The sequence below is a fragment of the Saccostrea echinata genome, unplaced genomic scaffold (assembly GCF_033153115.1).
Source record: "Saccostrea echinata isolate AGI-Se365-2 ecotype Australia unplaced genomic scaffold, CSIRO_AGI_Sech_v1 ptg000002l, whole genome shotgun sequence".
Classification (NCBI taxonomy): Eukaryota; Metazoa; Mollusca; class Bivalvia; order Ostreida; family Ostreidae; genus Saccostrea; species Saccostrea echinata.
The window spans coordinates 1315872-1460050 of record NW_026889751.1 but is presented as its reverse complement, the minus strand read 5'-3'; the positions used below and the strand labels follow the sequence as shown (position 1 = coordinate 1460050).

At 34.3% G+C, this 144179-nt stretch overlaps 7 protein-coding genes across 19 annotated transcripts in view; 4 read left to right on the top strand and 3 right to left on the bottom strand.

The window, feature by feature from the left end:
- LOC133204885 (extracellular matrix organizing protein FRAS1-like) overlaps positions 1-34018 on the top strand; it is a 37715-nt gene extending 3697 nt beyond the window's left edge. The window contains exons 10-45 of the mRNA XM_061340631.1: positions 130-310; positions 406-568; positions 686-818; positions 2507-2697; positions 3197-3350; positions 4624-4706; positions 4805-4985; positions 6889-7197; positions 7298-7477; positions 7831-7955; positions 8039-8179; positions 8786-9043; positions 12062-12154; positions 16456-16606; positions 16807-17030; positions 17154-17252; positions 17381-17546; positions 22836-22916; positions 23224-23393; positions 23539-23662; positions 23749-23960; positions 25110-25257; positions 25638-25843; positions 25974-26130; positions 27316-27516; positions 27852-28039; positions 28534-28617; positions 28755-29531; positions 29759-30017; positions 30203-30363; positions 30758-30867; positions 30977-31140; positions 31238-31330; positions 31450-31562; positions 31646-31792; positions 33398-34018. Of these exons, the coding sequence (XP_061196615.1) occupies positions 130-310; positions 406-568; positions 686-818; positions 2507-2697; positions 3197-3350; positions 4624-4706; positions 4805-4985; positions 6889-7197; positions 7298-7477; positions 7831-7955; positions 8039-8179; positions 8786-9043; positions 12062-12154; positions 16456-16606; positions 16807-17030; positions 17154-17252; positions 17381-17546; positions 22836-22916; positions 23224-23393; positions 23539-23662; positions 23749-23960; positions 25110-25257; positions 25638-25843; positions 25974-26130; positions 27316-27516; positions 27852-28039; positions 28534-28617; positions 28755-29531; positions 29759-30017; positions 30203-30363; positions 30758-30867; positions 30977-31140; positions 31238-31330; positions 31450-31562; positions 31646-31792; positions 33398-34018 (6848 nt within the window). The remainder of the gene's footprint in view (positions 1-129; positions 311-405; positions 569-685; positions 819-2506; positions 2698-3196; positions 3351-4623; positions 4707-4804; positions 4986-6888; positions 7198-7297; positions 7478-7830; positions 7956-8038; positions 8180-8785; positions 9044-12061; positions 12155-16455; positions 16607-16806; positions 17031-17153; positions 17253-17380; positions 17547-22835; positions 22917-23223; positions 23394-23538; positions 23663-23748; positions 23961-25109; positions 25258-25637; positions 25844-25973; positions 26131-27315; positions 27517-27851; positions 28040-28533; positions 28618-28754; positions 29532-29758; positions 30018-30202; positions 30364-30757; positions 30868-30976; positions 31141-31237; positions 31331-31449; positions 31563-31645; positions 31793-33397) is intronic.
- A 6602-nt stretch (positions 34019-40620) lies between these two features.
- Positions 40621-42651, bottom strand: LOC133203434 (E3 ubiquitin-protein ligase Trim36-like). The gene has a single exon (XM_061339217.1). The coding sequence runs from the start codon at positions 42649-42651 to the stop codon at positions 40621-40623; it is 2031 nt and encodes a 676-aa protein (XP_061195201.1).
- Positions 42652-44031: 1380 nt separating this feature from the next.
- LOC133178326 (uncharacterized) lies at positions 44032-46266 on the bottom strand. Its single transcript, XM_061313058.1, has one exon. The coding sequence runs from the start codon at positions 46215-46217 to the stop codon at positions 44193-44195; it is 2025 nt and encodes a 674-aa protein (XP_061169042.1). The 5' UTR covers positions 46218-46266; the 3' UTR covers positions 44032-44192.
- A 147-nt stretch (positions 46267-46413) lies between these two features.
- On the bottom strand, positions 46414-60955 carry LOC133178325 (la-related protein 7-like). Its single transcript, XM_061313057.1, has 12 exons — positions 60837-60955; positions 58285-58363; positions 56330-56430; positions 56127-56207; positions 55322-55486; positions 54898-55006; positions 53814-54474; positions 53508-53623; positions 48600-48700; positions 48099-48243; positions 47570-47667; positions 46414-46637 (listed from the first exon to the last, which is right to left on the bottom strand). Exons 1-12 carry the CDS (start codon positions 60918-60920, stop codon positions 46563-46565), a joined length of 1815 nt encoding a protein of 604 aa, XP_061169041.1. The 5' UTR covers positions 60921-60955; the 3' UTR covers positions 46414-46562.
- Positions 60956-61105: 150 nt separating this feature from the next.
- On the top strand, positions 61106-72266 carry LOC133204803 (uncharacterized). Its single transcript, XM_061340555.1, has 9 exons — positions 61106-61404; positions 64359-64605; positions 64961-65090; positions 65491-65669; positions 66707-66946; positions 68534-68616; positions 68811-68903; positions 69524-69630; positions 70308-72266. Exons 1-9 carry the CDS (start codon positions 61236-61238, stop codon positions 70782-70784), a joined length of 1725 nt encoding a protein of 574 aa, XP_061196539.1. The 5' UTR covers positions 61106-61235; the 3' UTR covers positions 70785-72266.
- A 7337-nt stretch (positions 72267-79603) lies between these two features.
- Positions 79604-130485, top strand: LOC133204719 (rap guanine nucleotide exchange factor 2-like). Of its 13 annotated transcripts, XM_061340515.1 has the most exons (32): positions 79604-79670; positions 83511-83929; positions 87420-87547; positions 87774-87857; positions 108669-108744; positions 111389-111526; positions 112512-112727; positions 114432-114530; positions 114678-114868; positions 115351-115468; positions 115595-115699; positions 116171-116335; positions 116898-117005; positions 117146-117178; positions 118328-118531; positions 119184-119292; positions 119497-119725; positions 119894-120119; positions 120246-120310; positions 120474-120581; positions 123790-124048; positions 124268-124367; positions 124514-124641; positions 124790-124873; positions 125199-125345; positions 125518-125758; positions 125882-125974; positions 126375-126623; positions 127002-127253; positions 127967-128065; positions 128856-129047; positions 129753-130480. In XM_061340515.1, exons 2-32 carry the CDS (start codon positions 83789-83791, stop codon positions 129779-129781), a joined length of 4416 nt encoding a protein of 1471 aa, XP_061196499.1. In that variant the 5' UTR covers positions 79604-79670; positions 83511-83788; the 3' UTR covers positions 129782-130480. The 13 variants fall into 13 exon arrangements, with proteins under 13 accessions (XP_061196499.1, XP_061196528.1, XP_061196514.1 ...); XM_061340544.1 differs by lacking the exon at positions 117146-117178 and having other exon boundaries at positions 123814-124048; positions 129753-130482; XM_061340530.1 differs by lacking the exons at positions 79604-79670; positions 83511-83929; positions 87420-87547; positions 87774-87857 and adding an exon at positions 97872-98067 and having other exon boundaries at positions 129753-130476.
- A 7583-nt stretch (positions 130486-138068) lies between these two features.
- LOC133204699 (nucleolar protein 12-like) lies at positions 138069-142987 on the top strand. The gene is made up of 5 exons (XM_061340444.1): positions 138069-138171; positions 139288-139393; positions 141130-141315; positions 142294-142385; positions 142818-142987. Exons 1-5 carry the CDS (start codon positions 138095-138097, stop codon positions 142966-142968), a joined length of 612 nt encoding a protein of 203 aa, XP_061196428.1. The 5' UTR covers positions 138069-138094; the 3' UTR covers positions 142969-142987.
- Positions 142988-144179: the final 1192 nt, after the last annotated feature.

Sequence of the window (144179 nt, the reverse complement as noted above, 5' to 3'; positions counted from 1 at the left end):
TATTTTCTATTATTATAATGATTTCTGTCGTAGATTAGAGGTAAAAAAAAAACCAAGTTCAGTGTACCTTGTGGGGCAAAAGTTTAGACAAAATGGGAAGGATTTATCTCACTCTGCCATTGATTTCAGGAGAGATGGTTGTCCTACAGAGGACAAATCTTGGCTTTATGGATGAGGAGGACAGGGATGACAGATTGAGGATAATCCTCAATTCCTACATTGCTCATGGCTCCTTCAAATATAAGGCTGCCAGGCTGTTACAGAAAGGGTCCTCATTCACACAACAGGATATCAATGATGGCTTTATCAGGTGTGTAGGACATTGCTTCTCTCTTATGATAAATAAAAAAGGGCAGTTCTTTTCAAATCTTGAAATTTCAGTATTTGACACATTATTTTTAACAGCTATACTGCAGACAAAGAGATAGGAATTCAGCCAATCACAGAAGTCCTTGTATTAAATGTGACAGATAGCAGACAGAATTTGTTACCCAGTCAAGTGTTGTCTATTGTAGTAGAACCAGTGGATAACCAACCTCCTTCTGTTATTGTTGGGGAGGATATCAAAGTAGGATATTTACAGGTCTCATTTATCCTTTGATTTAGTAAATAAAAAAAAATGTCAAGTTATTTAGTTTTAAAGTTTATTTACTTCATTTGCTGCATATCTGCTTGTTCTTTTAAGGTTCAGGAAGGGGAAATTGTGCCTCTGTCCCTGAAGAACATTAAGGTCACTGATATGGACAGTTCTGTAGGCCATCTTTCTGTCCTCATTAGAAGAGGACCTAGCTTTGGGCAAATAGTGTCCACAAAGACAGGTATTAACTGTACTTTCCTAAATATGTGGGAGGAATTCATTATCACATAATTTTGTGAGAAATTAAATCTCTAATAAAATTATTCACTGTATTTTTAATACATGATGAATTGCCACAATACATGTAAAAACTCTTGATCAACAGTCCACTTGTGAATTCTTATTTTTGTGATTCAATGTCTATGAATCATTTAATATTAAAGCGGCAGTACGGCTGCAAAACATGTGCTTTTTCATTCAAATTTACCCAATATGTCATTAAGAAATAAGGTATAAAGTTGATGTAAGCAGTTTGAGAAACAGAAATATTCTCTCGTCATACAAAATTAACGTAATTAGAATCTGCCGGAAAATCAAGGGTCGTACGAACTGGAGCAATCTTAGATATGTTTATTTGTACCACGTGAATTCTAAAACGGCACGTGCCTTCACTGTAGCGTTTACAAATTATAATGAATATGAGGTAAAAGCAATTTTCAAAAGCAAATTATCATAACTTTCTGATAAAATAATCCAAAATAATAATCGTTAGATTTTAGTCTGTTTTCAGACGAATTTAACAGAATTAAAAGTACAAATGTTGACGTTTTGTGTATTGGGGTCCGAGAAAGGAAAAACCACCAAATCATACGTTATCGCGGCAAATGTCAAACAAAATATTTTTCTGCACAGTTAAAAAAATTAGCATTTCAAATGGTAACAATGTTTATAAGTCATAGGTGTATTTTTATGTTGAGTTTACAGTAATTTTTTTTCTTTGAAAGCGATGGAAAAATGAGAAATGAAAACAACTATCAACAAACCTGTCGAGTAGAACCTTCGCGAGCCCTGCGTGAGTTGCCGAGTTCCCGTTTCTTCCTCATTCAACAATTATATTAATCCTCAAACTAAATTTTAGTCAGGAAAGTTGCTTTTTCAAGCTTTATTTTCAGTTTCTTTTTGGTCGACTTTATCAATGTAGTAGGCTCTTAGGGCTTCCTTCTCTTACCATGCTGTTTTGTTTATGAAAACTACGCATGCGTGCATAGCATGGAATGTGGAACCCCGAACACGTTGCGATGTATATATTTACGTCCCATAAATAATTATTAATTCTAATGAAATAATCAAAATTATTTCATTGTGAAAGTTGTAATTTTCTGAAAGTTTATATATTTATGAGTTGCAAAAAAATTCCAAATCTCGTCGGAAAATTTTATCAAGTCAGTTTTTTGATGAGATGCGCCGTACTGTCACTCTAAGTATTAACGTAAAATTAAGATTGTACAGAATCAAAATGTTGGCTGCACCTTAATACGACAATACTGTATAGCTAGATGTTTTCCAATCATCTAATTTTTACTATTTTTGCAAACCCTTTGTGAATGCAAAAAATTAAAGCACAAAAATAATAAAAACAAAACACATTTCCGGATGAGTGACCAGGTTAAGGTTTTTGGAGCAGATCTCATTTCCAAGTAACTATAAGCCCTATATTGACCAAACTTGCATGGATGATACATCTAAGGATGTACACTACTGGACTTGCTTCAGATGCTGGATCTGACCTACATTTTCCAGATGAGTAATCAGATTAAAGTTTTTGGAGCAGATCTCATTTCCAAGTATTAACTATAAGGCCTATCTGAATGTGTACTGTATTTAAGATGTTTAGTAAAACGTGCACATATTTACTGCACTTTTTTCCAGAAGTTTCCTCGGAAATTGAAAAGGGACCTGCCACTGTGGCTTCTTTCTCCATCCAGGACCTTGTTGAGGAGCACATTTACTATGAACAAAGTGACCACAGGAACAAGGAAGCTGTTTGGGATGGCTTCCTGTTTACTGTAACCGATGGAAACAATACCACACCAGTTTACAGACTCAATATTTCGATCATGGTGAGCTGTATTTCACAAACATATCTTGTCTTCTTTAAGAATGTCAAAAGGACCTGACATCCCTTTCAAAGGGAAATACTTTTTTTCTAGCACTGTTCAACATAAGAATTTCAATTAAGAAAAAAGAGTGAGAATATCTAATGCACTTTAATGTCATAGACATATTAGCGATCTCGCTTTATTTCACTGACATGATAAAAAGCACTACTGTAAAACACATTTATAGCGAACACGCTTATATAATACATGCTTACAGCCAAGTGATATTTCAATCCTCGTAGTTTTAAAACGTTTTGAAATCTTAACAGTTATAACGAATTATGTTTATAACGAATCAAAATTGCACGTCCATGGCATTTTGCTATAAGCGTGTTTTACTGTATGATGTAACTGTTTGTAAGTGTTATTTCATCTCCTCTTTGATTTAGTGAGTTAATAAAACAGTACAAATAAAATATAAAAACAATTTTATCTTTAAAAATATCTTCCTTTTTTGTAGTTGATTAATGATGAACAACCATCCTTGATCACTGAGCAGCTCTTTGTCAAGGAAGATAACTATGTAATATTGAGCAATGCTTCCCTATACATCACAGATTTAGATACTCCTCCCAGAGATCTCGTTATCACTGTCACCTCAGCACCAACGCAAGGTGAGATTAAAAATGGTCACAGAGAAAAGTACTTCTATACATTTATTAGGGCCCCGCAAAGATTTGCGGGTGCCCTATAGTAATCACTCTGTCTGTCTGTCTGTCCGTCTGTCTGTCTGTCTGTCTGTCCGTCTGTCATTCTTCCGTCCACAAATTTTCTGTTTTTTTCTAATAACTTTTTTTAGGGTTGACCAATTAAGTTCAAATTTGGTATATTGGTTGAATAGGCAGTAAGACATATTTTGATGCCAAGTTTGGTTCTCTATGTCATCCGGTTTGGAGCTGGGGTGGTGGGGTATATTCCTTAATTTTATATAAGAGTGAATGGGCAAAGAGAGATAACTGCTGAGAAAGTTCCTATTGTAAACTATGAAAGGCTGCAATGAGTCTCTTGGGATTAATTAACTTTCCTCTTGAAGAAAGTCCAAAGCATTTATCTTTATCTGCCACATTGAGATTAATTAACACCTCTGTCTGCAAATGAAGTTTGTTTTGAAGTTAAGGTCAATTCTGAATGATGTTTACATTCTCTGTAATGTGGATTTAAATAATGTTCATACTTTATTTTGGTAAAATACACAATGAGTTATGATTTTATTGAATTCTAAAAACAAGATATAGATAAAGATATCATTTTTATTATTTTTTTCTTTTTTCTTTTTTTTTCTTTTTTTCTGCCTTATGTAAATTCAAGAGTACTTATTAACAGGTATTCAGATAATAACCTCATTCTATCATTGCTGAAAAAGTTCTTATTGTAAACTTAGAAGAAAAGGTTGAGAGAGCAGTATAATTAATCCCGTGGGTTTGATTATCTTGCTGGTTTGCAGAATATTTTAGAGGGTTATCTTTCTGTCACTTTAAGATTAATTAACACCTTCGTCTGCAACTGATATTTGTTTTGGAGTTAAGGTCAAGCCTTGGGGATATTTGCATTCACTGAAGGCTGGCATTTTAGAAAACACATGCTTCATTCATTTTTAAATATACATTTAATTGAGTTATTACAGATATGATGTTTTTTACTGCCTGATGTAAATACAAGGATACTATTTACAGAGTGTTGGATATTTAGCAGTTGCTGTTGCTTATTCTTTATATATTTTGAAATTTTTTGTAATCAAGTAAAATTCTCATCCCCTAATCTGCACCCTTATATTACTAACCCTCGGCGGGGCCCTTGCTGACTGGTCAGATTTCTAGTTACTTTACATCTCTAGTCAATTGAATTTGAGTTCTTGACTGGTAAATGACTGAAATATTTCTCTTTCAGGAACATTTGGATTGAAAACAAATGCAGGACATCCATATCCAGTAATAAAAGAGCTCTCAAAAGGATACAGATTTACATATCAGGTACAAGCATAGCATTTGTTGTTATTTGATTGTTATTTCATTGACATAGTATATTGTCATATTTCCTAGAATTCTGCTGATATTTGATGTGTTTTCAGAATGTCCTGGATGATCTTATGGTGTATAGACACACAGGAGGTAACATAAAGAGTGACTCCCTAGGCCTCTCCGTGTCTGATGGTGACTTCCAGGTCGAGGGAACCCTCCCTATAGTGATAGGAATAGTCAATGATGAGACGCCTCGGGTGTCAGTTAACAGAGGACTCCGGGTCAATACAGGTAAGGATAGAATCTGGTTTGAATGTATCTGTTTGTTAGACGTTTAAATAATAGACATTGGAGACATAGTCAGGTTCATGTACATTTTGGCTGCTCCTTTGTGCATGAGAACATATAAATTCATTCTGAAGACTTGTATTTCTCCTTTTCTTTTTAGCTCACCTGAGCCAAAGGCTCAAGTGAGCTTTTCTGATCAAAATTTGTCCGTTGTCTGTCGTTGTTGTCGTTGTTGTTGTAAACTTTTCACATTTTCATCTTCTTCTCAAGAACCACTGGGCCATATTCAACCAAACTTGCCACAAAGCATCCTTGGGTAAAGGGGATTCAAGTTTGTTCAAATGAAGGGCCACACCCTCTTTCAAGAGGAGATAATTAGGAATTAGTGAAAAAATAATGGCATCATTTAAAAATCTTCTTCTCAAGAACCACTGGGCCAGGAAAGATGAAACTTATGTGGAAACATCCTCAGGTAGTGTAGATTCAAGTTTGTTCAATTCATGACCCCTAGGGGTAGGGTGGGGCCACAATGGGGGATCCAAGTTTTACATAGAAATAGAGGAAAATATCTTTAAAAATCTTCTTTTTAAGAACAGCAAAGCCATGATTGGTCATATTTTTATGGAAGCATCCTCAGGTAGTGTAGATTCAAGTTTGTTCAAATCATGACCCCCGGGAGTAGGGTGGGGCCACAATGGGGGATCCAAGTTTTACATAGAAATATATAGGAAAATATCTTTAAAAATCTTCTTCTTAAGAAGAGTAAAGCCAAGATTGGTCATATTTACATGGAAGCATCCTCAGGTAGTGTAGATTCAAGTTTGTGCAAATCATGACCCCCGGGGGTAAGGTGTGGCCACAATGGGGGATCCAAGTTTTACATAGAAATATATAAGAAAATATATTTAAAAATCTTCTTCTTAAGAACAGCAAAGCCATGATTGGTCATATTTATATGGAAGCATCCTCAGGTAGTGAAGATTCAAGTTTGTTCAAATCATGACCCCCGGGGGTAGGGTGGGGCCACAATGGGGGATCAAAGTTTTACATAGAAATATATAGGAAAATATCTCTAAAAATCTTCTTCTTAAAAACAGTAAAGCCATGATTGGTCATATTTATATGGAAGCATCCTCAGGTAGTGAAGATTCAAATTGTTCAAATCATAACCCCCGGGGGTAGGGTGGGGCCACAATGAGGGATCAAAGTTTTACATAGAAATATATAGGAAAATATCTCTAAAATCTTCTTCTTAAAAACAGTAAAGCCATGATTGGTCATATTTATATGGAAGCATTCTCAGGTAGTGAAGATTCAAATTTGTTCAAATCATAACCCCCGGGGGTAGGGTGGGGCCACAATTGGGGATCAAAGTTTTACATAGAAATATATAGGAAAATATCGTTAAAAATCTTCTTCTTAAAAACAGTAAAGCTATGATTGGTCATATTTATATGGAAGCATCCTCAGATAGTGAAGATTCAAGTTTGTTCAAATCATTACCCCAGGGATAGGTTGGGGCCACAATGGGTGATCAAAGTTTACAGAGGAATATATAAGAAAAAGTCTTTTTCTCAAGAACAGAAAAGCCATGATTTGTCAAATTGATATGGAGGCATCTTTGGGTAGTGTAGAATGAAATTTGTTCAAATGAGGGCCCCCGGGGGTAGGGTGGGGCCACAATGGGGGATCAAATTTTTACAAATGAATATATGGGAAAAAAATCTGCTGCTCAAGAACAACAAAGCCATTTGTTATATTGATATGAAAGCATCATCAGGTAGTTTAAAATTCAACACCCCCCTCCCTGTAAACTTTTCAATACTGTACTGATTTTTGCCTTTTTTTCCTAGCCAATTTGCTCAGGTGAGCGATGTGGCCCATGGGCCTCTTGTTTATCTTGTAGGATCAATGACCTTTATAAAATCTAAGGACCTTCAGTCGACAGACATTGATTCTGAGGACTCCATGTTACTGTACACCATCACCCAGGACACTCCAGCAGGCCATCTACAGTATGTAAAGGGAGGTAACTCAGCACTGATCTCCTCCAAAGGAAAAATCCGTACATTCTTACAGTCGGACATCAATAGTGGCTATATACAGTTTGTCCATCAAGCAGGGGAGATGACTGGGGTTGTATTATTCAAATTTGATGTAGAAGACAGTGAAGGCAACAAACTGATTGATCAAGATTTCTTCATAACTATCATAGGTATGGTATCAAACGAAATTTTTCCATGAAATATTTCTGAAAATGCTTCCGTTTTCTTTTGAATGTGTACCTGCATTTGATGTGGTTTGATTTCATAAAGAGGACAGACATCCTCCCCAAGCTATTGCCAACAGAGAGTTGATAGTGAAGGAGGGCTCCAGTGCTAGACTAACCTCTCATTTCCTCTCATACACTGATGTGGACTCGGAGCCAGCCTCCCTTCAGTACTTCCTGGTCTCTGCACCCAAACTGGGTCATCTGGAACTCACAGGAAATCCAGGTATGAACATTAGTTAGGGAGTTTTCTTTATGTTGGCTTTACAAAGTTAAAAATTTGATTTATTTTATTGTATGGCATTAGGCAGTGGTTGAGATCGAAATTTAAATTGTTGGAAATTAGCATATAATACTTTATGAATAGGATAGAAAAAATGTTAGTCCAATAAATTAAAATACTATTGTATGATAAGAATTAAATGTAGATGGCTGTTGTTGAGCAAGCTTTTAAGAAAGCTGTTACTGCTGATATGAATCATGACAGCACAGCAGAATTATTACAGTAATTAATCCATAAGTGGTATGAAATGTATAGAAAGTTGATTACTGTATAAGGTGACCTTACATTCTCCACAGGAATACCTGTGTCAGAGTTTACCCAGTCAGACCTGGCAGCTAACAGTGTAGTGTATTACCACACCAGCTCAACAGAAGATTACATGGATGCCTTTACATACACTGTCACAGATGGCACTAATGAGGTAAGCTTGGTCTGTGACTTAAATGGAATTTTTCTCTTGGGAGACCAGTATTGAATTTAGACAGAACATGTCTTATTTTACAGGTGACCCATAAATTCACAATAACTGTGGTGCCAGTGGATGATGAGATCCCCCTGGTTATAAATAATGGATTAACAGTTCAGGAGGGGGTGAGGAAAGTTATCACTGAGTTTGAGCTGAAGGCAGTGGATCAAGATACTGAGGTAAAAAGTCATAGAAAGGAGCTAATCTGAAATACAGGTACTTACAGTGAGGGAAAAAAGCAAATACCAGTAAAGGTTAAAGAGAATTGAATTATAGTTCACAGAGGGGTGGGAGCAATATTGACACTCTGTATGCATGTATTTTATTAAGAATCCTGCAATATGGTGCTGTATTTTAATCAATGTGATCACTTGTTTGTCTGTTCACACTTTATGATGCAATGAATTTCAGTTCTATGGACTTCAAATTGACTATAAAGTTGAAGAAAGATTAGAGGAAGATTCCTGTAAATTTTAGTGTCACTTGGCCAAGTTCAAAGTTTTGAAGTCAATTTGTCAAAATTAATTGTCCATGAACACTTTTCTGACACATCTTGCATATAAATCAGCTTACAGACTATGTATTACTATTAGCTTCATAAGTAGAAGGTAGAAGAGAGAGTCAGCTTTAGATTTTGAGATCATTTAGTCAAAGGTCAAGATCAAAGTTAAAACAACTCATTATTATGACAAAAATATACACATAATGCAGGAATGTGTAAAACTTTGTCAGTATTTTAGTGAAGATAATTCACATTACACATTTGAGTCCTTATTTGGTTACAGGAGAAACATTTACAATTCTCTGTTGTAAATCCTCCACACCATGGCATCCTCCAGGCATCGGACGGTACTGTGTATCATACTATCTCCTCCTTTACTATGGCTGACATCTACGACAACAGAGTGAGTTATCTACACGATGGCAGTGAGACTCAGGCAGACAGCTTCTCCTTCACTGTCACTGACGGCACCACCAAAATGTTCTCCATGCAGAGGGATGGACGACGAGGAGACATCAGCGTTCCCTCCCCAAACCCACAGGTGAATTAAATATTAGCTTAGCTTAAATATTTCCTCCCCAAACCCACAGATAAATATTTACTTAGTTCAAATATTCCCTCCCCAAACCACAGGTGAATACTTGCATACTGTAAATCACCAAATTTTTGGAACACATTATTTATACCCCCCGCAAACGAAGTTTAGGGGGGGTATATTGGAATCAGCTTGTCTGTCTGTCTGTAGACGAGATTTTGTCCAGACCATTTCTTGGAAACTGTTGCAAGGATTTGTCTGAAAATTTGTACACTTATTATTCGCCATATGAAGGTGTGCACCTGATATTTTCATCATGATTGGATAATATTTTTGCATTTTACAGGTGTTTTTTCATTTTTATTATGTGGTTTTGTCCGGATCTGTTCCCAGAGACTATTGCGTAGATTTGTATGAAAATTTGTACACTTATTATTTACCATATGAAGATGTCCACCTGGTATTTTCAACATTATTTGATAATTTTTCTGCATTTTACAGTTTTTTTTTTTCATTTTTATTGACATTTTGGGTTCATGTCTAAGGTTTGAGACATAGAATCTAGAACATACGAGGGGTGATCAAAAAGTTCGCGAACTAACTCTATATCTATCTATCCATAGTTCAGAGCAGAATGAATTTTGGCACACATATAGTCCTAAACATGTGCTTGATGTAGCATGAGTTATCTTGTAATTTGCATCATATTTATGACGTCATGATGTAAAAATGACGTCAATATAGAGGCGACTGTGACAAAAATGGATGAGTCAGTCATACTTGAGCAGAGAACAAATATAAAGTTTTACGTAAAACTCGGAAAATCCTTCACGGAAATTTACAATGATTTACAAAAAGTATATGGGGATAGTGGGCTTGCAAAAAGTTCAATAAGTAAGTGGATGAAACGTTTTATTGAGGGAAGGGACTCTGTGAAAGATGATGATCGATCTGGGTGCCCACTGAACGTTAGTACAGAGACAAATGTATCTCAGGTTGAACAGTTTGTGATGAAAGATAGAAGAGTTACTATTAGAGAAATAGCTGATGATCTTAGCATGTCTTATGGAACTGTTCAGGAGATTTTAACGAGTAAGCTTAAAATGCGGCGAGTTTGTGCAAGGTGGGTTCCTCGCCTCCTGCTGCCAGAACAAATGAAGATGCGGGTAAATGTTTGCAAGTCATACGTCAGTAGATATGCAAAAGAAGGAAATTTTTTCATGAATAGAATTATAACGTGTGATGAAACATGGGTACATTTCTATGAACCAGAAAGTAAACAACAAAGTTCAATTTGGAAGCATTCTTCCTCTCCATCACCATTGAAAGCACGTGTAACGAAGTCTGCAGGGAAGGTTATGCTCATTGTTTTCTGTGACATCAACGGAATTATTCTAAATCACATGGTACTACCTAAAACTTCAGTTACTGGAGATTACTATGCGCGGGTTATCAAATCAGATTTGATGAGAGCAGTAAAGAGAAAGCGCCCTGATCTGATACGAGCTGGATTCATTTTGCACCAGGATAACGCGCCTAGCCATAAAAGTCGGGTTGTGATGGACACCATGGAAACACTGGGTATAGAAAACCTAACTCACCCCCCTTACAGCCCAGATTTGGCAATTTGTGACTTCTGGCTATTTCCAGTTTTGAAGGATAACCTACGGGGAGAGAAATATGAGTCCCGAGAAGATCTTGGTACTGCTGTGAACAAGGCGCTAAGAAGCATGTCACGTGATGGCTTGGATGATGTGTTTCGGGCATGGGCAGACCAATGGCAAAAGTGCATAAAAGCAAGAGGGGCCTACTTTGAAAAAGAGTAAACTCAAAATCCCACTTTGAATAATATTATGTAAGTTATCCAATTAGTTCGCAAACTTTTTGATCACCACTCGTATGTACAAAAATGTGAACTACAGCTTAAAACAACTCATTAGAACTAAAAAAAAAAATCACAAAGTATTAAAACTGTTTTTACATTACATAGCAGATAGTGTAAATCCATTTGTCCCTTGGGAGTAATGAGTGGACATGCATCCAGTTAAAGATTAATTAATGAGTTCAGTGTGGGAAGCTGTTAGGGCATCTGTGATCAAGCAGGTCTTATCTATATCTCCTGGGAATTGGGCAGAAAGAAATAAAGATCTTTGTTGTCTAAGTCTCTTAATTGTAATTTATGTCTGTCAAAATACATAGTTACTGGAACCAGCCTTTTATTTTTAAAATGAGTTTGATATAAAGGTATTAAGATCAATTTGATTTTGTATAATTAATTATGATAATTTTTTTTTCAACAATCAATTTGCAGAGTGTCATGTCTCACAAAGATGACAGATAGTTGCAAACTATTTTTTCAATGTAATAAAAAACACTGTAATTATTAGTATTGATGTTTTATTAGGCTGCACCTTAGTTTCATTCATTAAAAAAAATATAATGAGTATTAAATTAAATTTTCACTCTAAATTTTTAAGCAAATTGTGAACACCTCTCACATCTAGAAAACATTAGTGATTTGGTACTTTCTCTGAAAAACCCAGCGGGGGGTATTTGTCCCTTTTGGACAGTTCTAGTTTCATGAGATATTAATATTGTATTTATAAATGAGTTAAAATTTATGTGAATTCTTTTTATTGTTCTATATGATCTTTAATAATACTATTATATGCAAGAAAGAAATTTTCACGAGCAGACAGTATTGTGTATTTATGGAAAAATAAAGTTCTCATGAATTAAAGGTGATTTACAGTTGTTCAGACATTCCCTTACAAATCCCACAGGCATGTGAATAGTTACTAGCTTCAGTTTTATTAGCAAAGTTTATAGAAAGTCACAAGTATAAATAACTCCCTAAAAATTCACCTGAAATGAGATTAAAGGTGCAAATCAATCTTTGTTTTCAGTATATTTGCAAGTAACTTTTTGAAATTTGGTTTTTCAAATATGCATGGAATTTCTAATTGAAATGATGCATATATCAAAGAGTTAAGAAGGGTGAATAATTATTTTTTTCTTTTGCAGGATTTTAACATAGAGGTCCTACCTCTAGATGATGGTATGCCAGTCCTTCACACAAATCTAGGTTTACAGTTCTTGGAAAATTCTAATGGACAAGTATGTTACCATTTCTTATACTTTATTCACCTCAGCTTAAAGCTCAGGTTACTCCTTGTCTGACACCATCTTTCCACTTGTATGTCAATTTGTCTGTAAACTTTTCACACTTTTTAGCTCACCTGAGCCGAAGGCTCAAGTGAGCTTTTCTGATCACATTTTGTCCGTCGTCCGTCTGTCCGTCTGTCTGTCCGTCTGTCCATCCGTCTGTAAACTTTTCACATTTTCGACTTCTTCTCCAGAACCACTGGGCAAATTTCAACCAAACTTGCCACAAAGCATCCTTGGGTAAAAGGGATTCAAATTTGTTCAAATGAAGGGCCACCCCCTCTTTCAAGGGGAGATAATTAAGAATTTGTGAAAATTTGGTGGTATCTTTTAAAAATCTTCTTCTCAAGAACCAATGGGCTGTAAAAGTTGAAACTTATGTGAGACCTTCATTACATAGTGTAGATTCAAGTTTGATCAAATCATGACCCCCTGGGTAAGGGTGGGGCCACAATGGGAGGTCAAAGTTTTACATAGGAATATAAAGGAATAAATCTTTAAAAATCTTCTTCTCAAGAACAACTAAGCCACGATTAGTCATATTGATATGGAATCATCCTCAGGTAGTGTAGATTCAAGTTTGTTCAAATCATGACCCCCAGGGGTAGGGTGGGGCCACAATGGGGGATCAAAGTTTTACATAGGAATATATAGAAAAAAATCTTTAAAAATCTTCTTCTCAAGAACAACAAAGCCACAATTAGTCATATTGATATGGAATCATCCTCAGGTAGTGCAGATTCAAATTTGTTCAAATCATGACCCCCGGGGGTAGGGTGGGGCCACAATGGGGAATCAAAGTTTTACATAGGAATATATAGAAAAAAATCTTGAAAAATCTTCTTCTCAAGAACAACAAAGCCACAATTAGTCATATTGATATGGAATCATCCTCAGGTAGTGCAGATTCAAATTTGTTCAAATCATGACCCCCGGGGGTAGGGTGGGGCCACAATGGGGGATCAAAGTTTTACATAGGAATATATAGAAAAAAATCTTGAAAAATCTTCTTCTCAAGAACAACAAAGCCACAATTAGTCATATTGATCTGGATTCATCCTCAGGTAGTGCAGATTCAAGTTTGTATCAAATCATGATCCCTGGGGATAGGGTGGGGATAGGGTGGGGCCACAGTGGGCGATCAAAGTTTACATAGGAATGTACAGAAAAAAAACTTGAAAAATCTTCTCCTCAAGAACAGCAAAGCTTTGTTAAGTCATACTGATATGGAAGCATTCTCAGATAGTGTAGATTTAACTTTGTTTGAATCATGACCCCCAGGGTTAGGGTGGGGCCACAGTGGGGGATCAAAGTTTTACATAGGAATATATAGAAAAAAATCTTGAAAAATCTTCTTCTCAAGAACAACAAAGCCTTGTTAAGTCGTATTGATATGGAAGCATTCTCAGATAGTGTAGATTTAACTTTGTTCAAATCATGACCCCCAGGGTTAGAGTGGGGCTACAATGGGGGGTCAACGTTTTACATAGGAATATATAGGAAAAAATCTTTCCAACAACAGAAAAATCTCCTTCTCAAGAACAGCAAAGCCTTGTTAAGTCATATTGATATGGAAGCATTCTCAGATAGTGTAGATTTAACTTTGTTCGAATCATGACCCCCAGGGTTAGGGTGGGGCCACAATGGGGGATCAACGTTTTAACAAGGGAATATATAGGAAAAAAATCTTTAAAAATCTTCTGCTCAAGAACAGCAAAGCCATTTGTTATATTGATATGGAAGCATCCTCAGGTAGTTCAAAATCCAAGCCCCCCCCCCCCCCCCTTTAAACTTTTCAATAATGAAGTGATTTGTGCTTTTTCCTAGCCAATGTGCTCAGGTGAGCGATGTGGCCCATGGGCCTCTTGTTTAGCTCACCTGAGCCAAAGGCTCAAGTGAGCTTTTCTGCTCACTTTTTGTCCGGCGTCTGTCTGTCTGTCTGTAAACTTTTAACATTTTCAACTTCTTCTTCAGAACCACTGGGCCAATTTCAACCAAACTTGCCACAAAGTATCCTTGGGTGAAGGGGATTCAAGTTTGTTCAAATGAAGGGCCATGCCCTCTTTCAAGAGGAGATAATAAAGAATTAGTAAAAATTAATAGCATCTTTAAAAAATCTTCTTCTCAAGAACCACAGGGCCAGGAAAGATGAAGCTCATGTGGAAGCATCCTCAGTTAGTGTAGATTCAAGTTTGTTCAAATTATGACCCCCAGGGGTAGGTCGGGGCCACAATGGAGGATCAAAGTTTTACAGAGAAATATTTAGGAATAAATATTAAAAAATCTTCTCAAGAACAGCAAAGCCATGATGAGTCATATTTACATATAGGCATCCTCAGATAGTGTGGATTCAAGTTTGTTCAAATCATGACCCCCAGGGGTAGGGTGGGGCCACAATGGAGGATCAAAGTTTTACAGAGAAATATATAGGAAAAACCTTTAAAAATCTTCTTCTCAAGTACAGCAAAGCCATGATGAGTCATATTTATTTGGAAGCATCCTCAGGTAGTGTAGATTCAATTTTGTTCAAATCATGACCCCTGGGGGTAGGGTGGGGCCACAATGGAGGATCAAAGTTTTACATAGAAATATATAGGTAAAATCTTTAAAAATCTTCTTCTCAAGAACAGCAAAGCCTTGTTTAGTCATATTTATATGGTAGCATCCTCAGGCAGTGAAGATTCAAATTTGTTCAAATCATGACACCTGGGCTTAGGATTGGGCCACAATGGAGGATCAAAGTTTTACATAGGAATATATAGGAAAAAACTGTAAAAATCTACTTCTCAAGATCAGCAAAGCCTTGTTAGTCATATTGATATGGAATCATCCTTAGGCAGTGTAGATTCAAGTTTGTTCAAATCATGACCCCTGTGGGTAGGGTGGGGCCACAATTTGGGGATCAAAGTTTTACATAGGAATATATAGGAAAAAACTTTAAAAATCTTCTTCTCAAGAACAGCAAGGCCATGATTAGTCATATTGATATGGAAGCATCCTCAGGTAGTGTAGATTCAAGTTTGTTCAATTCATGAACCCTGGAGATAATTCGGGGCCACAATGGGGGATCAAAATTTTACATAGGAATATATAGGAAAAAACTTTAAAAATCTTCTCAAGAGCAGCAAAGCCCTGTTTAGTCATATTGATATGGAAGCATTCTTTGGTATTGTAGATTCAAGTTTGTTCAAATCATGACCCCTGGGTGAAGGGTGGTGCCACAATAGACACTCAGAGTTTTACATAGAAATATATAGGAAAAAAAACTTTAAAAATCTTTTTCTCAAGAACAGCAAAGCCATGTTTAGTCATATTGATATGGAAGCATCCTCAGGTAGTGTAGATTTAAATTTGTTCAAATGATGACCCCCGGAGGTAGGGAGGGGCGACAATGGGGTATCAAATTTTTACAAAGGAATATATAGGAAAAAATATTTAAAAATCTTCTTCTCAAGAACAGCAGAGTCATTTGTTATATTGATATGGAAGCATCCACAGGTAGTTTAAAATTCAATCCCCCCCCCCCCCCCCCATGTAAACTTTTCAATACTGAACTGATTTGTGCATTTTCCTAGCCAATGTGCTCAGGTGAGCGATGTGGCCCATGGGCCTCTTGTTTAATTTCTTCTTGAGAACCACTAGGTCATTTACAACCAAAGTTTGCACAAAGTATCCTTGGGTAAAGGGGAATACTAAATTGTTCAAATGAATATTCATTCCCCCTTTTAGGGTTGATAATCAAGAAAATGTATAGGGTGGGGTCATTAAAAAATCTTTTTCCCAAGAACCACTAGGCCAGAAAAGTTGAAACTTAATGTGAAAGCTTTCTGAAGTATTGTAGATTCTAAATTGTTCACATCATTACCCCTAGGGATAGTTGGGGCCACAATAGGGAAACAAAGTTTTACCTTGGAATATATGGGGAAAAATATTCTCAAGAATCACTGGACGACCAGAGAAGAAGAGACTAATATGTAAGCTTCATAACATTTTAAATTGTTTAAATCATGGTCCCCAGGGTATAGAATGGGGCCACAATAGAGGCTCAAAGTTTTACATTGAAATATTTCTAAAAAATCTTTTTCTCAAAAATTAGACCAGAAAAGATGAAATTTTTGTGAAAGCTTCCTGACACAATGTAGATTCTAAATTGTTCAAATTAGTTACTCAAGTGAGCATTGTGATCCATGGACTTTTTGTTTGGAAAAAGATGTTGTATATTATTAACTTTTTTTTTGGTTGCTGTTATGTAGATTTCAAACTTCATAACAAACAAGGAGTTGTTGGCAACAGATGTGGACACTCCCCCAAACAGAGTTATGTACCATGTGACACATCATCCTCGTTATGGTCAGCTGGAAAGGACTGACACTCCTGGCAGACCAGTATCTATCTTCTCACAAGGTGCTTGATTTTACATTTGCTTCCACTTTTATTTATGATATTGAATAAAGACTTGAGCACAAGGTGATTTCTTATCAAAGGAAATCGGGAATGGTTTCAAAAGTCTTTGGAATATCAAAGTATTTAAAATTAAGTTTTATAAATGATTTAAAAATGAACTTGTATATATCTATGATAATATTGTATTTTTTGATTTACAGTGGATTTAAACAACCAGAAGATCCGTTATGTGTTGACGGGGGACATCTCGGTGGCTCAGGATTACTTTATCTTTGACCTGATGGACAGTAAGCCTAATACAGTGGCCGGTAACAAGTTCTACATCACCTGGTCATTTGTAGAGCTTGACCACTTCCTTGTAAATGTTACAGAAACCGCCGGCATCGTCCAAGTCCCAGTCAACAGGAAAGGCAATCTGAAACAGGTATCAATGCTTATAGTTCAGTACAAAAAGGAAGCATTTGTTAAAAAAAGGAAAGATTGAATTACTCATATGGATTAGCTAATTTTCAAAAAAAAATGAAAAACAAAAAAATGTATTTTTCAGTACTGTGTGGTGTCATGTAGAACTATTCCTATAACAGCCACCTCTCAGACTGTGTCGTCCAGGCCTGGGACTCAGGACTTTGTAGAAAAAACAGGACAGGTAAAGCTTAGTTAAGATCATGTCAGTAACATTTCCCCTAAAATGACTAATTTGTTTTGTTTCTATTAAAATTCAAACAATTTATGAAATATTGGAAATGAATTTCATTATGCTCACCTCTTTGACAGATCCAGTTTGAAGAGATGCAGGATTCTAAGATGTGTAATATCATTATCAATGATGACTCACTATATGAGGGAACAGAGAAGTTTTATGTTGAGGTCTATCAACCTATCTACACTCTCTTAGGCAGGAAAAACAGAGCCACAGTGTCTATAATGGACCCTGAAGATGGTTTGTAATGAGCATTTCTGAAAATTAAGTGTAAACAGATTATGGGAAAAGTGTTAATCCTATCAACCCAGTCTGTAATATTCAGGAATAAATGACTATAGATTATGAACATCTGAGACATTTTCCTTCAAATAGTGTTGTTGCTCACTGAATTTACTTAGGCCATTTTTTTATATCCTGTTTTACGGGAGCGCCGACCCTAATTTGGGCTAAAATGAAATAAAAATAAAAGTCCCTAATTCGAGTTTTATTTTTTTTTCTCCCGCCAATAGTTTATTTATAGTCACTGAAAAAATAAAAGAAATATAAATAAACTTTTCACAAGCCTTTCAAAATGCAATTTGTCATTGGCTGAGGTAAATATATTCATCCAATCACAGTATTTGAAGCGTGAATAGTCACTGCACAGCATAGTGCCAAAATGTCAGAATCGGAGGGTTTCATATATTTTTAAATAGTCATTTTAAAAAGTGACGTGTCAATGTCTCATATTAGAAAAAGTATAAATTTTAGATTAACTCTTAATGAAAGATTGAATGAAATAGACGAAACAGTAATCTTGATCAAATGTCATGCAGAGGGTCATGTGGAAATCGAAGTTCTGTCAACCGCTTGTTTTTGAAAGGTTTTGAGTACGTATTATCTTTGGCAATTGCTTCCATACATTAAAATACGTCTTGAAGATTTTTTTAAACTTAATTTTAAGACAATAATGTTTTCTTTTACAATTAACGACAGAACAGAACACTATAGAACTGGTAGAAAGTGGCGTGACTGAGGAAATTCGAGTCATAACTTTCACTCGTTAGCTCACCTGAGCCGAAGGCTCAAGTGAGCTTTTCTGATCACATTTTGTCTGTAGTCCGTCTGTCCGTCTGTAAACTTTTCACATTTTCGACTTCTTCTCAAGAACCACTGGGCCAATTTCAATCAAACTTGCCACAAAGTATCCTTGGGTAAAGGGGATTCAAGTTTGTTCAAATGAAGGGCCACGCCTTCTTCCAAGGGGAGATAATTAAGAATTCGTGAAAAATTAATGGCATCATTAAAAAATCTTCTTCTCAAGAACCACTGTGCTTGAAAACATGAAACTTATGTGGAAGCATCCTCAGGTAGTGTAGATTCAAGTTTGTTCAAATCATGACCCCCGTGGGTAGGGTGGGGCCGCAATGGGCGATCAAAGTTTTACATAGGAAATATACAGGAAAAATCTTTAAAAATCTTCTTCTCAAGAACAGCAAAACCATAATTGGTCATATTTATATGGTAGCATCCTCAGATAGTGTAGATTCAAGTTTGTTCAAATCATGACCCCCGGGGGTCGGGTGGGGCCACAATGGGCGATCAAAGTTTTATATAGGAATATATAGGAAAAATCTTCAAAAATCTTCTTCTCAAGAACAGCAAAGCCATGATTGGTCATATTTACTTGGAAGCATCCTCAGGTAGTGTAGATTCAAGTTTGTTCAAATCAAGACCCCCGGGGGTAGGGTGGGGCCACAATGGGCGATCAAAGTTTTATATAGGAATATATAGGAAAAATCTTTAAAAATCTTCTTCTCAAGAACAGCAAAGCCATAATTGGTCATATTGACTTGGAAGCATCCTCAGGTAGTGTAGATTCAAGTTTGTTCAAATCATGACCCCCGGGGGTCGGGTGGGGCCACAATGGGCGATCAAAGTTTTGCATAGGAATATATAGGAAAAATCTTTAAAAATCCTCTTCTCAAGAACAACAAAGCCATCATTGGTCATATTTATATGGTAGCATCCTCAGGTAGTGTAGATTCAAGTTTGTTCAACTCATGACCCCACGGGGGTCGGGTGGGGCCACAATGGGCGATCAAAGTTTTACATAGGAACACATAGTAAAAATCTTCTTCTCAAGAACAGCAAAGCCATGATCGGTCCTATTTATATGGTAGCATCCTCAGGTAGTGTAGATTCAAGTTTGTTCAACTCATGACCCCCGGGGGTCGGGTGGGACCACAATGGGCGATCAAAGTTTTAAATAGGAATATATAGGAAAAATCTTTAAAAATCTTCTTCTCAAGAACAGCAAAGCCATGATTGGTCATATTTACATGGAAGTATCCTCAGATAGTGTAGATTCAAATTTATTCAACTCATGACCCGCGGGGGTCGGGTGGGGCCACAATGGGCGATCAAAGTTTTACATAGGAACACATAGTAAAAATCTTCTTCTCAAGAACAGCAAAGCCATGATTGGTCCTATTTATATGGTAGCATCCTCAGATAGTGTACATTCAAATTTGTTCAAATCATGACCCGCGGGGGTCGGGTGGGGCCACAATGGGCGATCAAAGTTTTATATAGGAACACATAGTAAAAATTCTAAAAAAAACAATTTGTTAAGAATAGCAAAGCCATGATTGGTCATATTTATATGGTAGCATCCTCAGATAGTGTACATACAAATTTGTTCGAATCATGACCCCCGGGGGTCGGGTGGGGCCACAATGGGCAATCAAAGTTTTACATTGGAACACATAGTAAAAATCTTTAAAAAAAACAATTTGTTAAGAATAGCAAAGCCATGATTGGTCATATTTATATGGAAGCATTCTTAGATAGTGTACATTCAAGTTTGTTCAAACATGACCCCTGGGGGTCGGGTGGGGCCACAATGGGTGATCAAAGTTTTACATAGGAATACAGAGGTTAAATCTTTAAAAATCTTCTACTCAAGAACACCAAAGCCATGATTGGTCATATTTAAATGGAAGCATCCTCAGATAATGTAGATTCAAATTTGTTCAATTCATGACACCCCCCCCCCCCCCCCTCACACTTTTATATTTAAACTTTTCAACCTTTCAAGATTGAAGTGATTTCTGCTTTTTCCTAGTCATAGTGCTCAGGTGAGCGATGTGGCCCCTGGGCCTCTTGTTTTATGACAAATATTGGAATTCAAAATTACCTACGAAAATATATGCTTGATTGATACAAGACATTATTTCCCTTTTTTATTGTTTTATGGAATATTTAATATCAGCTGATATAGTGTATATCAGCTGTATACGTATGTATCTCTTGTTTAGTAAAACAACTTTTTTTACCACTAGGGAAAAGTATTGTTGTAAATGATATGCCCTTACAAATATTATTTAAATTCAAGTCCTGTTTTTTTTCATTCAAAAGTTGTGGATTAGAACCAGTTTCAGCAATTAAATTTTTGAATTCTGCAGTAAATAGAATATTGTCATGAATATTTTACATGTGTATACTATGGGAAAGATGTGTATTTTCTACAATTATGTTGAAAGTAAGCATGCTCAGAAAGAAAAATATAAGGAAAAAAAGAGATCAAATATACTACAGTTGAGGAAGTTTGAATATGTTTTCAACAGAGATATTGCAGTACGTTTTTTCCACATATATTAATTAGGGCCCCGCAAGGATTTGCGGGTGCCCTATAGTAATCACTCTGTCTGTCTGTCCATCTGTCCATCCGTCTGTCATTCTTCGTCCACAAATTTTCTGTTTTTTTTCTAATAACTTTTTTTAGGGTTGACCAATTAAGTTCAAATTTGGTATGTTGGTTGAATAGGCAGTAAGACATATTTTGATGCTAAGTTTGGTTCTCTATGTCATCCGGTTTGGATCTAGGGTGGTGGGGTGTATTCCTTAACTTTATATAAGAGTGAATGGGCAAAGAGAGATAACTGCTGAAAATGTTCCTATTGTAAACTATGAAAGGCTGCAATGAGTCTCTTGGGATTAATTAACTTTCCTCTTGAAGAAAATCCAAAGCATTTATCTTTATCTGCCACATTGATATTAATTAACACCTCTGTCTGCAAATGAAGTTTGTTTTGAAGTTAAGGTCAGTTCTGAATGATGTTTACATTCTCTGAAATGTGGATTTAAATAATGTTCATACTTTATTTTGGTAAAATACACAATGAGTTATGATTTTATTGAATTCTAAAAACAAGATATAGATAAAGATATCTTTTTTTTATAATTATTTTTTTTTTCTTTTTTCTTTCTTTTTTCTGCCTTATGTAAATTCAAGCATACTATTTATTTTAACAGGTATTCAGATAATACCCTTATTCTATCATTGCTGAAAAAGTTCTTATTGTAAACTTAGAAGAAAAGGTTGAGAGAGCAGTATAATTAATCCCTTGGGTTTGATTATCTTGCTGGTTTGCAAAATATTTTAGAGGGTTATCTTTCTGTCACTTTAAGATTAATTAACACCTTTGTCTGCAACTGATATTTGTTTTGGAGTTAAGGTCAAGCCTGGGTGATATTTGCATTCACTGAAGGCTGGCATTTTAGAAAACACATGCTTCATTCATTTTTAAATATACATTTAATTGAGTTATTACAGATATGATGTTTTTTACTGCCTTATGTAAATACAAGGATACTATTTACAGATTGTTGGATATTTAGCAGTTGCTGTTGCTTATTCTTTATATATTTTGAAATTTTTTGGAATCAAGTAAAATTCTCATCCCCTAATCTGCACCCTTATATTTCTAACCCTCCGCGGGGCCCTTGCTGACTGGTCAGATTTCTAGTTGGAATAGCGTTAAAAAAACATTGTACAACTTTTCTTTTTATCATGTCTCACATGCACTTCTGTGAATTAATTTATTTTAGCTGATCCATTGAATGTCTCACTGTATTTTCGCCATAACTTTGCCAGAGCTAGTCCAAAATCCTCAGATCTTGTAATTTGCTGAATATCGAAAAATAAAAGATTCTGAAAAATTTGTGAGGGGTGTGACATAAGTCCTGTAGGTTTACTGTGGTGGCACTATGATATTTGACAACTGAGAGAAGACTATAGATTTGTATGTTTGATTTGCATTAATGTTAGAAACTGCAAGCTGTAAGTACTAGAAATGCATCCCCTGTCCCAAATATCTAAGAGAAAGTTAAATTTAAAATAGTTCATTGATACACATACATTAACAGTACCAATTCTGTGTTTTGTATACATAAGTTTTTCAAATAACACCGTTTTCGTAAGAAATTAAGGTAATACAAAAAAATCCGTCCTTAATTAAAAATAAAAATTTCTATTGCATTTTTTCATTTTATATTTATTTTTCTGACCGACTGCTAAAATTTCAAGCTTTTATTTTTATTTTTATTTCGACCCCCGACTCAGATTTTTGAAAAAAAAATCCTGTAAAACAGAAAATAAAAAAATGTTGGCCTTATAAATAAATATTTAAAAGGACAAGTATAAAACTCTGTTATTTTTCTGTTCCTATATAAATGTGCAGTGTAATCTTTGTTTGTCTGTAGAACCCTTGCTTCAGTTCAATCAATCTGTATACCACGTCAGTGAAAATGATGGATATCTACAGGCAACCATCACAAGATCAGGTGAGTGGAGCTATTTGTACAATTACTGTGTCCATCTCAAGTAATGTCCATAGTGGGATTCTTAGTGAAGGGTCATGGACACTTATTTTGGGGCATGAAAGATACAAAAATAGTGAAGAAAACTAAAAGACTATTTGTAAAACTTATTTCAAGGAAAATTGACCTACTCAGAATTGGAAAATTTTTAAAGTTGATTATCTATGTTTGATAAAAAGAAAATTTCCAAATAAGCAACTGTGCTGTTCATTAAAATTTTGCCGCTAGAAGTAAAAAAATTTGAAAGTCCTTCTCTCCTTTGTCATAAAAGGTGATGTGAGTGACAGTGTATCTGTAGTGTGTTACACTGTCCCTCTGACCTCCCGAGGAAGTGGTCCAGACAGATTGGAATCGGGCTCGGATTACATCACCAGGACACACTCCAACAGGAACAGAGTTATCTTTCCTGCTGGAATCATCAGTGCTTCATGCAGTGTCAGGGTAAAATTAATATTTTAAAGTGAATTTTTATCACTGAATTTTAGTGTATGACTTGTTACAATACATCTAGTGCCTTTTCGAATGGGACGTAAAACAACATACAATCAATCAATCCACTTTAATGTTTTCTCAATTTGTTAACTAGGTGATAGATGACAGTATCTTTGAAAGCTCTGAAGAGCTTGAACTAAGACTTGCGGATCCCTCTTACAATGCCAGGATAGGACTTCTGTCTTCAGCTACAGTCATTATTGATGGACCTAATGATGGTAGGCAAACCTAAGTAAAGAATAAAACATAAAACAATTAAAAACTATAATATCAGTGTGATTTACTGATTTGTCTCTGACATTAGAGTCCAGCATACATTGGTCCTTGCCTTATTACCATTTTGATGAAGATGCTGGAGATGTGGAGGTGGAGCTGCTCCGGTCAGGGTCTGACCTCTCCCATACTTCTGTGGTCTGGTGTGCCACCAGACTCTCAGAACCACCCTCAGCCACCCCCGGTGAGGATTACATACCGAGCTCCACCCAGATCACCTTTGCTCCAGGCCAATCCTCTCAGGTGAGCAGAGATACTGACTGTCAAGGACTGTTGGTTTTATATAGTGTGTGGATAGTTTTGAACCAGACACGTTTAACAAAAAATAAAACTTTACCATAAATTATTAGATTTAAATTAAATATATAAAGTCTGGAACATTGCAGACAGTGCTTTTTATGCCCTGCCATGAATATGGCCGGGACATATAGAGTTTTGTCATGTCCATCTTCTGTCCTTCCATCTTTCCATCCTTCAGTTCTTCCATCTGTCCATCTGTCATGCTTTGCATTTAGCTCGGTTCAAAGCTCAGTTTCAAAGGAACTATTCAAGATATTTTTATCAAACGTCATATGGTGATACGTATTGATGAGAGATATTCAACTGCATCAACATTTTTTACCTTGATCTTTCCTTTGACCTTGACCTCACTTTTCTTAAATTAATGTTAAGCTCAGTTTTAAACAAACCATTCAAAATAGTGTTATCAAACTTCATATGCTGATACATACTGAAGTAATCCATTCAACTGCATCAACATTTTTTTACCTTAACCTTTCCTTTGACCTTGACTTAAATTTTCATAAATTAGTGTTTAGCTCAGTTTTGAAGAAACCATTCACAATATTTATATCAAACTTTGTATGCTGATACATACTGATGAGAGCTATTCAACTGCATCAACATTTTTTGACCTTGATCTTTACTTTGACCTTGGCCTCACTTTTCTTAAATTTGTGTTTAGCTCAGTTTTAAAGAAACCATTAATGATATTTTTATCAAACTTCATATGCTAATACACACGGATGTAAGCTTTTCAACTGCATCAACATTTTTTGACCTTGATTTCACTTTTATTAAATTTGCATTTTGCTTAGCTTTAAAGAAACCATTTAAGATATTTTTATGTATGCTTATGCACTTATACATAATTTGGTGAGAATTCATCATCTTTATTCTATTTTTGAAGAAACTATTCAAGATATTCTCATCAAACTTCATACACTAACACAAATTTTCATGTTGCATTATTAATATACCCTTGGTGGTGCATTTATGCCCTATGGATGTATTTCTAGTTATAAACAATGTGAATCCAACTGTATGAAAATTAACTACATTTTTAAAACGTACCAACTTATTAACTAACTACTATTTGTGTCTCTGAAACAGAAATGTCATCTGACTCTTTTGGATGACAGTGTGGAGCCAAGGCTAGAAGGCAATGAGACGTTTGTTGTCTGGCTGAGTACTCCAGTAGGAAGTTCCCTGGGAATTCCCCACACAGCTGTTGTTACTATTTATGATGGTCATTTAGACAGTAAGTGTCTGATCATTTAATTTTTTCAGTGAATATTAAAATCACCTATTTATTTAAGGTGACTTCAAAGGTCTATTACTATCTTTCCAATTTGTTTGTATTGAGACTGTGTGTCTGTAAACTTTAGTCCATTTTATCGTCTCCAAAGCCTGTTTATCAAGCCCATATACTGTTGTGCATGGTATCTTTAAGACAGGGGAAACAAAAATCATGAATCATGAAATGCATTCAAATATCAATCACTAGCAAGAAAATTTATAACAGACCAACTTGTAGAACTAACATGTGAGATACAGGTGGCTGTTAAGGCCCATGAGCCTCTTGTTACTTCAGTTTAAACAATATACAATGTGCTAGAAAAATAAGTAATGATTTTTTAGTTCCAACTATGGAATTTACATACACTGAGATGATCGTAAAAGAGAATGATAGAGTGGTACACATCCCCATCAGAAGATTAGGAGATACCAGCCAGAATTCCTCAGTTATCTGCTACACACGACAAAACACTGCAGTAGTCATGATGGATTACAGTGAAAGACCACTCACTGAAGCCTCAAGAATAACATTTCTACCTGGAGAACAGGTAAAATATGTCAAAGAATGAAGAAAATCTTGTGGTTCTGATATACATGGTGAATATAAAAACTTAATTGTGAGAAATGGCTCATACTTAGGGGGAAAACCCTAAATATTATTCATTTTTCCTTTGGAAGGTGAAAAACTGTTCTGTTGGGATTGTTGATGATAGTGACAATGAACCAGTGGAATTCTTTTTTGTCTGGTTAACTCAACCTAAAGGCACCAAGGATACCAAAGCAGCTGTAGGAAACCAGGTCAAGGTCAAAATAACAATCATCAACCCAGAAGATGGTAAGTATCTGCTTGTCAATGATCTCAGTATTTGCACTGCATTCAGAAAAAAAAAAACCTGTGCAAAATTTATTACCTATAATCCATATGTACGAGGGCTGTTAGAAAAGTTCGCGGACATGTTCCATTGTGAGCGCACTATTTCCACAAAACCGGTTAAACTCTCCAGATAAAAACTTTACCTATTTTCCAGTAAATATACAAAGGTTTGATGTTTTCCAGTAATCCTTAAAAAATATACAGTTATATTATTTTGATAAAACATGCTTCACGGAGCATGCTACTTTTTCGTATGTTTACATTGCATAGACTTTTTATTGAAATTTAAAATTGCACAGTTGTAGCGCAGAAAGAATTATGATATTTTACCTGTCGCTATAGTATTCATGAAACGTCACTTGCCGAAATTTTGAATTAAATTGGAGGATGTATGACTGTTTTATAGCCATTTATAAATAATCAACGCGTAAAAACAAAGCCAAGAATGGGAACGTCATTGAACGTCATGGAGCACCGAGCTACTAAAAAAGTATGTGTGCATACAGGAAAATGTCTAAAAATAGACTAAAATGCTTCTAGATGCTGCTGGAAATTCTCTACACGTACAAAGGACAAAAGTATTCAAATGGTAGCTAGTTTTATAAAAATGGAAGGATTAACATTTTTGATGATCAACTCCATCGATACCTCAATACCCCACTTATCGCATGGACGTTGCGCCTATGGATTTTGCATTGTTTCCTTACCTGATTGCTTAACTGCGTATACATTTATTTTAAGATATCTCTAATAACCGAAACAGCACAAAAGACATTATAGAAGAAAAGTAACATGTCTTGATATAGAATTTTTAATTTTTAAGAAGAAAAAGACAAGAAAAGTTGAAAGAAATGAAAGATATTTAGAACTTTTAAAAGCTTAACGGGTTTGAAATCTGGTTGTCACGTCACTTAACGTCAAGTGATTGCTCCATGAATCCTATGACCGCATTGTAAAATCATTGTAAATTTTCAAAATTTTAGTAAATGGACCTGATTTTTTACATACTAATAAACAAAAGATAGTAATTTAATCAGACATAGGTCATACCTCATAGTACACAATAGATTTTCCGTAAATCAAAGTGTCCGCGAACTTTTCTAACAACCCTCGTATATGTTTAAGCTTAGATAATTGTTATTGTAGCTCCAACACTTCAGTTTGAACAAGAAGAATACACAATTCATGAGCCAAGCATTGGTGATCATTCGGGTATAGTGAGTCTGAGAATTATCAGAAATGGGGATGTAAGTGGTACCTCCACCGTCCGCTGTAGTACAAGAGATGGCTCAGCTGTGTCAGGAAAAGACTACAATGCTAAAAGTCAGATTATAACATTCTCACCAGGTTAGTAGACTACAATGCTAAAAGTCAGATAATAACTTTCTAAACACGTTAGTCTCTGTTGATAATCTTTAAGGTTCACCATCACTCTGTTCACACAACTGAAATGTAAACAATTTCAGCATTCCTTGTGAGACAAAATGTTACAGAAATGGCCTTTTAACTTGACTGATTCTTCTTATAGTGGTTAATACTAGTGAGAGTTATCTCTCTTGGAGGGTCAGTGAACCTTGAGGAATCTTTAGCTAAGAATTGGGATCTAAACCAAGAGGAAGAGTTGTACCTAATAGAGATGTAAATGTTTATAGACAGTTGTACATTTTTCTGGGCTTTTGCAGGGGAGAGGTACATAGATTTTCCAGTGGAGATCCTCCATAACAACAATATTGAGTGGCATGAGTCATTTCGGGTCATACTTGGTCCAGAGGACCCAACAGGAGCGGGCCTGGGAGACAGGGCTTTGGCCAAAGTCACTATACTGGACGATGAAGTATCAGGCAGTCTTATCTTTCCTGCTCCACCCATTGTATGTTGAATACAGTACACTTTGTTTTGTTTTGTTTTTTTCTACTTACCTGTCTCTGAAAAGAAAAAAAAGCATTTCTTGATTGATTTTTGTTTTAAAGTTTTATAATTAATAGATTTAAGTTTCATAACATATGTTACATTTAATGCTTTTAAACTTTGAAATGTTACTTTATTTAAGAAGTTCACCTCATGAGTCTCATAGTTACCAAATTTAAAATATTTTTAATGTCACTTTATGCACTACAGTTTTAACTGGTAAGTAAACTATAGCCTTGAGAGAAGAAAGTGCTTTGAGGAGCATGATTAATGTAAAAAGATTTGCAGCAATGTTTTGTAAAGCTTAAAACAGATTTCTTGCGAAAGTGACTGCATGACCTGAGAAATGCCAGAAATTATGTTGCTTTATAGGATAAACAGATAAATTTATTTGAAGAATCAAAACAAAGAGACTGTATCCTTTAAAAATATGTGTTTGTTTTCTTTCTGACACAGGTGGTATCTCTGTTACACTTAGATAATATACAAAAGGACTATAAAGAGGACCCCTCCCCTGGTTACCCCCTTGTCTGTGTGTCTGTAAGTAAAAGTAGAGTCTTGACAGTTACATCTTTTTTTTTTAATGCTTACTTTTGTCCTCCATTTATTCAATATCAGTTTTGAATTTCCCATATTTATTATAATATGATAACACTTTATCCTTTATTTGTTTACAGCCTTGTGAGATACAGTATCCATCATACAGTATTACTCACTCTTTGTGTGAACAGTCAGGAATCAACCAATCAGCTGTCTCCTATCGTTGGGAGGTTGCCATGCCAACCACTTACCAAGGCACAAGACCTCCCTTTGTCATGGTGACAGACAACACTCCCTTTACAAGTGTTGACTCCAAGGTTCTTGACAGTATTTACTTCCGTCCATCATTTCGTGTTCGTTGTACCATTCAGCCTCTTCATTCTAATGGTAATCCCGGTATACCATCAAAGAGTCATGAAGTCAGGATTAACCATAACAATGGTATTTGTAATTCCCCTGTTTTCAGGGGAACACCCAATAGTTACAGTGCACAATCATTTCTTGCCAATTTAAAATATGTGGGACCAGGTGATAGAAAGCACCCCAACACTGTCCATATTTCCATCAGAGTTCCACATCAGGATGGCCATCTTCCACTTATCTCCACTTACCCTATCCACAATCTACGCTATCTGCTGGCGGAGCCTGTGTACAGACAACAGCATTTGTGTTCTAACTTTATAAGTCCCAATGAGCTCTCAGGGATTGTTAACTCTGGCTTTCTGAACAGTGCACACACAGAGCCATCCCTATACAAATTTCCTCACCAGTTTGATCCAGTTTTTCGAGAGAACAAGACTTTAGATCTGTATCGCCATTTAAACTTGAAGTCCTGCATGTGGAAATTTGATGCATGGTATCACATGACTGATTTAGTGGATGTTTGTGGTGGAAAAGTAACTTCTGATTTTCAGGTATTTCGGGTAATTTGTAGAGTAACACCAGCATTATATGATGATAAAAAATGTAAAAGTATCTGACTAAATTTTTCTCCCCTTGCAACTACTGTGTAACTTACATTTTTTATGCATTTATCATTCATTGCAAGCAAGGAATCAGGAAGCATCAAAATTTAAATGTTTTGCAAATTTTGTATGAATTTTGTATGAATATTGATTAAATGTTCATGTTTCCTTTCCAGGTCAAGGATGCTGGAAAGACTTATCTCACAGTGACGGTGCCCCTGTATGTTTACTATGTGTATGCCACAGCCCCTATAGGGTGGGGTTCCCTTCAGCATCACACCCAGATGGAATTCTCTTTTTACTATGACACCATTCTGTGGCACACAGGACTTGAAACCAAGGGCACTGTATCAGGAGATCTGCAGGTCCTCAAAATTTTGGTTGGCAGGGATGGGAAACTTATTGTTGATTTTAAAACCCATGCCAGGTTCAGAGGTAAAAATTAACTTACTTGGTATTTATAAGTTGCATAACTTTATTGTATTTTCAAAATTACAAAAGATTTTTTTTAGCTTTATTGCAGTGAAAAGTTTTGAAATCTAACAACGATGATGGAAACCAGTCTTGCATCAGTGGTTATTGTGATGGTTATTTATTTATCCTTATGACTCCTTTTTTAGGTTTATATGTAATACAACACCACACCTTGCCTAATGTGGAGAGTAGAGTTATTTCCCCTGAAGGGATGTCCCTCCACATGGATCTGACACTTGTGTGGGGGCAGCAAACCTTTGACAGCCCACAGCAGCTGTGGAGAACCTCCAGTGACTTCAGCATCAAGGTTTGTTTTATTGAGGAAGTCAGCTGCTGACTGATCAGCTACTGTGACTTAACAAGCATGTCATATATACTGTAAACCGATTATTATTTGTAATATCTTTATTTCGCGATTCTTCAGTTTGGAATCCATCCGCAACTACTAAAATTCACCACAAAGGTAACATTTTACATAAATACATAGGTGAATTATTGGTTCGCGGCGAGAAAGCTTTGCGAGTAAAAGAAGGTCAGGAAACTCGCAGATATTTCTTGCTCCCGAATAAAAGTTGGTTTACAGTATAATGTAGAGGTGTCAGTGATGTGATGTCATTCTTTTGTTCTCATTGTCTAAATATACAATTTAAAAAAAAAAAAACAAAAAAAACTTATGTGCACAATGTCCATATATATTACAGGATTACACAGGTACATATGTATTGGAACTTGTTCCCTGCACTGTCCATCCAACCCAGAAATACATCTCTAACCAGTCCCCTATACCCTGCACTGCCCAACCCCATCAAAGGTAGTGTGTGTGTCTGTAGCTATACCTAGTCTTTAAATAGTTTTATATACATGATCTATATAGTATATTCTTAGGAATAAATCTTAAAATTGTTGTTTTCAAATTTAAGATTTGAGGTGCCTATAGCCTTCCAGCAATCAAACCACCCTGTCCCTCTTGTATATTCACTGGACACATCCTTTCAACTAACAAGCAATAAAAAGGTGTTCTTAATGGACATTCATGATGAACAACTGAAAGAGGAAATGAAATATGATGGCGTGTTTGATCATGGTATGTGAGAAAATCATTTGTTGGATGATAAAGTGCAATAACTTGGTTTTATAGAGATTTTCATTACGCTACAAGAACTTTCATTTTGCACGTGTAGGGCAGACAGTTTATGGGCGAGTATCATGGAACCCAGAACAAGATCTAAAGTCAGCCTACAGACTGTCTATTCAGAAAGTCTACCTCTGTGCAGGTAAAATAAGTTTTGGCATTTGTAAAATTTATGAAACTGCTGTATAAGATGACATATATTTTATTCATTATTTTTCAACATATCAAACCAAAAGTAACTAATATTTTGTGTATTTTCAGGGAAGAATGGTTTTGTTCCAAACTATGATCCTGAAGGGAATATATTTGGGGAAGGAAAACAATATGGATGTATTCAACCAAGTCCTGACCTCCAGTATAGGTTTCTTCTCCTGGTGAGTGGAGGGTCACATGGTACAATAAGTACAGTTCACTTAAAAATTTTGTTACAAACATAAGTTTCATATTTTTTTTACAGGACAGAGGAAATACAGATGTGACCCAGAAGAAATTTCAAGGGGTTCCATTTAATGCAAAGTTTGCCAGTAACAGTGTAAAGCTCCATTCACTAGAAGCCTTTCCAGGGGTGGATGGATTTTCATTTAGTGTAGATCCTTTGTACAAGGTAAATGGAAATAATTTTCCTTCTAAACAATTTTCTTCCATCTGAACAATATGGTTTCTTACAGTTGCATTATTACTTAATTCTGAACTAGACTTTGACCCGTGCGTGCACGGGTTGACATTGTTATGAATGCATCCATGTGCATATCGGACATTTACCAAGGGTATCCAAGTAGGAAAGTAGGAACTTGAAAGTACTTCTTGCTGCAATAATGAAACCTTTTCCTGGGGGTGGGGGTGGGGGTTACAACTCTTTTTGGATCATACAATATCATTTCCATTTTTTTTTAATTGAAATCATATAATGTAATCAGAAACATTTTAAAATAAATGTTTTTGATGTAATTATTCAGAGCATCAAGTTTTCCAAAATATTTAGTAAAGTCTGAGTTTACCGCAAACTTTAAAGTTTACTGACCTTGACCGATTTTATTTTGGGACAGCCAATGAGAATTTAATTGGGAGCGGATCTTGAACTGAATATGGGAATTTTTCTTACTTCATACGTAAATAATGTAGCAAAAATAAAATACATACCTCATAAACATGTATTTATTACATTTTCAACAGTGTAATACTGTAATTTATTTACTGAATAAAAGTGATATTCTGACACAGTGTGAAAGGATATAAAAAATGGTATTCTCAAAGTGTGAGAATATCAGAAGTGCGGCAAAACGTACAATTTCCCTTCCCTTCACGAAGAGTGTTTTAAAAAAAAATCCCTGGCTTGTTATAAGATAGAGTTAATGAGCCATCCTGACAGAGACTAATAGTTATACTGACAAAGTTTTTTCCAAATATGTCGTTAAAAATCCACGTTTACAACGTTTTTTTCAATCTCGCAGTCGCTTAGCTATGATGTCTCAACCGCTCAACTATGACGTCACAGCCTATGACACTGTGCTACGAAAAGACAGAGGCAAAGGGAAAATCTAAGAAAATGTAATAAACAGAAAATTTAATGTTTTGTAGATGAATATGGAATTATTTCACTCGTGAGACAGGATTTTTTGATATTTTCACTCGTGCTTCGCACTCGTGAAAATATAAAAAAAATCATGTCTTACTCGTGAAATAAATTACATATTCATCTACAAAACATTGAATATCCTCTATTTTTACGTCGTTATATCGCGTTAATTGTGAATTTTTATAGAGCAATATACATCAACATAAGCTTAAAAAAATAAATCATGAAAAAATAACTTGGGAAGCACTAAATACATATTGGGGGGTGGGGGGGTTCTGTCCCCAAGCACCTGTGCTCTGATACTGATTTGAACACCGTTATTTAGCGTGAATGTAATGCGCACGCGCAAGATTGTAAAATCCAAAAAATCCAGATGATTTCCGGAATTTTTTGAGGAATTTTCGTTGATTATTAATTAGCGAAGCTTAATTCAGAAAAAATAAAAACAAATTGGTAATCTTCAAGTACCAATGATGTTTAAAATATATAAAACAAAAGACAGCACTCTTCCGATTTATCGGTATTAAAAGCCAAAAATTCGAGTCTATAATTTTAATATAGTAGTATAGATGATGGAGATAAAGGTTTCTGTTTCTTAGAATGATTTAAACTGTTTTATTGTTGTATTTAAAGGTAACCTCAGGAAATCAGTGGTATCTACAGGTGATCTACCTCATTACGACGTCCAGCAGTGACAGTGGTTTTCATCAGGTCAAACGCTCAGCAGGTCTATATAGACAAAAAAGAGACACAAGTTCATTAGAAGATCTATTAGAATCCATAGAGAAAAATGGAAGAAAAAATGGCACAAATATTTGTCATCTACCTCTTATGAACGCTCAAACTGACCAAATAGGGGGCATCCCATTAAACAGTTCCCCTGACCAATCAGAGAAGACTCCAACTGAAAGTTCACCAATGGCAGTGCCCATTGTTATCCCAGTGTTAAGTGTGTTATTGTGTGTTATTATAATTGTGATATTTATTGTGTATCGTAGGAAGAAAAGGAGAAAACATGATAAATCTAGTCAAGAAAAACCAAGTACACTTGATAGAGCAGCTCAAAATCCCATATGCCAAAGACAGATACAGAGAAACTCGCTCTCCTTCTCCAGAATTAATGTCAATGTTAAGGAACTGAAAGACAGCATTGTGACACAGGGGGAGGGTGATAGAACAGCCAGTGTGGATCTCACCACCTCCAGTGATAATGCTCAGACCAGCAGGAAAAAATACACAGGAACTGAAGTTTAACCTCAATTTTATTTTTAGGTGGGGATGGGGGTGGGGGGAGGGGTCTTTTGGCTTGTGAATGGTTTAATTGTTTTACTAAAGCTAACTTGTTCTAATTTTTAATTATGTACACTTTCTGAGAAAGTTATTATTACTAATTTTGTTGACAATAAGAAATCCTACATTTGATTTTAGAATATAACATGCATTGAGTGTATGAAAGTTTAAGTGCCTTGGATATTGATATTGAAAAAAAAAAAATGTGTACACGAATTTGGTTTGGTTTTTGCAGTAGAGATACGATACATTGTTGACTGTTTAATTACACTTTTTCATACAATCATCTCACATTTGATCTCCCATCTCGATCTTCAGCAGGCATTCTATTTTTTTTTCATTTTCATGGCAAGGTTGAGAAGAGGGCAATCTCAAATGATGCAAATTGATCAAGATTTTTTTTTTATACTACTCATGTAATTTACATGTATATGTACATTAAATGTGATATCGCTAACACTAAAGATAATACTCATCCAAGTGTCTGTGGATTTGATGAAAGTTGTGTTAGTGGGAGATGAATTTGTTGAGCAACACTCCACATGTGCAATATTTTCAATATTATTTTTGTTATATATTGGAAGCATGACTATTTATTAAACAACGTGTAAAATCTGACTTTTTAATTGTCAATTGACGATATTTTACTTGTGTTGGAAGTTAAGGATTGGATGCAGTGAGTATAACAGTAAAGTTTTTGTTAGCTCACCTGAGCTGAAAGCTCAAGTGAGCTTTTCTGATCACATTTTGTCTGTTGTCCATCTCTGTCCATCTGTTTGTAATTTTTCACATTTTCAACCTCTTCTCCAGAACCACTGTGCCAATTTCAACCAAACTTGCCACAAAGCATCCATGGGTGAAGGAGATTCAAGTTTGTTCTTTCAAGGAAAGATGATTAAGAATTAGTGAAAAATTGATGGTATCTTTTAAAAATCCTCTTTTCAAGTACCACTTGGCCAGAAAAGGTAAAATTTATATAAACCTTCTTTACATAGTGTAGATTCAAGTTTGTTCAAATCATGACCCCTGGGGGTTGGGTGGGGCCACAATGGGAGTCAAAGTTTTACATAGGAATATATAGGAAAAAATCTTTAAAAATCTTCCTCTGAAGAACAGTAAAGGCATGATTAGTCATTTGATATGGAAGCATCCTCAGGGGGTTTTGTTTCAAGTTTGTTCAAATCTTCACCCCCTGGCAGTAGGGTGAGCCACATTTGGGATCAAAGTTTTACATAGGAATAAATAGGAAAACTTTAAAAATATTTAAGATTAGCAAAGTCATGTGTAGACATATTGATATGATATGGATGCATCCTTATGTAGTCTAGATTCAATTTACCTCAAATCATGACCCCCGGGGATTGGGTGGGGCCACAAAGGGGGATAAAAGTTTTGCATAGGAATATATAGGAAAAAATCTTCTTAAGAACAGTAAAGCCATGGTTAGTCATATTGATATGGAAGCATCTTCAGGTAGTGTAGATTCAATTTTATTCAAATTATGACCCCAGGGGGTAGGATGGGCCACATTGGGAATCAAAGTTTAACATAGGAATATATAGAAGTAAATATGTAAAAACCTGCTTCTGAAGAATAGCAAAACCATGATTGGTCATATTTAAATGGAAGCATCCTCAGATAGTGTAGAATCAAGTTTGTTCAAATCACGACCCCCGTTACACAAAAAGATTCTACTTTCGTCACGTGGTACTTGCGGCCCATTGCTACATTTGGCATACATTTTATGTACTGAAACACTCTCAGTATTCACGAATTATGGGAGCTTCATTACCAAACACAGTCGAAAATGGTATTGAGGGAAACATTAAAAATAATATACTTTATGTCAATACATGTAGGTTAGAGCAATTTTATTTCAAGAATAAGTGTCTTGGTTGCTATGGTAACACAGCATACCAACACAATTTGTGGCTTAGTTTTAATAAATACTACCACCTCAAGGAAGGGCACAGAGAATCAAAACTGCTAAATATATATACATATCTCTTCAACACCTTGTAACACAGCATACAGAAAATTCGAAAGTTACTACTACATTATAAAGTAACCATGGGGATCTCTTGGCAGTTTTTAAAGCAATTATTCCTTGCTAAAGAAATTATTCCTTGCTACTTTACGAATTTAGTTACTGTCTAATCAAACAATATATTATCTTAATCATCTAAAATTATATTAATCTAATGAAACAAGAGCTGAATAATAGATATTGATCGAGTTCGATGAAAGAAAGAATATTGTTGATATGTTCCCCCCAAAAAGGACGATTTTTACACATAACGACTTTTGTTCTTTCTTAACTTCGTAGCAATATTGAACCTTACATTACGCTTCTTGCACTCGGTGATCTCGAGATTGTATGGTGGTCAGAATTGAAAGTCAGGGTGTTTGTTTATATAATGAATTTAAAAAGTTTTGCTATACTTTACTATACTATCTAAGGAAACTACAGATTTTAAAAGATTTTTTATACGTTTTTTCCCCATATTATTCCATAGAAACGCTATATTTTAGACTACATTTTGAACTTCTTGAAATGTAGAATTTTAGACCACACCATTCCGTTTATAAAATTGCTTTCAAGCTTTATATAGAAAAATACTCTGTAAAAAATACACACAGAGAAATAATTAAAAATCACTTAATATTGTCATAGCAACCAAATAAAGAATATCATACTTATTAATGATTCCTTTTATTTTTTGAATAAGTAATCAACATGAATGAATAAATTTAATGCTTTTCAATACTTTCTTTCCATGGTAACGTTATAAATGTTTTCCTGTGCGTAATTGCGTGTGACATCAAGTCTTCAACTTTGGAAACGTTCACTTTTCTGCATTGCTGCAAACGTTAGTAATACGACTCTCGAAATGTTCAAACATAGGTAACCAAAGATTACGAAGTTCACCTCGACGAATATTATCTATAAGTAATGCAAATTTCACATCATATTTTTTTTCTGGTTAGTGTACATGCCAAGATCAATATCCTTACAAGTTTGGTTTACGTAGGACGTATAGTTACTTGGAAATAGACCTGCTTAAAAAAACTTACTAATGAAGAAAATTTAGGTCAGTTCCAACATTCTAAACAAGTCTGAAAGTTTTCATTCTTAGATGCATCATCTATGCAAATTTAATCATAACAGGCCATAATATTGTATAGGTATATACTCCAAAAAAATTACCCTGGTCACTCATCTGGAAAATCTAAGTTAGATCCAGCATCCGAAGCAAGTGTGGTAGTGTTTATCCCTAGATGCATCATTCATACAAGTTTAGTCCAGGTAGGGCTTATACATGTAGTTACTAGGGAAAGGACTTGCTCCTAAAACTTTATACGGGACGCCGACGCTAACGCCGGGGGTGTAGCATAAGCTCATCTCGACTTCGTCGAGGTGAGCTAAAAATGTTAATTTCAAAACTTTGTGGCAGCTTGCCATGGTAACCATGATACAAGGCACTTATTTTTACCTGATGGGAGTTTGTGGTATATATCTAGTAAGAAATGCTACTCTATAAAGTTAATTACAGAGAATGGCTTTTCATAAAGTTTCAAATTGTCTTTAAAATATTTTGTATCAGTGTATCATGCATTTTCAAAACATATTAGTGTGATATTTCAATGCGTTTCCATTACCAGTTCCCAGAGACTGTGTTTTTTTTTTTTGTTTTTTGAATTACAGTTCAGCTTCACTATCTTTGATATCTCGAATACCGTGGATTATATCAGATACTGCCAGTTGCAACAATGTACCTACACTCACTGCACAGATTGTAGCCCCACCGTTATATGTTTACAGTAATATGGTTGATGAAAATATAGGAATAAGTTTCCATGATATTGTATTTCAAAGATTTTGCACAAAAAATTGACATTAGTAAATTAGAAACTGTTATCATGTACATTTATTGATTTTCAATGGTCTGTGGCAATCGTTTTGTACCATCAACAGCATTGACTCTCTTCAATCTCGAGGCGTATATTGACGACAGGTCTGTTGCGATGTAATTTACGTGTTTGCAAGAATCAATCTGACATTGTCTTATGCAACATGCGATGAACGGGTGCAACAATCAGATGCAACACTAAAATATCTACCCCTAGACTGAGCAAAATGTGGTTGTTCTGGACATTTTTTGTATATATTTGTGCATCGTTCTGCAGCAGACTAACAGTAACATGTCTCAAGAGAGACAATGGTTTACGATCAATTTACAATTCATGTTTTCTTTGTTTGTGAATTCCTCTACGTTGAGCAACTAAAAATCCTAAAATAATTTGCCAAATATTAAGAAGCAAACAATATTTGCCTTTGTCGTTGTTGCTAGCTCAATTTGTTTTAAAGTTTTATAAAACTCACCTTATTCTTGCGTTTCAGACAATAAGTGACTTAAACAGCAAGTCTCCGTGGATATCATACTCAGTAATCGTATATATAGGTAAAACAAAAATTTCTGAGCTCTAAGGGTTTGTATCTAAATTTTATTAAGACCAAAAAGTAAAGTTTGTGGATTAACAAAGGACAATGCAGATATTCATCATTTAATGTACATTGTAATAATAAATAAACAGAACAATAACAATTACAATTGCAACTAATTATATATAAATACTAGGATAAGACCGCGGAACATTAACTGGCAAAATTGGAAATATGCAGCTTACGTCATTTCCATCTGTTATCGCCAAAACATTTAATGATAGACAACGAAATGGGCGGGTACAATTTGACACGGACGTCCGAGAAAACACTGGATTGAAATTCTAGTTTGAAATTCATTTTCAATCCACCTCAGCTACGCTAGAACGCACAGTGTTACTGATTGACCCAGAAGACAAATAATTTGAAATATATATAAATCAGAATTTTCTATCCCATGTTTTTAAAGAAATATTTGATTTCTGTTTGGTATGTGTATGTGTGTGGTTGTGTGTGTGTGGGGGGGGGGGGGTAGGAGTGGGCTGAACGATCTTGGAAATGAATAAGAAAGTGTTCTTTTAGTTTGGACAACCCCTCCCTGTTTTTGTTTGTCAAACATTTTTTTCAGAGAAGAAAAAACTAAAAAATAAAAGCTGTTGTCATCCTTGTCACCCCCCTTCTAAAATCAAATGGCCGTCCCCTAAAAAAAAATAATCTCTCTCTTCAATAACTCTGACGTGTCCTTAAAATTATAGGCTAAAAAACTCATATTAATATGAATTTCAAACAATATGTATTTGGGAATTGAATTTATTTGTCTTTTGGATCATACATTCACACTTAAGGTTTGAAAACAGCTCAGGTGGATTGAAATTGAATTTCAATTTTTTTTCAGTGAAGAAGTCACTTTTGTAACCCTACAAATAATAAATATATTCTTTTATGCGAGGCATAATCATACATGTAAATAATCTGATTCGACCATTAATTAATCTCCATTGATTAATTTTTAACTATACATATCTGGGAACTGAAATTATTTGTCGTTTGGATCACACATTATAACTTTGCCAAAAACAGCTCAGGTGGATTGAAAATGAATTTCGAATTGCAATTTCAATCCAATGTTTTCGCAGACGTCCGTGTCAAATTGTACCCGCCCATTTCATTGTATATCATCAAGTGTTTGACTGCGACAGATGGAAATGACGTAAGCTGCATATTTCGAATTTTGTCAGTTAATGTTCCACGGTCTTATCCGACTACAATACTGTTGGAGGCTGGAGGCAGCCCCCCCCCCCCCCCCCCGGTTATATATGCAAGATACATTCATTACAATTTGAAAAGACTACGTTACCATGATTTAATCGAGTTCTTATATAAGTCCACAGGCATAATTATTTTTTGACATTTCAAATGTCGCTTCTAGATTTTTTTTTCTCTCTCTTCCTCTCAATGCTCTCTAACGTAGTCACACCCTGCTACGAGAAGCAAGTGTATTCGTCATGTGGTCCAGTCTTTCCTTTTTAATTCATCTTTTTTTTTATAATGCGCACAGAACTCTTGTTTTTTTTTCACTTGAGTTTGGTCGGAAATCATTATATGTTATGGTGTCCGGATAGGGCCATTTGCAAAAGCTCAACAGCGCGTTCAGAAAAACACGCCGTCGCACGAACACACAACACGCCATCGCGTAACACATCTTGAACAACACGCTGTCACGCTAACACATGTTTGCACAACACACCGTCGCGCTATCACAAAGCTGTGTTAGAGACTTGTGTGACAGCGCGACGGCGTGTTGTGTAAAGTTGTCTTAGCTCAACAGCGTGTTGTTTGAAAGCGTGTTAGCGCGACGGCGTGTTGTGTATGAGCGCAATGACGTGTTTTGTATAATTGTGTTAGTGTGATGGCGTGTTGTGTGTTAGCGCGATGGCGTGTTTTTCTGAACGTGGTGTTCAGCTTTTGCAAATGGCTCTATCCGGACACCATATATGGTTCTGAAGACGTCAATCTCCCTCCTAAATCTGCAGTTAATTAGGGTCGCACAAAGGGTAAACATTGATTTTAACACAGCTTATCGTTAAAGTTCGCAATATTAAAAAGAAGCGTCGATCCTTCGTCATTCATACATTATTTCATACAGATCTACTGTCTCCGAATGAGAGCAAAGGAGGAACCTCTTACCAGTCTTGTCAAAAGAAATTTTTCTCTCCACGCGATCAGATCCGTCATCGGACTCCGATTCTTCTTCATCGGATTCCGAATCCCTTTTCTTAACTTTATTTTCTTTAGTTGTAAAGTCAATCAAGGTGCGCGCTTTATCCCCATCTTTCGAGATCTGTATGATGTTTTTCCCTGCACATACATACAAGTTTCCATGGCCATCCAAAGAGATATCTTGTATGGAAACTCTTTCCCAATCGATGAAGTCTGTTTTCCGTATAAACACAACACTTCCGTCTATCTCGCTGCATAGAATCATGTTCTTTCTAATACAGTATATTCTACTAAGATCATGGGATAGCGCAAATCGCCCGTTCTCACTGCATGATCCGGGCAGTTTTCTCACAATATCGCCATTTCTGTTCATTACGGCTATATCAGATCCATTGCTGCACAAAAAAATTTCATTGAAAAAATACATACATCTGATGGGCATGCTCGTTTCTATTTCTCTGGTTAACTTAAGAGTGGGATAAATGGAGAATTTGTACAGCTTCTGTTTCATACTAACAGCTATATTCTTCTCCATTGAGTCGACGCATATTGTTGTGGGAGGATCCCGAAATCTGTGAAGCTCTGTGAATTCCGCGTTTTTGTTTACTTCAAGCAACACACCTGTACTGTAACAGGTGCGATTGATTAGAAAGATCCTTCCAGATGAGAGAACGACTCCGTCATAGATGTCGATGTATTCTTCCGTTTCATAAGTAAAATTGGCTCTTTTCTTTGGGACAATATCCGAAGACGGGCATGTTATGTCCTCTAACCCAACGTCAACGTACTCCGCAAAAAGCTGAACATGCTTGTGGATTTCTGATGTTAGTAAGGTGTCTAGTACGTTTTCTTCTAGCTCTGCGACAGACTCTACATTTTCCAATTCCTGAATTTGAGAGTTAATTTGAAGGGTGTGTTCAGTTCTCAGCTCTGACAATTTCTGAATTTTGCGGAAGTACAGAGCAAGCTGCTGCTTAAATTTAGCCGCGGCTACAAAACTTTGTTTGCTCCCAACTTGATCCACCATTTGAATGATATACTTCATTTCATAAAGTAAACGTCGAAATCCTGTAAGTTTGGCCTTAATACTGCTAAGTAAGGTTCCATCTGAAACTTTGATACATTTCTGATGTGTCTCATAATTTTTATGCAGTTTTTTTAATGTCTCCTGTACCGCCGAGACAAAAGTCGATACTCTTTTCTCCATTCGTCTAAATACCTCTGTTTTTTCCTTTTCATGCAAAGTATCAATGGCTGCAGTGGTTTTCTCTCTGATACTGTTAAGTAATATTTTTAAGATAGCCAATTCAATACTTTTATGTTTTACTCTTGTTTCAAATAACTGGTCGAGTGTTCCCACTTTAAGACAAGTTTTGTGTTTGTCGGACATACAAAGGTTACAGCAGGGCTTATCGTGGTCATGACAGTATAATTCCAGTTGTTTCTTAGGGTGGACTGGACAGCGTTCGTTTACTTCAATTTGAAATGACTCAAAATAATCGTTTACTGATGAAACCTGATGAAAGTCCTGATCCAAGATTCTCCGATGTAGGTATTTGTAGCACATCTCACACATGCTCTGTCGGCATGTTCTGCAGTGGAAAATAGCCTCTTTCTTCTCGTTGACCACACGGCAGGGGTCGCAACTCTTCCGAGCTTTGTTCCCATCTCCAGAACAAATCAAATTTTCGACCAGATTATTTATCGGAAATAATTCAACTAAATCTTGTAGGGACAAGTCCTTTGAGGAAATGGTAAATTCATCTAAACACACTGGACACTCCAATGTTCGATATTCGCCAGCCTCCGATTTCTCTATTAATTTTTGAATGCACGGTTCACAAAAGGTGTGTTGACAAGGAAAATCTCTTGGAATGTTTATTTGTTTGTTACACAGAAAACACGGATAGAGACCCGAACCCACAGCATCCATCTTCATTAGATAGCATGTATTTTGTCTTTACGCCTTCCTTATACTTTTATCCTTTGAAAAATCGCCAGAGCAGTAAGTGTGAAGTAGGTGTATTCATTATCTATATTCAATACGTACGAGGTACATCTGATATACGAGTGAACGAGCAAGCAACTGTCGATGATTGCTGATGCATGCCGTACTCCACACGTTAATGCTGTCTTGTATTTACCACACTTATTACACTGCCTTAAGCCTTCATACAAATTCAATTCAGGATGATTGACTTACTTGCGACCGGGTCTATGTCCGGTGAACAGACTGGTAGCATTCCAATATTACGATATATGAAATACAAAGTTGTGTGTAGATATGTATTGTACATATGTATAAGCAATTTATTAATTAAAAACCGAACAATGTCAGATTTAATAAAGATCGACAGCGGTTACAATCATCCCTAGATTGAATGTGTACGATTGTACACATGTATGTACTATATACTATAATTGTGTAAAGAAAAAGAACACATCTTACTGCTCTTTTAATCTTTATTATTAAAACATAAACCAGTAGATGTTAATAAACATTACCTCTAGCTGTGTCAAAAAACTTTCAAAAATAAGTTATAAAAATCAAATTATTTTAGCTGATCTATGTGTCCAAAGAAAGTGCACGCACACACACTACATATAAATTTTGGATATCTTCTTAATCGCCTAGAATTACATCTATAAACACATTATAAAAATACAAGTCGACATTCTCCCCTCCAGCACCTACGGAGGGGGGGGGGGGTACTATCAACTATACCAAAAATTCCTTGAAAAGCAAAGAAAAACAAGGTCATCAGACGTTTTTATTGAGGGGGGCACAAGCATATAGTAGCTATGTTTTCTATAGTACTAGTATTTGCTATATATATCGGCAAAATTATTTGGGGGGGGGGGCACGGCCCCCGTGTCCCCCCCTCGGTTCCTACGACCATGCATGAAGAATATATATATATATATATATTTCATCATGCAGACCATACAAAATGCAATCGAAGAATATTGCAACTTAGTGTACATATACTTAAAATTAATACATTCAATTTATTAAAGCATTTAAGAAAAGAGAAAAGATCACGTAGCAACGGGGAGGGGGGGGGGGCAGGCCCTTCCCACTTTCTTTACTATTTGAAATGTTAATTGAAAGGCGCCCCCCCCCCTTTGTTGTAGAATAGTCAAATAAGGGTTTTGTAGTAGTGTATGAAACCTACAACCCCCCCCTCCCCCCCTCGAAATAAGATTTTCGAGTTCGCACAATTTTCAATTTCCCTTTTTTTTGGGGGGGGGGGGGGCTTGTCAAGTTTTTTTCAGGTAAGTTGAATTTTTTTTCTCTGGCTGCCCCCCCCTTTTTTCAAAAAACGATGCTACGTCCCTGCAACAAATATAAAGTGCTAATTCTGCGAAAATATGCAAAGGCTTTTGACTCCATTATCATCTGTATTCATTTGTACACGCAATGCCGGTATTACACCAGCGATAATGAATTAAAAAATGTCAAAAGTCCCTCTTTTACTCGGTGTCGCTGGTTTCCTCAATTTCATCATCAGTGATGAAGAGATCAAAGACCTTTACTAATCTTTCGTCCGAATAATACGAAGGTGTGAAGAAAACACAGAATCTTTTCCGTTCACGATCGAACCTAAGAAAAAGTGGCTCGAAATCTGGATCTCGGTCCAGAATGACTTTGGACGCTGTTTTCTCACCTCTAGGGACTTGCAAAATCTGGCCCCGCAATGTCTCGCAGACATACACATTACCGTAGAGGTCTACATCCAGTCCGCAAAAGCTCTGGGAGTAACAATGATCCTTCGATTCCCCTCTGTCAACAATCTGGCCACCCGCCACATCCTGCCAAAATATGCTCTGGTGGTTATCGAAGTATATACGTTGTCCGTCTTTTGAGAGTGCAATGTCCCGACCATCTACCGGCCCATGGAGAAAACGCAAAAGTTTTCCATCCTCATCAAGAACTGCTATGCCTTCATCACTGTTATGCAATCGACAATAGAACTTATTAGAGAAGAAGCGAAACCCTGCTGTCTCGATGTTAGTCTGAAAGTGTTCAACGCGCTGTAACTTCATATCATGAAGCGTAAATGTTATTATTTTCTTGTCACTTGTGAAAACAAACACTCGTTTTTCCTCATCATCCAAACAGATATTCTTCAACTGGAAGTTATCAGTTTTAGGTAATTCATATACAGTGCACATGTTTCCGTCGCTCAACACTCGAATTCTTTCGAGCTCCAATAGCAAAACGGCACCACTCGACAAAGGAACACATTCAACACAGTGTCGTGTCAATCCTTCGTCATATTTCGCTATTTCTTTGGCTTCTAATTTTGACGGATCTACTACAGTTTCTGGTTCTGGTGCCATGTTATCAAACTGAAATATTCCTTCAAATGTTTCTAGTGCTTCAGAAATTTCAGCAATGCCAACTGTTTCGGCGTCATCTTCGTCCAGCTGTGCAATGTATTCAATTTCGTTAAATTCCTCTAGCTCGGTGTTCAAGTGACAATCAAAAACAAATTGTTTTCCATATTGCTTTTCAAGACGCTCAATTTGTTTCTGAATTTGGAACTTTACTTTTAAAACGGTGACGAACATTTGTCTACGTGTTCCCCGCATTGCAACGATTGTGAGCAACTTTTCAGCCTCTGCAAGTGTTTTCAGAAATGCTTCTAAATGCTTTTCGGCAGAAGCAAGGTATTTTACTTCCCTTCTCTGTGTTTCTTGCAGCTTTTCGTTAAAAACATCTTGCATTTCTTCCAGATTCTTCTTTATATTGTCGACAATTGATGAAACCGAATTGCAAAAATCTACGTATTTCATTTCATGACATTCGACTGCCTTGTTTATAGGGATCAGGGCTGAGTCTGTCTTTTCTAGGACAGGTAAAACTTTTGACATGACATCCTTTGGTTCTTCGTTTGTAATCTGCTTAGCAATGCTTTCAATAGGCTTGACTTCAGAACAATCTCTGTGATCAGTTGCCATACAGATTTTGCAGCAGAGCAGCTTGTGCGAGGTACAGTACGCCTCCAGGATTTCACTCGTATGCAGAACGCAACTGCTTGTACTGCCCCGTTTGTCCTCTCCAAATGTATGCGTTAAAATGACGTGTTCCTGAAATCCTTCTATGCGTTGGTGCATGTAAGAGTAGCACATCTCGCAAAGGTTCTCTTTGCAGTTCTGGCAATGATACGTTGCTTCTTTTTCTTCCGTGGCTCTAAGACAAGGGTCACATTTACCCCCGCTTCTTTCAGAATTCATAAGCGACTCGAGTAAAAAGTTACGAGGCAAAGAGCGGACCCATTCTTTCGCTGAAATGTTCGTATTTGGCGCCAAAACTTCATCGCCACAAACAGGGCATTCAAGCAAATATTGAGAATTCCGTTCTTTTTCATCATTCTTACATAAGAGAGCATCGATACATTTTTCACAGAATGTGTGAAAACAAGGTAAAATTCTCGTACAGGAAAATTTATCACCACAAACTGAGCACACGAAGTCTTCACCACTCATCTCCATCTCAACAAACACTGTTATGTGGGCGTATATTGAACGCTTCAATACTTAGGTCATTCATCCTTCTAAAGCTGCCAACATTATTATTCAACAATACATTGGAGTTATCCTTCCTGGCAACTTGACTGAAATGGCAATACATGGGGTGTTTGACCATGTTCTACAATTTGTGATTTACATGTAGGAATAAAAAAAAATGTTTCATCAAATTAATTTTATTTTACGTTACTAAATCCAGTTGCGTATAACTGAATGAAACAGCACTATTCAATAGATACATAAATGCACAATGTACACTGTACGATATAGTCAGAACATTACTGAAGACGCATTCATTAAATTTAATGTTCAGTCTTCCTCTCCAAACCGGATATGAACCCGGTCCAGGTTCTCCTTGTTTCGTTTCTGGGCTCTATCAATTAACTGAAAATAATAAGGTACAAACTGCAGCAACTTTATGATTATTTTTTAATCTTGGAAATACTTTAATATTATATTACAGAAGAATAAGTTAAATGTTACTCCCAGTTGTGAAAACAGGGGAATATCTAAATTAATTTTTTTTTTTAATGATTTCACATTGCCAGTAATGATAATGAATAAAAATTGAGTAAAACAGGTACATAGAAATTAAAAGACTGCTATAAAAAAGTGTTTCGGACACATAGATTCGGGGGGGGGGGGGGGGGGGTTGTCCATACATAACCTTTTAGTGTTGAAAATGTTCATTGAAAGGCTAGTCCCCCTTTTTGTTGCAGTATAGTGATATAGTCAAATCAGGATAATGGTATAATGCAATTAAGGTTAGAACCTATATCCCTCCTCCCACGATATAGGTTTTTGGAGTTTGGAATTCTATCTTTTTTTTTTAATGCTTGACCAAGTTTTTTCAGGAAAGTTGGCATTTTTATCAGCTTGTGTCCCCCCTTTCAAAAATGATACTACATTGATCTTCAAATTAAGTTTTCAAAGATTAACTTTACAGTCTATTTTTTATTCAGGAGTAAGACAGAAAACACATTTGTAACTATTTATAGCATGACTGATATACAATAAGAAATATGTAAGTCATTCCAAAATATCTCTTGCACATAAGAAAGTTGGTATACAGATTACAATTTATAATACAATATTCACTCCTTTTTCCTAATGAATAACAAGACTTCATGAATTTTTGTACAATCAGTGCAAAAATACATACAAGTTACTCTGTTGTGTTGAAGTTATAATACATAGAAAATACCCCCAATCAGTTTCTGATGCCTACTTTTACTTGCATTTCACAAAAAATAAATTGTTATTGAAGTGCTATACACTATGTATCTAACAGATATTGCCTTCTGATAACAACCTACCTTCTTTTGACCACTCTTCCCTTGTTTTTTCTGTTTATTTTGATATTTCTTCATCTTATCTGATTTAAGTTTGTCCCAGTAAGCCTCCTCATCACCTCCTAAAAAAGTCAACACCATACACCATGAAGAAGCAACTGAAAATGTACACATTTCTCCCTAAAAAGATTTAAGAGCCAAAATTACCATAACCTAAACATGGACAATTACAATAAAAATATTGTATACATTTCTTACAGTACACATAATCAAAATAATTTTAATGCAAGCATAATGTATATTAAAAAAAATGAAAATAAATGTAAAAATGTATTTAAAAAAAAAAAAACAAAAAAAAAAAAACAACAACAACAACTCATTAAATAGTTAATATACACATTAATAGAGTCCAGTATTTTATTTTTTTTTAAATAACAGAAGTTTTCAGCTTTTAATTTTTTAAACACACCATAAGATCCAAACTGATTAAATATTTGATTTGTCAATTCTGAGATACATCATTATGAAATTAATTTCAACACTAACTATTTACCTGTGAGTAAAACAAACTGATACTGGGGCCAAGAATGCTGCACAGTCTTTGTAGCACTAGCGGCGTCCTTAAATCTAACATAGCCCTCCTTTTCTCCTTCCATTACATCTACATAGGCCACATGTACCTCGGAACCTAAGTCATTCTGAACAATAAAATAAAAAAAAATATGTCATATAGTCAACAGAGTAAATACTTCTTGATTTCTTTGATTTTTTTTATCTTCCATTAGGAAAGTAACAGGGAGAAATGTAAATGTAAAAATTATAAACTCCTCAAATTTGCCCTTTTTTTTTGGGAGAATTTTCTGATATTTCAAAGATAGAATATCAATATTGCCACTGGCTGATAATTCAAGCTAGACTTGAGTATTATGAGTTTTTAGATAAATGCTCCCTTTTACCATGCACAGTTAATAATATCAGGATGTGTATTCAATTTAATCATAATTATAATTAATTTAATCATAATCATAATTAACAATTAACAGATAAAAAAGACCTTCAGCTGTTTCCTGTAGACAGGTAAACCACTGGTCAGATGAACAACCGTCCCTGGAATCTCCACCGTAGGCTTATCAGGCATTTCCTCAATCACTTCACCTGGAGATAAAGTATTAGATGGAAGCACTAAGCACTTTACACCTTTATTTCCTTTACTAATATACCTAATACAATATAGATTTGTAATTTGTAGAAATATTTAACAAGAGGTCCAAGCCATAACATTCAGCTAAGTCTCCTTGGCCCTGCTAGACTTCAGAAGATTCTAAAAGGATTTTTTTCATTTTTATTCCGAAGAATATTGTGATCCCAATTTGTGGCCCCAACCTAGCCCAATATCATGACTTAAACCAAACTTGAATCCATAAACATCGGGATGCTTCATTTTCAATATGACTACCATGGTCTTGCTGTTATGAAAATATTTTTTTTTTATTTCTTCCATACACATGAATTACCAGTATGTAAAATCTGATCCATAAATTTCTTTTCGGTTACATTTAAAACTAGAAATATGTCCATAGGACATGAATGCCCCGCTGAGGGTATATTAGTAATGCAATATTTTAACACAAATTGAGAAAAGTGAGGTCAAGGTCAAAGGAAAGGTCAAGGTGAACAAATATTGATGCAGTTGAATAGCTTACATCAGTATGTATCAGCATATGAAGTTTGACACTAATTTAAGAAAAGTAAGGTCAGGTCAAAGGAAAGGTCAAGGTCAAAAATTGTTGATGCAGTTGAAAAGGTTACATCAGTATGTATCAGCATATGAAGTTTGATAAAAATATTATGAATGCTTTCTTTAAAACTGAGCTAAACACTAATTTAAAAAAAGTGAGGTAAAGGACAAAGGAAAGGTCAAGGTAAAAAAATATTGATGCAGTTGAATAGCTCTCATCAGTATGTTTCAGCATTTGAAGTTTGACACTAATTTAAGAAAAGTGAGGTCAAGGTCAAAGGAAAGGTCAAGGTCAAAACATGTTGATGCAGTTGAATAGCTTACATCAATTTGTATCAATATATGAAGTTTGATTACACTATCTTGAATGGTATCTTTAAAACTGAGCTAAACACTAATTTAAGAAAAGTGAGGTCTAGGTCAAAAGAAAGGTCAAGGTCAAAAAATGTTGATGCAGTTAAATAGCTTACATCAGTATGTATCAACATATGAAGTTTGATTACACTATCTTGAATGGTATCTTTAAAACTGAGCTAAACACTAATTTAAGAAAAGTGAGGTCAAGGTCAAAAGAAAGGTGAAGGTCAAAAAATGTTGATGCAGTTGAATAGCTTACATCAGTATGTATCAACATATGAAGTTTGATTACACTATCTTGAATGGTATCTTTAAAACTGAGCTAAACACTTATTTAAGAAAAGTGAGGTGAAGGTCAAAGGAAAGGTCAAGGTCAAAACATGTTGATGCAGTTGAATAATTCTCATAAGTATGTATCAGCATTTGAAGTTTGATAACACTATCTTGAATGGTATCTTTAAAACTGAGCTAAACACTAATTTAAGAAAAGTGAGGTCAAGGTCAAAGGAAAGGTCATGGTCAAAAAATGTTGATGCAGTTGCATAGCTCTCATCAATATCTATCAGCATATGAAGTTTGATATAAATATCTTGGATAGTTTCTTTGAAACTGAGCTTTGAACAGAGCTAAACGCAAAGTGTGACGGAAGGACAGACGGAAGGACGGAAGGACAGAAGGACGGAAGGACGGAAGACAGACATGACAAACACTATATGCCCCGGCCATATTCATGGCGGGGCATAAAAATGTTTGATGCTCTGTGGGGTTGATCCTGGTTGCTTCGGCGTGAGGAGTGGCGGGTCTATTGATTCGGCTATCCAGGCAATATGTATCATGTCGGTATACTTTCTATTGATGTCACTTAAAGCTGAACACGACTCGTAAATAGGCATACGCCATTTTTGATATTACTATCTACGATATCAGCCTCGGGGTATACTCTTCGCATTCGTTACACCTGACTGCTTTATTTTCACGGGTATCGGCATGGAATGGCAACCCGTGTTTGTGCTGGTTATCTTGCATTACCTTTGTTTACATTTTATTGCAGTTTGTTTGTATACTGCACTGACCTGTGCAACTATTATAATTTCTTGGGTATCTTACTCTCCTGCATTAGAATATATAGGTACACAGTCATATTTTGTCGCTACGGAGTGCTGTATAGCATATATGCTATACGTCCTTCTACACTGGTGACGATTGATTACACTGAACAGTGACCAAGTCAGCGGCTTTATATAGGGGCCCTCAGACATAGCAAGAATCATATCGAATATGGCGGACACATTCCTTTTACGAATTGTGTACAGCTTTAAGCCCTATATTAATTTAAATCATATATGGGGTCTATTTTGTGGCACGTAGGAATTCGATCTAAGGGTATTTAAACTCATGTTTTAAGTTCTATTGTCATTCGACAAGTTAGCCACGACCTATCAGTTTTCCGAAATTTTTACTTTGATATAATAATGAAGCGGAATTCTTTTGTAGATTGTTGTTCAGTTTCTTTAAAGTTGATCTGATTCCTAGCCTGGAGTTGCATAATATCTTTGGGACTATTCTAGGGCTGCCTATGTGCTTTTCTTCCAACCTGGGATGCAAGACTGCTCCAATGGACACGTTTACATTTGTACAAATCTGTTATATTAAATCTGGATAACATTGTCGCCTCCTCCAATATTTGTGTTTGAGTTTTTATTTATGTAAAAAGAATAGGAAATAATTTATGTTCGGCTGAGCGAAGCGAAAGAGAACATAACTGATTTTAACTAGGGATGTCAAAATATTTATTTTCCTTAGTCGATTATTCGATTGCATTATTCGAACGATAGTCGAATATATTCGGACCATTTTCTGAAAACAAAATCGTATTTCAAACTTCACTGGTACATGATGTATTTATAACTCAGAAACCATTTTACTTATATCTATTTGAAAAGTAACATCAAAATTTATGCAACATAACGCGTGGATAGCAAGATTATTTAAATTTCGAAACATAATTCTCCAAAATGTATGATTTCCACGTCAATAGAATTCATAAATCGGTCTGTACATGCAGTCAGTTTTTATTTCAGTAAGCATAGAAAAAAAAAATGCCATGAGATATTTTTTAAAGCTTCTTATGAAATAAATTGGGGGAGGGGTTTAATCTCACACTACCACATGTCAAGTGCCTGTAAAATTGTTAAACAGTTAGGTATTGCTTATTCGATTATTGTTTGCTCTGACTATCAAAATATTAATGTCCTTATACAGTTTAAAATGTATGCGTATTGTTTTAATACTATTATCGATGTGTCAAAACTTGTTACAGTTATGGTTTCTTCCTTGCGTTTGAGCAAATCTTAAAATAACAAAAAATAATTGGTATACATGGTATAAGATCAAGTCCAATTAATAATATTACAAACAAAGCCTACTAAATTGATGGGTAATTAATTACAAAAACAACACAGGCAGTTACTGATAAATAATTCCCGCAGTTCGCGTCAGTCGTGAAACACTTATAATTACTGTACTTTCTATACGCGCATGGAAAAGCGACCGTTTTTGTTGAGGAAAATTATCTTATCGACTCTGAGGAAAGACGGTTTCTCAATTTTGTGATGAGAATTCCATCACGTTATCACACTTTTATTGCATTTATTTAATTATGATAATATTCGAATGTCATTTCATCATTCGATCGTCGGTCCATTCGACTGATAGTCGAATGGTCGACTATTCGTTGACATCCCTAATTTTAACCCAACCTTAACCTCAGGGTGCATAATTTGAAAAAATAACTTAAATCCACACAACTTGGGAATGTATGCATATTAATATTATTTAGTGTGGCAGTGCTACTCTTAAAGAGATTCTTTTTAAAATTTCCTTTATAATTTTCTCTACTGGAGGATACTTGTATACTGTGAACGTATTACATTTGCTGTGTATTCTAATAAGCTCCTTTCGCGGCAAGCAGCCTCTGCTAAATCAAGTACATCGCTAAAAAGACTAATGTATACATATTTATATAAGTTATTTCAGAAGGCGCTAAATCAAATCTCCGCCAACTTCTGAAAAATTCTAATAAGCTCCTTTCGCGGCAAGCAGCCTCCGCTAAATCAAGTACATCGCTAAAAAGACTTAGGTATACATATTTATATAAGTTATTTCAGAAGGCGCTAAATCAAATCTCCGCCAACTTCTGAAAAATCCATTTCCGCCAAATATCGTATGCACCAAATAAAATACATTTACAGTATTAATATGACTTATGACTAATTGTAGTTTTGTTGCTCTGCATAAGGTTTTGATAGATTTTTTTTTTTCAAAAATATCCCCATGTCAGACTTTGAGCCCCATTTTGGCCCATTCTACACCAGATTTGAACAAATTTGAATCTGCAATAAATAAAGAAGCCTTCATAAATCATATATTTTTCATCTTTCTGGCCCTGCAGCATGTGGTTCTAGAGAAGATTTTTAAATGACCCCCCATTATTTTTGCCTTTTCTTAATTTTCTCCCCTTTTAAGGGGACCTGGTCCTTCATTTAAAAAAGGTAGAACTTTTTTAATACATGAGTAGTTTGTGCCAAGTTTGGCTGAAGTTGGCCCATTAGTTCTGTAAGAGACGAAAATGTGAAAACTTATGACACTGATAGATACATGTAACATACAAAGTTTAATCAGAAAGCAGGTGAGTGAAAACACTGCATTTCTTTAATGATCAGATATTGTAACCTGATTGAATACTCTTTTCTAATTTCATAATGAAAATTGCAACAGACAATCCTGGTTATCTGAAATAAATCTGGAAAATTAAAGTAAGATCTCACCTAGACACAGCCTATTGGTCTGTTAATTTTGTCGACTTACCTGTGTTTTCTTTAGGTAAGTCTTCTTTCCTCATGTGTTGCAGAGTCTTTTTCAGCTTATTCATGTTCATCTTTTGAAGACTTAGGTACTCTTTCTTTAGTTGTAACCATTCCAATCTATTCAAGAAAATACATGTACTACTACAAAAATGTTCTCAATACCACAGTAATTGATAATTTCAGGTCAATATGTGAGTGTTGTTTTTTTTTTTTGCATACTTCCTTTTTTAGGACTGTCCTTAAATTTGTGATTGTCTGAGTGGATCTTTTAGTGTGTATTCTCTATACTATTCTCTTGATGACTTACTTTGGCATCACTCTCAGCTCTGGCAGACATTTTTCTTTGTGTTTCTTCTTTCTCTTCCTCCTCTCCTTCTTCTTGGTGGGACTTCCTTTTCCTGTGTCCTCCGTCAAGCTAACATCGACCACTTCCTGTATTTTCTGTTGTGTGTCTGTATCCTCCTCCATTTCTCCACCTGACATCTTTTTCTTCTGTTTCTGATCACTTTTCTCAGAAGCTCTCTCCTTGGTGCTTTTACCTGTCATTGTGCCATCAGAACTTGTCTGTTCTGTTACATTATCCTGAGAAATCTTCCTCTTTTTCTCTGTCTCTGATCCACTGAATTCTCCTGACTTACTCACATCTGACTCACTAGCACTAGCATCAGATACAGCTTTCTGCTTCCTTTTCTTGCCTTTTTTCTGACTATTGGACTTGTCCTCACTTTCAACACATTCCCCCTTCATCCTCTGACTAGTTTCACCCTCAGAATCTCTCATCTTTCTTTTCTTTTTAGAGGATCCAACACTTTCTCCTTGCCCCTCCAAAGACTCTGTACTAAGAGTGTTCCGTCTCTTCTTTGGAGACACATCTGATAAATCTGTACTACTCTCACTGTTCTTGCTTCTTGGTCTTTTTTCCCTTTTTATTTTGACTCTGACTGGGAGTTTCTGTTCAGAGTCATTCTCTGTAAAGTAAAATTAATATTTTTTATCAAATTAGCATCTACCATTGACTGCGAAAGGACAAAACATAACTACTGTAAACCAATTATTATTTGCGACACCTTTTATTCCCGATTCTTTTATTTGAAATCCATCTACGACTACTAATTTTGGCGACCCAGGCAACATTCTTATTAAATACCTAAGTGAATAATTGGTTTGCGACAATAAAAATCCGCGAGTAAAAGAAGGTCGTGAAACTCGCAAATATTTCTCGCTCGCGAATACAGAAACAGTTACTTTTAAAACATATAAAACATGGTTTTTATACGGTGCAAATCATTGTGATGGAATTTAATAACCTTACCTCAACCAACACATATCAGTGTACCATTATAAAACATTTAAGCAACACCAATTGAAATTATATTTACAGAAGTGTATACCTCCAAATTCCTCCAATTTTCTTTGCATGCTGGTCAGTTGTCGATTAAACTTTGGAAACATTCCAGGAGAAGTTTTCTCCCCTGGTCTTACAGGTGGGTTGTTCAAATCCTTCAACCAAGAAACATAAAATAGATTAAAAGTCAATCAAAAATGATTTTTCATTTCTTTAGAATATTAAGTAGGATTTACATTTAATAATTACATTACATGTACTAACATGATTTTTTTTTTTTTGGGGGGGGGGGGGGGTTACTTTACATCTTTATCCATATTTTCTCCATTTTTAATTAAGAAATTTCTACCCAAATCTATACTTTTCCATTAATGTATTTTTGTAACTGAGCAGAGAATATAAAAACTGTATCCAGAAAAACAAATACTTAATTTCTATTCCTGCTAAAAAGGCAACCCAAACACAAGTACCTGGCATGCCCGCTTGGCAGCTTCTACTGTTTCAAACTCCACAAAAGCAAATCCTTTCCTGTCTCCCGTGCTTTTGAATTTTGGTATACTGATGTAAGTAATATTTCCACACGGTGTGAACAGCTTCTTCAGCCACTGATGATCAGCTGCTTTAGGTAAACATTCCTATGATATACGACATCAATAAATCAAATCAGGAAAATAATTTTATGTTAAACTAGAAATGTGTCCTTAGGACATGAATCTCCATGGAACATTTGTATTGCAAAATGAGGAGAAATGTACCTTGAAGTTCTTTCTTTAGTAAGAGATAACAGTAAAATATGACAGAACGGATACCCTCAGCACAGTTCATCTTTATAGCATTGTTCAGTAAAACACGCTTATAATGAAGTGCCAGGGATGTGCCTATGACTATGTACAGTAGACTATGTACCGGTAAATTATCAGTGCAGATGTTAACAATCATCCGGGAGTTGTTCTGACAATTATCCGGGAGTTGTTCTGACAGACTGAAGTTTCAAGACATTATAAAATGTGTTCTGATAGAACGAAATCATTATCAGGGCCAGCATGAACACAATGAAAAGGAAAACGATATTTATCATGCTTATGTACATATCATAGAATCATTAAAACAACTTTCATTAGAAAAAATAAAGTGATCAAAGATAGTGTAAGATACAAGATATCGAAGTTCAACTGTAATAGATATTTTCTCTTTAACTTTTCTTTGAAATATTATTAAGTTCATTTTCTACTATGATCACTTAAAAGAAATTTGACTTACTATATGTATACTTACTACATAAACAGTTTTTTCATCTAAATCTTTTATCTCCTGAATAGGCGTTTTCCTTCTTACTTTTGTTTTATCTTCATTAAGCTTGTAAAAAGTCAACACAAATATATCAGTGAATGGGATAAATTATTAATCTGGCAACTCAAACATTTGCATCACAGTCAGAAAATGCAGAAAAGGAAAATGTACAAGGAATTTTTGAGTACCTCGAAAAAGTCTGAATGTGAGAGTGCCTTCCTAATTTGGATAACATCAGATGTCAGGCTAGATATCTTTTTAAATTTCATAAATGCTTCAATGACTACATCTGCAAGACAAGAGACTCAAAAGCAACAATGCTCACCTGAGTCAATTAGGCCCTGCCCTTTCCAAATAAATAGTTATTTCTATGTAAAATTTTTATCTCCCTTTTTTGATCCTATCCCCAGGGGATATGAAATGAACAATTTAGAATCTACAAAACCTCTGGAAACTTCCATATAAGTGTCAGCTTTGCTGCTCAAGTGGTTTTTGAGAAAAAGATTTTTCCTATATATTTCAATGTAAAACTTTTATTCCCCAATTGTAGTGATTGATTTTGTGACCCTAACCTACCTCTGGGGGCCATGATTTGAACAATTTAGAATCTACACTATCTCTGGATGCTTCCATACAAGTTTCAGCTTTTCTGACCCAGTGGTTCTTGAGAAGGCGATTTTTTTTAAGACACCAACCTATTTTTGCCTTTTCTTGAATATCTCCCCTTGGAATAGGACTTGGCCCTTCACTTAACTTTTACAATTTAGAATCCCCTTTACCCTGGAATGCTTTGTACCAAGTTTAGTTAAAATTGGCTCAGTGGTTCTTGAGAAATTGAAAATGTGAAAAGTTTATAGACAAGACAGCGGACAGACAACGGGTGATCAGAAAAGCTCACTTGAGCTTTCAGCTAAATTTAATCATTAATTTAATGAGTTTTTCACCTTTTTTTCAGCTGAATTGGTTTATTCAATCAGTTTAACAGGTTTGGAGTTATTGTTCAAAAGGGATTTTTTTCCCAAACTGTATATCATAATCCAAACAAATAAATAATTTTTTTAACAAATAAATTGAGTTTTGCGTGCAACAACATTTTCCTCAGGACTAATAAAATGTCCTTAGAATTACAGTGACTTTGATTTCTTTGCAAACAATTTCCTTTGTGTTTTTCAACTATGAAGAATTTCTTATATTTCAAAAATATCAAATTATATCTATTCACAACAACACCTCCTTCTCTGTTCAGAAAACTGTCAGGTAAAATTACAAAACCTGTAATTGTATATTTAACCAATTAATTAAACAAGTAAAAAATTATTTAAAGAGATATGTGGTTTTATTTTCTTTTATGGGGAAATCTTTCAATTTTTACCTAGAAATTTCATCAATATTCTTCAACAAACTGCAGCATATTAACTTGTACTATCAAACATTAACCTATGAAAAGGCAGACCAATGTTTCAAAATGAGCTTGATCTCTTTTTGCAGAAATCCTTCTAACTACATGAATCAAGATCCTATTTTTGTATCAAGATGTATGACATAACTGATTCTCTATTCATGTAACACAGACATGTATGTGCCTTCAAATTGAACTGAACCCGGGACCTTTGGCATGCCAGTCTAGTGCTCTACCGATTGAGCTAAAGGGTTAATCCCCTAGCCTAGCCTAATAAGAAGCCGAATATTCAACACTACCACAGTATCCCCCTCCACAGGTAGAGATCTCTTTCAGAGTTTATCATTGCTAAAAAGTGCAATGTAAACAATGATTGCTAGAAAAAAAATCTTTGATCACTTTTAACCATTTTCAAAGCTGTTGGGAGTTTGAGAAAAAAAAATATTTTTACGACCTTTCAAATCCTTTTACTCTACAATCCAAGCATGCTCAGCAATTAAAAGTTTGTTTTTATTTTTTAGTTCATAGTACAAATATAAGTAGTCACATACTTGTGACTTTTTATCTTTTTCATAAGAAAAAAAAAACATATTTGTGAAAAACTATGTTGAAATTGATTGATCAAGCTATATTGCTAAATCAATAGCTTGTGCTGGGCCTGTTTGGGTGATTAAAACCTTTCTGGGATATTATGCCCTCACATATTTTTCTCTCAAATGATTGGATGATGCATTCCATACTTACATCCACCATCTGATGACTCTATCAAGTTTTTCATAAACCTGTCTTTAGCTATGTTTGAGTCACTGAAGTAAAATTCCATCTGCAATGTAGAATACATTTGTAAAACTCGCAGTTCTATATGTATTTCAGTATATACACTGGTCATTCATGTTATTCTACTACGATTATTGCAAAGATCAAAGAAATGCTGTGGCCATTATTCTCCAATAAATCACAACTGAAATGTCATCAACAAATTATCAATAATTTTAAATCAGTTTCCTCCAATTCTGACTGTTCTTACTATGAAAGGACTAAGGCCTCTTTTGATTGTGACACAAATTAGTGGGAAAAAACTTTACCTGGGATTCAGATTACTTTGTACTTTTTCTCAGTGGTTGGGAAGGGCCTGCGGGATGTGCCACAGTGGCATTGAAGTGAAAATTGGCGCATTAAATCAATCATTGGTGGTGCCAAGGTGCGCATTCAAATTTTAGCAATGTTAGTTGGAAATATATTGCGTACGACTTTCTTGTTTGTCTTACTTTCGTTTTAAATGCAGTCAATTTAAAACAACAAATCTTATTGGTTAAAACCCGGAAAAAACTGCTTCCTGTTACATGAAGCGCTTTGTTTAGGACAACAAAGGTACACTTCCTCACTCATTTCCAATGTTTAATTGAAATTTTGATGTTATTGACCCAAAATACAAGAAAATTATATTGTTTGCGGGTTCCTTTGAATGTGCTACACTGCAAACATAAAAAATTAAATTTGGTTAATAAAGAAACGTGTTTCCTTCGTATTTCATGTTCAGGGACCAACCTAGACCCAAACTTTAGGGAGACTTCACTTCTCCCTCAGAGAAATGTAGGGAGAAGTTTTGAATTCTAGGGAGACTTCTTGGCGCGCGTGGGAAACACTATGATCATTATTAAACTTTTTAAAAATAAAAAAATTTCATTGTTTATTACTTAAATACATTTCAATAAATTTTTTCTGTATTATTTAAAGATCCTAGTAAAAATAATTAAAAATATTCTTTAAAAAAAAATTATATTTTTCCTATTAAAAAGGTATCTAAATATCTAGCAAAATATATAAAACAATAACAATGTAAAAGTTTCTAATTGATAAACTTGTTTATCAAACTTTTTATAAATATCTAGCAAACATATAAAACAATGACAATGTAAAAGTTTCTAATTGATAAACTTGTTTATCAAACTTTTTTTCATTTCTTGCATAATAGTATGCACAATTAACTTTTAAATGATTCAAACGTTTTTCTCTCCTCTCAGGGTTAGATTTTCAGGCTCTTGGTATAGTCATAATTTTTTTATTTTCTCTTCAAAATTTGTTTTCAATATTAAATTCTTTCTCTAAAAAAACGTTTTGGTGCAACTACTGCATGCTGTTTGAACTAGTTATGTTTATCAGACATGTGTAATTTCTTAGACAGTTGATAACTCCACAATTTAACAGTAAAAATATGTCTGTATTCACAGCATGTATTAATTATTTGACAATAAAAAGATCTAAAATCATCTTCAACATCTTTGGCATGACATCGATAGCTGTCCAGCTGTTTTGCGTCTTGTTGTGTATAACTTATAACAATGGACTTTTTCATACACGGAAGCGTAAAATCTAGAGGAGTTCCGACAGAGTATTCGATGCGTTGGTCATTAGTAGCAAAACAGGTGTAAGTGCCCTGCTGTTTCACTTATTTCAGCAGTAATAACACCAGATTTATAAAATAGTGATGATACTACCACGTTTCTTAATAGATTTTTTATGATTTTCAATAAAGGAGGTGCAAATATTAAGGCGACTTAAACTTCTCTTTCGTGATAATTTACGGCGAAGTTTGGGGCTCAAAAGCGACTATTTCGCCTCAGTCGCCCCCTAGGTTGGCCCTTGATGTTTGTCATTTTGTTTTTTCTTAAAATGGCCCATCAGAATATATAGATGGCTCATTCACTTTCAAAATGGCCCATTAAAAACTTTGACAGTTGCGCCATAGTCCCATTGACCTTTATGGCCTTCCCAATCACTGGTTTCTAATGTGTGAAGTGCAAATAAATGAGAAGTAGCATTCAATTGTGACAACTGACATTCAATTGGGACTTTTGTTGATGTTGACATCTACTTTTCCATTTCTCTATATAGGAGTTTAAAACATTCGCCGTAGCAAAATAGAAATAATTCCCTTGTCCTCGGAATTGTTGGAGAATATACCCCTCAGTCTTGAGAGGTTGTTTGCCAATAAAAACCTTGCCCTTTGGGATAAGTTTTTACTTGCCAACAAAATCTCAACTATTGGGGCATATTCTCCACAATTCCTCCCATACAGAAATTATTTCTTAAATAAATCATCAGTATTCAGATGGAATTATGCCTTACACAAGCTGACCAATATAAACGGAAATAGAAAAGAAAAATTAAAATATGCTCTTCAATTATTGTGAGTAGAGTTCATGAATTGATAGAATTTTATGAACTGTCATGCATTTATAACGGTATGAAGTTACACTCAATATTCTGAAAGCTATAATTCAGACATAATTTACTTGTTCTCTGATTTTTGCTTGGATGGCCTTCATTCGTTTCCTTTTGGACGTGCCAACCCTTTTCTGTTTTTCTTGGTTATCCATGTTCTCAGTTCTGACTTCTGTACTAACAGTGCATTCTTATTTTCCCTCTGAACAAATTGAAAGTAGATCTCACTAACTATAAACAGTTTTGATTGGATAGTATGAGAAGAACCAATAAAAATCATCGACACAATAATAAATTCATTTCGGATATCCTCGGCAGCCATCACAGATTGTTGTGGTACACTTTCCATGCTCAATTTGCAGAAATCAGTTTCTGAACATTCCCTTGTAAAGAAGTAGGAAAGAGTATGGAATCCGTTTGTTCACCAGTAAGCCTAGTATGAGAACGTAGTTTATTTTTTTGGTAAGGAAATGTCAGATCCAGATCCGTATCCGAAAGTTGTGTACCCTGGAGAGATTGGTCCTGGGGCGGGGTATGGCAGTGAAAAATTTCAACTGCTGCTGTCAGCCATAAGTAATTGTGCTGTTCCATTGGTTCATCAACTGATTCAGCAGGAACCAGGCCTTGTACGTGAAAAGGGTACGTTAAACATTGTTACAAACTGTAGATACTATACATGGATACATTGAAGTTCTCAGGTAAAAGGTATATATGATATTGGTTAAGTCATTTTTAAAGTACTTGCAAAAATGCATCCATAACAATGTAGATTAGAATTATTAATGATAAAGAAATTGCTGAGGGTAAGTAATTATTGTATAACATAACATTTTAATGGAACAGTGGTGTTTGACTGCATCACTACATGTAAAAGATATAGATCTAATCATATTTACTGTATTTCCTGTTGTAAGGATGCAGTTCAAATTATTTTTGTTTGTTTTTTAGCTCTACTGGTCAGAGACCAGAAGAGCTTATGCGATAGTAAGGTGTCCGTCGTCTGTCCGTCTGTCTGTCTGTCTGTCTGTCCGTCTGTCTGTAAACAATTTTTCAAAACGCTACTCCTCCTACAGTTTTGGTCCGATTTCAATATAACTTGGCACACAAGTAGACTACACTAAGATACATAATTTAGTGCATCGGTTTTTGATTTCGATGGACGGTGTTGCCATGGTTACTAAAAATAGAAATTTCTGTGAAATTTCTTTAAAACGCTACTCCTCCTACAGTTTTGGTCCGATTTCAATATAACTTGGCACACAAGTAGACTACACTAAGATACATAATTTAATGCATCGGTTTTTTATTTCGATGGACGGTGTTGCCATGGTTACTAAAAATAGAAATTTCTGTGAAATTCCTTTAAAACGCTACTCCTCCTACAGTTTTGGTCCGATTTCAATATAACTTGGCACACAAGTAGACTACACTAAGATACATAATTTAGTGCATTGGTTTTTGATTTCGATGGACGGTGTTGCCATGGTTACTAAAAATAGAAATTTCTGTGAAATTCCTTTAAAACACTACTCCTGCTACAGTTTTAGTCTGCTTCTAATATAATTAGGCATACAAGAAGACTATACTAAGATACATAATTTATTGCATTGGTTTTTGAATTCGATGAACAGTGTTGCCATGGTTACTTAAAATAGAAATTTCTGTGAAATTCCTTTAAAACGCTACTCCTCCTACAATTTTGGTCTGATTTAATCTAATTTGGCACACAGTTAGAATACACTACGATACATAATATGTATTTCTGTTTTTTTTTATTTGGGTGAGTGGTGTTGTCATGGTTACCAGTACTAAAAATAGAAATTTCCGTGAAATACTTTCAAAACGCTACTACTCCTAGTTTTCATTTGATTTCAATATAACTTGTCACAAAAGTAGACTACATTAAGATACATAATTCTATTTATTGTTGCATGTTGCAATGTTTCAAATCCAAGTGCTACTTTTCTTTTGTTATACAAACAGACCAGTAGAGCTACAGTCTCATCAGAGACTTCTGGTTGATTCTGATAAATTATTGGGCATTGGCAGCCTCCCCTTGCTCCAATGCCCTTTGGTGCGTGCAACAAATAACAGGTGGAATTAACAAAATAATATTGATCAGTACATATTGGTTACACCTGTAAGTATGTGATATTAAAGATGTTTCCACCTGTGATCTTGATAAAGAATTAAAATTTCTCATTGGCTATCAATGTAATTAAGTAGATATGTTGAATAATGAAGAAATGTAGGACCTTTCAGATCAAATTAGTATTTATACTTCATCATTCATGGGTATTAATCTATATGCATACTTAATTGTTGTAAGTACTATCTCATGACTTGCATTAATTGTAGACATTTAAGCTATATAAACCAAACTTTCTTGTTGAAAGTCAATAACTAATCATTCAAATTACTAAAGCTCTTAAAATGTGGTATCAGAATCTATAGATTAATTTTCTATTCATTTGATATTTACTTATTTATTTTGAGCTTACTACTATCATCATTAAAACAACATGTATTTAAAACTGTTTATATCACTAGAATACATTGTGGAGAATTGCCTGTCTGATTGTAATTTGTTTTGATGCATGGTTTCAACCATAATCTCTTTGGAGACTTCATAAGCATAATGGCATATCAGATTAGAAAGGAAAATTATAGTCCACACATTTAAGTAGTTTTGTCTTAAGGTACATGTATGTACATTGGTATAGTGTATCCCTATATCAGCTTAAGATGCTTAAACTTGTCTTACGGGTGTGTTCTTGGTTTTATAAAATCTCAATATCATGCAGTCTCCTTGCCTACCATCAGCTAAACTGTCAGTATTGATCTAATCACTCTCACGCAAAGGCAGCATTATGCAAGGATAACAGAACAGGGAACTCGTAGGAAGATGAGAGAAATTAATGCTATCATGAAATACATTTAGAAATGCTGCTCTTTTTAAAAAGAAAAAATGATAACATGCAGTAACAATTCCAGTGTTTTCCCCTTTATTTCAAAGTAGAGGCTTTGGGTTGAAGTTTATGACAAATCTCTGTGGACTTCTCAACAATTAAATTTTGATATTTTTAATTTCATAACGGCATTTTTATCAACTGAATTGGTCAATTTGGCTGGTAGCCAGTTCTTAGGGAAAACGCTGAATTCACAAAAAAATGCATTTCAAGGTTTGGGCAAAGTAACACTGGGTATAGGCATTTTGTGATAAATTATTCTCTTTACTGGTAGTTAATCTACTATTGTAACTTTACTTACATAACATTTTAGCTGTGGAAATATGTTGGATGTTGTATAATATGCTTGGGGAGAGATGGGGTTGAGTGGGAGGGTAGCAATTTTATTCAAAGGGAATTTTTACCTGTATGTACACATATAAACCACAGAATTACATTGAACTCCTGGCCAGATAACAATTTTTGTTGAGAAGTAAAAGCAGTGTCTTTTAATACACTTGATAATTAACTTTCTACAAAAACTCTTACTTTTGATATTTAGTCTTAAACATCAGTAAGTTGGGATATTCTTTGAACATTTATCAATATGATTGCCTGTATATAAAATGTTGAGGACATTTTCAGGTTGGCATGGTCAGACAGCACTACACAAGGCGTGCCTGTGTGGGGACTGGTCAGTTACTTATCTGTTATTGGAGGGAGGATCTGACCCCAATGCCAAGAATGAATTTGATGAGACCCCTGTCCATTATGCCTGTAAAAGGGGCCTGGCTCAGATCGTTCACCTCATTGTACAAAGGGGAGGTAACCTAGGCGCTGTGGACAAAAATGGAAAGACGGCAGCTCACCATGCCGCCCAGACGGGGAGCGTGTGAGAATTATTCTGATATGTTATGATATTTATGTATAATTCCAAGTAATATGAAATGATGCCAGAAAATATGGTTACCCTAGAATTCAGCTTCTTATTGGTCTGGCTAGATAAAAGCAATTTTTGCAAGTTAGAAGCAGATATTATGATCTTGATTTTAGATTTAAAAAAAAAGACCCAAAGTGGGTATTATTTGATTTTTTGTGTATTAGGAGTGATTATAAAATGTTTTTTCACAGTTTACTTGTACATGTATTTTATTTGTGAATATATTAAAGATTTTTACTTTGAAAACCTGTTTTGGAAATGCACATGTACTGTAATGCTTTATTAGCCTCATGGTTTGGCATTTCAGATATGTAATGAAGTTTCTTGAAATGAATGGAGTAAACTTCAATGCAGTGGACAAAAACCTTCAGACACCATTACATATATGTTGTGTACATGGTCATGTTGATGCCTTTAAATTTCTTGTCAAAGCAGAGGTACTAAAAATATAAAAAAAAAAAAAAAAGTAACATGGTATGTAGATAGTTTGCAACATGGCATTGTCTTTTAATTTCAACACCCATGCTTGTTCAAGGATTTCTAATTGTAATGTTATGTAATGTTATAGTACAAATATAAAATGCTTTAAATTATAAGGCACATATCTAAATAATCAGAATGAGAATTTCATAAAATGGGGAAAAACCCCCCATTATTTTCTCATTGACATGTACATGAATCTTATAAATGGGTAATAAGATTTTAAAAAGCAGCAAAAATCCCTGCAGAAAAAAATATACACATTTTAAGGTAGTAAAGTGTATTATGAGTGCACAAATGTATTGTATCAAATGATGATATGAATAGCTTCTGTAAAATTGTTATTTTTTTCTGTAGAGAACAAACCTGACTCAGGTAGATGGAGATGGAAACACAGTCCTCCATATTGTGGCTCGAGAGGGACACCCATACCTATGTTGGGAACTCCTAGTGGTAATGGGGTGTGGTCCTCTGCATTTAACCAACCGTGAAGGATTCACTCCAGTGGAGTTGGCAGCACAAAGAAATAAATATGGGTAAGTTCTGTACACATCTCTCATAATAGCAAGGATTGCTCATTATATTAGAATTGTATTTTGATTAACTACTTAACACCTTGAAATAGTTATATTGACCATTATACAGTTGACTTTTGATGACTCAAACTTTGATCTTCTCCAGTATGCACTCTTGATTTCTCCAACTCTCAATCTTTTGAAACCTTTGATCTCTCGAAGTCAAATGCAGTCCCATAATGCATATTATATTGTATTATCCTCAACATCTAGAAGTGGCTATGTGTAAATAAACTTGACCTAATTAGCATCTTTACAAAGAAATGGCTTCTGGCGCAGATATGTGACAAATGTACTAGGATGTTTATACAAGTTTCACTGCACGGGAACTACAAGACGACAATACTTATCAACTAATTATCAATTACGCGTAAAATAATTAATATCTAATGAACAAAGATAATTTGGAAAACAGTGAAAGTTAAAAATGAATATCATGAAATACAATGCACATTTTTTTTTTTTTTACTTATTTATAATGAATTCTGTATAATTATTTACATAAAAATGCAAAACACATTTATTTCAATTCATTTATATCCAAATCTGTATACTGTATATGGGGTTATTTTTGTCCTGTCTTATTTTCGCCCTTTCAAACTTGCAACTAATTTTGCCCCATTTTAAATTCGCCTAATCACAGTTCTGTTTAAGGAATTAAAGTGTGTTTTTTGAATTCGCCCCATTTTAAGTTTGCCCACCTGTGATTAGGGCGAAAGGGGCAAAAATTAAATGGGGGCAAACATTTCCCTGTACGCAGTATTTACATAAAAATGCAAAGGAATGGTATTGATAAAGTACACATGTATAATTTTCACACTTTTGCACAAGAGAACAAATTACTTTCTATTATACTAATTTTAAAACCAATCAAGTAACCCAGAAATTTCTGCAATTGTGAAATGATCTTTCTCTGATTTTCCATGGCAGACTTTGAAGGATTGAGAGTCACCTGTATTTCCTGTACAATAATTGATGTCCATCTTATGTTTTTTCAGACATAAAGAAATCACACCATTAATGCAATGGCTCGCCAAAAAGGACAAGAACTACGTTCCGCGGGGACCAGTTTTAACCTGGTGGTGGCTACTGTTTATGCCCGCTGTATTGTTTGCTGTAATTGCCCTTTCTGCCCACTATTTACTCCCTGATCACCAGGGGATGGTGTACTTTGCTGGAATGATCTGTCTTATTTTAAGCCTTTTGAGACATAACCATAGAATTTATCACATCTCTAGGTAAAATCTTTCCCTCCAATAACATATTCTGTTGATGATTTTGTACATTTATATAGTGTGCATACATAATTAATTTTTTGATAATGTAGTATACAGTCAAACCTGTATTAAGCAGTCACCTGTGGGAACCATTAAAAGTGACCTTTATAGAGAGGTGACCTTTGAAAAGAGGTTAACCTTTTTCAAGAAAAATTCTTTTCCAATTTATGTTAGTTCTGTGTTTGAAAATACTACACCACAGAATATTCAAGAAAGATGTGTTTTGGACATCAAAGGTCTCAGTTAGGTTTTTTTTTTTAAATTCAAATAGTCTCAAGATTAAGTTTAAGCTAAATTTGATAACTCCAACAAAAAATATATTGAGTCTAACAGGGCATTGCATTATCTTCCCTCCAAACAATAACAAAACTTTCTTTTATTATAAGATAACATTATCATGTTGTGCCATGAATAAAATATAATGTATTTTTTATCTAAACTGCCTCTAAAAAAACAAGTTTAGTTAGTTCTGATAAATGTATGTTTAATAATACATAAATAGTAGCGTAATAAACATGCAGACAAGTCATATAAATATTCTCAGTTTATCAAAGCAGTGCATAATACAAATTGATATCAAATTCACAGGTGTTGTGAGCAATGAAGCGTGACTAATCCTAACGGTCGTAATACTTAGTTGAAAATCACGAGATAATCAGGACACATTGAGTATACAAAACAGTTAATTAGGGTTTCTACAAATAATATGTTTCCTATGTGTTAAAACGGCCTGCCATGCGTTTACACAATTACAAGTATCGGAGTTGGGCATGCAAAAACGTGAACTAATAATTAGGAAACATTATTATTGTATACATTAATACATGTAGATGAATAAGGATGCCACTCATATATCTTGATATCACTCAGAATTTTTTAAACCAGATTCCAATTCAATAAGATTAACATTCTTGTATGCATGGTATATAAGTCCATTTTCCTGATAACCTTTTTGGTCACTAGCACCCTTGTACAATTTTGTTAAAAAAACAAGTAGAATATCCAATATTTTAAATTATTTTTAATAAGGCCAATTATTTTTTCCATGATCTCGCTACACAAGACCAATTATTTACATTAGTGACAAAAATTTGGAGTCACCTGACTTTAGATCTGGTCACGTGATCGGACAAAATGGCCGCTATATACGAGGTAAAACGGCGATTTTACATGAAATTTGATGACTGCTGACCGCGTTACGCAGGTGATCGCTAAATAGAATTACATTATATAGGAAAACTCATTGGGAGGAAATAAAATGACCGCATACAACAGGTGACCGCTGGATAAAGGTGACCGCTATGACAAGTTTGACTGTAATTATGAAAGATCATCATCAAGCATACCTGAGATTTTGCTTGGGTTGCATTTGCATAAAATATGCAACATATGTAGAAATTTAGCAGACCCTAAACATTATTAATTGGTTCTATCTCTGCATATAATGCCCTTCTCTTTACATATGACATTTTTACAATGAATGTTTGCCATTTCATTGTGTGTGACTTGTTTTCTTCCCATCTGAAATCTTTTTTTTTAACACCTCAGATGGCCAGATCCAGTGTTTGCAGGGACTTTCTTTGCTGGTGTGTTACATACTGCTATACTGCAGCTATTTTACCTATTGCCAAGTATCCTTTTGTTAGAAATTCCTATATAGGTTCCTAAACATTTTGTGGTAGTTCATTTAATAAGATGTTGAATTTTCGTATTCTTATCATATGGCTTTATATACCAAGTCCTTATTTTATTTCCACACATGCATTACTATTTTACTGACTTTTGTACAATTTTTATACTATTGCACTAACTTAACTGTACAAAGATTGTAATGAGTACCCAACCTTCAATGTAGTAGCGACATTATTGGGGATTGTGTTGATTTATATGTACGTCAAGGTGCTCAGGAGTGATCCAGGTACATACTACAATGTTTCTGCTGCTGAACAAAATTATTAATGAACAAGTTAAAAAGTAATTGATTTCATCATATTTTGACTATATTGTTAGTTTTTTCATATAAAACATGCATGTACTAATTATAGAATATGGAGAAGATAATAACGTTTTCACACCCAAACTTTATCTGTACCATATTTTTGTACCAAGAATCCAATGTAGCCGGCATTATTAACAGGGATGTTGGAATTACTTCAATTGAACCTAAAAGGTTCAGTGAAAGAAAACAGACAACTTGCTGGTTAAAAAAATCATATTCAATAACAAAACATAGAAATCCTTTGTATATACATGTAATATTATACACAGTATAAAATATTATTGATCATATACAGTAACTATAAATGTATTATATTAAGTGTGTACGATATTTAGGGGAAATTGATTTTACAACAAGATAGCAAAGCGCTTTCTGAATGCTAGATAAAAATATACTTATACAAGAAATTTAGCAACATACTTGAATTAGTGGAAGCTGCTTTCTGTGAAAAATGTTAAATAGAATACACTGCCAAATGTACTGTGTTTACAGTGATGTCATATACCTGATACAAAGTAAATGTTTCTTCTGTTATGAAGGAGCTGCAAAGGAATCAGTTCGGGATCAAGAGTCTGGTAGACCTATGACACTGATGGACCTGTGTGTGCCTCAGAGAAAGACCGACCAGTTCTGTACCAGCTGTGAGGTAAGGTACACAAGACTGGAATACAGAGTGCCCAGTCAGTAAGGTATACTTTAGCTGGGAACAATGTGCTGTTTAATACACCTCAAGATCCATCACTGTTACATAAGAAAGAAGTGCTGGTGAAATGTCTTGCCAAACATTCGTTGAACTATACTTATTGCTAACAAAACTTGAGAGGAGCTAGTCTTCTTGTGCTACATTTTTATCGATACTTTTTGTAACTCTTAAGTAAACTCTTCTACCAGTAATTAAATTCAACCATTTCTTTCTGATAGTCATTGCTTTGTAGTCAATAAAATACTCTATCTATTCCAAAATTGACGGCAAAATATCTGGAGTGCAACCCTTGGCAACACACTTTACTTCTGGCATACTAATTATTTGAATCATCTTATTGACACCAGTGTAAACAGTGTTACATGTATGTATATTCAAGAAAATCTCACAAGATTTAGAGCTTCCTTGATTTTTTTTTTGCAAAAGAGTGGCAGTAAGGTAGATAACCATGAGGTGATATTAAGTATCGAAATAAAATATATCAGGAACTTCAACATGGCTAGAAATTCTTAACATTCTGTATTGAGTTTTCCAAGCTTAAAAAATAATAAGAATTGCTGTTGATATTGGATTGTATACTACATCTCTATTCAAAGACAGAAAATGGTGATATTTTCCAGATTGTGAGAGCACCCAGAACAAAGCACTGTCGCCTCTGTGAGAGATGTTATGAAAACATGGACCATCACTGCCTTTTCCTCCTCACATGTGTGGCTAAAAAGAACCATTCTTTGTTCTGTTGGTTCATTATCAGCTGTATGGTTTCCATGACACTGTTCCTGGTGCATTGTGCCTTTTACACTTATAGAACTTACTCCGGTCAGACGTGGAGTCACATGTTCTACTCCATGTTCTGGTCAGAGTGCTGGGTGCTGAGTTTGATAGCCATGAATGCTGTATCCATAATCTGGGGCGTTAATCTTCTGAGGTTTCAGTTAACACTGGTGTCTAAAGGAGTGACCACTGTATTTATGAGAAAGACCAAGTCGGCACTGACCAATCAGGAGAGACTGATTAATATTTTGTACTTTTTGATGGGGAGGCAGCCTTTTGCTGAGGATCCCTTGATCTGCTCACAAAACATGCAGAGTGTTTAAGTGTCTTTCCCTCTATGATCTGTTGTAGACTTTTATGATGGGTAAATTATGTTTTTTACAAGATATTTTTACTGAATCTATTCCAAACCATAATTTTGTAGTCAGTACTGTTTATTATAACCACTATATTTGTATGTATTTAATGTAATTTGATGTTGAACTAAAATTCTTTGTTAATCTGTATCTGTTTTTTAACACCAGTACAGTATTATAAGATGAATTCTGTAAAAAAAAAAGTGATATGATCACAAAATCTAAATGCTTGTAAAGCACTCTACATGATAATAGCATATACCTGCCCCAATAACAGTCAGAAATACTTTGTGTGAAAGAAATAACTATGTTTACAAAATACATGTAGTTTTTGATTCAGAAAAATACAAGTAACTGATTATTTATGTTGCCATAATGACTATGGACAAATCCAGGTATTTTTAAAACAGCAGATGCGATGCACAACTCCTTTGACATTAGATGTTATAGAGCCCAGACTTGCTCAGACTTCAGTCTCGCATGTTTTATTTTTACTTTATCATTCTGCGCATTAAGCTAGGAGAAGGAGTTAGGGCAGACCTGCATTTCATGTTTCTCAATCAAAAACATTATGAAAGATACTTTTTTCCTGAAGTCATTGAATTTGAAATTTACGTAATTTTTCAACACCATAGCTACAACAGCTGAACTTCAATACCGGTATCTTGAACTTCATTTGAATACATGTAAGCACAAAAGTATGTTGAAGTGAGTTGCAAGTCCCAGGCACTTTTTCTTTCTGTATTTTTACTTCAGAATCTTGAATCCTTGGATATCTTGAAAAAATTTTCAGCCCCATTAAGTTCAAGATAACAAGATTGTACTTTAATTACATCATTTTTGATGCAAATTTTTGAAATATTGTACTGGTTCAAATAACAATTAAAGCTTTCTTTTGCAAAGTTTAACTTTGGAAGCAGATAATGTTCTTTTTTTATGCAAAAGCAAACCTGAAATATTATATGTACATGACTGTATGTCATATTTTTACACTGGTGTATAAAACATGGAGAAACCCCTGAATTTTTTGCTTTACCATCACTAGGTGTCGAATTTCTGATGAAATTGTTTTCCATTTTTGACATTAGATTGTTGTTCTTGCCAGGAATTGTTACATTTAGGTATCAACAGTTTTAATGCAAACTAATCTGATACCTTGGTATTACACTGTCATGTATGAAAATTTGAAATCCAATTGTATTTTCCATTGAAATTTTAGATTGTATAAACAGATACATATACACGTAATTGTTGAAAACCATATACAAATGTAAAAGTATAACTTCTTTGTGTACGTTTTCTTCTTATCAACATTGAATTCTAGCTAAATTGAATACATATATATGGTTTTTTTGCTCCATCCTTGAGGTCTATTTTCTAACTAGGCTTTGTCTTAAATGGAGGACAAAATGACCACTTGAGATCTGAAATCATCATAGTTAACAGGCATTTACAGTGTTTTCTTTTTATTTTAATTCCAGACCACAATTTTAACAATCTGGATATACATGAGCTATGGCTCAGATGAGCTAAAATGTGAGAAATATACAGACAGCTAATATAAACTTCCATCGGCATAGCTCAGTTAGCCGTTGCCTTAGAGTTTTGGGGTTTTTTTTAAGCTAAAGATAACAGATTGTAGATCGGGAGCTTCAGTCCATGTAAACTGATACTGAATCAGTTTGAAGAGCTTTTTATTGAATGTATCTGGTAAATTTAGAGGAACCTTGGGATGACATTGAAGAGTTAAATTTCTCTGTATCCTTTGACAACTCAAAAATTTTATTTGGTATATGTAAGAACAAACAAATTATATAAAGTACAAAATTTAATCATTCCGATAATCAAGAATTATAAAGTGTCTAGTACATAAAACTGCATCTTCACAATGTCAAGGTTTTGTGATATCGGTCCTCTTCACAAACCCTTGACAAAAGTCGCTATGCAACTATAAACCAATTAATGAGAATATCTCTTTCAAATGTGTTGTTATCAAGTGGCTAAAAAAAAAAACCCAACATAGCGCCTCTTTTGTGATTGTAAGGAGAAGGATCTTCCAAAAATTAATTTGAAGTAACTAGTCACAAATCCTACAATACTGGCACTTTCCATTTTAAAGACAAGTCATATTTGTTTACAAAACTTGCCTACTATAAAGGCTGATTTCTTACTGGTTTCCATTCCTTGACGGGAACAAATGAAATGGTAGCTTAAATGATAGATTAAAAATTGTTCAAATCACCTTAGGGCAAAGAGCGTGGTCTCAAGGTCACTTCAAAGTTGACCAAAAATTATGTTTTGATAAAACTTTGATATTTTGCCCACTATAAGGGCTAGGATCATCAAATCTTGCTGGTTGATGCATTTTAGGATTTCATATCATGTTGACTCGAAAGTATGTCACAATTACATACCTACTTTTTAGGTCACCTGAGTCACTCAGGTGACCTATTGCTATCCGTTTTCGTCCGTCGTAGTCCATCGTGCATTAACTTTTGAACATTTTCAACTTCTCCTCCAAAACGGCTTAACCAATTTTTACATAAAGCATCTATGAGTGAAGGAGAACAAAAATTGTGAATTTCATGGTCCCTGCCCCCCTGGGGCCCGAGGGGTGGGCTAAAACCGCCAAAATTGATGCAATCTTTAAAAATCTTCTTATTTACTCCTGGACACCAAGCAGTCAAACTGTTGACATGATTGTAATAAGCATGGGGCCCTCTACCAAAATTATGAAATTCATGGCCCCAGGGTTAAGGGTTCTGGTGCTACTTTGGGGCTATATAGATCATATAGTGAAAATGCATTATTTCTTTGAAAATCTTCTTCTCTTCTCCAGGGTATTATTTAAACAAAATAAGTGCATGGTTATGATAAGCAATGATGCCTTTTCCTGAATTTTGAATTTCATGCCCCCTGGGTCAGGGGTTCTGGTGTTAGGGCGGGGCTCTATTGATTATATGGTGAAAATGTATTAATTCTTTGAAAATCTTCTTCTCTGCTCCTGGGTATTATTTAAACAAATTAAGTGCATGGTTATGATAAGCAATGATGCCTTTTCCTAAATTGTGAATTTCATGGCCCCTGGGTCAGGGGTTCTGGTGTTAGGGCGGGGCTCTATTGATTATATAGTGAAAATGCGTTAATTCTTTGAAAATCTTCTTCTTTGCTCCTGGGTATTATTTAAACAAACTAAGTGCATGGTTATGATGCCCTTTCTAAAATTGTGAATTTCATGGCCCCTGGGTCAGGGGATCTGGTGTCAGGGTGGAGCTATATTGATTATATAGTGAAAATGCATTAATTCTTTGAAAATCTTCTTTTCTGCTCCTGGGTATTATTAAAGCAAATTAAGTGCATGGTTATGATAATCAATGATGCCTTTTCTAAAATTCTGAATTTCATGGCCCCTGGGTCAGGGGTTCTGGTGTTAGGGCGGGGCTCTATTGATTATATAGTGAAAATGTATTAATTCTTTGAAAATCTTCTTCTCTGCTTCTGGGTATTATTAAAACAAACTAAGTGTATGGTTATGATAATCAATGATGCCTTTTACAAAATTATGAAATTCCTGACCCCTGGGTCAGGGGCTGTGTTGTTAGGATTGGGCTCTATTGATTATATAGTGAAAATGTATTAATTCTTTGAAAATCTTTTTCTCTACTACTGGGTGTTATTTAAACAAACTAAGTGCATGGTTATGATGCACAAGGATGGTTCTTACAAAATTCTGATTTTCATGGCCCTGAGTCAGGGGTTCTGGTGTTAGGGCGGGGCTCTATTGATTATGTAGTGAAAATGTATTAATTCTTTGAAAATCTTCTTCTCTGCTACTGGGTATTATTTAAACAAAATAAGTGCATGGTTATGATGCACGAGGATGCCTTTTACAAGATTGTGAATTTCATGGTCCCTTGGTCAGGGGCTGTGGTGTTAGGAGGGGCCTCTATTGATTATATAGTGAAAATGCGTTAATTCTTTGAAAATCTTCTTATTTGTGAATTGCATGACCCTGGGACATGGGTTTTAGTGTTAGGATAGGGCTGTGTTGATTCTGTAGTGAAAATGCATTATTTCTTTGAAAATCTTCTCTGCTCCTTGGCAAATCGAAGGCAAACAGAATAAAAGTTTTGATAAGCAAGGATATTTTTACCAGATTTTTGAACATCAGCACCATTTTGTCAAGTGTTCTGGTCCTGGCCAGCGCTCTATTAATTTGTATTCTATTGAGAGAAGTTATTCCCCTTTGCCATTCACTTTTGATAATTTTAAATCATTGTAAATAATGTACATGTATTTGAAAGTCAATAGACTAAGAGAATTATGCAAAAAATGTTATTGTATAATACAAAAAGAACTTTCATAGTTTTAATGATCAGGTAGACTTGTAAATAATAAATAAATCAAAATGAGACAAAAATAACTTATTAAATGTTCTTCAAAGACCAAGAGAGGCCAATGTGAGAGGTCACAATCTGGGGTTAAAAGTAGTATGGAAGAACTAATACTAGTTTGTTAATTGTCTGCATTGTGATAGTGATAAATGGGGGAGAGATTAAAATTTAATTTATGAGTTGTTACTGAATACTAGACTAATTATTTCATTGATCCTGATCATCCTATTTCTCTTGCTTCTGGGCAACAAAGCTTCATCTATCAGTTTATTTTATACTTTATGGATACTCTAAATTGTTGTATTATACTCAGAAGACCGTTAAGGCCCTTGGGCCTCTTGTTGAATTTTGCAGCTATTCATTTTCAATTTTGATTTTGATGCATATCTTGGACACTTTGAATCCTATGATCATCAAAACTTGTCATTTATGAATCATGGGGCCTTGAAGTTTGTAAACCAAAAAGTAGGTCACTGTGACCTACTTTCTGGATTTCATGACTTATCATTTTCAAAACATTTAAGGTCAGTATTTCGGATATTGAGAGGTTTAGAATCATCAAACATTGTAAGTTGATGCATCTTGGGGCCTTAAAACATGTTTATCAAAAAGTAGGTCACACTGACCTACTTTTTGATTTTTGCAGGTGTTTTAGAGGCATAATTTGGACACTTTGAAGCCTGTGTTCATCAAACCTTGTTTATTAATGCATCCTGAGGCCACAAAGTATTTCAACGAAAGAGTAGGTCATGATGACCTACTCTTTGAAATTTTTGGCTATATTTAAATATTTCAGATGCTAATTGGCTTAGAATCATCAAACTTTGTCAGTTAATGCATCTTGGATCCTCAGAGTGTGACCAAAACATAGGTCAATATGACCTACTTTTAGAATATAGATGCAATATCTGAATATTTCAAATAATAAGAGGCTTGGAGTCATCAAACATTGTCAGTTGATGGATCTTTGGATCTCGGAATATAATAATCAAAAAGTAGGCTAGTGACCTACTTCTGAAATTTCATAGCTATATCTAAATATTTCAGATAATAAGGGGGTTAGAATCATCAAACTTAGTCAGTTTATGCATCTTGGGACTTTATAGTAGTTCAATCAAAAACTAAGTCACAGTGACCTACTTTTGGAATTTCATGGCTATACTTAGATATTTCAGATACTATTTGGCTTAGAATCATCAAATTTTGTGAGTTGATGCATCTTGGGTCCTCAGAATATGTCAACTAAAAGTAGGTCACAGTGTCCTACTTCAGGAGCAATATCTAAATATTTGAAATATTTAGAAGCTTAGAATCATTAAACTTTGTCAGTTGATGCATCTTGGGGTCTCGGGAGTATGTTAACTAAAAAGTAGGTCACTTTGATCTGCTTTTGGGTGTATCTGAATATTTAAGATAATAAGGGTCTTGGATCATCAACCTTTGTCAGTTGATGCATCTTAGGTTCTCAAAGTGTGTTAATCAAAATGTAGGTCATGATGACCTACTTTTGGAATGTTAAGGCTTTATTTAAATATTTAGGATACTAGAGGCTTAAAATAGAAGTAATGGGTTGTACAATTTATCTGAAGAGCAATTCTAGGCCCTTGGTCCTCTTGTTTATGATTTTTTTTTTAATCAGATCAAAATTGTTGTGTAATATGAATTCCAAACTTGATTCTCTTATAAGTAACCATTTCTTCAAAAATTAAAAACGCCAGAAAGATATTGTGTATCTTGGTATAGTATACCTGTATTTGACCTGTTACTAAAATTGAACTATGTCACAGTCAGGCTACTTACATAATAACGTTTATTGAAATCAAACTAAAAACTGTAGGAGCGTTTTGTAGAATTTCACAGAAAATCGTATTTTCAGTAACCATGCTTTGCAACACAATTCCTTAAAATCGAAATCTAATAGCTTAGGGTAGTGTTTTTAAGGAATAACTGTCTTTTTTTTTTAATCACACAAGCCAATTGCTTGATCATCATCGTGAAACCAAAAAATATGACAGTTACATGCTCTTGATTCCGTAAATCACACACTGCAAGCCCCAACTACTTCTGTCTCCCTCTGTCCCGCCCCGCACGTATTTTTTTAAACACGCCTATCAATGAACCTGTACTTTTATGTAGAAATCAAGATTTTTTACTATTTGTAGTTAAATCTCGGACAAAGAAATTTAAGATCGTAAATATTTATGTATCAAGTTTATTGAAATTGAACTAAAACTGTTGGAGGAGTAGAGCATGTTAAAAGAATGCACAGAAGTAACCATGGGTTGTCGAAGTAAAAATCTTACAAAAGGGATTACATGTATGTATGTTAGGGTAATTTACAGGTGTACCAAGTTTGATGGAGATCGGACTAAAAGGAAGAGCACAATAAAATTCTATTTTTAGCAACCATACTACACCGTTCGCCAGAAATCCAAATCTTGTGCATCTTAATGTAGTCTACTAATTTTAGTGAAATTGGAACAATACTATTGTAGCATTTTTTTGAGAAAAAATTACAGACAGATGGACAGCAGACACTTTACTAATCAAAGCCTGACCAGTAAATATTCTACCAAGCCTCTGTCAGGCCCGTATAGGAAGCAATTTCACTTTGAGGGGGCACATACGTTTTCAGTTGGGGGGGGGGGGGCACTATCAAGTACCAAAATTCCTTGACAAGCAAAAAAAAAAGTCATCAGACGTTTTTATTGAGGGGGCACAAGCATAGAGTAGCTATGTTTTCTATAGTATTCTATACATCGGGAAAATTATTGCATGGTCTGTTTTTACTACTTAGTAAAAAGGAAAAAAAATAATAAACCGATCGACCAAAAAGTGAGGGGGCGACTTCCCAAAGTAATCTGAACCTAAAAGAACCCCCCCTCCCCCCCCCCCCCCAAAAAAAAAAAACCAAACAATTTCAATTCAATTCAATTCAATTTATTGATTCACCAAACATGTTGGCATACAACCATGTTACAAACAAAATGAAAAATACAGTGTGTTTTCAGATTACTAAAACATATACTAAAGTACATACATACATGCAAGTGTACAAATCAGTGAAGTCAACTACTTTTACAACTTGAAGTTATACATAATCATTATGCAAATAGTATAAACAGTATAATATGGACAGAGATAAACTAATTAATGCATTAAATATATATTATTGTGCTCTATTTTTAGAACGCAATTCAAAACATTCATGTAAAAATTCGCATAGCCTTCTAGAATGAACTGCATTGTCAGGATTACAAAGTACTTTACAATGATTTTCCTTCAACATGTTATCATTTAAATTATAGATGTTCAAAGGGTAATACTTTTTTCGCAAATCTTTATATATAGGACAGTCATATATGAAATGTATTTCATTTTCTACAACATTTTTACAATAGTGACAAAAACGAGATTCTTTTGGGATACAAGGCTTTGAATATCTGCCAATTTCAATTTCTAAAGGGTGTGCAGAAATTCTCAGTTTTGTTAATTTAGAACGTACAGATTTATTAATTGGAAATTTCAAGTAGTCTTGTAATTCATAGTTCTTTCTAATTTGACTGTAAAATAATAATTTACCACATTTGGTGAATTCAATGTTCTGAAGTTGCAAATTAACATTTTTTATGTAGAAATTCTTCAAGTAGCTGCTAAATGTGCTATCAGTGATATCTAATGATGGAAGTTTAAGCTTCTTTTTTAATTTATCAATCTGACTCTGCCAATTATCCTTTACATCATTATTATACAGAATGTCATCTTCTAAGAAAGCAGCAATAAGAATTTGATTTCTAATTCCATTTTTATTATTATGGTTTTTTAGTCTCTTATAATATTTAAACATAGAGATGAAAGCTTTGCAACAAATAGGAAGTGTTCCTAGCTCATATTTAATGGCTAAATTTGAAGCTTTTCTCTGTACACCCAAGATGTCTTTAAATATTAAATGCTGTATCTTTTCAAAAGGTAGTTGATCACAATTGTTTATATTAATATTAAAGTCTGAACAAAAAAAAAAAAAACCGTGATTAACCGTCTAAATCCTGGAATATTTGCCACTGCTCGACCTTACTGCAACAAAACGTGGGGGAAGGGGGAACAGCATATAAAGGAAAATTTACTATAGCAAAATACTATAACCCCTGCCCCCCCCCCCCCCCCCCTCCCCCGCGTTCAGTGAGGTCCAGACCCCCCCCCCCCTCCCAGGATTTTCGGTTATAAAAATTTATATAGTTTAGTAAAGTAAGGAAAAACGAAAAAACTTTAATATAATAATTCGATAATATAAATATATCTTATTTCTTTTAGTCATAGTTAATATTTTTGTATTCATTGCGTAAATTCGTGCAACAGGTGTTGGAGGTGGGGCGCTAAATACGTCAGAGGAAGCAGCCTCGTTTTCATTGTAAACAGATCATAGGCAATATGGCGGAATACCCATGCAGTAAACAATTTGGTAAGAATTTTTGCAAATTTTATGAGATACAATCATGTTGGAAGAAAGTTAAAGATATATTTAAGAGGTGTAGTATAATAGAATATGCGAAATAGAGCTCATTGCTGCCAAGTGGCTTGTCTACGAAGCGTCTCGTTCAACTAACCTTATCAGGTAGGTCTGGACAGGTGTAATATGTGTATTTTCTGGTGATGTTTGTGTGAATCTGTTTACTATGACACAAAATGTGTTTTACGATAATTTAAGATTGTTTTATTGATTTACTTTTGTCTTTGTGATATTTTTGTGGGATATGTCCAACTTAACTCTTTAGTATATACTTCTTGTGAATTTTATACCATTAACCTGATGATTAATATTTCATTATTCTTTGTTCATGGGAATGTCATAATATCAAATGATTACATTTCTAACGGTTTCACCATTAACAGTTCATCTCAAGCAATTCTTGTAATATTTCCCATTGATATTGTGCAAAAATGAAGCAATTAACTTGAGCCTTAAAATTTAATTTAATGGTTATTGATGGTCCGAAATATCTGACGTTTTCCAGGCTTTTTTCACGATTTTGATATTTTACGTGCCAGGAAAACGTCAGAACCAGTGCCATTACGAAAACTGGAAATTTCGCCTTCTCCAACTGAAGCTGATATTCGATACTAGCGAACTGAATTAAATGCCGAACTTACAATTTATCAATAGCATAATGCTTCTAGTACTCACCAATATTGATGAAAAGAAAATATCGCTCTACATTTCGACACAGGTCTTGCAAGATTTTAAAATGCACGATTTGAAAACAAAACTTGAGAGTCTGATAAAATGTTTTCACTGGACTGTATATTTTATTAACAAACCATAAAAATGATGTTGATGAGTACTAAAGGCATTGTACTATTGATGAGTTGTGAATTCAGCATTTAATTCGGTTCGCAAGTATCGAAAATCAACCCGAGAATGTCGCCTCCGGTTGGAGGCGGCGCGAATTACCAGTTTTCGTAATGGCGCCGATTCTGATGTTTTCCTGGCACGTAAAATATCAAAATTGTAAAAAAGCCAGGAAAACGTGAGATATTTCGGACTAGGTTATTGACTGAGTAGAAAAAAAATGTCCAATATTATGCAGTGTCTGAAATAACCATGTGCCTGACCTCCCTAGATGCACACATTTTGCTGTGGGCGAATAAATTTGCATGTAACAATGCTCTGTTGGATGTGTTAAAAGGATGACTGCACTTAACGCCTGTTTTTGGGTCTTTTTCGGTTACTTCTCTTGCTTTTATATCTAAACCTTATCTCACTTTTGTGTGTTTATGAAAGAATACTGTCAATTTGGAACCACATTTAAATCTTAAAATGATTTTAGACTGTGATACAATAATATGATTCAATGTTTTTTGTCCTTACTGCTTTCCAAATATAGTGAATTTACACTTACCTGCCCTTGATTGAACATTAGCTATGCATGAGAGGTGGAGCTAACATTGTAAGAATGGGTCTTAAATTAGACTTGATAAATAACAATGACATGTTTGAAAAAAAAGAACGTGATCACTCTTTCCAGTCTCCCTCTCCATTCTGTATGGCACAAATACACTTCTGACAAAGGTTTCAAAACGAAATTAACAATATGAGCACGTCAATGTAATTAAAGCAGATTTTATATCAATGCCAGATGACTTAACGTGTTCGAACACAGTGTCCTAGCTAACACAAAACATGCTACCTTTACAAGTCACGTGACGGAATTTAGTATTCACAAAGTTACCTGAAGTAAGAAATCACGTGGTGAATTATAATATTCAACATGTCACAATCCTTGGTTACAACACAGAGAGCGAATGTAAGAAGAAGCAGTTTTTTCTCTTTTTAATCATGAGCGCATGTTTGTCTATTAATCTCCTTTTAACACATTATTATTTATGCAAATATACAACTACTGTTAAACGTAGAACAATAGACAAACATGCGCTGACTATGTATAAAGTCAGTAAAAAAGTGGGCGTCCTCATTATCAAACGGAGATTCAAGAAATTGTGATGACCCCTGCCTTTGAAAACAGATTTGAACTTCGTAAATACACACTTTTATTAAACGTAACTACATAAAGTTGTAGATTGGATGTTGACCATTCTTGCAATGAAAAGAAAAATGCTTGTTTTGAAAGTTTACTTTGTCGCAAATTCCGCATGTCCTTAAGTGCAGTCATCCTTTAGCACAATGAAAATTCATAATTTTGGTAAATCTCTCTCAAATTAACCAACATAGAATTGGCAGCAAAGTGAAGTGTACCGAGGAAAGGGGCAGGATTTATCAGTCTATAGATTTGTGATTGAAATTATGGAGACCTGGTCCCAGCCACATTTTCGCTAATAACAAATTTATAAAAGACAATTATTTTCTTGGGCGAGTAGATCTTTGGCAGGGCTGACAACTTTTACTAGCAGTCATTTTAATGATAGAATGTTTTAAGTTTAGTCAGACTCCTATATCTATAAATTGAGGCTTAAAGAATATTGGTCACTTCTTCAAAAATGATCTACACCAAGGGTAAAAGTTTTTTGACCTAGGTCAGATCTGAAACTTGAAGGGATAACTTGAAATGAATTAATATATAACTGAGTTAACACTGAATATGATTGATTGTGTACCAACTTTCTGTGCAAGAAATATCTGCAAATTTAGTGATTTTCCTTTGTTATATTTCTTGTCTCAAACAATTTAACTGTGAGTTTATGTAGAATGTTCCCTTAATTGTGAGAATTAAAAGTCCAGGATTTTAGGCTGACAAATTGCAATTAAAAGTTGTTGCTAACATAGTTGTTTAGTAGTTTTTTCAGCATCTTATTTTTTTTTGTTCATAGTATTACAGAAAATAACAATGACGCTTTCTTTGAATTTATATAAAGTCAGTTTTAAGAAATGAGAATTGAATGTTTTTCTTGGAAAAACTTTATTTGGATCATTGGATGTTAAAAAAAAAATATGTTAAAGTGTAACTGAATAAAATGTAAAAAAATTAATGATAATAAATACCGGTAAATAAAGAATACATGCATAAATTGTTATCTGCCCTGGTTATTTTTCTACATTGCCAGCATGCAGAACAATTTTTTTTATAAATTACATAAGGGATATAACATAGTTTCCAAGAATTGTATACCAGGCAGAAGAGTTATATATAATCATGATAATTGGTAGTCTTTGCCATTCTTGACTAACATTGGAAAAGAAAAAAAATAAACACTGAAATTTACAGATAATAACAAGAAATGAAAAGTAAAAAATCTTAAAAATGAAAATTCTGCTTCCAGAATTGTGATTGCATCTAGCTATATGCAATTAACAGCTATCAAAGAAAGATATTAATTTTTTAAATATTATTTTGGTGGATGAAATTGCTGGACTTTTCTGCATTTTCCAGAATTTTGATGACATAGTTATTTTTCTCAAATTTGAATACTTTGGGTAGAAGTATGTTTGAGTTAATATAGATTCAAATGTAAGTTGTACCTGAAGGGGAATATTCCAGTACTACAGAATGCTTTATAGCACATGAGTTCTGTAATGTGGATTAATTTAGTAAAAATAAAATTGAAAAAAGTATGTTATGGAACAGAGTTCACCAATTAAGGATTATCATGAGTGTGATTGCTTGATGTTTCATTTCAGCAGACAGGTTATTTGAAGCACAAAAAAGTATTGGGTTATAAAGTTTATTTAAATGTCTTGGTTCTGTAGATGCCAGTCATTGTTTATCTATGAATTGTTCAAAGACTGTATATCAGTGGCATTGTTTATTTATACATTGGAATCAGAAACATTTTCTTTCTGTTGCAGATCAAGAGAGTAAGAAGATCCATCTGGATATACTTTGGTACTGGCAATTCTAGGCACAGAGAAAATTGCTTGATTGCAATGATTGAAATCTCCACCTACAATGTGAGGCTAAAACAATTTATTGGATGTCTGTTGTATCAAACAATTACGTGATGGAAAAATAACACACTCCTATGTTCACAAGAAAGACAATATAATTTACATGTTGATGCTAATCTGTTATAAGAATGTGAAAAAGGGAAGACATAGTATGTAGTGTTGATAGAGACTGGGGTAAAATGTACACTACACAGTACCATCGTCAGTCACCTGGCTTCATACCCTCAGGACAAGGTGAAGGTCGTGGAAAGATGGCCGCTCACAGTGATATCCAGTTCATTAAATGTCTGCAGAAGTTCCCGCATCAACGCTTAGAGGAGGTAATCATTTTACAAATGTTGATATTTTTTTGTTTTATCCCCCTATTATTTCCTGATTGTTACATGATGCCTCTAGATAATGAGTGATATATACAAAAAAAAAAAAAAATAAATAAAAATATTTATTTCACACTGTTACTATGACAAATGATTGATCTTAACATTATATATTTGGCATTTATCTACATCCGTCCGTTACACTTTGGGATACCCATCTCCTATCTGCAACTCCTCTTATACCAGTGAATAAAATTTAATGATACTTTCACAGAATCTTAATTACGTAGTGCCATTGTGCACCTCCTATTTTACTTTTTGATCGGACACTTATTTTGGGTCTCCCATAGCAAAACTTGGATTTTGCCATTATAATCATTTGGGAGGTGAAGGATATCATTTTGTGAGCTCAGTACTCACAGTACCTCTAGTTTCAATATATTCTCCTACCAATAAACATGTACACTTTCAGACTTGTAATTTCCTTAAGGGGAGGGGATATGTGACCCCAAATGTCATTTACTTACATTTGTGATGTAAATTGCTATCTTTCAAAGAAAGTCATTGAAATAAAACTCACTTTTATTATAATAATTATAGAGATATATTTATGTTGCATTCATTGGATTAGATTTTTATGTTTTGTCCACATAACCTCATATAAATGCAGAAACAAACACATAGAACGAACTTGACAAATGAATGTTTTCTAATAAATCATGAATACAGATGATAATAATTTATAAAAATTAAACATTAAAAAAAGATACTTGCATGTCTATCTTATCACTCTATGTATCATACCATTGTGTTTATTCTGGATCTATCAACATGAATATGCTAACTTGCTATTGAATTTTTCCCCCCATTTTTAATATATTCGATCAGTGCATATTATCTATTCACGATATATTACTAAAGTCAGGTACTCTTCACACAATTGCTCCGAAGAAAATAGTTCCATTCATGATCAGTAGATACAACATTACAACAAATGTTAAAAATAATGATGTATATTTAATACGTTAAAGAAAACAAAATTAACGTAAAAAGATTTTAAGAAAATCACTTTTCCCCAGAAAAGGAAATAAAAAGTTTTCATATTCCTACGCTCTCTGCCTCCTCAGTCTTTTTCACGAAAATATATAGGTCATCCTTCGATTGATTGTGATAAATCTTTTCACCAATTATATAACTGTCATGATTATTGTTCGTTAATTGCCGTATATTTTCTTTTGAGTGAGAATGTTAATCATTAACTGTGTGTTTTTTCTTCTCTTTTTTTAAATAATGGAAAGGTTATTATGGTAAAACACCTGCAGTCGTAACTTCTCACGTGATTTGCCGAGCTCGTCGGAAAGGATCTTCGCACGTGTGTAAACCTAGTCTATTTGGTCTTGCAAGCACAGATATGTGAACCGTTCGCTAGTGACGCTTAGATCATGTAGACTGGATATCAGTATTTGCTACGAACATGAAGAAGAACTATACACCAGTTTCATAACAAGTGCAGGTTTTTTACTCAAGCCCTAGACTGGGCTAGAGGGACTGAGTTATCTAAAACGATGCTAGGTCATTGATCTACTCTGTTTAAAAACACGAAAATATACTATTTTTGTAATTAAAAACATTTCTAGAAACAAAAATGAAGTTTATCTTCAAAACGTCTCTATATTCAAAATCTATATAAAGTGTTAAATGTCGGATTTTATTCCATGACGAAGGAATGTTCACAGCCCCAACCGATCTTGCGCTTTCCTTTGCGTTTAACAACGGCCTTCAATGCATCTCTAGACGAGTTCATTGATTACTCTTGTTGACCCATCTTTAACATATGCCTATACTTTGAGTTATAGTACTTTAATAGCACAAAATTAAAAAATAAATTAAAATCTATCCTTGATAGATCTATAGTTTTGCTATTTAAAAAATTGGGCTATCTTTGATCTTTGCTTGGACTTGTTTCGAATTTTTACAGAAGATTCTATCATTGGAATGTTAGATGGTACACATGTAGCACAGGCCCATAGTACGCGGGATTTTTTTGGAGCCCCCCCCCCCCCTTCACTTTGAAAACGTTGCTACAGGCCTGTAACATGCTATTTGGATTAAATATTCCTGAAAATGAGTGAGCTGTTAAATACATCTTTAAAATTATACGGTTAATTATATTTAGTCTATGTTCTATGTGAAATTAAAACTATTTTTTTAGGCATCTGCAACGTTGTGATAATAAAAGTCACTACACGCATGTAACGTTATATACATGTATGTACATGCAGTTTCCTTAGTACATGCATATTTTATCCAACAAAAGATGTTGAAACTCAGTAGCCTAAATATTATGTCATTTTAGGATATTTATGGCCATTGTATAGTTGACTTTCTACAGCTTGAGTATCTCTGACGTTTTATCAGTAAATAGTTTTTTTTTAATTAGAAATCATCTGAGCACAATGAAAATTCGAATAAATTAAAAGCCGAATATCTTGGATATGGGGTAACCCATATCTATTCTTGTTATCCAATATGATGGATAGTGGCTGATTAGTGATTACATAAATAAAACCTTAATCTTCACGTTTAAAATTGTTTCTAATCATATTATGTTATCATTCTGAAAAAAGGAAATCCAGGTAAGATTCTACTGTGAACAAGAAAAATTATTTACTTCAAATTAAAGATGCAGTATATCTTTGTGAATTTATTTATCATTTTGTATTGAATATCTAAGAAGTAATTCTGTGTTAAAGAATCCCAAATGACCCATTTTTAAATGTTCTGTGTAATAGAACACTCAGGTGTAATACCGGACTAATTTGAGTTACTTCATTTGATCTTATCACACTCCATTGGAGCGGAATGATGCCAGACAGGTTTAAATAATTGTATGTGGTATTATGTCTTCTTCTTCAAAATATTTTGATTATTGTCATTGGGATGATTTACTGGGATGAAGTGGTGCCACAACAATGTATTGTTAAAAGGGCTCGGTGACCCACACAGTTTTGTAGTAGTGCTTTCAATGTAGGCTTCCATGAAAAGAAGAATTTCATGTTTGTTTGTTTTTTTACCCAAATAATTTTGGCTACACAGATCTAGTTATTTATTCCTTTTCTTACTGACAGTGAAAACTTTTTATAATTTTTACATCTTGATTTCTGTGGTTAAGTTATAAGAGTTCCCAGAATTTAGAAAGTGCTAGAACACATGTAAAAGAATTTGCATGGGTTAATATTTGTTCCTGGCACCTCATAAATGTACTTACTGATTTAGTCTAGATCATATTATCTATATAATCATATGGATTAAAATTTTAAAATTTACTTTGCAAAACATCATTTTGACATTTTATACTAGGTACATGTATTCCCTTTTTAATAATCAGGTTCTTTCATGTTTTGTATATTTTACTTTTGAAGTATAAAGGGGAGACTAAAAATTGTATTATAATTGACATTTAATAGTTATTCTGATATTTGCTGTGTTTTAGGACTTGGACCTTGTGTATTCCTACCTTCATGGAATGGAGGCTCTTTCATCACTACGAGAGCCAGCCCTTAGAGCATTGTGTCGTACTGTACGATACGAGTATCATGAAGCCAATGATATTCTGTATTGGTGAGTCATCACATTTCAAAAAAGATAAAAAGAGAAAAAAAGGCTTTAAATCACTTTATGTTATAGAAAAAAAGAAAAGGACATTGAACATCTTGTGGTCTGGAGAAAATGGTGAAACTGCCAATACAAATACTGATAGAGTTTTTCAGCATTTCAGATACCAAAATTTTCGTTGACTAGAGTTATCTCTCTTTAAGAATAAAAAAAAATTGTTTATATTTTTCAGCCAAGGCGAGTTGAGTACTTGTTGGTATATACTACTGTCTGGTTCTGTTTTCATCGAGGGCTCCATGTTCCTGCCAAGAAGCAGGTAAAAAAGATAATTGTATAAACTACATCACCACTCACAAGTTCATAAAGCCCTTCAAAGATATGGCAATCGGTGGATTTCGTATTCAAATCTAAGCAAACAGTAAATTTGGTCAATGAAACTCTTCAAATCAAATCTAACGTGTGTCTGAAAATTTGAACATGGAACAGCACAATATTTGCAGATTTCTTGACAATCTTAGGGAAAACTTTAAAATTTCCTGTCATATGATGTTGATGTTTGGAGTGTAATGATTTGTGACATGAAATGCATTCAGAAAGATGTGAATTTAATGATTTCTGAAGTTGTTTCTATCAGCTTTAGCATCTAAAACCCATTGTTCTCCATTACAGTCAGTGGTAACTTATATAAACCAGATGCCAGATCAATTTCATATGACTGATGAAAATTGTTTTTTCTTCTTTTATTTTCCATTTTACTATTATTGTTTTATAGTAAATTGTTTATTATCAGTTTGGCATCGTTCATCTTCAAAAAAATTTCAAAACAATATCTGTGATATTTTTTCCCTTCAGTATTCCCTTTACAGAGTTTATAATAATCCTGTTTTAGTGGAGAAACACATTGATCATTGTATTGTTTATTTTTGAATGTTTGTAGGAGTAGAGTGGGCTTATTTTTCGACATATTTTCTATGTTCCAAGCCTTTGCTCATGAGCTCTGAGCCAGAGGCTGTGTGGTAATCTAATAATGCTCAGTACAATAGCAATTTCCATATGTTGTACATTCAATTAGTTGTAATTGATCAACAGAAGCAGGAGACAGGCAATACACACAGAGGATTTGGCAGGGAATGACATAATGTTAAATTAACTGAAGTAGTTACCAGGGACTCCATCGACTTTCATGTGTTCTTTTTACTCTTGTTGTTTCATTAAGCTTTTGTCTTTTTTGTGCAGTAAGCATTCTAAAGATATAGAAATAATGAGGATAATTTGTTCTGCAGTTGAACATCTGTTGCACCAAGTATGAATGTACTTAGGAAAATGTACATAAGAATACTTGAGAAGAAATAATTTTTGTCTAGGCTGTACAGAGTAATTGTATACAAAATGTATTTTTTGGGGGGACCTTGAGTGTAAATATCTTTGTTTCAAGGAAGTGATGTGCATTTTGTTTTTGTGTTTGTCTCTTTTAAAGTCTAATAGATAATATATCTGCATATATGTACAATAATAGGGAAGTTAAAAAATGTGTTTCCGTGTCATCAACTTTTCTATATTTATGCCTATATATGTAGCCAATAGCAAACTGTTGAATGACCGCCTCTTGATATTCATTTTTGTATAAAATACTTCATGTACACACAACTGTTACAGAGCAGGATGTCAGTAGGTCTTATTGTTAAGAGTCTTGAGAGGGTTCTTTTTATTAGAAGAAGTCCTATTGGCCTAAATGGAAAAAGAAATTATGGGGTTAAGATGCTTTCACATTGTATCCCCTCAGAAAGGATGGTACATATGTGTATTTGCAAATATCAAGAATAAATACTAAATAGTAGTTTGATGATATGGTTTTAGTAGAATGAGATCACAGTGATGCTGAGCTTTCGTAATGAGTACTTGGCCATTGACAGATAAGAAGATCTGAGTTCATTTATCCTGAATGGTGTTCATTTAGCTCAGTAAGAAGGAGGAACTGCTTACAGAACCTTATTAAATAATCCTGTACTCATGAATAACACAGGGGCAATTTGTGTGAACATTGACAAGGCATGTTAATAACAATACATGTATATTCTGACACAACTTGCATTCTTGCCTGATATCCTGATGTTTGTTTCTAGAAAGAGTTGATTAAAAACAGCAATCAGTGAGGGTTTTGGGTAGAGGGTTGAGAGATCTGAGGAGAGTTGACAGTATTGATTGGAGAGTCATTAATCAGGGCCGACCAGTGTCTGATTAGATTGTCCAGCTTCCGAGGCTGACCCGACTTCTCACTTCTCTGGAACTAGATAACGTTGTTTGGTATATACTGGTATATTTTGTAAGTAGACACAGTATTAATTTAGTTATGTCAAAACTTGTTTTGATTAATATGCAGCTTTATTTATACATCTGGAGTTTGATTTGATCTGAACCCTTGTCATTTGTGTTGATGTAAATTTTTGATGTAGACTGAGAAATGGTATCATATATTGTATTCAACTTAGTACATGAGAAAAGACATCGAAGAAACAATTTTTAGCTCACCTGAGCCGAAGGCTCAAGTGAGCTTTTCTGATCACTTTTTGTCTGTAGTCCGTCTGTCCGTCTGTCTGTCCGTCTGTAAACTTTTCACATTTTCGACTTCTTCTCAAGAACCACTGGGCCAATTTCAACCAAACTTGCCACAAAGTATCCTTGGGTAAAGGAGATTCAAGTTTGTTCAAATGAAGGGCCACGCCTTCTTCCAAGGGGAGATAATTAAGAATTTGTGAAAAATTAATGGCATCATTAAAAAATCTTCTTCTCAAGAACCACTGTGCTTGAAAACATGAAACTTATGTGGAAGCATCCTCAGGTAGTGTAGATTCAAGTTTGTTCAAATCATGACCCCCGGGGGTAGGGTGGGGCCGCAATGGGCGATCAAAGTTTTACATAGGAAATATACAGGAAAAATCTTTAAAAATCTTCTCAAGAACAGCAAAGCCATGATTGGTCATATTTATATGTTAGCATCCTCAGGTAGTGTAGATTCAAGTTTCTTCAAATCATGACCCCCGGGGGTCGGGTGGGGCCACAATGGGCGATCAAAGTTTTACATAGGAATATATGGGAAAATCTTCAAAAATCTTCTTCTCAAGAACAGCAAAGCCAAGATTGGTCATATTTACTTGGAAGCATCCTCAGGTAGTGTAGATTCAAGTTTGTTCAAATCATGACCCCCGGGGGTCGGGTGGGGCCACAATGGGCGATCAAAGTTTTACATAGGAATATATAGGAAAAATCTTTAAAAATCTTCTTCTCAAGAACAGCAAAGCCATAATTGGTCATATTTACATGGAAGCATCCTCAGGTAGTGTAGATTCAAGTTTGTTCAAGTCATGACCCCCGGGGGTCGGGTAGGGCCACAATGGGTGATCAAAGTTTTACATAGGAATATATAGGAAAAAATCTTTAAAAATCTTCTTCTCAAGAACAGCAAAGCCATAATTGGTCATATTTACATGGAAGCATCCTCAGGTAGTATAGATTCAAGTTTGTTCAAATCATGACCCCCGGGGGTCGGGTGGGGCCACAATGGGCGATCAAAGTTTTACATAGGATTATATAGGAAAAAATCTTTAAAAATCTTCTTCTCAAGAACAACAAAGCCATGATTGGTCATATTTATATGGTTGCATCCTCAGGTAGTGTAGATTCAAGTTTCTTCAACTCATGACCCCCGGGGGTCGGGTGGGGCCACAATGGGCGATCAAAGTTTTACATAGGAATATATGGGAAAATCTTCAAAAATCTTTTTCTCAAGAACAGCAAAGCCATAATTGGTCACATTTACATGGAAGCATCCTCAGATAGTGTACATTCAAATTTGTTCAAATCATGACCCCTGGGGGTCAGATGGGTCCACAATGGGCGATCAAAGTTTTACATAGGAATATATGAGAAAATCTTCAAAAATCTTCTTCTCAAGAACAGCAAAGCCATGATTGGTCACATATACATGGAAGCATCCTCAGATAGTGTACATTCAAATTTGTTCAAATCATGACCCCCGGGGGTCAGGTGGGTCCACAATGGGCGATCAAAGTTTTATATAGGAACACATAGTAAAAATCTTAAAAAAAACTATTTGTTAAGAATAGCAGAGCCATGATTGGTCATATTTATATGGTAGCATCCTCAGATAGTGTACATACAAATTTGTTCGAATCATGACCCCCGGGGGTCGGGTGGGGCCACAATGGGCGATCAAAGTTTTACATAGGAACACATAGTAAAAATCTTTAAAAAAAAACTATTTGTTAAGAATAGCAAAGCCATGATTGGTCATATTTATATGGAAGCATTCTTAGATAGTGTACGTTCAAGTTTGTTCAAACATGACCCCTGGGGGTCAGGTGGGGCCACAATGGGTGATCAAAGTTTTACATAGGAATACATAGGTTAAATCTTTAAAAATCTTCTACTCAAGAACAGCAAAGCCATGATTGGTCATATTTAAATGGAAGCATCCTCAGATAATGTAGATTCAAATTTGTTCAATTCATGACCCCCCCCCCCCCCCCCCCCAACCACTTTTATATTTAAACTTTTCAACCTTTCAAGATTGAAGTGATTTTTGCTTTTTCCTAGCCATAGTGCTCAGGTGAGTGATGTGGCCCCTGGGCCTCTTGTTGATGTTTTTGTGAGTTGAACATGGTCAACATTGAAGATTCAAGTTTGTATGGGTGGTCTATGGGACCAGTGTTGAGATACAATATTGAATCAAGGTTTAGCAGAAAATTTCTTCCATAAGTGCTTTCATTTGCATATGCATTTGTCTTAAAGTTAGAGCTGTGTGACTCAGTTGAACATTTTGGTCCATAAATCTATTGTTATGTTTTTGCTTATGTAGATATAAATTTAAAAATTATAAATTAATAAGCTATCTGGGTGGCTGAATGAAGGTTTTATACAAAAGGAGGAAGCAGTAGACAATGTTTGTTTTGTGATTGGGGCGTTAAAAGCTGAGTACAAGGACACAGCCAGGGTGGAGATATAAGGGGCCTCTTCCTATCACTAAGATGAACATCCTGATGCTCATAATGTGACTTCATCTCACAAGTTCTTCATCCAGTCATATCATTGGTAGATTGCTAGAAAGGTGAAAAGGTCAAATTTTTATTTAAAAAGAAACATAAAACTGATTTTTTCTTTGAACACAAACGTGCAACTTAAAGTTGTAATTATTATAATAATATTTACCATCAACAGAGGTATTTGTAAAACTCTCTGATGAGCTGGATAAGTCACATATCTTAAATTTTCTAAGGTCTTCATTTGTAGTCCTTGCAGATATTGTATCTTGTATGAAAAGATCAAGAATTCAAAATAGAGAGGGTAAAAATGGTAAAGTTTGCATGTTATTGATAAGAAAAAAAACCCAATTCAGACTGCCTTTTCAGTGTAGGTTCCAGTAATAATCATTAAATTACCTGACATAAAAGTCATTAGTCCATGGGTGGTAGGTTTAGTTTTAACAAGAAAGGATAATTCAAAAGTTTTACACTTGAGCCAAAATGGTATGTAATTCCTTACAAAAATATGTGGTCAGATATTTGATTGGCTTGAATTCCTTCTATTTGTTTCATTAAACAGGTTGGCCAATTGACAAAATATTGCCAAAAGCAATTTAAGTTTCTTAAATTCTTTTGGCATTTATGGTCTTGAACTTTTTCACTTGAGGTAGGATTGTTTAAAAAGTAATGATGCATTGTTCAGTAATACTGATTCTTTTTAGAAAATTGAATGTAGAGTATGATTAATTAACTGGTATTATACAGATGTAGAACCTAATACCTAGTGGGTGTTATATTGGACTGCTATGTCATCAATATTTCATTTGCACATCTAAGAAAACGGATTAGGCTGTAATATTGTGATTAATATCATGATTTGCTCTTTTGCTTTTGTGAAGCAAATAGCATCTAGGTACTATTCATGTAGAGTGCCATTTTCAGAAAACGGGGAAAAATTCTTACTATATAAGCATACCAGATGCTATCAACTTTGTCACTCTGTTCAAGAGCCTGATGCTCTTCTGTCATATATCTATTTATTGTTAAAAGTTTAAAAAAGTTTGGATGCAGATTTTTATTGATGAATAGAAATAACATCAGAAGGCCAATGAACTTACTCTTGGCAATGCATACAAATGCATTGTGAATAAATATATAAGCAGCACATTTAAGATAAAAAAACCACAAAGTTCATTGGACATGGGAGGAAGTATAATTTGGTGCCTGGTACTTGATGCTGGAGGACCTATGTGTGCCTATCTCATGCTTAAAAAGTTTTTTCCTGTAGATATAGCTCCAGTTGTGACACTTTTTTTTTTATCACATGATTTAAATAAGTGATATGTATATAGTTCCTTGTTTGAAGCTGGGGGTTCAGTAAAATAAAAGACATTTTTATAGTCATATCTTTTTTTCATAATAACAGTGACTTTCACCAACATTTAGCTCTTAGATCAGGATAAAGTAATCTTATAGTGTCCCTTCATAAATTTGGATTGGTAGAAAAGATTAATAATTTCAATTATAATACAAAACAATTTTGTTGGATGAGAGTTTTTTCATGTTAAAGCCAGTGCAGTACATCTTTGTAAGCGAATTTTTCCTGATCTGAACTGTATAATGCTTGTAGAGCAGAGTTTGTAGATTGGAGTTCTGATCAGTAACCCTTGGCTTGCGAAAGTGGTAGTTCTTAATTTTATTATGAGTTCAAATGCATATTTGACGGGTCCCAAATGATAGTTAAACTGCCTGATTGGAGAAAAATTTCAAATTAGTTTTTTATGCTCTTGCCATGAAATGGTAGGAACATATAGTATTACCCCTTTCAGCCCATCATTCTATCATTCTGTCATTCCATCATAGATTTCCAGACTTTTTTTTGGCTATGCTTGTAGGTAGTGAGTTGATTTTTGGTATATACTTTGAAATTTATGGCTTACAGATCAAGTATATGTTTCATGTTGATGACCCATTTTTAGTTCAACTGAGCCAAAGGCTCATGTCAGCTCTTAATCTCACATATCACTTGATTTTTGGGGCATAACATATTGTTTACACTAGTGAAAATTGAATGATTTGAACATTGAGTATGCCGAAAGTACAGTATATTTCCAATGGTTGCACTTCAGAAAGTATGTCATATCATTCAGAATGTTTAGACTTCCAAAGGTAATGTTTATTAGAAAGAAGTGGTTGAATTTATGATTAGAAGTGAAAAAAAATGTAACACAAGAGGACTTGCATCTCCTAAGTTTCATCAGTTTCTGTCTTATGTCCTTAAAAATCTAGAGTGATCAATCTCATAGTATATTCAACAACACATTGCCACCCAGCTAGTGGATGTTTCCTACCTCCGAAGTTATTCAAGAGTTAAGTAATCACAATATAAAGTACTGTATACAGGGTTATTTTCGCCCCGTTTTATTTCCGCCCTTTCACACTTGCAAACAGGTTTGCCCCGTTTTAAATTCGCCCAGTCATAGTTTTGTTTAAGAAATAATACTGTATTCCTTTAATTCGCCCCTTTTTAAATTCGCCCAAATGAGGGTAGGGCAAAAGGGGCAAAAATAAAACAGGGGCGAAAATTTCCCTGTATACAGTATTAAGAAAAAGTAAAAATTGAGTCATTTAATGATCTTCTCTTCAAAAACCATTGGGGCAGAAAAGATGAAACTTTTGTGAAAGATTTCTGACGTAGGGTAGATTCAAGTTTGTTCAAATCATGACCCCCCTCCCCCTCCCATGGAAGGGTGGGGCCACTTATATGAGCGATCAAATTTTTCAAGGAATATTTAGGAAAAATGGAAAAGTCCCTAAAAATCTTCTTCTCAAGAATAGCAAAGTCATAATCAGTCCTAGTGATATGGAAGCATCTTAAGATAGTGTAGATTAAAAGTTTTTTTTTTTCAAATCATGACCCCTAGGGGTAGGATGGGACCACAATATGTGATACTAATTTTACATGGGAATAGATAGGGAAAAAATCTGAAGATGAAAAACAAAAGGGCTATAGTGATCTGTGTGAGCGTTGTGGCCCATGGGCTTGTTATGAAAGTTATGGCCCTTAGACTTTGAAAATTTCTTATAATTGACCACTTTCAGGACTTTTTGCTATGCTTGTAAAAGACTTTGAAATTTTTTTTATATTTCGTCAGATTTTCCATTTAAATTTCCAGACTTTATTTTTGCACTGCTTGTAGATGATGAGTTGATTTTTGGTATTTAAAACTTGCTTGTCAGCAGGGGCATTAGTGTCACCCTGACACATCTAGTTTTTTTCTCACTTCAAAATACTAGCAGATTGCAAAATTTGACATCTTTCAAAATTATCTGAAGTTGCTTCCCCTTCTTGGCAGAAGAGATAGAATCACCTTTGACACTCTCCTTGAAAGTCACCAAATCTTTGTCATATAAAGAGAAGGGCTAGTACAATAAATAAGAAAGCAGAGAAAGCTGGAAATTAAATTTAACTGGAAGTATAATACAGATAAGAGGCATGTTAAGTGAAAAAAAAAATCATTAACAGGATTTAATCAAGATGTATGGGTTTCAAATAACACTATTTCTGTACACCCCAAGGCCATGGAGCTAGGGAACTATGGTAGTAATGTGTGACCATAGATAAAGGGTATAAATTTGTTACAAAAAGTATTTGAACTTGTTTGTTTAATTTTTAGTCATAAAGATGAATTACAAATTACAGATTTCAACACAACTTTGTTGTGATTTTATAACATAAACAAATTTAAGTTTTTCTTCATGAGATGCATTGAATTTAAACAGTTTTACATGTAACAGATTTTCATTACAGAAGTACTTTGCAATCCAAATGCACCATTTTTCAACAGTTACTTGCCTAGCATCATGATTTAAAAACTTGAGAATTGGGTGTACCAGGTAATAGATATGAAAACTCAGGGGTGGGGGGGTGGGGTGGGGGGTGGGGGTGATAAAATATTGACTAAATTAACCAATGCCTTAAAACAAAACATATCCCCACCCCCAGAATGAAACAGTATACAATAACAGATTCAGAGTTTTTCTATTTATATAGAGATATATATAGCTCGGATGGATTCTTTCTTCAGCGGGGAAAAAACTTTACTTTGAAAAGCTTTTATGGTAAGAGATTGTGTATCAGTAAAAATTTGACCCCCAGGTACACTTTGATTAGTGAAATCACCTTAAATAAGTCAAGAGTTGTGCTAGGGCCATTATGGGTGAAGTGGAAAACAGATATCTTTGACTTGGAATGCATCCCTGTTTATTGTGTATATATACATTGTTACCCTAAGGATAAATGGTACATGTTATAATTTGTAGAATACTTCAATTGTTGTCATGTAAGATGGCCATACAGAAATATGTTCTTGTAACTGTTAAAATGTTGTTACAAAGTGTGTATATAGATCTTGCTCATTGATCATTTATTTCTATAAAAAAGAAGTATCAGAGTGTGTATGAGATAGAAACTTTTAATCTTTATATGTTGTTAGTGTCTAGTGAACAGTTACTCACTCATAGAAGATTTGAGAATGAATATATAACATCCCTTTTAGAGTTATGATATTTGTCATTCAAACCAATATGGCAGCAGATATGCAAGAATCAGGCATTCTTTAGTAACTAATTTATTGCTTTTAGATTGCCCCCAGGCACACAAATTTCCAATGCATTCTGCATTTGTCAACTACCATGCACTGCGCAAGGGAAATTAGTCGGTGGTCTGGAGCATGATAAAGATAGGACCAGTCATTTGGCTGAATGAGTTGAATATTTGGAGTATCAGTTCAGAGATTGTGGACATTCTTTCCAAGTTTTTTGTGTGGAAACAAGTTAAACTGTTGGCTTAAATGTGTTCATACCTGCAGTGACATTGTATTTTCTTTCAATTTCAAAGTCAGTTTGTCCCATAGCATAAGACGATTTGAGGAATTTGAAGGTTGTTTTCATTAGGAGTGAATTGACTGAGGATTTACCATAGTGTGGACTATTTTGGAGTTTAGTTAGGAAGTGACCCATGTAATATTGAGTTTATTCCAGTATCCCTGTAGCTCAGCTTATGGATGTGTAAAACCCCCAGATAATCAATAGTAAACTGACAGCTTTATTTTCCTCACACTAAATGATGGGATGAGAGAACTAGTATTTACTCAGTGTTACAAGCTGTAATATGTATCTACGTTTATATAATTTGTCGTGACCTAAAACTCTACAAATATAGCACAGGAAGGATATATACACACATAGCCATAAACAGGGATGTTTATTTTTATGGTGGGCCAGACGTCCAGTGAATTTTTCTCCCTGCCATTCCATACATTGATTAAAACTAAGTTACATTTTTGGTAAAAGAAAGAATTCCAGCACCCTGTGTTTACATAATCTTGCACTGGAATTTAAATGAAAATATTGACATTGATTTTAAAGTACTTGGTTGATTGGACTTACAATCCATTTTAACCCTGGTGTGCACATTAAATTAAGGTAAGACAAGAAATAGACAAGTTTAACAAAGATCATTTGCTTTGATTATTACTTTATGAGGAATCGTCTTGTATGTTTTGTGATATAACATGCAGATAACATTATTTATAATGAGTTAATAAGCTGCTCCGGTCATGGCTGGTCGAATTTTGAGGTATGACAGGTAGGGCAGTTTTTACCTCACATCAATAAGACACGAGGGTCTAAGTGTTGACAGAATCAACAAGCAGACGAAGAGATTTCACTGTAATTTAATTCATGTGGGATGTTACATTGGAATGCTGAAATGGAGTAAGACTAACAGATCATTTGCACACTGTGTCAGGTGGGTGCTACCGTCTTGTTGTCAGTTTGTAAAATATTTCGATGTAATGTTGATCTGTGTATTATTTTACTGCTGGATATTAGGAAGGGGTCACTGCATTGCATAGTTCTTCCAAAGTAGAGAAATTGATTTTGTAGAATTGTTTGAGTAGAGAGATTGATGTGTTAAACCTTGTATTGAATTACCAATCGATATTGCACTTGGAAGGCCCTGTACATATGTAAGAGGAATGGTAGATAGATAAATTCATACAAACTAGCAGGGGATCCATAATTTAGTACACTAAAAACTCCAAAGTGCATGTATTGAAATAGAGGCATTAGGAATTTTAATGGTGATGAGTTTTGGGTGTGTCATTTGTAGAGCCTGCTGTGGCTTATGGTCTAGGTTTGGTCTGGTGATGAGATACGAACTGTCAGACGTGTGCTCAGTCATGATTCTCTCTCATTTCATTCTCACATTGGATTTGTTTTATTTTAAACGTTGCTAGACACGAAAAATACAAGATTAAGGAAACTGTCACATTTTGGCTTCCATTGTATCATATAATACAAGAGGCATTGAACAAAAATACCACATCCCCACCAGATGTTTTCTAAGAGACAAAATTTTTAGCACAATATTCCATGAATTACATATTTTTGTCTTCCTTATATAACTGTGGCATAATACCCAGATATGATTGAAGATCTTTGTCTGGTGTTGGGTTCCCTCCCCTACAATTTATACACTGAAGGTTGCCTGGTTTTTACATAGGACACAAGATAATTTGTATTGCCAGATAGAACAAAATTACACCACACATTAAAAAGGACAGATATATATTGTCTCTGTGCTATAGACAAAATTGTGTGGGTAGTAGCACTATATGAAGCATTAAATGATGGTTTGTTTTCTTCACAAGAATATTGATAATAGGTTGGTTTTATTGTGTCACTGTGGAAATTATTTTACGTCTCCTCATTATTTCCTGTATAGAATAAACAGAAGATGGATAGCATGAAGGAATATGATGTCTATGTCGTGGATATATAAGATTTTATACTTGATATTAGGAGTTGAGGTCCTTTTCAGATAAGACTATTCATTATTGTAATAAGTTAATTCAATGATAATTAAACACCATGAAATAATAATACACATCAAGATTGATGGGTTTTGGATTGAGACTGCCATTTACATTAAGTACAGACAGATGTTGAGTTGTGGTAGATATGGTAGCTGTAATCTGGCCCAGCTTCTATGATACCTCATCTGTTTACATTAATTATCCATGACCAGGAGTCTGGGTCTGTGTATACTTTATATACATTACCAGCAAAGATGTTTATTTTTTTCAGCATGTACCAGCTAGTCTACACTTTATTAATGAGTTTATAGAGAGTTGGCAGCAGACTTATTATTTAAGTTATCCCACCTCCCCACCTCACAAAAAAAAAAAATCATTGAAGTCCTAAATAAAACAGTCAATGAATAAAACTATACCATGAGCATCATCTGATCTTGCTCCAGAATGGATATTTGATAAAATGGATAAAGAAATTATTCAAATTAAAAACAACTGCCAGCTTAATCAGTGCTAATTTGAAACCTGGTGCTTTGGTAAAGGCAATTACCTTCTTCAAGAGAAAGAGGTGGGAAAAACTTTTTAAGTATTATTGTTTAGACATGCTTTTCTTTTAGATTTCAAGGCTTTCAAGGATTTAAGCTGCTGTTACAGACAGCTGAAGGTGTGGAAAAGAGATTGGGCTGAAATTGAGCCATCCCCATAGCTCCTGTGTAGATCTCCAAGTGTGCTCTGGTTTTGTTGGTTGTCTATAAATTGTTTATATAGCTGTACATCTGATATCAACTTGTCACTTATCTTAGCCAACAGAAGAGATTCCCTGGCACTGGTGGAACAGAGAACATTATTATATTTCAGAGGTTTATGTGTGTTTTGGGGGGTACATTTTCTGTAGATGCTGGATGAGAGACTTTACTCATAAACCTAAATATATCTTGATACTTTGATTGTTTGTGTGGCAGACTTTTTTCTTCAACACTGAAAGATTTATCAAAATGCACATTCTTTGTGAAGTTTCAGTTAAATAGAAACCTTTTGATTTATTTTAAAATTGCATTTATGGGTTTCTTTCAGACAATCAAAAAGCTTTTAAATATTCAGAAGTTGCAGTAAAAGTTGAGATAAAAAGTTCTATTGAAATCCTGCCTATGTCTTTGATGGGATATTTATTTTTTGAATCCTTGTACAGAAGTGATTTTGTGACATTGAAAATGTTGGACTATGTGGCATTTTGTAAACACAAGTCTGTTTCTAGAGATGAATTAAGAAATGACTAAGAGTTACATCTCAATTAAACTTGTCCAATCTTTATGTACAACAATCTCTATGAAGAGAGATTATAGTCATGTTATCTTTAATATTAACTACCACAAAACAATATTCACTTCAATTACTTTGGATATTAAATGTCTCTTGTAAATGAAATAGGATTGTATGGGTGCTATTCACCCATCCAGTTAACTCATCAAGTGCATCCTTTTTTACTGATTTTATTTTCGTAGAGGTGAAAAATGCTGTAAAATGAGATTTCTTTGAGTTGATAAACATAGATAGAGATAGCTATTGGTTGACAGACAGCCTGGCTCTTGTCAAGGTGACCCCTGTTGCTTTCTGTGAAAATTGTTTGAAATTAAATTCATCAAATTTTATCAGGAAAAAAAAAAGAAAAAAAAATGAGTGATTGCCTGTAGATGATTAGATTGAAGTCTCCTTTTGTGCTTTGTATAAAACTTGTAAAGTTGTTTGAAAACTTTTTAAAACTAGTATTAAAGTTTGAGAGAGAGAAAAGTTGAAAATTGTACCGAATTTTATAGCTATAGAGACTCAATGCTTAAAAAGTAAAATTTTGCAATCAGCCAAAAATTTACATTTTTAAAATTAAATAAAAAGTTTGTTCTAAAGACTAGAGATTTTGTCAATGTCTTATTTGTATGTCAAATAATTCATGTTTATAAAAGAGGTTAATGAACAAAAAAAGGAATTGGTTTTGAAAAACAGTTGTCAAAAAGGCACTGTGTCAAGTATCTAACAATTAATCAATTTTAGAATAATTTACAAAGATTTTTTAAATTGTGTTTATGAGAATAATATCATAATATCCATATATGGCTATGGCTTAAAGTTAACATCCTTATGTATTGTGATAAGGGTGAGGATTTGATTTAAAATTAGACAGTCCATTGTCTTCCTGCATGGATGAAGTAAATCTGTGTATTTTGAATTGAGGAAATGATTAACAGAGTAATCACAGTTCAATGATCAGTATGTACTTACACAGCCCCCACTAAATGTAAGATGTTCAATGAAAATAGGCCATTGTATTAACAAATTAAACACCGTGACTTCCAGTACACTGAGCTTAAGAAGAAAGGATTTCCTGATAAGTCTTTTTTAGACATTGCACTCCTATTCTCTTTCAATAACATGCTCTGAAGTTTGATATTAAATACATGGGAAAAAAAAATCTGAAAATTGTAAGTCTCAAGGTTGTGAATTTAACCTTCAAAATGTAGAAGATCACCTTGGAAAATCAAATGTAAAGATTTCGGAGAAAAAAAATTAAATTTTCCATAATTTAGTATAACTAAATGCTTTATAGCCCCCAGAACTTTCTCCATTTTCAGTGTAATGTTTTTATATTTCCACAGATGTTCCAATAAATAGTAATGTATATTTTCTTGATGCTAATGATAGAGATAGAGAAGACACTGAGTCACGATCCATTTAACTCTTCACTGACCTGACACTGTGTGAATCAGAAAATGATCACAATAAATAAACATTCTAGGGCAGATGGACTTCGCCATCACTGAAGGGCAGTAGGCTCTACCTATAAATCAAAACCTTTTAAAAAATATTGATGTTTCTTTTATCTTAATTTTCTTCCTGAAGCTTTGAAAATACAGGCAACAGAATGAGCCTTTTTTGTTGTTTATTTAGGCTGGTTCCCATTGGATTTTAAGGAGGGAATCGGTTACAAAAGATAAGCAAGTCGTGCATTTTGTCTGGTGGAGCAGTGAAAAGGGACTTCTTACATTTTACTTGATAAACTGCCATTACATCATAGATTGGGTTGTAAGTTTTTTGGGCTCCAAGATTGATCGTTTTGAAAATATGATATTTTTCAAGGCACTACAGTTTCTTCTAAAAGTGAGAGACGGAGAAATGCATCATATGCCTTCTCAAATTCAATAACTTTGTTTACATAAGAAATAAGTGTCATCACATGGTGTATAAGTATTGACATATTTTTGTAGATAAGTATCTAATCTTTGTACCCTCAGGTCGTGCAAGGTCACAGAAACATTCAACACTGCATATAATTTACTAGATATAAATTTTAACACCTTGAGGAATTTGACGGGTATACAAAGCATTTCATCTTGCAGTATCACAGGATAATGTAAAAGGGATGACATAATTACTTGGTTGTCTTGGTAATTAACAGTATAGTTCAAAAGCTGTGGGCTTTTCTAGGATTGATGGCTATCATATCGCTGTATAATCACCTCCAGACGGTTATCATGTTGCATGGTATTTATGGACATGGGGGATCAGATATCTCTCTGGTTACCCTGGGATTTAGCACCCAGGAAACAAAACCATTTATCATCTCTTCTGAAGTCTCTATCTATTGCACATGTTGTACTACGTATTACTAACGTCTACTGTGGGGCAGTAGTGAGATTACTCAGGGTGGAATACTGAGTCACTGATGCATCTGTGATCTGTATGTCACTCTGAGGCTGAACACTTTCTACCACATTTTTTGTGATCTACTCTTGTGGTCTACCTTGGAGAATGTGTGCTCAGATTTCAAGATATATTTTGTTACTGTGTACTTCCTCTTTTAGTGTGACTTATGTCGGAGAATTCTGTGTGTTAAAAAAATGAGTGTATGTAGGTAGCAGAATTGAGAAATTGAATGACTTCACTTTTGACACATGCCTGTATTTTTCTTTAAGTGGTTTTGGACATTCTATACTTTGCACTTCAAGTTCAAGTCTTCACCACTGGAGGAAAATTAATATTTTATGATTGCCAGACTTTTGACATGAACCTGTAGAGGCAGAAAAAAAGGTCTAGAGATGTGTTATACATACAGTTTCTAAAGTTCATATTTTCAAAGGAGTTTCAGTGAAGCGATGAAGAAAGGAATGGTAGGGTAGCTGAAGGTGACTTTTGAGTGCTGAGAGAGTAAGATGTTACTGCAGTCTACAGGACGTCTACAGTAGAACTCGCTTAGATATTCCTGATGTACGTGTCTGTTTGTCTCTGACTGAATAAGCAACAGGGATCAAACACATAAGATTAGGGGATTAACAAGACACATTGTTTAGACAGATGTGTGCCTAGGAAAAAATCTGTTCCTCATCTTCCAAAGATTTGTTGTATACATTATTGTTGATGTATTGGAGTACCTAGTTGTGGCATTTTATGATGTGTTTGAGAGGATTAATTAATTTTCTTTAATGGAACTGTGGGAATTTGGGACGTGATTAATTATAACCGTACAGGTACATCATGATTCGTGAAGTTGAATTTGTCAGGTTTGTACTCCAATATTTAACACATTGATTTACTCCTAGAATTATTTTATCACAGATTTTTTATATTTCTTCGTTTCTGAAGGAAAAAAGTTATTGCATATTAAGTGTCATGATTGAAGTAACATTTTCCTGCAAGATTTCAATTATTGAGTTGATATTTTCCTTAAGATTTCAGTCAAGAGCATTATTACTATTTCTATGGGAAACAAAATCAGCCTCTGAAATGACGAGAGATCCTGGATTAATTCCTTTGCAATGATGATTTTATCTCAACTGAAGGAATTTTGATAGGTTGCTATCTGATAATGCCTTAATTCAAAAAAGTGTTCTGCCAACTCCAAAAAGAAACTTGGCAGACAAATGAATTTCCTGATTTCACTTTTAACATTTTAATGAATAATTTACTGAAACTTTTCTTAGCAAGTAAACATACCATGAATAATTTGATGACATTGATGAAAACCATTCTTTGGAATCTTTCAACACAATTACCTGATGTCGTTAGAGTTAAGTGAAGAAAAATTGGATGGATATTTTTGGATTTTTTTTAGTTAGAAATGTTTATATGTTACACAGTATCATACAAATTTGATATGTATAAGAAAATGCATGGTCTTCTTATTCATCTGTCTTTAGAATTTCATTTGCACACTAATGTAAACATTGAAAAATTTTGCCCAAGAGAGAGAGAGAGAGAATAAATTCATATGGTGTTATTGGATGATTTAAAATCATTTACATTCTAAAAATTTGAGAAAGGAAAAAAAAATAACAGAACAATGGAAACATTACCCAAATCTCAACGGATTTTGAAAGAAATCTTTGTCATTATTTACAGTAAAGCATGTAATAAACAAAGTGGTACAAAAAAATAAAAATAAAATGAAAGACAGATTTAAAAAAAATACATGATACAGTCAGAACAACTGTTACAAATATGGATAAAGTTATTGAACTGGGACAAAGGCCAGGAAGTTCTTGGCTATTCAGCATTGACACAGGCTCAAAACTGTAATTATCAACTTCCGACCCCTCTCAAACTTCTCGAATAATTGATAGATTGTGATGGAAGAAATATTAATTACATACAGAATATTATGAAAAAGGAGAGCAGTTTTGACATATTGATCATCCAAGGATAGGCACACAGATTTTAGATGCAGGGAATTCATGGTTTGTTGCACAAACTCTCCAAAAAATTATTTTGATCATATCTTGAGCAATAACAATGCAACTTAATGCACAATGATTTTGACCTGGATTTCATGAAATGCTAGATGCATGCATTGTAAGTAGATTCTCATTCTTTATAGTGGAAATTCAGTTTCAAAACTAGAACTTCTTTAGATGACCTTATAGAAGAGCATGGAACAGATACTTGCGTGTACTGTTACACTATTGTGGTAGGAAATACTGGGACACTGTTTTTTTTTGTATGTTATTAATTGATCTGCTTCTGTGAATAATTAAAGAATAGTCCCAGGAGACCTCTCACATGTGTATACAGAGATTAGGGAAATATGCTAGCTATGGTGCAATACATGAACCTGCTGCTGAAAGAATTCCATTATCTACACAAAAATCTGGAACCATCAAGTTAATTTAAAAGAAATGCTGTCTCAAATTGTCATGTTCATTAGCAAAATATTCCTGCAGTTGCTTTGATAAGACCAAATATTATGGTTCTGTTTGGATTCCGGAGATCTTTTACTGCATATTGGTTGTGTCATGGTTGTTGTTTTTGTAATGCAAGTTCAATGTAATTTATATCATGGCTGTTTTTTTAAATTACAAGTCAATGTTATGACTAAATAGTTTAAAAGTCTGTTGATGTTTGGTACCACATGTATACAGTTAAAGAGCCACTAGAAAGGACAGGAAAGAACTTCTTAGTCCAAAATTGTTATTCTGTCCATGAAGGGGATTAAGAATGGCTTATTATTCTGGTCAATTGGTGCTACCTTTTTGGACAACTAATATCAGCCCAGGTGCATAGTCCTACCTTTTAAGACAATGATCATGTACCCAGCAGATGGTAGGGTCATCTTTGTGTGTGGATGTTTACTCTAAAGAATCATTGAAGAAAGAAAAAATCTGTGAACAGAAAAAATCCAGGGACCATGCTTGCCTTGTGTTGTCGGACAATATCAGATTCCTGATCTAGTGACATTTCATTGAGAGTCCTGGAGAGCACCTGCCATTTTTTGTTTGGACGGAGCAGTTAAGATTCGATGTCGTTTAAACACTTGTTTGATTTGTGTCTGTTTGGATGTGTTTATGGGTGTTAAGATTTTACCTATGTCTACACTGAATTGTACACCGTAATCCTACATGCTTGATCGGGTATTGTTTGAGAAAAGGTCTGTCAATGATTTAAATTTTACTTTGGTAAAAACGGATGCACCAAGTACACTGATTGAGAAGCATTAGGATTGACTGAGGCAGCTATGAATTTGACTTGCATTTTTTGATGTATTTTTGTGGTCAGGATAAAGAAGTGTTTTGTATAGTGTAAAGAAATAACAAAAAGTTCTAAAGAGGTTATTAAAAGCCAGCACAAAGAAGACAAAATACCTGGATTATTATTTTACCTACACACTATTTAAAGTGCAAGGCTGCATGTGTCATTGAATGCCACAACAGTTCTCCAATGTTCACCAAGAGTCCGACATGCCTTCTCATTTGTCATTCAGTTTTTCCACTTGACTGGATTCATATCTACGTACCTTGTGTGTATTTATATATCAGTGAACTTTATGTGCAACTTTGTGACACTATTCCATTAACCACCTTTTGTCATTAATTAGGGAGGCTTGTTGCTAGTCCTGTGTATCAATAGGGCGATTACAGCCGGCTCAAATTTCAGTGATGAACTAGCAGTACCTTGTACATGGAAGGGTGTAATTGCACAAACTCTGATACATAATGTATACAGTCTGTCTTTATGTACTTGGGAGTTGCTGATTATGCTATATTGGTGAATTGACCAAGAGTATGAGAACAATTGCTCTGCAACAATGTGATTTTTTTGCTGTGCCAGGATTGAAATTGTTGCGAAAAAATCATCATGTTTTTCTACATTGTTGGCAATGCCAATGTATCAGGTAATGATAAGAATCAGGAGATTGATGAACAACAATCCAGACCTGTCCAGAAACAGCTGCTCGCTGTTAAAAGTCAACATTCTCCTCAAAAATGTTGTTTACCCAAACCAGAGTTGCCGAACCTGATGTGCAGTGGCCAAGAAAACCATGCATCACAATCACTGGGAATTCCACTAACTCCGGAGGCTGGCAGCTCTAGTGAAGTTGAAGAAGTTGAAGATTTGGACTTCCCTCAGTGGCAGGGTGTAGATGTTTGCTGTGGGGAGCAGTGTTCCCCTGAGTCTGACCTTGACAGAATGGATTATTTATGTGAACATAGGACTAGTGCTTCGGAAAAGTTAAATTCTTGTTGTTGTTTGTTAAAAAGTTTATCTAGTGATGCCAATGGAGCTGAAAATTTATGTGTTCAAAAAATGTATGAATCATCGTCTGGTAAACCAGTACGATATGCAACACGTGTGCATGCAGAATATGCCCCAAACAAAGTGCGACCAAAAAGTATGTGTTCTGTTGAACTAAATAGTGAAATGAGATCTCCTAGAATAAGGCCGGACATCAGGATAGAGAATGAGGATGGGGTCTGGCCCCTGTCAGACAGTGTTAACTTTGACAGGTATATTGTTGCAGAAATATTTTTTGGGTTTCATGTGGAACCTTGGGCAGATGAATAGAAATCTGTAGACTTGTTTAACAAGTTTGAATCAACAAATTATGTTCCTTTTGCTATCTATATATAGATTATTTTAATGGAGGCTTTCTAATGCTTTTATTAATAAGTATACTAACAAACATTGAAGTGATGTCGAAGTGACTGCTTATTTACTCATCTTGTTATCAAATGCTCTGAGTCTCTATAAAGTCATTTCATACTTCTTTGTCCCATGCCCAGTGCAGTATACCTATGTTAAATAAACCTTTTAATGATGTTGACAAGAGACACAGTGCTCTAATTTAAATGGAAATAGTCTATTAATGTTCTTAATGAAATGTATGAGGATCACTGACACATGGCCAAGTTCTATGCTGTCTGATCGAGAGATCAGTCAATTCGTCATAAGGATCTGTGATAGCCACAAATTTACGTATTCATTGCACATTATCATGTTCTTGCGTATTTTTTGTGCGTTTTTATACATTGACAAATAGTAACCTTTGTTCACTGTGTGACTCCAAAAATATCATAAACATGTACATGTTTTTTTGCAGTAGTTAATATTAAGTCAATTTCTTATGGTAATCAAAAATATATTTTCAAATGATAGAAATGTTTGATATTAAGTATTATAAAGTCAGCCGAATTTCATTTTGAATTCATGAATTTCGTACATTTCTGAATTTTGTATCAGCTATGATAAATAGAAAACTTCAGATGAATTTAGACTTGATGACCCACCATTTTAATTCAGAGAATTTTGCATATTTTACCATCTTTTCATGGTTAGTCTACCATATTTCAGCTAGAATGATGCCTGTAAAATTATAGCATTAAAAAGGTTTGTTAAACTGTGAAATATAATAGATACACCAAGATTTTAACAATTCTTGTCTACTTTCAGTTTTGGCAAGAGAACTCCAGGATGTACCCGTCGTGCCAGCGAATGTCTCATTCTGGAGCCATCAGAGATGATCGTTGTATGTATATCTGGGAAATATTAAGAAATTTTCTGTAATGAAATTACATTGGAAAAATATACTGATAATTTTCATTTATAATAATGTTGAAGTTAGTTTTGTATACATATTATATATGCTTACATTTTGGTGTACTGGAGATAATTTTTTATTGGCAAGAACTTAATTTTCACAGAATTAAGCGAGACCATCTGTTTGTGAACATATCATTCTTGCAAATACTGGTAATTTTATCAAAGATTATATAGAACAATAACCTAAATTCATGATTTTGTTTTGCTCATAAATACAAACAACAATCTCGTGAAAATAAGGTGTCACGAAAATTTAGTGATCTACAGTATGTAAGTTTGTTCAGTTAATGGGCACTTTTAAAAATGCATTTCACTGTTAGAACTTTATTACAAAATTTGAACAAGTGAGCAGTATAAGACATAATTATTGCTCTCTGACTTTGATGGTATGTAGAATTAGCATGTTAAAGGCGTATACTATGCCATCTATATGTAGGGAGGCTGACTGTTACATCACTGCTGGCACATTCTGCAGAGTTTATCACAGTTTTCAGGATTCTTTGTCATACAAGATTGTATTCTACACCAGCTTATTGCATTAAAACATTTTGTTATTTTTACTGGAAAAAAAATTCCTGAGACTATGGATAAGCTATGTTCTGCCTTGTTCTTTGCATCTTTAGGCGTGGAATATTCACTGCCAACGTTGTTTGTAACTGTGATTATTCAAATTAACATTCCAGTGAAGTGAAAAAAAAGGAATTTGAACTTATTAACTTTTTTTCTGATTGGTTGCCTTTTCTGATGTGTTTTATTATGACAAGGTATTAAAACAATTTATCCTCCCAAATTTGTCGGTGAAGTTGCCGATATTATTGATTTTTTTTTCTCTAATGGCAGCAATAAGATTTCTTGCTGATCATTTTGGAAATGGCCATTCTAAGTCACATTAATTGAGAGGATCATTATAATTTATGGATGAGGGTTATTATAAGCAATCAAGATTAAAGGGCAAAGAAAGTTTTTAAAAATTTTAATACCAAATTGAAAAGTATACATATAATTAAGCATTGAATCATTTTTTTTTTTGAAAGATATAGTCTCATAACTGCAACGGTGTGTGCGAACAAATTGAGTAAAATGAAAAAATGAAAATTTGTTTGCACACGCTGTTGCTGTTATGAGACTATATCTTTCAAAAAAATAATGATTCAGTGCTTATATTTACATTTTTTTTAACTCCTTGCCTTGACTGCAAATATGATTTATATTTCAAAATCCCAGTATTATTCTTCTTGTAAGTTATAATTAACGGAAGAGCCGTTTCAACAGCTTCTGTTCAATGTGAGCGTGAATTTTGATTTTCGCTTAAGACGTTGCACTTCCACGGCGTTCAACGTTTGTGACGTCAAAATAAAACGCATACTTTAACCTTTTGACCCCCTGTCCATGTTATGGTGTTTTGAATGCTGTAGCTTTCCTCACACTTTATAAGCAAAATACACATTGAATGTTTATATTTATTTATGAATACAACTGTGACCAAAAGAATATTGTATCTTTCAGAGGAGAAAAATGGGGTGGGTGAGGGGAAGTAAATTGTAAAAGAATAACCTGCAATACACACTACAATGCAGTCTTTGCATCCACAGTCATTAGTACTTAAAAAATTAACAAATCCAGAAAAGTTGAAATATTCAGCAGTAGAGTGGAGACATTGCTCTCTGCTGTTAGTCTGTTTATCTAGTCCATCCTTACAATCTGACAATTTCCTGATACGAGTTACACACATGAACGGATGTATCCCACTAAAGTCTGAAGTACTTGAGTAATTATTTTGTTATTTATTTTATGTTCATATATGTTTCAAAGCTTCAAAGTTTGCTAGTAATTGTTGTAAAATGTGTTGGATTTTTAGTGAGTGATTATATTCACTGCTGGAAATACTTACTGATGTAAAAGTTTTACTTTTATCAATGAGGAACTCTTAAAGGGTGTGAATTTTCACAAGTACAGGATTAAGGTAGTACATGTGACAAATTGATTTCTTCCTAAGTTAAAAATTCAATACCTAATTGAATAATTCATTCTTTCATATGTGTCGTCTTTGTCAAGTAGTTTGTGTTCTTTTCTGTACCTTTCTTTGGTTTAATTTGCTTCATCATTGACCCCTATCTCTATAGTACTTCTCTGTAGACATCATATCCACAGTTTTGTGAAAAAGGATATGGATGATACAGCGTGACTATGTGTGGTGGTATTAATTCATAGCTGCAAAATATGATGGAGTGATACTTACCACCCGTACGTCCAGTAGAGACTTCTACGTCCAGTTATATTTTGGGAAGCATTGGAATTTATTTTAAACTTGGGATTTTATATGTATAGTTCAGACACGAACATGGGAAACAGATTGCTGACTCAATTTCCTCTCGCACATTTCTCTCATTGTTAATCTCCATAGGACACAGAGAGAGTGTGACTGGATGGTGTAGTTAAAAGGTTTCACTGTGGATTCTGTTTTGTGGTGATTTGTGAATGGATATATTATTCATGGAATAATTTATTATTTCAAAAAGTGAAAAATGTTGTGGAAACTGTGTGATAAATGTGTGTCTCTGTTTTTGTAGATCGATTATCCTGATGTCCAGATTATGAAAAACAGCCGTAGTGGACAATGTAACAATGTCAACATCAATCGAATGTTTGATTTAGAACAAGAAGAATCCAAGTTACGAAAAATGCACTGTGATACAGCAGTGGAACAGGTATAAGTGTGATAAACTACACACAAAAATAAGTCAACTCAGCAGTTGTGTAGACAGAATTTATTATTGCACTTTATATCTAAAAGTTTGTAAAGTCCTCAAGTGCTACAATTCAGATTGATCGTTTCACCGTGTAAATGTTTGTATGAAGGAATGTACATGCTGATAAATGAAATGATTAAAACCAGTGAAGAAAATTGGAAACTTGGGATTTTCTGCTGAGTTAATTATATGTAGATTTAGTGGAAAAAATACATTTGTAAGAGTTCATAAAAGAAAAATTTCTAACTAATAAACTGAGGCTTGAAAATATACGTTGATAGAACATAGTCACTGAAAATCACATTGGAATAAAACAAAGTCAATGTAAATCACACTGGAATAGAACACAGTCAATGTAAATCAAATTGGAATAGGAAGTGAAGGGTAACTCAATACTTCATGTTTCTAATAATATATCTATGTTGAAAGAAGGAACATTTTATATAGAGCATTTGAATCCAAGCCAAGAATAATTTTTAAATTGAGCAAGGAAGACCTGTGTAATCTCTGAAATATTCCAAGCCAGTTAGTCTGTTTTCTTATTGGAGAAGCATATGTTTTATAGCTCCATTCCATGAGAATATCTTACAGTTATTTATTACTCATCTACACCCAAAATCTGCAGTTCTAGATTGATATATTAAAAAAAGTATTTTCCACAAATCAGCAAGGTTACATAAATGCACACTTTACCTAGTAATGGTAATATTTTATAAAAAATTAAGTTTTGTACTTTACCCTTTTACTACAAATTAAAATCAGGAAAATCATTTTAGCATAGAAGGTACAAGTTTCCAATTTGTTCTGTATTATTTTTTGTAGTAGAAGTGAAATATTCTCTGTAGTTCTGTAATAATAAAAACAAAATTCTTATTTTTTGGTCAATTAGGCTGCATATCGCATCAATCTTTGATAAATCCTTGCAATTCATTTGTCCTTGTAGCCTCCACCAGAATTCAAAAATGAAATGGTATACTCACGTAATGAAATACAAATAAAAAGAAGTTCTCGAGCGAGTGATACTTCCAGTGCATACTCCGGGTCAGACATGATGCAGTCGTCCATTGATGACCAGGAAAATCCAGATATGGACCTAACAGGGATGCCGGAGGGTTATGTCGACTCTGACGATGATGAGGACAAATTGTCTAACACTGAGGTATATTGAAGTAAACATTGGTAGTGACATGATATACAATAGTTACTAAGGTAAACAAAAGCAGACTCTGCAGATTAATAGCAGTTGTATATAACACATGGACTATGTTGGTGTTATATTTGAATGCCATTATAGTAGGAGGTATATTTATTATGTTGAGCATCAGATCATTAGACAGATGAAAGGATGCCTTAAGGTCAAGATCTAGTAAATGAAAAGTGCCTACAGATTTCTCAAATTTGAGAAATAAATTCCTTTAATGATGCTTTATAACTATAGCATGGTCAAATAAGGTGTATCGGGGCATAATTTGTAGATAAACAAGACGAAAAATCATATTTTAAACTGTCATTTTCAATGAAAATTCAAGGAAATCAGACACGAATATGGGAGTTTTTTCCATATCAGACAAATAAAAGGTATCCAGATTGCCTACAGTCTCTCAGAAAACGGTAATTTGCATGTTTTTAGTCTCTTCTTTAAAATCAAATCAAATTGAATACAGGTATCGGGATTAATTTTTACATGATTTCAAATTGAATTCCATGAAAGTAATTTATTTTCTACATAATTCTATTAGAGCCGTAAAGTACGGGAAAAATAAAGTTAAAATTGATTATGACGTCATAATGGATCTAGCACAAAAAAGACAGTCTAAAGTCATTTACTAGATCTTGACCTTAACTGACAGCAAATCTTGAAGATTTAGAGGATCTTTATAACATCCAAATTTAATATCTTTTTGTGATCACAAGACAGACATTGCAATTGAATAGAAAATTACATATTTTATGTCTTTAAAAAGCACAACTTTTGTCAGCAATCCTGACCAGGAAATCAGGTCAGATTAACAATTAATACAGAGTAATAAGTTACTATTCTATTGTTAACTTAAAGTATTGTTGACATAATGTTTGTGTCATGTAGAAGCTTGTTACCTCATGACAAATTTAGAGCACAGATAACTGATTATGTAAAACTCAGTGATCAGAGAAGTGATAAACTGACTGAGCATTCTGGGAAGTTTCCAAATAGTGCAAAGTTTAATTTCCATAAATTACAGGAAAGTGGGCTCCAATTCAATGAAGTCTTTCCAGGAAACACACACTTGTTTTATAGTACTTTTTCTGCATCATTTTATGATGCATACTGTGACTATATTTGATTTGCTTTGTGCATTATAAAGTACTTGAAGTATGCTCTGAAAAAAGCATGAAATGACGAATAGATAAATGCAGTTCACAATAAGCCTGTATGAGCAATATGATTACTTTTGCATCCACCCACCTGATTTTAACTTTTATTAAGTAGTTGTATTACATAGTATTAACTTCCTTCTACATGGGTAAGGAACAAAAGTGAGTCCTTGTATAAAATCTGCTAGGCACTTGAGCCCTCTAAATCTGAATATTTATCATATGCACCAATTACTTTTTATGTGATTTAACAGAATCTGCAGTATGAATAAATGACATGAAACCTCTGAACAAATGATTCAGAAGTAGGAAAAGGCAAAATTATCATAAAAAACATGTTTTTATGTCTTAAGTGATGATTTCCTTATGAGAAACAGCAGTGTTTTATGATTGATTGATTGATTGATTATTGATGGTATGTTTGATTATTGATTGATTGATTGAATATTGATGGTATGATTGATTATTGATGGTATGATTGATTGATTATATTGATGGTATGTTTCAGTCTATACGAGATTCAGTACAGGAATGTCTACAGAAAGAGCCAAAAGACAGAACAGAGGATGACATTGAGATACTTCTGGAATTCATACAGCACTTTAGGGTAGGGGGCTTATTTTATGGAAATTCAAGTCTTGGAAAAGATTTTAATCTTTTTTATTTATTAAAAAAAGAAAATTAAACAAACTAACTGAGAATGTTGGAAATACCTATTACCTAGATGTATTTAGTTGAATGAAACTATTTTTAGGCCTTTGCCAATTTGACACAACCTATCCGGCGTGAGTTGTGTGCGGTGATGGTGTTTGCCGTGATTGAGAAGAGAGGTACGGTTGTGATGAGGGACGGGGAGGAGCTGGACTCCTGGTCCGTCATTCTGAATGGTCAAGTGGAGATAATTCACTCAGATGGGTCAGCAGAATTCCTGCAGATGGGAGACAGGTGAGATAAGATGTCAAAAATAAGATATCAAAGGTCAATCCAACATTTTTTTTGCTGAATCCATTTCATAGTTACTGGTTTGTTTTACTGAGTAAAAGATGTACTGTTTACTAGGAAATTTTTCTGTTCCTTTGTCTCAATCTGGCTCATACTTCACCGACACTTTCCTCTAGATAAAGAGTTTACAGTAACTTTGCACCAAAATTTAGGTCATTGGTTAACGTCAAAACAGGCCTATGTGTAAAATCCTTGTCTGGAGTATATTTTCTTTCTTTTTGGCCCACTCTGGCTCATACTTCACCGACAGAGTACCCTTTGGTTAAAAATCTGTAGTGACCTTGATCTAGTTAAAAGAAGAAGGTCATTACAGGATTCTGTGTCAATTTCTTGTCCAGAGCATATTTCTGTCCATGTGGCCCAATATGTCTAAAGATTCACGTGTTAAGTGAAATTGAAATCTTGATTTTTATATTTTTTCTCAGCTTTGGGATTTCCCCAACCCTAGACAAGATGTACCACAAGGGAGAGATGCGGACATTGTTAGATGACTGTCAATTTGTCTGTATAGCTCAAGATGATTACCACAGGATCCTAGACAAGGTAAGCTCAGAAAAGATACTATCTCCACTAGTTTCCAGTTTCTAGTTTTTCATACGAGAGAAAAATTGATTTCTCTTTATGCAGCTTGTAGAATTGAGAAATGTGCATGTAATTGAAATATAACAGGGCAAAGAGAACACAGAGAAGCATGTTGAAGAAGGTCAGGTTGTGATGGTGACAGAACATAGGATATTTGACGGAGGAAACCGAAAAGGACAAATTGTCATCAGAGTAAGTGAAAGAAGAAAAAAGAAATCTCGATGATGCACTTAAAGGGAAGACCACAGAAATATATATCATACTCATGAGCATTATGTTTTTGTTATAGAAATTTGAAACCTACATGTATTATATGCTTTCTAATTGACTCTTTGGTATATTTGAAGTAGATGAACAGTGTTTCATAACTAAATTTAAAGATGAACTTTGTTTATCAAGACGTTGTTTATGTTATCTCAAATGACAAAGATTTTTCTGTGTTTTGTGTAAATAGGGCATATTCTTTATTTTTACACACCATGTACTCAGTACATCTTGATCAATGTCATAACATATTTACAGTTCACTCATAATATATAAAATATATTACATGTACTTGAAGATCATTGTTAACTTTCATTTAAGTCATTGTCATTTTAACAGTCAATCAGTACATTTTATATAAAGAATATTCTATAGATGTATTATGGTGAATCATTGTAGGGCACACCTGACCATCTAACACAACATTTAGTGCAGGAGCACTCAGCAGTTGATCCTTCCTATGTAGAAGATTTCCTACTTTGCTTTCGTGTCTTCATAAAAGATCATATGGACTTGGCAAACAAATTACAGAACTGGTTTGAGACACCAAGTTACAGGAATAAGGTCAGTAATGGGAGAAATTCCCTCTCTGATTTCAGGATTACTATAGCACCAAAAAGCTTGATAAATTCTATGTTCTATTGTTCTATAGGAAAAACATGTATTCAGTTTGTGCTCAAGTCTTGATATTAAATTTACAAAATATACACATATTATTTAAATAGTTTAATATGTGTGATATATTGATCCAATAAAAAGAAAGAAAGAAAGAAAAAGCATAAATACATGTATTCAAGCCACATATATTTGATTCTGAATGAAAAATGAACATAGTATATAGGAGGAAAATGCCTACTGTGGAATCATTTAAATTCGTGGGGGTCAATGTTCGTGGGCAAGCAAAATTTTATTGGTTCGTGGGGATGTAATTTCGTGGGCAGCTCGTTTATTTGGTAGATTTAATTAATCAGTACTTTGACAAAAAGAATTGTTCGTGGGGATGTAAATTTGTGGGTAAGTGTGACCCACGAAATCCACGAACATTAATCCCCAACGAACAATGATGATTCCACAGTATTCTATGGTATTTGCCATGACTTGTAATATGGAAGGCTGTGTTCTGTAGGTGACGAGGGTTGTTCTACTGTGGGTCAATAATCACTTTGTGGACTTTGAGACAGATGCTCCCCTCTGTGAGTTCCTGGAAAACTTTGAAGGCCTTCTAGAACGAGAAGTAAGTAACAACTAGAACACTGCCGCTATATGCAGAGAGGCAGCAGCTCTTTATACCTATTTATAGATTCTAGATATTGATGGAATTGTAAAGATTTTTTAAAGTTAGATGGTAGTTTTTACTCAAGTTATTTGTTGTAGCTCAGCATTGAAACAAGTAGAAAGATTAAAGCGGTGTGTATAGGCCTGAATTGATCTTTTTCATTCTCCTTGTTCAATGCATGATGTTTTTTTTTGTTTCTGTAAATTTCTTTTTTTTTCCAGTGTGGTTATTATTACATATGAAATGAAAACAATTATACTGGTTAACACAGAGAGAAGCTGAAACAAGTTCTATAATAAGAAATTATATAAAGGTTCTATTGCTTAAAAAATTGCTTTTGACAATTAAACACATTCTGTAGCTTATTAAAACTAAGATAAAAAACTTCTCTTATTTCTGCATTAGTATAACCAGCAAAAAAAAATTGACTAAGCTTTGCTGGAATTAATTAGTTTTATTTGAAAAGCATTTTTTGTCCTAGATTTTAAAAGTTGTTCACAATCGGAATATCTGACATTTCAACTGTTTCAGCTGTGTCTCCATTTTCTTGCATTGTACGCAAGAACAAATTCTCTGCAGGTGTTTTATGCACTTTACGTCTTTTAAGAGAAAGATGTTAGTAGTGTATGAGCATTCTCTGATAATAGAAGATAAGATCTGTGAAGCATTATATTCTAAAACAACTGTTACATTACTGCTTGATAAGAGCACTTGATATTAATCAGATTCCAACAACAAAAATGCATGCATGATGTACCTTGTACATAAATATGCTAGTGTCAGATATAATTCAACATTTATTGAAAAATATTACACTGCACCAACATCTGTCAGAAATATTTTAATTTGTTTTATTCAGCTATTATTCAGGAATACAAGACTTAGTAATGATAGCATTTCGAAACAAAGAAATATAGAGTTTTTTTTTATTTTTTTTTTTTTTATATAGTTACTGACTTTTAATCAACAATTTCTAACCATATGTAAATATTGATACATTAATGTTTAATTATGCATTGGGTTAGTAGAGATATTCAGTGGTTTATAAAATATGGTGGAGTTTTCTTGTATAAACAAATGTGAAGCACAGACAACATCATTTGTCGTATTATCATCATCACCTGTTAGAAAACAAAACTGTATGTCAGTCATTCAGAATCATTTAATATCAGATCATTTCTTGGACTTAATCAGAATGATGAAATCTTGGCATGAGTTATCTGTGCTTTGGTGTTTCTCTTCTGATATGTTCACTTAACCCTTTCTATATCCACTAACAGGAAATGTTTGGTCAGCTGAGGCTATTGAACATAGCTTGTGCTGCCAAAGCCCGATCCAGAACTATCACATTAACCAGAGCTACGAGAGAGGAGGTGTTACACTTTTCTGTCCTCGGGGGACAGGAAAGGGGCTTTGGTATTTTTATTTCCAAAGTAGAAAAGGGCTCCAAAGCTTATGAGGCTGGCCTCAAAAGGGGAGACCAGGTAATCTATTCTGAAGGTTCTGTCAAGCTTGGCTTCTTACAGAAGGGATTCTCTACAACTAAATCTGAAGGGATTATTCTGATATGTGTCAGACAGAGGTTGTAACATTCATGTACGTGTAGTCCGTGTATCATGTGAATTGGCCATAAAAAGATCTCGTATTATTTAAAAAGATTTATTCAGAATTTGACATACATGTACAAGTATTAGCATTTGTAATGATTTTATAACGGATTGGTAAAAATGCAAATATTGGCCTTTTTTTAAGGATATAATTCTACTCTGGTATACAGCTATTTGTTTATTATGCTTTTAGAAGCCAAGCTTGATTACCTGTTCAGAATTGGGGCTTTTTTACTTTTCTTGTCTTCATTCAAACTAAGAAAATTTAATCACTATAAAGCATTTAGTAACAACTAAATATGAAGAGTCCCTGATTTATGTCATTCATTAATATTCATTTCATATGCATTTCATTAATTGCAATATCAGATCCCATGTACAATATTTATCTGGAAGACTTATTTATCACCTAATTGTATTCTAATTCACCGCATTACACCCCCTTATATATTTCTTTCCACAGCAGCCCTCCAGCATCAGGCATATATGTTTACATGAATATACAAATTTCATTTTTTGATTGCTACAGATTTTAGAAGTAAATGGCGCCAGTCTGAATAATGTCTCCCACAACCGTGCACTGGAGTTACTAAGGGGAACAACTCATCTCTCTCTCAATGTCAAGTGTAATCTCCTGGGTATGTCCCTGTTTATAAATGTAATTTATCATGAATATATTTATAAAGGTAATGTGTTTGTACTAATGTATTACTGCTGGGAAATTGGAGGATATTGTCTTCAAGTAAGGACAAAAATGGTGCCCATTCTTCATACTTTATTGTTTGACTTTGAATCTGACTTTATGCTTAAAATTATATCACTATTTTCATCTCTGATATTAGACTTTAAGGAGCTGTTAGAAGTCCCGGACAAGAGACAAAGTAAGGAAGATACGCCGGCGCTAAGTAAACGGTCCTCCACAGGGGACCTAGAGTCCAAGACCCCAAAGAGTGAGAAGAAGGAGAAAAGGGACAAGAAAAAGTTCTACACACTCGGCAAACATAATGTGTTCAATTACATAGGAGGGAAAATTCTGTCAAAAATGCCTTCCTCAACTAGTCTGGTAACTAAGTAAGTATCAGTTAGGATACTTTTAGTCATTGTATTTAAGTATTGTAGAAGGAAATGAAATGTTTAGATTTTAAGTAGGGTGTATTTTTCTGTTTCATTAAAAACTTGTCCCTTCCTTCCCAATATCATACTGAAATATGTATTGAGATTTGTGTTATAATTTAACAGTGAAAACCTGAATAGGTCAGATGAGAGTCTGTACAAGGGTTCATCTCGAAGTCGGTTGCCGTCCGTTAACTCTTTGTCCACTCTCGGTCTTCAATCACAACCTCTCAGTGCCAGTAACCCTGACCTTTCTGCACTCTCAGTGGAGGAGAATGTTAAGGAATACCCTGACATGGTTGTCAAGGTGTACAAAGCGGACCAAACTTTTAAATTTTTGGCCATCACTAAGGTACTTAAATAACCTTTAAACTGTAGCTTTGAAACATAAACAAGAAGACTAAGTTTTCAGAGGGAAAGCTGTGTAATATTTAGGGAGGTGTTTACAAATCTTTCTGATGCTTGAAATTTTTTCCAGGACACTAATGCAAGACAGGTAGTTTTGCAAGCACTGCAGGAGTTTGGAATTACAGAACCAAGCAGGTATTGAAAATAAGTTGATGTCCATAATATGCTAAACTCTATATAATGTGTATACATCTTGTGTGTAAGTGATTCAAAGTAAAATTGTTCAGTAAATATATATAGCAAATTCAGTGGTTCTTATATGAATATATTAATGTAGCAAACTGTTTTATACCTTTAGCAATTATTCCCTCTGTGAGGTGACAGTAGAGAACGAGAACTTGGTCAAACAGAAGCGATTGCCAGACTCCATGGCTAATCTTCCAGACAGGGCCAACTTAAATGGAAGGTAACCAGCCGCCTTTACTAACCAGTATATACAATATTCATAGCTAGCTTTCTGTGTAGACAAGAAAACATTGTGGGTACTTGTATTATTTTATGTAGTTATCAGTTTCTATGACCACAGTCCCCCCTTTTATTTGGATTGCTTTTTACATTTTGAAGTTTTAACACAAGTGACTAATTTTTTGTTGCTTCACGCAGGGTATTTTGTTTTATAAGTGAACTAAAAGTTAGTGTAGTTTTAAGTAAATATACCATCTGTTAGTTGGAGTTTGCTACAAGAGAAAGAAAGTTTTTTTATTAATTTGCGTTTTATGTTAACATTGTGTTAGGGCTGCTCAGTAATATCAATTTTCCGGTATATTGCGATTCATTAACAAAAAAATCTTATATTGCAATATGTTTTTCAAGTACCAATATACCGGCAAACTGCTTAAGCTTTAGATTTCTTAAGTAAAATATGAAATTTGATATGTCAAGAAATGTTTTCAATCATTCCAAACAGTACCAAATGGTAAGGTTGCTGTTTCATGGTTGCATTTCATTCCAAAACTGTAGTGAAATCAACAAATTTTTTTTTTGCAACAATGTATTTTGTAATAGTTTTACACATGTTGCTTAGAGATGGAGGTTAAATAAGAAAAAGAGCATTTTAACTGTCATTGAAAATATTGCAATACATATCGCAATACAGTTAAAAATATCACAATATATCGCAGTACGAAATTCCCAGCCGATACCCAGCCCTACATTGTGTTGATGGTATTAAAATTAGTAATGCATTATAACAAAAATTTATAGTGTTAGATAGAATTAGTCAGTTCTAACCATTTAAGCTAGATTAGATCCCTTCTTTTTCTGACTTTCTATATAAGCATGCAGTCGGGCCCCTCATAATCCAGTGTCATCATTTGGTAGATGAATAACATTTTTAAATACAGATATTTTATAGTTTTGCATGGTGTAGAAGTTTTCTTTTCTTTTTTTCAATATTTTTTTTTTATTATACCACCTTTATTATCTTTTATATGGTAAATGATATCCAAGATTGATGCATGTAATGTTAAATATATGTGAGAAGTTTATGATTGTCATGGTTACAGATACGATGATAGATAACTTGTTCTTTGTATTATTCCTATATTTCCATTGTATATATGATGTGTCATCTATTTTACCTGACTTTGTAAGTAACTCCAGTAAACCCCTGGTTTGCCTGTGCACTTTTTCTTTTCAAATGTTGTCAAAATTTGGTGTTAACGTACTTGGATTGTAGATTTTCCTCCACCAGTTGTGGTATTGTCTTTGTGTATTTGATAGTCACCAATGCTAAACACTAAACAACTATATGAACATATATAAATGCATATGTTAACCGTTATACATTTATTGAACAACTTCTTATCTATTTGGGAGGGCAACAAAAGTAATTCATCCTGTAAAAAGTTTGCTTCTTAATTATCAGCTTACTTAAGAATTATCACTGTATTGATGGAAAAAGATAATATGCATTTATTAATACACATAAATTCAGCTCTAAGGTACATGTTTGTTTAATAGAATTGTTACAAGTACTGAGCTCAGAAATTTTTTTCAAAATTAAACCAAATAAAGGAATTTTCAAAAATTTTAAGATAGAGGTAGAGAGCTCAGGAGAGAGAAAAAAAAGAAGAAAAATGAAATAAAGGAATATTACAAATACCACAAAGGGATGGGAAATTGATATATGAATACTAATTATGGAATGGTTACTAGCATGTCAAGAGGTCAGGGGTCAGGGTCAAGGTTGTGTAGAACTCACTTGGGATTAATGTGGGCCTGGCTTACCCTATGCAATGACTTTAACGCAACTCTCTAACCATGTATGCCTTGGCTTTGCTTGCTAATAATACATATTATTTCTCACTCTGCTCTTACATGTATTACTGTATATACTCAACCATAAATATTGATCAATAAATTTAGCTGAAATTTTTTAAATTAAAAAAAAAAATACTTGGTAAAATTTGCTTTTGATCTGACTGTAAGTCAGTACATATTTTTGCAAGTGTTGAGCAGCAGGTTTCATCAGAAAAATCTTGTTTTGCAATTATGAAATTGCTACAAAAATGTCTAATTTTTTAGTTGTAAATTGTCTTTCCATGGTATGTTTTCATACAGTCTGTATTGCATTTGAATCCTTTATTATCATTATGATAATAAACTTTAAGTTCCATTCATTACATTATAATACATCAAATTGTAAGTACATGTAGCTGGTTCTGCTCCATTTGCTTTGATTTCCTAATTTTTCAAATACATGTAATATAAACACTAGTTTGTGTGATTCTTATTATTTTTGAGACTCAAATACAAGTAAATAATGCCTGTAAATTGGTCTTTTGGAACATTTTTGACTCTAAAAAATCCAGCCCATAGTCTTTGTGTATATACAGTATCTTTGACAATTTCAGATGTCAGTATCCGCTGTTACCATAGCGTTACACTTTGATTGTAATATTCAGTGCATGTAAAATTTACAGTATAGAATGCTTGAAACTCTTCTTCTAAATTATAAACTTTTTATTGATGACAATTTTTAAAAGTTATTGTGCATAGCTTACAAAATAATGATTAATGATAAAACTGGCACTTAGGCTGTAGATACAGAGTGAGTATTGCAGTGTGTAGTTGGATGATCTTGTTGTGAATGACCTTGTTTATTTTCCCTGCAGTGAGTGTAGATTCCCTGTGTGCCAAAAATCTTAGTAACCTTTGTCACTGTTGTCATAGATTCTGAGATTTTTTGTTCTTGCAGATGCTTTTAGACGACATTTATTTAAATTCAACCTAATCAAAGAAGAGAATGATTTTACTAATTTTAAAAAAATGGGAAAAAAAACTATACACAGTTGTTAGTTGATGTCAGTATTTACTCAAGAACCTGCAGACCAGATCACATATTTAAAACCAAAATTAGTTTCTCCAAAAAAAAAAATGATAGTATGTCAGATAATGCAGAGATAGACATATGTGAAGTATGCCTTTGTTGGACTGCAGAATTCCTTGTAATCCTGATACTGTGACTGGTCAGTTGGTCCTAGCTGGGCTGTGTAGTGACTTGACATGCACTAACCATTTTGTTACTAACCCAGTATTTTGACAACATTCGTGCCAGGTCTCGGTGGTCCAGGGGTTTAATTATCTTGTTTGTTTTTTGACCACTCACCCAGGCGTACTGTTCCATGTGTACTCAGGTATTACCTTAAGAACAATATGAACACGGAGACGCTGGTACCAGACGAGTTACGTGGAGAACTGATAAAGGAGGCACAGATAAGTCTGCTTCAGCTCCACACCACTGAGGTGGCATCACAGCTCACCCTGGACGACTTCAAGGTCTTTAAGAGTATAGAACCTACAGAGTACATCGACAACTTGTTTGGTCTTAAGTCTAAGTATGGTACACCTAATCTACAGAAATTTACAGAGGTTAGTATTACCATCATTAGGTCATCAGTTATTTCTTATCATTTAAGTCCTGAACATAAAAAAAATAAAGGCTTTATGGTATGCATACAGTATGTGTATCTAGTTTTTACCTTTGATTATCCATAAGAAATGTAATCGCATTCATAGTTCCTATACTTCCAGTCACCTAAATATTGTACAGATATGTTTTAGGTGTACACACACTGTTTCTTGTTCTAGCTTATCAATAAGGAGATGTACTGGGTAGTCACTGAAGTATGTGGAGAACTCAATGTTGTCAAGAGAATGAGAATGATAAAACAGTTCATCAAAATAGCAAGTAAGATTAGTTAGCACAGTTGCTTGATCAAAACGAGAGCTCTACTTTAAGTTTTAATTAAGTGTAAAGAATTGTTTTGAACCAAAAATAATTGAAAATTTAAAAATAAAAAGATTAACAAAATTCTTTTGTTGTTTTTATTTCAGAACACTGTAAAGACTGCAAGAATTTTAATTCCATGTTTTCAATATTAAGTGGCCTTGATAAAATATATGTCTCAAGATTACGCAACACCTGGGAGAAATTACCCAGCAAATATGTAAAGATGTATGAGGTAGGTAAACTGTTAAATAATAACATACTGTTATCTGTAGGTACATTTTTAATACTATTTTTAACCACTGTGTTCTGTTTAAATGCTTAATTTTAGAAGAATTCTGGTAAAATTTACATTATTTGAATTTTCTTTTATTGTGTTTTAGGACTTAAAAGAATTGATTGACCCTTCAAAGAACATGTCCAAGTACAGAAGTTATGTCAGTAGTGACCATGTCCAGCCACCAATGGTAAGAGTGTGGCAAGGATCAGCTCATTATATCTGTTAATGAATTTGAATAATACATTTTAATTTTGTTTATTTTAACAATGTTTATCCTAGTATTTCAACGACTGATTTTCTGAAAAAGAGATTGAACAAACAAGCCTTATAGGTGTATTATGCGGAAAAAAGGAAATCACATTGATATGTAATATGAAAAAAAAATGGAATGTATATATCAGTATATGATCCTTACCTGGATGGCATATATGAACCATTTACAAATTTGACAAAATTCACAGATGACACTTTATAAAGGTTATAATTTTACTGGAAAAAAAATTCTTTTTTAGTTGCCATTATTTCCTATTGCAATGAAAGACCTAACTTTCCTGAAAGATGGCAATGATACAAAAGTGGATGGACTTATCAACTTTGAAAAATTCAGAATGATAGCCAAAGAAGTTCGCAACCTTTGCAATATGTGTTCAGCTAAATATGTAAGTTCATTCTCACTTGCCTACAGGTATTTAAATTACATGTAAATACATTGAATAATTTCTGCATTTTTGTTTTCTTGAATGTTGACAACAGATCTTTTTGAATCATGAAAAAGTTGTTTAGAAATTATATGTGACATCATCATTGCTGCATGAGTGTACTCTTTCCCAGGATGTAAATACAATGTTCCTTGGCACACAAAGTATGTATGAGAGTTCTTGGATAATGGGAATGGCAACCATGAAAAGAGGGAAGAATCGCCGAGGGTCTACCCTCCCCAATGCTAAGAAAATGTATGAGGAGGCCCAGATGGTGAGACGAGTTAAGTCTTACCTCAGTAACATGAAGGTCATCTATGACGAGGACAAACTACGAGAAATGTCCTACCAGTGTGAACCACCCGAGAACAAAGGTGTGTGAGAAGGGGGCTTATTCATATATTCTGTTTTAATGAATAAGCAAGCCACAGTGATTTCCATTCAAAGATTTTTCTTTTAGACTGAAAATGTAATAAAGTTAAATTTGATGCTTTCAGCAAAGAGAACTGAACATAATCCAAGTGTTCCTAATGTAAGCATTACAACTAAGGAAGAAAAAACTACTGCTGTACCAACAGGTCCAAAATTTGGTAAGAACAAGGTCTTTTATTCAGTCTCATACTATATGATCACAGAATTTTATATTTCTCTGTTATATCTTTTTTTTTTTTATTTATAATTCTGTCTAATTTTCTTTGTTTTTCTACTTTTCTCACTTTGATATGAAATTATAAAATTGTCTCCTACACTTGTAATGCATATTTAATTTAATGAATTGAATATGTCTGTCTAACTAAGTAATACATTTGGCTAGCTTGTTTTGTATCAATTCTTGTTACATTTTTAGCTTTTCCCCAGGTTTTCTTTGTTTGTCTATTGTATCGTTTAGTTTGTTATGTTCTCATTACAATAACGTCATCACTAACGCTTTCCCTATGCAATATAAAACTCTTCTGCATGAATCTTGAGGTGTATTTCTTTTGCCGTTAGGTGCTGAATCTCCACAGGCAATCCAGAAACTGATGGGATTGTCCGCGTCTGTTAAACCTCATAAATCACATTATCCCCTCCCCCCTGCTCCGTCAGGGGTAACCAGTCCGTCCCTTAGTTCAGGGCGACGACCACCCACATCGCCCCGTCATTCTGCGGCCTTAAGGTCCCATCCAGTTCACCTGTCACCCGAGAGTTCATCTGTCGTCAGTCTTAGTAATATAGCTTACCGCAGACCCAAACGTACGGGTAAGATAGCACCTTGTCCTTCTAATTCAGTTGTGTTAGAAAACAAAATGAGGTGGTGGAGTTTATTTTTGTTTTAACAATCATCATTTAGTTACCTTTTGTCTTGTTATTTCTTATGAATGCAGTATTTTTTATGTTACAAACCTTCCCTTTGTATTTTCTTTGCATGCTTCTCATTATAAGTTTGAACAACACTCTTACAGAAAACCACGATAGCCTGAAGTATGGAATATATGGCTGCTTTATTTAAATATACATGTATTTGTAACACTTGTAGTTTTTGGTTTGACCATTAGTATATGATATCAAATGATAATTGCCTAGTTTAAGCATTTGTACAAGCTTGAGCTTAAAAATAATTTTTTCCTAATTGTTTAGGGTCACAAACTTCCCAAACATCCTTGACGTCAAATGAGTCAAGTTCAACAGACAACACACAAACCAGCCATGGTTCTCATCCGCAGTATGCTCGGTTGTCCCATAATCAGCACGAATCACCAGATTCTGCCCGACACAGCATGATCTCTACCAGCTATGATACTCAAAGCACCAACTCAGTGGGGTCAAATAACAGCTCGTCCTCAACTCACTCACCGCCGCCACATTACCGACGCCATGGACCCCAAACTGGTCAGTATTAAGAGCTTAGTGGCTACTTGTAGCTTGGCATTTGTTATTATGGGGCTCACATAAAAGAAAATAATTTAAAAAAATAAACTCTAACAGGGGTTGCAAACTGCATGAGGTGCAATTCAAAGTCATATAGTATGTGGGATGGGATAATAATTGTTACATATTAAATTCTATGGCATGTATGAATGTGTGGAAAAAAAATAATGCTGAAGATAAGAACTTTAAAGAATATGGTCATTTGTCTTAAATTAAGAGCCTCTTTGGTCCAACAAGCACCTGTCTCCTATCAATGCAATGTCATGTAGTGTTCTCTGTTTACAAGTAGATTGTTTGATTTAAACCTGTTGTGTTAGAAAGCTGTGTGTTGGTGGTGGTGTATTTGTGTTCTTTCTCCTGACAATATCTATTTTGTTAATAAATGGTTTCATAAACAATATGAAAATTTGATAAATTAGTCATCTAGGAATGACCCTAAAAGCTTCAGTATATTAAAAAAAAAAAGAAAACTCATTTCAAAACCAGTAATTTTATTTGGGACATCTAATTCCAAATACTATACCTCTCAAACTCCAATGTATTTGTGTAGTGTATAGCACACTCTCTTGTTCCCCTCTTCCTCTGCTTGGCTACCAGATCTGCTACTGTGGCATAGTTTCTATGGCTGACTATGATCTCTGGCCCCTATGTTTGATGTATGTATTCTCTTGCAGCACCGCCCTTCCTTCATCAACATAGTACTCCACCTCTTCCCCAGGCTAGGGCGAGACCACCATTACCGCCCTATAATGTTGTCATGCAAAATTCACCAGGTGAGATAAGTGTGTCGTGTATTAATACCAGTGTTAATCACCGTGTATAACACATGCAATTCTAATTAGAAATTCATCCAGTTCATCCACAGAAATTATTTATTCTCATGTCCATTTCATCGGATGTGATATTGATTTAGATACCCCTTTAGCATAAATAGAGGAAATAGCATCCCTTGTAAGGAAAAGAAAAAGTGAACTGATGAGCCAGGTGTATCAATATCGCATGAGAACATCATGTCCATCCCACACTACATACCATAGTTCTGCACGTCATCTATGCTTGTATTAATCTAGGGCTGTTAGCTGCTATTTCTGTATTTTAACACATTAGTCCAACACTGGACCCAACTTTATCTTCTTGCAAAAGGTTTATGACATGGTAACACTTAGAAAAGGGTGGGGGATTTTTTCAAATTTCAGATAAAGTTGGGTTCTTAAAACTCTTGATTTTCTTGTCTGCTGTGTCTGAAATGCAGTAGTGTGTGATTGATTCTCTTTTTCTGTCTAAATATTTCAACTTTTTTCCTGAATGAAATTGATTTCTTATTACATGACAATGAAAATATTTCCTGAATGAAATTGATTTCATATTACATGACATTAAAAAAAAAATGAGAAAAAAACAACTCTCTGAAATAAATTGAAAAATTATTCTTTGATATGAATTATACTTTAGGCATGTATTCATATGATACTCTGAATTAAATATTCTTGCTTGTAAATACTCTTGTATGGAAATCTTGAATGCTCATACAAACGTCATTTATCCTTCTGCCTTCCTCGACAGCCTATAGCCACATTATCCATCAAACGTACACTAAAGTCCGCAGACCGCCCCTGCCTGACTACCAATCTGCTACCCACATGGCCCAACTAGCTCGCCAGAAGCAATATTGGCAGATGGACCGATCTCATTCACATGAAGGGGTTGTAGGATACTGCAATGGGCAGGCACCTTATTACCAAGTCTCAGATGATGGTAGGTTACCATTCCCATATTCCCCTCAAATCAGTGGATGCCAAAAGTGTGTCAGAACAAGGGAATCATCTTGTTTTATGGTTTCAACACAGCAAGAATTCACTGTTAGACAGTATGATAAGTTTAATTTTGGAAAATGAAATCATTTGTTAACAAACATTTTTGCTTGCCCCCCTTTGTTTTGGTAACATGTCTTACTATTCCGGTGTTGTTCTCCATGTTTTTGTTTGGACTAGTTTCCCTTTCGTCCTTTGTTAGCATGAATTGTTTTGAAGTTTCTTAAGAAAGTTGAAGAGTTATAATTTGATTCTAACATCAGCAACTCATACTTGTATCACTGTATTTAGAAAACATAATTCAAGTTTCACATCTGCTATATTATGTTACATAAACAATATCCCTGTTATATCAACCAGTATAATAAAATATGACATTATAGATCCTATATATATTTTATATTACATACAATGTACAATATATTGTATTACACTTTAATACTGAAATCCTCAAGGATAAGAATTGACCAGGTGACAATTTCTGAAACAATTATCCACAAAAAGTTATTAAAAATCTCTTTCAGTATTAATATAGAACTGAAATTTATTCCCATTTTGAAATATTTAGGTGATGTAAATTTTGATATAAAATGAAATATAAGTGATGTAGAGCTAATTTTAAATAAGGATTCTCTTTGTTTTCATGCAGAAGAAGAGGAACAGGTGTCTGCAGTTTGAAGAGACTTTCCTACAGAAAGATAGAACTGTTCTCCTGGCCTTAGAAAGGTCTACAACCTCCCCGCATGTCTGTCAGTCATTACTGACAGGAAGGGGCATGTACAAACAGGAAGGGGCATAGCCCCATCTAAAGTGCAATTCTTCCTGCTCATCTGTGATAGTCAAAAAAAACTTATAATCCTCATTAATGTGGGGAAAATTGTTGGTGCAAGGGAACTTCTTGTGCAAACACTAGTGCAATTTGACACAAAATTGGCAATGCGATGCATGTGTATTAGTGGCAGTATTAATCTGACGAAGATCTGACTCTGTGCAAACTGATCTGAAATCATCCAGCCATGTGCTGGTCTGTGTATATGTGTTCAGACCAAGGGACATTTGATGATGGTACTTCCTACATACAATTATAGTGCTATACCATGATCATAGAGTGAACTGTGCCATTACATCAAATAAAGAGCTTCCTTATTTTCCAAGGAACTGGACTCCAGAATTATTCATATATGTATTTGTATACCAAAGATTTAGTCACCATTTTACTCATTTTGTTTAAAAATGGCAAGAACCATATTGAATTATTTTAATATCATCATTATAATAATTATTTTTCATTCAAAGTAAAAGTTTATTCATGTTTAATTTATTGGATGTATAAACAATATTGTTTCTTTTTATTTCAGATTGTCTATTATGTACACACCTCATCCCATAAAACACAAAATTTAAATATATGGATAAAATAGGCTTGCAGCAATTATTAAATCCAAGTTTGTTTTAAAACTGCTAAATTTTATAAGTACATACATCTGTACATGCATGTACAATTACCTTAACGATTTACTATGAAATTGTCAACTTCATACATATACTATGCATTTGTTTTATTTTAATTTCTGAAACCAGAGAAACCAACAAACAACAAGCAATTAAATGTTCTATAAATGCTACAACAACTGCGGGATAGACACGGTTTGTTATTATCCTGATATGGCTTTTCTGCTGTTAAGTTTCTTTTTTTAAGGTTCATAACTATCTGATAAGAGAGATAACTTTATCTGAAAATAATTGATTATTATAACCTTATAAAATTTTGAAGTTTGGCAAAATTTTAAATGAATAAACCGAGGGATGATGAACCTTAAATCTTTTGAGATACATTATTGTTTGCTTTGGTGCCAATTGGCGGGGGGGGGGGGGGGGGGGGGGGGGGGGGGGGGGGGGGGGTGAAAGATTGCATGTTATCTGTCATTAAAGTAATATTTTGGGAAAGCTATTTAGTATTTACATAGGTCATCATTGCATAGATTTAACTTATTCCTTTATTTGAACTTTTTTAAACCAATCATTTTAGACAGACATTTATTTTTGTGGTTATAAAGTACTAATACTGCTAAAATCTATTTCTATGGATGTAATAAACTTAAAGTCATACTTTATATTACCCTTATTCTGGTGTATATGCATCAGATGAGAATTATAGAAAAATGAAGAATATTAAGAAGTTGTTTTAGTAAAACATTTTCTGTTTCATCCAAGGTACTAGACAGAGTAATATGTATTTCAGTATTATGTTTGTTTACAGAAGCTTAAATGTCTGACACTGCCAAATCTTTACCAACAGGACCTGAGTGTCCTGGTACCAGTTTTATTACAGAAGTGACATATAAATTAGATTGTTTTGTTAAATAAATAGAGGTAAAATCTATCATTTTTTCCTTCAAGAAATGTTAAGAAATATTTTTTTTCTTTGCTCTGGCCTAACATCATTTTTGGTGTCTGTGAAAATACTATTCATTTAAAAAAGAATTTAATGCTATAAAATATCTCTATTTTGAATGTTTATTTTAGAGAAAGTTGCAAATGTTAATTTAGTTTTGCATCTTTTAATATTAAGACTGTAACCAGTCTAAAATTTGCTGTGTCAAGTAGACACAAGATACACTTCATTTATAAAACCAAATCACATTTTGAATTCAGGGAGCTGTGACATAAATTATAAAGATTTTGTTGAGGATGATGTACAGTGAAATAGTATTAACAACGAAGTCACAAAATATTTTAATGATCATGCATCCTGTATATAATTTACTTATTGCCAAGAAAAGAAATAAAATTATTAAAACCATAAATTTCAAGCTTGATTTGAATTGATTTGTATTTCTACAGTTTTGAATATATATGGAGCAATATAGTATTATTTTAAAAATTCTCATTCCTGCCCAGACCATCTGTGAATCCATTTTGGTCTTAGTAACAGGCCCATAGAATGCAGCCCCTCCCTCATGTATAAACTAAGATAGTATGACAACGTTTTGGTTAAAATAATAGAAATTACTAATGGAGTAGGTAAAAATGCCTATTTAATGCGCTCTTTTTATTTGCTCCTTGCACCCCCCTCCCCCCCCCCCCCCCCCCCCCCCACAACACACACACTGGCAAATTCCAGCATTTGAAGAAAAAAATGTTTCGAAAACTTAGAGAAAGGTCTAATCCCCCTCTCAACAAAGGATTTTCGAGTTGGGAAATTAACAGTTTTTTTGGTCAATTTTTTTTTTTGACGTTGCCCCCTCTCCACTTTGTAAAAGGTTGCTATGGGAGGGGTATCCCCCTCCCATTAGGGGAGTTAGGGAGGCCTCCCCGAGAAATTTATGTAAAAAATGGCTGCAAATGGTGCATTTTCCAGCAATTTAGATCGAACCTGTAGGTTTTTTTTTCCAGCTTCTACTATACATGCATAAAAGTTTTTCCAAAATTCATTATACAAAGTTGTAATCGTTTACTGTTTTTACTAAACATCATTCAATAGTTATTATTTTTTATTATTTGTAGATCTGTTGTTTTTAACAAGTTTATGACATTGCAACTTCCATCTACATAAGTTACTTTAGAGGATGACCATTTGATTGGGGGGGGGGGGGGGGTGGTGGCAGATTTTGAAAATAAATAATTTGTCGTCGAAAATATTGAAAATAAATAACCTGTCCTCAACTGGTAATTAGAAAATAAATAATCTGTCCTTGACTGGTTCTTCTATCCACCACCCCCACGAAATAGATTTTTTTGAGTCTGGGTGTTTTGCTTTTGCTTTTCAAACTTTTTCAGTGAGGAAGAAAATAAACACCTGTCCTTGATCATGTTGAAAATAATTTATCCTTGACTGGCATGAAAATAAATAATATGACTCGAAAAATTTTGCCAGCCCCCCCCCCCCTCCCGTATCAAATGTTCGTTTCCTTAACTTTCCTTAAACTTTACCATTTTTTGGTATAAAGATCACAACGGTAAACCATCACGATTGGGGGTCTGCTTTCTTTACTTTCCCAACAGTAAACCCAGTCTGATTGTGAAATTATTGTAAGCAAAATAAAATCATAATTTATTCATGTAGTTTAATAATTTAAAGTTAAAAACAATTATCAGAAAAATTGCTTAATTGTTTTATTACTTTAAGAATATTACTTTAAGGAGGTTCGATCCTGAGTTTTTGAACAGATTTTTGTCTGGACCTTTATTTCTAATGCCCTGTTCACACGGAGAGTTTAATTCGCAGTAAATTAATGCGAAGTAAACTAATGCGAATTAAACTAATGAGAATTAAATTGCGTTCACACGACAGCTAATGCGAAGTAAACTAATGCGAATTAAGGTCAAGATCTAGTAAATGACATTAGATTGTCTTTTTGGTGCTAGATCCATTATGACGTCATAATCAATTTCAATTTCTTTTTTCCCGTACTTTACGGCTCTAATAGAATTAGGTAGAAAATAAATATTTTCATGGAATTCAATTTGAAACATTTTGAAAAGTAATCCCGATACCTATATTCAATTTAATATTATTTTAAAGAAGAGGCTAAGAACATACAAATTACCGTTTTCTGAGAGACTGTAGGCAATCTGGATTCATTTCCTTTGTCTGATATGGAAAAAACTCCTGTATTCATGACTGGTTTTCTTAATTTTTCATTGAAAATGACAGTTTAAAATATGATTTTTCGTCATGTTTATCTACTAATTATGCCCCGAAACACGTTATTTGACCAAGCTATAGTTATAAAGCATCATTAAAGGAATTTATTTCTCAAATTTAAGAAATCTGTAGGCACCTTTCATTTACTAGATCTTGACCTTAAATTTTTATTTCTACAGTAAGGCTATTCACACTCGGCACACCTCGGCCGATTCGTACCTCATCAAACCTCGGCTGTATCATGTAAACCTCCATTGAACCGGAGCTACTTTATACCCAATATGGCTGCGCCCTACGTATACACGTGCACAGTGTGCTGAATTCGATCCGTTAACAAACATGTGATTATGTAAAGATACTAAGTGCATTTTTCTTGGTAAGTGTTATTCTTAGTGTTACCTAAATGCTTTTGAAAATTTTTGTCGTATATCAGATGCATGTTTATTATCGTTTTCAAAGCGTTTCGTTTTCCCTAAGCGGTAAACAGGCAGCCTTATCACAAATGTTAAGCGGAGACGCATATCGAACTTCCTCGTACAGCCGAGGTTTGATGAAGGTGACGGAATCAGCCGAGGTTTGCCGAATGAGGCTATTCAGTAAGGCTATTATGACGTCATTTTGCGAATCACGTCACATTGTGCCGAGCAGATCATATACATTTGACCACTGATTTGACATAATGTCATAGTGTCTGTACACATTTTAGTGATTATCATAGTTTTCCTTTGTTTTCCACTCAAAAGTAGCACAAGTACCCATATCTGACCATCGACATGTGGCCTGTGACTTAATTCTGCCCTTACGCATGCGTCAAAATTTAATTCGAATTAGCTTCGCTTAGCGTTCACACGGAGCTAATGCGAAGTAAATTTATGCGCAGTAAATTAATTCGAATTAAACTAATTCGCTTTAAATTCTCCGTGTGAACGCGGTTCAAATTTAATTCGCAGTTACTTACGTTTAATTCGAATTAAACTCTCCGTGTGAACAGGGCATTAAATTCTGCATCATATTTAAATTCTTACATTAAACTTGGACTCTACAGTGCAAATTGATGTACATTCAAATAAAACCTACGATTAAATTCCATCAAAAAGCATAAAGTGAGGATCTATATTTTGTGGCGGAAGATTTTTTTTAAGAAGAAAAAGATGAAATTTTCTCTTTCAAAGTATTTACAGTACTGTTAAGTTTGACTTCCTATTTTTCCATGCAGGCTACACACAGAGTTAGTTTTTGCAGTGAAATCTTTTACGCTGGTCCTGAAATATTTATTAAATTAACTTTTCTGAAATTTATCATCATATTCTGACAAATATAGTCTGAAAGTCCAGGGGGAAAAAGAGAGCCAATTTAAACTTTTTAGTAATATCTAAAAATTTACCTGATAGACCCCCGCTTTTGATTTTCTTTTTTGGAATATATAGGATAACTGACCATTCTGCTTAAAATCAGAAAAAGTTTAAGACTTTAAAATAGTTTTGACTTCGTGTTTGTTAAATTGTTAATACCAGAAAAATGACAGTTTGCGAGTGCAGAAAGATCAAATAATTGATTATGCGAAGTGATTTGAAACTTTTTCTTTGTCACAATTTTAATGTGTCTTTTTAAGATAGAATAAGAGTATATTTGGTCCAATGATTTATTTGGATAAAAATATTGGAGGAAAAACTTAGAAGTGGTTTATGTTTAAGACATAATTTCAGTGCAGAAAAAATCAAATTGAATATACCGTATCGCCAAAAGAAGCACATTGATCCCCCATTTTTAGTCCCCTACCGGTGAAACCGGAGGGGACTATAGGTTTCCTCCGAGTCTGTCCGTCCGTCCGTCTGTCTGTCTGTCTGTCTGTCTGTCCCTCTGTCTGTCAGTCTGTCCCACTTGGTTTTCCGCACTTTTTTCCTAAACGCTTGCAGATATTGAGCTGATTTTTGGCATGTGAGTGTATCTTGATGAGTTACAGATCAAGTTTGCATTTCGTTCCGCTTCATTGACTTTTGACGGAATTATGGCCTTTTCAATTTTTAAGGGTTTTCCGCAATTTTCTTCTGAACGCTTTCAGATATTGAGCTGATTTTTGGTATGTGACTTAACCTTGATTAGTTATAGATCAAGTTTGCATTTCGTTCCGCATCATTGATTTTTGACGAAGATATGACATTTTCAATTCTTAAGGGGAACCAGATTACACTTGCCGGTAGGGGACTAGTATTGCTAATGCAATACTCTCAGAATGCTTGTTTTGTTTTGATTTTTAATTTAGCTATGTGTATAGATACTAAAATTATACTTGACAAAAAATTCTTAAGACTTATGATATCAGGATCCAACCTCTTTAAAGCAATACCAAAAACAATTCCTTAAACAATGCCTAACTCATCGTCGCAAGCCACGGGTTTTGTGCCCTTTTGTAGAAATATAATAGACACAAAACCCGTGGCTTGCGACGATGTGCCGTAACTGTGCAGTTTTGGTTGTTACGCCCCCGTAATCGAAGATTCGGGGCATACAGTTTTTGCCCTGTCCGTCAGTCTATCTGTCTGTCCGAAAAAAAACTTTAACATCGCCCATAACTATTGATTGGTTGCAGCTATGGCTTTCATATTTCACTTGTGTATTCCTAACGACAAGACCTTTCTCTGGGTACCATCATATTTGACCTTGACCTTGGAGTTTGACCCAGTTTGCAAAATTTTACCCAACTTTAACCTTGGCCATAACTTTTTAACAATTGGTGCTAGGGCTTTCGTACTTCACATGTGTAATCCTTGTGACAAGACCTTCCTTTGGATACCAACAACTTTGACCCTTTGACCTTGACCTAGGAGTTTGACCTACTTTTTTGAGAAAGTTTAACCTTCGCTATAGTTGCCATAGAGGGGCATCAGTGCTTCACAAACACATCTTGTTTATTATTTGTTTTTGACCTTGCTTGTGTCATCATTAGCTACACGAAACATAGCACCCTCTAAACCGGAAAGGGATTTCCTGTTACGCGCTGGCTTTATATTTGTATTGATATAGAGTCAACCTCATTTATGCAATATGTTGTTATGCCCCCGTGACCGAAGATTTGGGGGTATATAGTTTTTACCCTGTCTGTCCGTCCGTCTGTCTGTCAGTCTGTTTGTTCGCAAAAACTTTAACCTTGTCCATAACTTTTGATTGTCCAGAGCTATGGCTTTCATATTTCACATGTGTATTCCTTGTGACAAGTCCTTCCTTTAGGTACCAATATATTTGACCTCTTTTCCTTGACCTTGGAGTTTGACCAACTTTTACAAAAATTTACCAAACTTCAACCTTGGCCATAACTTTTGAACAGTTCAAACTAGGGCTTTCAAATTTCAAAGGTATATTCCTTATGACAAGACCTTCCTTTGGATACCAACAATTTTGTCCTTTAGACCTTGACCTTGGAGTTTGACCTTCTTTTGAAAAATTGGAATCTTCGCCATAATTTTGAACAGTTGGTGCTAGGGCTTTTATATTTTGAATGAGTATTTCTTATGACAAGCTCTTCCCTGCGTGCCATTAACTCTTACCCATTGACCTTGACCTTGGGGTTTGACTCACCTTTAGAAAACATTAACCTTGACCATAACTTTTGAATGGTTGGTGCTTGGGCTTTCATATTTACCACGTTTATCCATTGACACAAGTCCTTTCTTTGGGTAACAACATTTTTGATCTCTTGACCTTGCTTTTTGACTTGCATTTGAGATCTTAATCTTTGCCATTAAATCTGCCATACGGGGACATCAGTGTTTCATAAACACACCCCGTTAAAATGACACTTGTAATAAAAAAAAATCCTAGAGAAGGGGGGGGGGTCGGGACCCCCCCCCCCCTAAAACCCCCTCAATCCGCCACTGATGTATTACAAGTGTTACTTTTGGCTTTATAATTTCAAGTGACTGAACTTGAGAAACTACTCAAACCAAAGTTGAAAGTATTAATGTTAACAAGACCAGAAAGCTTTTTTCTTCATCAATTATGATAATTCTTATAAAATTCATATAAAATATTTAGTATAAAAAAAGGAGTTTCCTTGTTCCCTCATTTTTTAAATAAACTATGAACGACTTAACAATTTCAATGCAATAATAGAGGAAAATTCGAACTAAAAATTTCATTCTTAAAAGCAAAAAGAAATAGAAAAAAATTAGTCTTGAATGAACTGAATAAAATGTTATTGATACGTTAATAATTTGACTTTTAATTACTACATTCAAAAAATACCACAATAAATTCAACACATTGAAGGAAAAGAAAATTTACTCGAAATAATGAATGAACGACTTATTTAATTCCACGCCAATTAGAGGAAATTCGAACACAAAATGGAAGTTACAAAACGAAGGAGCAAAAAGAACAGAAAAACAAAGAAAATTCTTGTCTTCAATGAACAGAATAGAATGTAATTGATATTTTTGAATCAATGGTTTAAAAACTGACACCATAATTTCAACAAACGATTGAAGAAAAGCGGCATATTTGAAATTATGTAGCGTGCTTGTTAATTATTCAATTACAATATCATATGGAACAAAGGCCATTAACATGATGAATATACAATATTGTATGTGACAAGACATGTCTTGATCCTAATAGCTGGTACTTGATAAAGTGAGAATTTTTTTTGTGCTGTGTAAATTTGTTTTAATTTTAATGCTATAAATATTATTAAATTTCTTTTAACATTTTGGCTCATTTTAAATGCATTTTGTAAAATTGATGCTGTCTTAAAAAATCAGTTTTATCTTAGGATTTTACAACAGAACAGTCTGTTTTTCACGTGCTGTGGCATGAAAATTAGCATATAAAGGTATTAATACATTTTATAAATCAATATTCATTTAGTAAAATAATCATAAAAAAGAATATTAAAGCTTCAAAAATTTCACACAAAGACTTTTTAGAAATAGCTCCCATCTTAATTAACATTTGAACAAGTAATGGTAAGGAAAAGGGAAACTGTATGGACAATTGAAAAAAAAAACAACTAATATTCTCTTGGTACCTAGAAAGAACAAGGAGTTGGCTACATGCAATGTAAAAGTTAGAAAATCCTTAAATATAAGCTAAGTATTTACAGAATACTTGAAAATTGCCGAATTAATACTGACTTACACAGTTTGCAAGTGCTTGTGAATGCATGGCAAAAATTACATTTACACACCAGGAGTAAAATTTGCAAATACATACAGTCAAACCTTGTTATCGAGAACTTGATGGGACTGATTAAAAACTTCGAGATATTCAAGTATTTGAGGTATCAAAGTCATAATATGTAAAGAATAAGTAGTTGGGACTTCCAAATCACTTTGACATATCCATGGTATTTGAGATATCAGTGTTCGAGATACCGAAGTTCAACTGAATTTGAAATTTACATGTGAACAGGGCTACAGTGTATAGTCTCTCATGTATCTAAACATATAGAATGTGTCAATCTTGAATTTAAAAGAAGAACAGATGGAAATCTACTGACTCTAGTATATATGACTAATAATTTTTTTTTTTTATGATACAGAGAATATTTGACTGGATTTCGGAAGAGAAAAAAAGAAAGACAACAACATGCTAAAGAAGAAAGAGAAAATAGACTGAAAGAAGACAAGAGGGCTCTAAAACAACAGGTAATATACTATGCTAAAGATAAGCATACTGGAAAGCAAAACTACTGTTGAGTATTATTATCTATGCAAGATACTTTACAACATGCATCATTACAACATGAGGGGTCCCGAGTCAAGACGTTGCCGTTGTACCCCTGACAAATTTCATTCGATATCTTCGGGCTTGTTTCTCTCATTGAGAAACACCAATCAAATTGAAGTAGACAGATAATGTAAACAGAAAGGAATCGGTTGACACCTCAAATGCACATGTTACGCATTGTTAATCACTGAAAGGCTTAATGTGATTGGTTGATCAGAGATGAGAAAAACAATCAAGATTTGTAATGTTACCGAAAGACATCACTGCAGTCAGCCTGCAAGATATTGAATGAAATTTGTTGGGGTCCAATGGCAACACGTTGACTCAGGACCCCTGATGTTGTGAGGATGTACAACATGATGTACAGAAAAGACCCTCTTATATGCAGTAGAAGCCAGCATTCCATTGTTTCCCATATTTTAATCTTTAGAAAGAATAGAATAGCTCTTGAGTTATTATTTCTTGGTACTGTTTTTATGTTTCCTTGTTTTATATAAATGTTTTGTAAGTGTAATGAGTTCTTTTGGATTTTGTAGAGTTGAGAAGGAAAACAATATCAATCAGAATAAACAAAAAAAAATTATTTACACAAATAAATAAAATAGAAAACAAATAAATTCTATGTCACTCACTCACTTTCACATACAGGCTCACACACTGAAAATGAAATAAATGTAATAGTAAACTGTTAACTCAGTTTTCACCAATTCCGATACTTTACAATGATTCAATATTAACTTCTACAATTCTGATTCAGTAAGTATCAGATATTATATCAAATGAAAAATTCACCAAAATTGACTTAAATAATATTCCGAAAAAGCTCAAATATTTTTTATAAATAATTATATATATACTTCAATTTCTTTTTCTTAAACAGCTGAAAGTTACTCAATAGTTACTATATCACAACTGCTTATAAACGTTCAACGGAAGTCACACCACACGTGCATCCGCCATTAGCACTTATCTAGGAACGCCTAAGTCCTGTACTGTTCACTCGTCACCACGTGGTAGTTGCTTTAACCGTAGCCCCGGGTCTATCGCCTCCCACTGTGGTTGTCCTACCAACATCGGTTCCTGTTCAGCATCGACGATTGGACATGACACGACTGGCCCTCCATCCAACGCTCCCCACTGACCTCAAACGCTTATAACAGTCGTCAACTGACCCTCAGCCCGTCTTCTATGTGCACAATATTCTCTCAGCACCTTACGCACTGAAATGAATTTACGTTTACAAAAACCTAACCTATATTACAACTGAAAACCGGAAATTATAACAATAAACCAACTATTTACATTATTCGAACACTCTTACCGGCTAGAACTGCATACACACGCTGCAATAGTCCTCCTAACAAGTTATATGGCTACCCGTTAAATTCGGTGCTATATCTCACCGAAATATATTCGCCACTTGTATAATCATGCAGGGATACAGCAAACGTGGCACATCTCCGGCTGGTCACGCTACCGGACACCAAACTAGATCTGACCACTCCGACAAAACCGGTCCCTTTATATACTCGTAACAAAACAACCCCAACAGTATGGAAACCCGTTATAACAACATTTAAACAATATATACAAAAAAAAAAAATCAACTTCGTCACAGTAAGTAACAAATTATTTTATATATATTGATTTACAGAGGAAAGAATTGTTGTTGAAAAGTCAGAAATATGCAGGTAAGAGAAAGTCAAAGATGTCAGCATTGGATGATATTGAGGATGTGGAAACTTCAGTGGTGGATCTACCTGCTCATACAGTTACTTTGACAGATATCTCGGAAATAGATCTAGCAGGGCATAGTGGACTGCGACTAGGTGTAAACAAGGTAAACATTTTTTATATAGTTGTGAGAGTGTATTGACTTTTGTATTCACTTCTAGTACTTAGGCACATTGTTAACAGTAACTTGAACAGTAAAATTTTACATAAACTTGTTTGGAGTGAATTTATGCTAAGTGTTTTAAAAGTTAAAGCGATTTGGTCTGTAATTTTGTATATTTGCAACTTTCTGTGTCAGAAAATTTTCATAAATTTGACACCTACATTGAGTTATTATGCATTGCAAGTGCATGTTGGTCAGCAAAAAAATTCAGAGTATCTTTAAAATACCTTGGATGAGCACACATGTGACAATGAATAGGTGAAGTTTGCTGAACAATCACACATTTGTGTTGCATGAAACCTGTTTTAAATTCTATTTGTATTCATTTTTCCCCCTGTATATGATATTTGTTCATGCTCACTTGTTATGGTTATCATGTGCCTAGAGTTGTGAAGGTCACCAAACAGCATTTTAATTGACTCTGTTTTTCCCTTTTTCTCACGAAAACTGAGGTTTCAAATTATGTTTTTAAATGGCGAAAACAAATTATAGTACATTGTAAATTATGCTAATTTTCTTAACAGCAACCCCTCCCCCCCAAAAATCCACAAAGTTACACACTGGGACTATATGAATTTTAAACGCAATTTTAATTTCATAAGGAGAATAAAACTAGGAGTTATCAAAATGGTGTAGAGGTTTAATTGATTGTTTATGAATTATACATTTTATTCAGTGATTATTACATTCCCCTGCTTGAAAAGCAGGGGTATATAATAATGGGGGTGACCGTCCATGTGTCCTTCTCTCCTGTTGTCCATACGCCTGTAAAACTTTGGGATACCCATCTCTTAACCACAATTCCTCCCATACCACTGAATAAAATTTTTTTATTTTTGATTTAATTGCAAATGACAGTTGCATATTTTGCATAATCCAGTATTGGTGATCATGTTTCAATTGGAGGACAAAAATTTGTAGGCTGAGGAAAATGAAGAGAAAAATGAAGATGGCAGCTTGGGCAAATTAAGTGAAGAGAAACTGAAGAATTCTCTAAAGAAGCTTAGAAAAAGGTATGATATATTGAAAAAAAATTCTAAATTGATGAAACCAGCATAATCATATCCTGTAATTCCCTCTCTCTCTTATTGTCATGACCTTGATGTAAGGTCATGGAGAGGCATTATAGTTTAGTACAAATGTAGTATGTACAAACAGTGGAATTCTGAGTTGGATCTGCATACTGGTCAAACAGTCCTGTAGTCTGCCACAATTCCTTATTAGCATCAGTAACGGTGGTGGGTAACATATAATATGATTAAGTCTTAGTACAGTACAGAGAATTCAATTGCATCTTTTTCTCACCAAAATTTAATGGATTCTTTAATAATACATCTGTGTTGAAACTTATTTAACAAGTTTAAATAAATTTATTAAGAATACTGTCATTATGTAAATATGAAGCTAAATTCATACATTTAGAGAGATTTCTTGTGATTTTGCAGACAGGGAGAAATAGACTCGCGCATTCATCCATCAAAGAAAACAAGGTTTCAGAAGACCCATCCAAAGCAGTATGACAAAAAGTCATTGAAGAAGAGGAAAGAAAAATTTTCTCATAAAAAACAGAAAAAGAAAATAAAACCTAGAAATTAATAAATTTTGTTTCAAAAAGTGACATTGTTGACATTATCATTTGTGTATACGAAGGTTGTCCATAAAGTTCGCGGACAATGACGTTTTTTGTCAAACTGAATGGTCCTAGATATACTTATTGTATACCAAAATATTTGTTATGAAATCCAAGTCAGTATGGTTTCGTTTTGGTTGTTTAAACATTATATTTGTAAAAATGTCTTTAAAGGTCGCAGATAGTGCGCACGGCCCAGGGTTAAAATGTAATATACTTTGAAATAAAGTTTTCGGGTTAAAATGATTATTTTCTTCCTAAAACGAGCTAATTAAATGTTTCTCAAATATTTGTGATTTTCCGGTATCTTTAGTATCGCTTATTGTACAGATAGTGAAAATAATCAGAAAAAATTACAAGATCTGCATGGAACAGCATCCCATTATAATCATAATTTTATGTTTTATATGGTTGGAATGACCTCAGAGACAAACTAATTATTTAAATTACTGAAACAAGTTAGAATATATTCAGTTCATTGATTTGGAATTGGTGTATTCTTTTTTTCAACGGTGTGTACAATTTAGGAGACACTACAGAAGTGGAAAACTACTGTTATGTGCTGAAAATAGGATATCCTTATTTATGAAGTTGTAATAAATCTAGCACAAAATATGTCAGAAAGCTTTCCATTAATTTTCATCTTTTCTGGCTCAGTAGCTTAGAGAATTAAGTTTTTAGCTCACCTGAGCCGAAGGCTCAAGTGAGCTTTTCTGATCACATTTTGTCGGTAGTCCGTCCGTCTGTAAACTTTTCACATTTTCGACTTCTTCTCCAGAACCACTGGGCCAATTTCAACCAAACTTGCCACAAAGTATCCTTGGGTAAAGGGGATTCAAGTTTGTTCAAATGAAGGGCCACGCCTTCTTCCAAGGGGAGATAATTATGAATTCGTGAAAAATTAATGGCATCATTAAAAAATCTTCTCAAGAACCACTGTGCCTGAAAATATGAAACTTATGTGGAAGCATCCTCAGGAAGTGTAGATTCAAGTTTGTTCAAATCATGACCCCTGGGGGTCGGGTGGGGCCACAATGGGTGATCAAAGTTTTACATAGGAATATATAGGAAAAACTTAAAAATCTTCTTCTCAAGAACAGCAAAGCTATGATTAGTCATATTTACATGGAAGCATCCTCAGGTAATGTAGATTCAAATTTGTTCAATTCATGCCTTC

What these genes read in the sequence shown, in the direction of transcription:
- LOC133203434 (XM_061339217.1), bottom strand. Translation starts at nt 42,651, where the DNA reads ATGGATGCTGTGGGTTCGGGTCTCTATCCGTGTTTTCTGTGTAACAAA.
- LOC133178326 (XM_061313058.1), bottom strand. Translation starts at nt 46,217, where the DNA reads ATGGAGATGAGTGGTGAAGACTTCGTGTGCTCAGTTTGTGGTGATAAA.
- LOC133178325 (XM_061313057.1), bottom strand. Translation starts at nt 60,920, where the DNA reads ATGGATAACCAAGAAAAACAGAAAAGGGTTGGCACGTCCAAAAGGAAA. An exon ending in AGAGTCATCAGATGGTGGAT is followed by an intron (nt 56,431 to 58,284) that starts GTAAGTATGGAA and finishes CTTGTCTTGCAG; the next exon opens with ATGTAGTCATTGAAGCATTT. An exon ending in GGAAGAGTGGTCAAAAGAAG is followed by an intron (nt 46,638 to 47,569) that starts GTAGGTTGTTAT and finishes TATTATTTTCAG; the next exon opens with TTAATTGATAGAGCCCAGAA.
- LOC133204803 (XM_061340555.1), top strand. Translation starts at nt 61,236, where the DNA reads ATGTCAGATCCAGATCCGTATCCGAAAGTTGTGTACCCTGGAGAGATT. An exon ending in AGGCCTTGTACGTGAAAAGG is followed by an intron (nt 61,405 to 64,358) that starts GTACGTTAAACA and finishes GGACATTTTCAG; the next exon opens with GTTGGCATGGTCAGACAGCA. An exon ending in AGTTCTGTACCAGCTGTGAG is followed by an intron (nt 69,631 to 70,307) that starts GTAAGGTACACA and finishes GATATTTTCCAG; the next exon opens with ATTGTGAGAGCACCCAGAAC.
- LOC133204719 (XM_061340460.1), top strand. Translation starts at nt 107,076, where the DNA reads ATGTTTTTCTACATTGTTGGCAATGCCAATGTATCAGGTAATGATAAG. An exon ending in ACAAATTGTCTAACACTGAG is followed by an intron (nt 112,728 to 114,431) that starts GTATATTGAAGT and finishes GGTATGTTTCAG; the next exon opens with TCTATACGAGATTCAGTACA. An exon ending in AATTCATACAGCACTTTAGG is followed by an intron (nt 114,531 to 114,677) that starts GTAGGGGGCTTA and finishes AACTATTTTTAG; the next exon opens with GCCTTTGCCAATTTGACACA.
- LOC133204699 (XM_061340444.1), top strand. Translation starts at nt 138,095, where the DNA reads ATGGAAGTTACAAAACGAAGGAGCAAAAAGAACAGAAAAACAAAGAAA. An exon ending in TTCAATGAACAGAATAGAAT is followed by an intron (nt 138,172 to 139,287) that starts GTAATTGATATT and finishes TTTATGATACAG; the next exon opens with AGAATATTTGACTGGATTTC. An exon ending in CTAAAGAAGCTTAGAAAAAG is followed by an intron (nt 142,386 to 142,817) that starts GTATGATATATT and finishes GTGATTTTGCAG; the next exon opens with ACAGGGAGAAATAGACTCGC.